The 141,707-nt window shown below is 46.3% G+C and overlaps 3 protein-coding genes across 6 annotated transcripts; 2 read left to right on the forward strand and 1 right to left on the reverse strand.

Annotated features, from left to right (window-relative positions):
• The first annotated feature begins 5,690 nt into the window (after nt 1–5,690).
• Nucleotides 5,691–55,934, forward strand: NKAIN4 (sodium/potassium transporting ATPase interacting 4). Of its 2 annotated transcripts, none has more exons than XM_059862733.1 (7): nt 5,691–5,941; nt 30,362–30,499; nt 30,942–31,022; nt 39,763–39,960; nt 47,735–47,795; nt 50,810–50,894; nt 54,136–54,189. In XM_059862733.1, exons 1-7 carry the CDS (start codon nt 5,888–5,890, stop codon nt 54,137–54,139), a joined length of 621 nt encoding a protein of 206 aa, XP_059718716.1. In that variant the 5' UTR covers nt 5,691–5,887; the 3' UTR covers nt 54,140–54,189. The 2 variants fall into 2 exon arrangements, with proteins under 2 accessions (XP_059718716.1, XP_059718715.1); XM_059862732.1 differs by lacking the exon at nt 54,136–54,189 and adding an exon at nt 54,659–55,934 and having other exon boundaries at nt 5,698–5,941.
• A 2,620-nt stretch (nt 55,935–58,554) lies between these two features.
• On the reverse strand, nt 58,555–64,686 carry BIRC7 (baculoviral IAP repeat containing 7). Its single transcript, XM_059862538.1, has 6 exons — nt 64,160–64,686; nt 63,073–63,172; nt 62,390–62,471; nt 62,255–62,300; nt 60,189–60,254; nt 58,555–59,693 (listed from the first exon to the last, which is right to left on the reverse strand). Exons 1-6 carry the CDS (start codon nt 64,677–64,679, stop codon nt 59,491–59,493), a joined length of 1,017 nt encoding a protein of 338 aa, XP_059718521.1. The 5' UTR covers nt 64,680–64,686; the 3' UTR covers nt 58,555–59,490.
• A 10,088-nt stretch (nt 64,687–74,774) lies between these two features.
• Nucleotides 74,775–89,862, forward strand: YTHDF1 (YTH N6-methyladenosine RNA binding protein F1). 3 transcript variants are annotated; one of them, XM_059863024.1, is made up of 5 exons: nt 74,775–75,156; nt 75,546–75,570; nt 77,034–77,113; nt 81,673–82,525; nt 88,353–89,862. In XM_059863024.1, exons 1-4 carry the CDS (start codon nt 75,130–75,132, stop codon nt 82,495–82,497), a joined length of 957 nt encoding a protein of 318 aa, XP_059719007.1. In that variant the 5' UTR covers nt 74,775–75,129; the 3' UTR covers nt 82,498–82,525; nt 88,353–89,862. The 3 variants fall into 3 exon arrangements, with proteins under 3 accessions (XP_059719007.1, XP_059719005.1, XP_059719006.1); XM_059863022.1 differs by having other exon boundaries at nt 74,781–75,156; nt 80,923–82,525; XM_059863023.1 differs by having other exon boundaries at nt 74,783–75,156; nt 80,923–82,449.
• The last annotated feature ends 51,845 nt before the right edge of the window (nt 89,863–141,707 follow it).

Below are 141,707 nucleotides of genomic sequence, written 5' to 3' on the forward strand. Positions count from 1 at the left end.
CAGCTCCTGACACCGCACACCCACACTGCTGATGTCCTTCAAGAGACATGCTTAAAGAAACTCGTTATTGATTTCTTCTCCATCACATCACTTGAGACTTGTTAAATTGGCTGAGGGAAGTTTGTAATCATTTGAGAGGAAGAAATGATTGCTAAGCAAATGGGGAAGCAGCTTTTCTAAATGAGAGCGCCCTAAGCCAGTGCCCGAAACTGGAGACTGCTCTCACCCTTCAGGCTCTCTTTTTTGTCATATCATTTGAGAAATGCAACTGTTGCATGGAAACCTTGAATAATCACTTGGTATCAATACCCAGGGACCTTGGCAGCTGCATTGAATTACTCCTTGGTCACAGTGCCTAGTGAAACTGCGGCTGGAAATGTGGCTGCACTCATGCCAGCTACTCGGATTGCATGGCTGAGGTGCTGGGGTGTCAGCTGTGCTTCTCCTGAGGGGTTTAACCCTTCGGGCACTGCCTCCTCTCTGCTCCAGGCTGTGCCTGTTTTGTCAGGAATGCTGACACAGAATCATAGAGTAATCTAGGTTGGAAGGTGCAAGGATCCATCAAGCTCCTGGCCCCGCACAGAACAATTCCTTCATGTGCCTGAGAGCATTGTCCAAACATTTCATGAGCTCTGCCAGTCTGGGAGGCAAGACCACTTCCCTGGGGTGCTGTTCCGATGCCTAGCCACTCTCTGGGGGCAGAACCTGTTCCAAATATCCAACCTAAACCTCTCCTAACACAACTCCGTGCTGTTCCCTGGGTCCTATCCCTGCACATGCCATCCCCACAGCTACTACAGCACTAGTTTGAACAGCCTTTCTCAAGTTCAGTAGCTGTTACATGTTTTTGGTCTCCAGACCAATAAGACAGGTGGGCAGTTTCAGTGCTGGGGCTTGGATGAGGTGGTCTGTGGCACAAAGCACTCCCTCAGACTAACAAATATGCTGGCAGCCTCCAGGTTGAATCTGTCTCAATGTTTTGCCTTTATAGCCATGCAGAAATAGAGAAAAGAAGGCTGTGAGAAGATGTTTGTGGGATGTTATGGCAGAATTACCACATTAGCAAATCTGTGAAGGTGTGAACTTAAACTTGACTCCAAATGGGTGCTGCTATTGTGTTTGATCCAGGGGAAGAGCCATGCCAGTCAGGTTTCCCTCATACAGGCCTTGATCTCACAAACAAGGCAGCTGCATCAGGCAGATATGGACAAATTGTTCCCCTTGCTCTCATATACCAGAGAACTTGGTGAATCTGCCTTCTACCTCTGCCATCCTCCACCTGCTCATCAAAGAGTGATGAGAATTTGTTGTGCAGCTCAGCAAGTTAATATTAGAGAATTACAAATGTGGAATGCAGACGATGGTGGTGTAAAAAATGCCAAAAAGCCCTGATTAGGAGCTGCCTCCCCCCAACACTGGAGACTTCACAGGGATCAGAGAGAAAGTGACAGATTTCACATACCAGTTCTGATGAATTTTACAGATCGCCCTGGGCTGCAGGGAAACCATTTCAAAGCGTAGAAGTCATTGAGAATTTTTCCTTTCTTGTGCAGTGATGAGAACAATTTCTGAAACATTGTGCTTTGCTGTCACCAGGCTGTTTTCCCTAGCAATTAATTCTGCAGGCTGCAAAAGGAGGGGAAGATGAGTGTGCCATGGCCTGCTGTGGGTGTGCCACTGTGGTGCTGCTCAGTTTTGGCTTCTCTGCCTCTCTGGTCCCTCTGGAGAGAAGAAGGACATATCTGGGCTATTGCCACCTCTCTTGGGTCTTCCACTGTGACAGTCTTGGTTTCAACTGGCTTCAGTCCCAGAGCAGCAGTTATTAGCCAGGGTAATGGCAGGTTTGAAAAATTACAAATTTATAATTAGAAGGTCAAGAGTTCTTGTCTTTTTTTTCATACTATCTAGTTGGTTCAGTAATCTTTCTCTATGCTGAAAGTCTTCAATAAGACACGTGGGACACATCACAGAGTTCAGTTTTTACAGCCAGAGCTGGCTGCCCAAGGTGACTGGAGGCAACCTTGAGTCACCTGCAGTTAGATCCTCTCCCTGCATCCAACGTTAGTCTTGAGGAGACAGGAGAGAGCCCTTTCCTTCTCCCATGCAGCAAGGTGATTTATCCTGATTCAATTGTACATTTTAAACTTCCACAGTGTCCTGTGGCAGGAAACTTCACAGCTCACCCACCTTGCATGTGCAGACTTGCCAGTGATCATTTTGGATGTGTCTGCAGGAAATCCTGCTGTGTGCAGTGCTGAGCTGCCATCACTCAGGCCACTGGCAGTATGGCTTACTTCTGCTTGTGACACAGGAATAGGATGTGACATGCCACCTTGGGAAGGCTGCTGTGTGCCCTGGAGCAGGGGAGTGGGCTGGCGGATTAGCTCTGGGACAGGCAGGCTTTGCCTTTGGGGTGTGGATGGAAAGGTTGGAACACTCTGACACCTCTGTGTTTGATCAGACATCTGCAAAGGCAGCATGAACAGGCTGACATTATTAAAATGGAGAGGAGGAGGATGGAAATGAACTGGGTGGAATAATGCACCCCATGGTACCATGGGATGTAAGATCATCTCCAGCCTTCAGCAGCTGTGACAATTACAGGCTTTGGCTGTGAAGAGACACGTCCCCAGCTAATACTTTTAGCCTCTACTGCTCCTCTTGATCTGTCAGAGTGAGTAGGCTGCAGGTATTAGAGATAACAAGCTGTGGTAAGGTACTGCTGCTTTGTTTCAAGTGTGCTAACTTCACTTCTTCATCTCTTCTAAAGTAAACCTGTGACTTCTCCCAGAAATTTGGATGGAATCAGACAGGTGATAACAAGGTCCCACTATCTAAGGTTAATCACCCCTGGCAATGCAGCTGGATCCATGCAACAATACATTTGGATGGGAAGAGCTTCCTGATTCAAACCATGTCTATTCAACTTTTGGGGCATCATTTGAACTTGAGGATGTTTCCCATCCCATGGAAGGATTCCATTCCCTCCATGAAGTCAGGATGTGCATCAGATTCTTGAAATACAGGCACATCCTCAGGAATTAAAGGAGGGTAGAAGAAACAACCAGGATATCTCTAACATCCCTGTGGCCTGGCATTTGGAGAGGGCTGCTGTAATGACTGCTTGACCAATTCTTTGTCCTTGGTCCTTTCCTCATGGTGGGGGTAGCAGCTGCCTGTGATTGCCCTGCTCTGTGTAGACATATCCCTGTACACCAATATCCCTGCTAAGAATCACTCACACCCCATCCAGAACCTCTTAATCAGGAAAAATCCTTCTTAACATTCAGACTGGACTCCTGAAGCAACATTTCATCCACCAAAAGGGTGGATGAGTGAAATGTGTACTTCTCACTGAGGGCTCTTACTTCAGGAAATAAAATATTCAGGATACTGAGCAATTTTGGTTTTCTTTCTTTTTTTGCTAAATTAAAGTTGCAGTTGGTTTTATGAATTAAACTTTCAAGGTAGATGCATGGTCCTGCAGCACTCGTGCAGCAATTCAGATGGTCAGATACACAGGTAAGAAATCATATGAATGAAGATTGTAACATCAGGCTCTGGGAGTTTAAGTCTCTCTTTGAAATACAGTTTGGGTTATTCCTGTGGCCTCACCCTTATTAAAAAGCTGAGGAAAGTCTGTCTTTTCCTTCACATGCATGTGGAGTCCTAGCCAAGCCATGCTTGCTTTCTGCAGAGCTTATCAAGATAAAAATGCAGGTGGAAAAAATCCTATTTCTGTCAAGATTAGCCCTTCAGCAGCAATACCTTTTGCTGTTTCACACTGTGTCTCCTTTGCAGTACAACTGAGCTGGAAAATAGCAATGCCTACAGGAGGTTTTTAGAAGCAGGAGGTGGAACAAGAGATGCAGAAAACCTTAAGAATTGGCACAAAAGCCAGGTTCTAACCTGCATGGCTGTATCCCAGCTTTCCCCTGCTGTTCCCAGCAGTTTCCAGAGCACATAACAAGTCCAGCCTAACCCCAGGCCGCTTTTGGCCAGCTTGAGCTCCTGTTCTAGTTCTGATGTCAGCTGCCTGACCCTACAGTGAAGAGTGAGACCTCCCTGTGCAGTTTGTAGGGAATGTTTTATCTGCATTCATGAAAAAATAAACTGATCTTTGCTCCATTGCTTTTTCCATTCAAAATCCATTTTCTGGGGAATATGAATACTTCCAAAGCTTCCCCAGTCCATAGTTTTCTGAGTGAAATAAACTGGCTTCTTCTCAGGGTGTTTCTTCTCTGGGTGTTTTCCTTTCACCTATAATAAAATGTGTTTTATTGTACCTGACTGCATTACTTGATGCCTTGGTTATGCACAGTGCACAGGTCAGATAATCAATATATTTTACCATTTAAAACCAGAAGGATTTGTGATCAATTCAGAGTCTGCCTTCTAATCTCAGGTATTCAGACTCGGTTTGTTTGTTTGTTCTGTTTCTCCCTGTGGCTGATGTGAATAACAATAATGTTGTTAATATAAGGTTTTAAACACTCCTAGCACTTGAGGACCAATCCTGCTTCCTTTGAATATAGGCAGGCAGTGCTTTCCTCGAGTGAAATGACACAGCTGCTACGATTTCAGCTGCCACCTCCTTCTCACCCCACTGCACGGAGCAGCGGGCTGTGCTTATTTAAACTGAAAGTGGAGCTGATCACTGCTGGTGCAGAGTCACACCCTACTTGGGAGGCAGAAATGAAACCCTGACTTGCTTCAGAGGAAGAAGGGACAGCCAGAGGCGACAGAACAAACTGTTGTGCAGACGCTGGAGCCACCGGAGATTGCAAAGAGACGACCTTGTCACCAGATGAGGCTCTCCCAAAGCTTCTTATCGTGTTGTGCTGAGCTTAGCAGCAGGTCTGTCCCAATCACAGTGTGTGGTGTGTGACCTGCTCCTCAGGCCGGCCACAAGTGAAGTGCGTGCACAGGGCAGGCTGGCATGAGTCGTGGCTTCTGGATCCTGCTTCTCCTTCAGCAGCGGAGGCAGTGGGGAGGACTCGGGCACGTAAAGGAGTTGTGTAAAGTAAAGGTTGTGTGCTTGTGGGTTTGCTCTGCTGTTCACAATTAAAGTCGACTGACTTGCTTTCCTACAGCTGCAGGGTACAGCAAGTGGTGCATACAAGGTGCTCAGATAGAAGCATTTTTGGAAGTAGAACGATGCCACCTACATCCCTCTGCTCCCAGTCAGCTGGGATTCCTTCTCAAACCTGGGCACACTGTAAAATATCCATAAACGTTCACTTTAAAGAATCCCGTGTCTTATCGCCCTTTAGAAGTTTGTTTTCCATGTGCATCCTCTCTGACAAATTTTATGAGAAAAACCATTGCATTTTAGGTTAGTTTGGGGCTTCATAATGTTCAGGGTGAACATGCCAGCACCTGCACGGGGGAGCATATGTGGAAAGAGGAGTGGAGCTCCACAGACCGTGCGTCCTGCACGCACACCTGGCCAGCACAGCCCTATACCCCAGCACAGACCGGTCACTGCTGCGTCCGGCCACAGGAAAAACGAGGAGCTGCCCTGTCCGGGGAATCAGGGCTTCCCCCGCCTCCCGGGGGAGGGCCGGGGCCGGGGCCGGGGCCGGAGCATCCCAGCGCGCCTGCGGGGGCCCGGGGGGCGCATCCCGGCGTTGGCGGCAGCCCCCGCCCCGCCAGCCCGCCCAGCCTGCGGGACGGCAGCGCCGCCGGAGCGTTGCCCTTTTAAGCTGTGGCCCCACTCGCCTCCTCCCCGGCTCCCGGAGGGGCTCCGGCAGCCGGCACCGAGCGAGCGACACCGAGCGACCTCCGCGCCCGCCTCGCTCCCCGCGGCTGCGGAGCGGAGCCCCAGGGCGGCGGCGGGGCCGCGGCCACCGGGCTGCCCCTGCGCTGCCCCCGCTGCTCGGGGACCATGGGATGCTGCACCGGCCGCTGCACCCTCATCTTCCTCTGCACTTTGCAGCTGGTGAGTAGAGGCGCTCGGCATCGGGGGGAGCCGGCGGGGACCTGCGGGTCCGGCTCGCCGGGACGGGGCCGCGAACAAAAGCGCCTCGGTGCCCGCTGCCCCGGGCAGGGCTGCGCTCCTCCGCAACTTCGGCTCGGAGCTGCAAGGTGGAGGGATGTGGGCTGCGCTCTGGGGACGCTGTGTTGTGCCGGGGGGATTTACCCGTGCTTAACTCAAAAAGAGCAAAATGAGGGGGAAAATAAGTAGTTTTCAATTAATAAGTTTGTGCTTATAAAATACTACTGAAAAAAGAAGAAAATTACTCTTTGAGAGGAGCCCCGGCGGCTCGGTGGCGGTGTTGCAAACCAAACTAAACTTCGTACGTGCACAAACCCACCGGTACCTTCAGCCTCTTTCACGGAGAGGTCCACCCGCATCTCACCCTGGCCGCCCGCATCCCACCCTGCTGGGGTTTGTGCTGGCTTGGAAGGAATTATTTCAGACCTCCTCGGGATGAAGTGGAGGTTTTAGATAGAATGTGCCTATTATTACGAATGTATTTATGTAGGAATAAACTTCTCAGTGTGCAGAGAGTGCAGTCCCTGATGGGCACGGGTCGGTCCTTGGCGGGTGCTGGTTCCTGGTCCATATGACATCTGCATAGATGATAAACAAAGGTCTGGTTGTTCCCTGAGTGTCTGCGCATCCAGCCAGGATCTGGAGGGTCCCCTTCTTGTCAATAGCTAATGGGCTCCAGGGCTCCTCCAGCCTTAAAAAGGAAATGACAGCATCTAGGGTTTTAATTTCATTGCCGTGTCCCAAATTTGCTTTATTTTGGAGAGTTAGAAGCGCGCAGGAAAGGGCAGGCTTCCTGCGAAGTTCTTTTGAATAGTTTGCTGGTGCCAAGGAGTGAGTTTATTTAAAACTCTTTGTTTTGGAGTTGGGTGCTGTGACAACGTTTCTTTTCCTCCAAAGAGTCAGGGAGCAGACAAGGGACTGAAGGTGGGAAAGGAGAACTGGGAACATGCTAGTTTTGAAATTATACCCAACAGCCTAAAATTGAAAGGGAAGAGGGTGGGAATGCACCCCTGTGAACCAGACTGGCACAATCCGAAGACGAGTGTGGAGGATTTGACTCATAGTTAAACAAAATACAGAATAGAAGTGATGGGGTTTTCTTGCACAAAGCATCTTGCTCAGCATATTTATGAGTGAGTTGAATGGCTGGGGAGTGTATTTAGTGTCCTGGATTATTTCTTTTGATTTTTCACCCGTGATGACACAAGAAAGAAGCTGCACCCTGTATTACATTAGAAATTGGTGTCTCAGCACTCACTGTCTCTTAAACCTATCACTATGTCATCCTGCTCTAAGCACACACTCACACACTGGGAGAAAAAATGGGAGGGAATGAGAAAAAGAAAAAGCCATGAACTGCTGGTGCTGTTCTGATTTCTGACAAGCGTGGGAGTTTTCTTGTATCCAAGATACGGGGACAAAGAACCCCCAGCATTTTATTTTCCTTAAGACCCTCCTCCTTGAAGAAAAGAATCAGTTTGGCTCATTCTTAAGCAAGTTTGGATGCCTCAAGCTGTAGAGATTTCCCATGGCACTTGCTGGGTGAATTGGTAGAGCTGGAAAAATGTGAACTATGGTGAGGGAATTTCTGGAGCTGTGCTGTGGTGGGGGTGAGGTCAGGAGATCCTGGCCAGTTCCCAGCAAGAGCTTGGGTGAGGGTGAGATCCAGCGTGGTGCTTTGTTATTTACTTTCTTATTTAATTGAGCAAACTTTGTCTGTAAATCATCACATCACTTCCACATCCGCACAGCCAAGTGATGTGCAGGACTTGCTGCTGCCCAGGGTGGGCTCTGCTAAGACAAAACACTGAAGCAATCAGGCCAAGATCATCAATAAATTATAACGACGTGAACTTCCTTTGTTCATCTCACGTCGCTGCTCAGCTTCATTTGATACTTTGAACCCTTCACAGCCTTCCATGTTTGTTGCCAAGCTCTGGGTCTCCCACTGCTGAAGTCCCAGGGGTGAAATTCTGGCTCTTGTGTGGACATTTTTCCTCTGAGTTAAGTGGGGAGAGGATTTTGGTGCTGAGATCTCCCACTTCAGTTCTGCAGCACACCCCTGAGATCTGTTACATATTCTGGTGTCTGTTCCTCAAAGCTTCACAGGGGTTTTTATATAAATGATGAATGGAAACATGAACAGCCGCCCAAAAAACTTGACTCAGGGGCTCTGAGTTGCAATGCTTCATATAGATTGTTTTATTATTAGGTGCAAGTAGTTGAGTGAGCGTGCGGGGAAGTGTTTGTACACTGCAGTCTAAATGTTTCCCTGGGAAAAAAAAAGAAAAAAAAAAAGGCAGAAAACAAACAAATTCATCATTTGCAGTGTGTGCTCCCAAAGAAAAAGTTTGTGCTCCAGCCGGAGAGCAGAACAACGTGTGAATTGAAGGAGCTGCTACACAATGCGAATACCAACGAGCTCCTCAGCCCCCCACGGGCTGAGCCTTGTGGCACAGGGAGAGGAGGAGAGCGTTTGCATCTGTCTGAAGAAAATCAGGGCTGACTCCCCAGCGGTTTGCTAATCAAGGGGGGAGGGAAGGCTGTAGTTTGAATAAATAATTTGCCGTGCTCCAATTTTAGATTATTGTTTCCTTGAAGCGTCCACATTAGGCTCAGTGCTTTGCTGAGCGGTGCTGCAGGGAAGCTAGCTGCAAGAAGGTTCTGGCTCTCCCTCCCTCTGTCCTGGTGTGCATCCCTGTCCCCAATCCTTCCCTTTTTCCCAGTCCAGCCCTACCTCCAGCAGCAGTTTGAGTGAAAGTTGGTCCGGGTCAGGGCTACCCTGCAAAACATCTTCTCAGCCATGGATGGCACAGAGGAGGACCATCAGCAAAGTGTTGGGGTTTTTTTCCAGGGTTTGTGTTTTCCAAAGGGGTTTCCCCCTCCCCATTCTCACTTTGCCCAAACACCTCTGCCATCCAGGAGCTGTTGTCGCCTACGGCAAACCATTAGCCCTTCATCATCCCTCCCAACCCTTGGGCAGATGTATATTAAGAAACAAGAACAAAGTTTAAATGAGCCATAGGCCTCCCCAGGAAAAAATCATGAGGTTCTCTGTCAGGGAGCCTCTGTAGTGGGTTAAGAAATGCCTTGTGTAGGAATTAGAACTGAAAAGGGTTTGCCAAGGGCAGGATTTCTGAACCCGAGTGGAATGAGGCTGTCACACCCACCAGTGGGCTGGGTGGGTCCTGGTGGGGAGCCACCGACCAGGGCTGGGTCTCAGGCAGGAAGATATTAAATAATCATTGATTTGTTGCTTTCCTCTTGGCCAGTGTGAGATTGCACCCAACTGGTGAATTTTCTGGAGCTGTAAGTGCCTGTGCACCGGAGGCACTATGTGAATTTATTTCCACTGAGCATGGAAAAATTCCCTGGCTCCCTGTGCCCTGTCCCTATAAATCAAACAACTGTAGTTTCTTTACATTCTGTCCATGGATTGAGAGCTCAGATGCCAAGCAAAGCCTGGAGACAATTTTACAGATACATTATAAATCCCCCTAGAATAACAGCTTCTAATGGAAAAAGTGACTAATACTTCAAATGAGCACAGAACAAGGCACCCTGGGACGGGACTGCACATGGAGACTAACCAAAAGTAACTATATACATTTATTTATTTATTTATTTACTTACTTACTTATTTATTTCCTCATGCACTCTTTCTGCCTTGCTCCTTTCTTAGCGGTTCCTTTTTAATCTCTTACAGAAGAGGGTAACCAGTTCTGGAAGCTGTTTGAAACCAGCACAGATCCTTCTCTAGCTACTCTTGAAGTGGTTGTATTGGTTTGATTGAGGCGTAAAATGATGCAGGGCACGTGAGGAGTGAGGGCAGAAGGGGAGTGTGGCAGACTGGCAGTGGGATGCCCTGGAAAGGCTAGATCTGGGCACAAATGAAGTGTGAGTTAAAATAGTTGGAATAGAAGGATTTTTTACAAGGGCATGTGGTGATAGGACAGGGGGGAATAGCTTTAAAGTGAAAGAGAGTAGGTTTAGATTGGATTTTGGGAAGAAATTCTTTCCTTTGAGGGTAGTGAGCCCCTGAGAATCTGTGGCTGCCTGGTCCCTGGAAGTGTCCAAGGCCAGGTTGGATGGACCTTGGAGCAGCCTGGAACAGTGGAAGGTGTCCCTGCCCTGGCAGGGGGTGGAATGAGATGATCTAAGGTCCCTTCCAGCCTAAACTTGGATTCTGTGATCCCAATTGTCTGACTCGATCCCTCAGCACACGTGGGCTGCAAGGGGGAGGGTGGCACAGCATGTCCCTCTCCAGGGTGAGGAGGAGAAGGATTGCAGTGTCTGGGGGCTGTCAAAATCACTTGCTCTGCTTCTCCTCTCCACCCCAGGGATCATTTGGGCTGGAGGTTGGGAGAGGAGAGCAGGACTTGTCTCTCCCCTCCTCTGCAGCTGCCTCTGGAGCCAGGGCAGAGTCAAGCTGCCCTGAGGGAGCTGTGAGCCTGCACAGCTGCCATGTGGCTGAGCACAAAGCCTTGGGGGGAAGAGCAGGTGCAAGGGGAAGCACAGCATCCCTTGGCTCATCACGCTGCTCAGGACCCCTCCAAAATTACCTTGTGCTCTCCCCAGCTGTTTATCTTCTCCATGGCTTGTGCTTAAATCCTAACCCCTCCAGGGAAAAGGCCATCTTAGGTGGATGTGCACAGCACCCAGCTCTGTGATGGCTCAAACCTATCCTGAAGTCCTTGAACAATATTCCAGGCTAAATAATAACGTAAGACTAAAGACTGCATTTGACAGATGCTGTCTTCTCCATGTCTGCTGCAGACAAAGGAAAATTAAAGCTGTGCCAATAATAGAGCTCGTCAGCATTTTCCACTGAAGCTGACTTTCAGTAGAAACCTGGGGATTTGACTAAATGAATATTTTCATGAGAAGTATCTGCTTTCCATAGACAATCCTGACTTTTTCTCCCAAGTTTTGGCCAGAATATTTTGGCGAAAAGTCAAAAATGTGCTGGCAAATGTTTGCTGTGCTGGCAAACATTTTTAATTTTGGAGTGGTGGAGCTTTTCTGACAAAAAATTGAATTTTTGCATGAGATTTTTCTTTTCTTCCCCCATTTTTCCTGAGCAGCTGGAGTCAGTACACTGCAGCCCAAGGGAAGAACAAGGGAGGAGCAGTTTGGGGTCTGTGTTTCAGATGTGCCCAGGTCTCCTGGCTCCCCACATCCTCCTTTCCTATGGTGGTGCTGGAGATTGCAGATGACTCACAGGAACTGTGTCCTCTAACCAAACCCACTCAGACCAGGAATGAAATTTGGCCAAAGCCAAGCCAAAAAAGCAGCTGAGGGCAGGGTGGTGTTGAAGTCAACTCTCCTTGGAGAACTGGGGTTTTATTTCAGCTGACACAGTGACTTTGTGGACCACTCTGATTTTTCCCGGTCACTCTCTGCTCCTTTGGCTTCCCCTTTTCCTCTCAGTAGAAGAAGAGAAGGAGCTGGTTTTCCCTGATGGGGACCCTCTCCCTCTGGCTGGTGTGGGGTTAAGGGAGCTGACGTTGCTCCATTGTGTGCTAATAATATATGGAAACTCGGATCATTTTGGCTGGGGTGCAAAGTGGAGCCCTTCCAAGAATCCGCTCCAGGGGCCCTCAAGTATGAACTCTTGGAGAACAAACTGGATAACAAAGGCCAGATTGTGATCTCTTTTCCTCCAGGAAAACCCTGGACTAGCCCATTGCTTTTTGAGCACTTAAGAAAATGCATATTATCCAGTGAGCAGTAAGTGCCCCAGCTGTAGCATTGCCTTTCCCATTAACAAAACGTTGGGTCTGAGGTCAGTAGAGCTAAACCTTTCTTTCTTGTTTAAACACCCCCCAAAACCAGGGATAATTTGTGATTTAATGTTCCCTTTGTCCCCACTCTCCCACAGTACATGTGATGAGCACAGCCAACTGCACAGGTTGTGTCTCTGTGTTGCAGTTTGGTAGAAAGAGAGTTTTTAACCAAGTGGAAACTTTTGTCTCAAAAGCAGCAATTCTTCACCGCTTCCCTGTCTAAAGAACACGAGGAGGGAAAAAATGACATTTCTGGACAAAAAAGGAAGAAAATACTTTGGCATTTTGCAATGTTTGCTGAAGATGATGGGGGTGTTCATTGTGCCAAACCCCAAATATTTTCAACTTTTACAGAAGCTTGAAAACACTTCTGAAAAGTTGCAGAGTCTCCCCAAAAAAGAAGTTGTTTTGTTGTTGTTTCTTTTTTTCATTGCGGTTGTGCACCCTGGATGTTCTCACCTTTCAAATATCTCTGACGTCATCATGTGTCCCCCAAACCCAGCTCATGGTGGGATTTAAGGAGAAAAATCCTCAAAGGGAAAGCACAGGTTTGGGTGTTTCTCAGGGTGGTGCATTGCTGCAGTGACTCATCTGCTCCCAGTGGTTTGGGGTATTTTTGTTGCAGAAGGAAATTCAGTGAATAAACGCCCTGTGGAAATTGGAATCTGAGATATTTTATAATCATTCCAGAGTCATAATATTACCTTAAAGTTCATGAGATTTCAGACTAAGAATAAACAACTTCTGCCTTGTTCACTTATTGATCTTTGGTAAGAGTCAGAATCTCATTTCACCTTCCTCTTGCCAGGAATAATAGTAGGGATTACAAAAGTATGGATTAACAGGAGTAAAAAGTTACAAATCAGTAGTAGTAAAGTAATAATAGGAGAGTAGGTGGTAATAATAGGGAGCAGAAGAACTGAAATGATTGAAATATCTGGCAGAAATCTCTGAGACAATGCTTCAGCAGAGTTGCTGCTTCTCTCCAGTGTGTCAGAACTGTGTCTCACCTTGAGCACAGAAAAGTCAATGGTGATGTTGCTCTGGCTCCTCCTGCCTCAGCCAAGCCCTGGCCCTACATCTGAGAGTCCTTGTGAAGAACGGAAGTTTTACTTTGCTCTGTGTTCTGAGGCTTCACAGACTATGGAGGAGCGAGCAGCAGATCTCTGCTGGGGCAAGATCAATATCTCCTCCCTTGACTTTGCTGTAGCTCATTAACATCAAATGTCTTTTCCAAGGGGTGCTTTTTGGTCTATTTTCCACAAGGGCTCAATTGCCATTTTCCTGGTGTCTGTGGCTCGTTCTTAGCACAGCTGCTTTTGTGTCAGAACGTTGGACACAAGTATGTTGTTTATCAGGGAAGTGCACGTCCCAGATTTTCTCTCAAATTCATGGAAATCAGGAGTGCAGCTTTTCTGATCCCCTTTCCCCCATCATCCATCAGGTGCTGCTTGGGTGATTCCAGGTTTAGTAATTGAGATGTCAGATTCCCTGACACCTTTGGGCTGAAAGGATGATGGTGTGGAAGCAGTGACCTCAGCTGCCATCTGCCTGGGCCTAATGAAAATATACTGTGGGAATTGAGGCAACAGCTTGTCTTCATCACCTGCTCGAGGCGGGCAGACGTCAGGACTTGCTGTGCCAGCTTCCTTTGCCACCTCTCAGCTCCTGGCCAGCCCTGCAGGCAGCTTCCCACCTGCTCTCCAGGCTCTCTCTGGCCAGCAAAATATCTCCTTTCTTCCCTCTTTCCTTTTTTTTTTTTTAACCTTCCATTTTTTCAGTCCACTGCTCAAAACTTAAGAAAACCAGGATCCTCGTGGTGGAGCAAGCACACAGATGTGTGCCCAGGGGTGTGGGAGTGTGGGAGCACAGGCTGCCCCTGTTTCAGCAGCAGAGCTATCCCAGTGCCCAGCAGTGGGGTGGGAGGGCTGAATATGCTGTGCTCTGTCATTGTGCCACTCCTGTGACCTGGGACATCACTGACCTGAGGTCAGAATGATACAGGACACACTCTGTCCTTCCTTGGTGAGCACTTGGCCAGCTGGTCACCTGGGCTAAGAGGAAAGATCAAGAATTGAACAGTACTGGGGATAGTTCAGTTCTATTTCTCCTGAAGTCCTAAGACTGTACAAAAAAATGGATTCAGGTGCTCAGATGAATACACAGCTACAACAAATATACAAAACCTGGGAAGATGCCTCCTGTGACACCTCTCAGGGGACCAGGGACCTCTCTTGTGTCTGTGGTGACCCTCACAACAGCCTTGGACCCATTAAAGCCTTTGGTGCTGATTTATATTTTCTAAGTGCTGTTCCCTGGGGATAGTTCATCTGTGAGCACCATTTCATCTGTACAGGAAGGTGAGCTAGAGGATACTAAAGAAGGGGATGGAGCATTTTATTACCCACACACAACTTATAAAATATTGAGTGTAGCCTTGCATGGCGTGCTCTGAGTGCTGTGGTCATCCATCATGGATAAACAGGCTCCCCACAATTAACAGTTTGTCACTGTCTATCTTCAGCTCCACCTGAACATTACCTCTGTAGTAACCAAAGCTCAATCTCAGTACCAGCATGGTTGACCTACTTGGAGACCAGGAGGAATCTTAAGTCCAGGCCTTGCTCAGGTTTGTTCATATTTAGGAAGTTTGGATGTTATTGTAAAGTACTGCAACAATTTTCCTGCACGTTAGAAACTTCTCTCAGTTGAGGGTACACTGGGTGCTACCCTAAGGTCTCCAAGCAAACTTCTTCCCTACCTGAAGCTCAGCAGATACTGCCATGGTCCAGATACTTGGAGAATGTAACTCCATGCTGTGGGGCTTGGGAGCAACCTTTCCTTCTTTGAGAGATGCTGGATCATTGATATTCCTTTAAGAACTCCCACTTTGGTGGAAGCACCACATCTGAATGCTCCTTGAAGCAGGATATATTCATGGGCACTTAAAAAACCCCAAAATTTTTATGCTTCCCTTGAAGGGATTACTGCGTGAAGCTGGCTAGAAGAAAATCTCCTCTTGAATCAAAGACCCACCTCAGCAGGACAAGTGTGAGCTGGCCTGGCCTGACTGTCTTGGACCTTCATTTAAGGTCACTGATTTCAGGAGACCTTGGAAGTGGCACAGCCCACAGATAAGTGGTTGCCAGCTCACAGGTTCACAGAGATAAGGACTGGGTCCATGGGCTCATGCACCTCGTGGAGAATGACCAAGGCCTGAGTCCTGAGTCTTGGGCAGACTCCCAAGAGTCTGAGGTTCTGGGCCAAACACCTCAGAGGTTCTGGGCCAAGCACCTTCTGTTCAGCTGCAGCACAAAACACCTGCCACAGCTGATCCCTGAGGATGGTGCAGGGAACATCCAGATTGAGGACTGTGCATTTAGATAACTTGCATGGATATTTGAACTACTGATTCCTCAGCCAACACAAAGCCAGTTCCCAGTTCCCCATGGCTGCTGGTAATCCGTTAGCAGATTCCATGTGGGAGATGGGGATGGGCTCTGCCAGGCTGCTGGCACCCCTGGCTCTGGCAGACAACACTCTTCTGTGATATCATTGTGGGAAAGGCAACACACCTGCTTATATTGTGGATGTACAGAATTAGGGGAGAAATCTGATTATCCTAATTACTCAGAAATGCTAAATATGTGCAGAATACCGTTTGGCTAATTAGCCTGGGAGATTGCTGGCTGTTCAGCAGGGAGCAGAGTGGGTGCTGGGAGAAGTGTGATGGGAGTTCACAGGCTGTTTTGTGCCCTTTGCTGTCTGAGCATGTGGAGAAAAGTGAGCTTGGATGCTTGGAGATGTGATTGCCAACCTTAAAACAAATTAAAAAGCTGGGAAAGAGCAATTTTTTTTTTTCAGATGTCTGACACTTTTTAGAATTGTGGGTCTCCAAGTTTCCCATCTCATTATTTTTACCAGAGACATCCAGGGGAAGGATGAATTTGCCTTACTGCAAACAGCTGGTGAGAGCCCCCACACAGCACCTTCTCAGAGGGATCTGCTCTACTCCTTTTCCTGCCTTGTGCTGGCACAGGCACAGCCTCAAATGCTCCTGAAGCCTGAGGAGACCATGATGTAATTGGTTCTCTGAATGGTGCTGCTTTGTTTGCATTTAATAGGCTCATCTGCACCACTGAGGGGGTCTTGTGGCCCCAAATCTGGCCTGCTTTTCCCAGAGGCACAGAGCAAGTCAGGCAGATGCTAAGCAGGATGGAGGGTGGTTGGTGCTTAGGTCCCAAGGTATTAATCCCCTCATATCCAGATCCAGAGTGCCAGGCTGGCTCCTCCAGCTGCATGCTGGACACAGATCCACCAAGGAAACCCTGAGGCTATTTGGGAGGGCTGCAGGGAAACTGGGACATGGGACAGGTGATGTGCACAGCTTGGTGTGTCCTACAGCCAGCACAGCTCTGCCAGCAGCCAGGGCCAAACCCAGATCTTCTGGGTGTAATCTGTGCCCAAAACTCACATCCATCCATCTCTCCTTGTAGCTGTGCTTCCCCAAGTCTTTAAATAACCCTGCCTGCCTTTTACCCCTGACCTAGCAGAGATGAATGTCCACCTCAAGCTTTTCTGGAAAGCTTTCCCTTCCTGTTCCTGCAAGCTCAGGGTCATTCCTGTGGTCAGTCCAACACAGCATTAGCTGAGCACTTCTCTGGGAGAAGCTGCAAAACATTTGGGCCTCCAGGGCTGCCACTGAGACAGCTTAAAGCTGAGTTGTGTGACAGTGAGAAAGAATAGATAGGGTGATAGAAAAACTCTGCCATGGCTTCAGACAATAAAGACTGTGTCTCCCTTGTGATGAATAATGGCTCTTTGTTTTATTCCTTAGATGACAGGGCTGTTAGAACTGCTGAGAACTGTCCCAGTGCTAAATATATGGGTGTGCAATAAAGGCTCTGCAATCCATGAACTGAGACTGAATGGATACTTGAGTGAATCATTTCGAGTACGATGAATTTCTGGAGCAGCTCACAGTGACAGGAGGTGGCAGGGCAGTGTCCTGAAGGATGCTTTCCTTGCCTGAGATGTAGCTCAGATTTTATGGCTGCCAACTTTTTTTCCTCATGAAGCCTCCCTTGGCCATGTAAAGTTCCTCACTCCCAGTTTTGGCCACCAATCTCTAAACAAAGGGCATTTCAGATGGAGCTCCAGAGTTTAGTGCTGAGACACTGTCCAGATTTTCTATCAGAAATCCCAGAATCCCAATCCTGGCACACTCAGTGGGGATGAAACAGTAAACATCAGGTTCAGCTACAGGCCAGGGCTGAGAGCTCATCAGAACCCGTCAGAAATTGGGTTCTGCTACAATGAGGGGGAAAGTGCTGCATCTTCCTGCTGCAGGGTCACCAGGCTGGAGGAAGGGGCGATGCACAGGTGTTGTCACTGTCTGGAGTCACCTCCGAATCCTGCCAGATTAAACCTCCTTGAAATTACTTAATGTACCAGCAAGGATTTGAATTTTCATAATGGGGATTAGCACTTTTCTATTTTAGCTAATCCTTGCAGTCAGACCCACAAGCAAGAAGATCAGAGAACTTGGGGAGAAAAAAATGGTCGGGAAGTTTGGAGTAGGAGCAAACCAAAGGTGTCATTGTTCCAGGGATGAGGAATCATCTCACACCTCCAAGCAGAGGTGTGGATGAAGCTTTGGTGTCCCAAACTAATAGAGAACATGTCTTTGTCCCTTTCCATGGCTGAAGGAGACACAAGAGTCTGTGGGGGCCCCCTGGGTGAGCTGCTGGTTGGGACTCAGCCCCCACAGGGTCACCAAACTCTTGCCCTATGGAGACACGATCACAAAGATTTGCTGCAAGTGAACTTTGTTCTCCAGAGCTGCCAGAGTGGCATCTATTGACCAGCCTCTGTTTCCAAAAGGAGGGGAAAGTGGAAAAAGAGAAGGAAAAGAGAAATTCAGCTTTGCTGTTGAATAAATCATGAGCCATTGAGGAGCTGTGAGTCTGCAGCAGGGGAGGGGCAGGGGCAGCGCAGAAATAAGGGGACAAAAATGTCATGCAAAAAATGAAGCACAGGAGGGGCCTGGCCATTGTGTGACACTCCTTGAAACTTGGAGAGTTGGTTGGTGGGAGGCCAAAAGATGTGTACAATGAAAGAGAGACACTCGAGTGGACTGAAAATGCAAACAAAATGGGTAGCACAACAGAGGAGATAAATTATGCTCATAAAATAAACAATGGCTGAGTGACACTGGATAAACAGTTACATATAATAACACCACTGTTTGTCCCAACCACCCTAATTGGGAGGCTGGGCAGCATCTGATGAAAACTCTGCGTTGCACATTTTCCCCTCCTAATGAGGAAGATTTTCCCTCCCCCCTGGAAGCCTCCTCCCCCCAGTCCCATTTAGCAGCAAACTGAAAGGCCTGGTTTCATTCCACTTTCCCACAGCAAACTCATCCTGGCAGGAACTGCATTAAGGAGGACAAGTAGAAAATGATAATAAATTGAGGACTTGCTCTTATTTCACCTTGTGACAAATCTATCCAGTGAGTGACTCAGGGAGGGTGATAAGAGTATGGACTGGGCTGCTGCTTTCCTTTTGGTGCTTGGTCATGTGGAAAATAACCCCATTCTAGCCCTCACTCAAAAGGGCTTTCCTTTAAAAATAATGCTTTTTAAAAGGCACTGAATCCCTATTTACCCTGTTGGAGAGCCAGCAGCTTGCCTCCATCAAAGTGAACGTCACGGCTCTCATTTCATCATCCACTTGGGCTGAGGGGAAAAACAAAGGGCATGCAGCACCAGAAGTGAGGTGGTCAATGCTGTCAGCGCCAGTGGGAGAATTTGGTAAACCTTAGTGGGTTTTTAGCAGGACTCTGTATTGCTGATAAATCCCTGATGAGAATCTTTGGTTTTGCTGAGCTCCTCTGAAGTCTAGCAGGAAATACAGTGGTGCAGGGGACAGTGGGCATGAGAAAACCACAGTGACTTCCCCCAAAGCCACTCTCATGCTGTGAATCCCAGAAAATCCGCCCTGGAGCCCTGATTCCCAGCACTCAGACTATGTTTTGCAGCAGAGCTGTGTTCTCACCCTCCCATGACTGCCCAGAGCAGATTGCAGTTCCCAAACTGCTCCATCCCCCGTGAAAGAGGGATGCACATCTTCAGCCTCACATGGTACCTAAACTTTTTTGCCAGCTCCCTCTTTAGGTATTTACTTGTTTAATCTGTTTGAGCACTTTGTGTGTCTCTGTTCTTTTGGTTTTATTAGAGGAAGATAGAGCTGGGGTTCTGCTCTGCAGCCTGCACTGCTCGTGAGGAGGTGCAGCTGAGGAGGAAGCCCAGGAGGTGCCCAGCCTTCCTCACCTCTGAGGGTGCTGGTGACAGCTCAAAACTCATCTTTGATCACATAAAATTGGCTCTGCCTCCTGAAATGGCTGGAAAACTGGAATATCCCTAGTTGGCATGCCTTGAAGGAGGCAAGGAAAGCCAGGGTTTTTACCTGTAATTGCTAAGGTAACGAATCAATTGCTTAAGTAGGACTGATTTTCTTCCAGAGGAGCAATCAGATGATGAAAATCAATAGTGATTGATTCATTTTCTATCCAGTTCTTAGAGGGAAGTTCTTTGTGGGGATTGTGGTTATTGGAAAATTCCTGCAATACCCCGAAAGCCTCTGACAGTCCCTGTTTTGAACAAAATCATTGTTTTCCTGTTTGTTCCAATTTAAAACTCTTCCTGTCAGAAGCATTTTACTGGAACCAGAAGCTGAACTGCTAAATGTTTTTCTTGTCCAAAATACTATTTTCATTCCCAGTTCTTTTTTTATTTCATGCTCTGATGACAGGCCAGGAAATTTGCTGGTACATTCATTAGGGGAGAGTTGGTCAGTATTTCTTCACTGATACCTATTTTTCAGCTGAAAAAATGGCTACATGTTTTTTCAACTATAATTTTTCATTTTGTCCTTTTTTTTAACTGATATAAACAATTTTTTGTGTTTTGGTTGAGGTTTTTTTTTTTTTTTTTTGGCAAAGCACAAAATCAGTGTTACTGGTGATGATTAAAACCCAGCTGTCACAGTATGGGCCACTTTATATGATGATAGTGTGGATGAAATGCAAGCAAACCACTTGGCCTGTTTGCAGCCCAACTCCTAAAATACCTTCAGCTTCTCATCTGGGGGATGCAGCCATGGGAACAGGGGGAGTTTGCCTCTCTGTGCTGAGAATGTGACAGTGAAGGGAAAGGTGAGGGGTTAGGGTTGGTGCTACTGTCATTATGGGAAGTTCCCCACTTAAAATGCCACCTCTTTTTGCCACCACAGGCAGGTAGGTGTTCAAAAAGTCACAGTGGCACTGAAGATGCTGTTAGTGCTGAGGCAGAATTATTGGTGTGGAATGTTAGAGAAGCTTCTTGCAAGTCTTCAGCAATCCTCTGTGTAAAATGAGATTGTTATTCCTAATTTCACTGCATAGATGGGAAGACAGAGAGTCCCCAGCTGTGCTGGAGGGCTTTGGTGGAAGGAGCAGGAGCAGGAGCTGCTGCCCATGGCATTACAGGGGGCAAAAAGCATCATATGGAGCTGCTGTTAGGTGGAAAGGGAAAACTGCAAAATAATGGGAATTGCATCCATTTGGCTTCACGTTGTCTCTTCCTAGCACCTCAAATTGACAGCTAGGTGCTAAGAGCACTTCTCTGTGTCATGGTGAGGTGAGAAATCCTTGCTCTATGAAGAAAGGGTCCATTTGTACAGTAATTGCCATGGAAGTCTCTGGGTGACTGTGCTGTGTCCCCTCCTGCTTCAGGCTGATTAGGACGAGCTTTCCTTGGAGGAGCAAAGCTGCAGCAAGCCGGTGGCAGATCCCAATTTCCTAGATTATTAATAATAACAATATCATTTTCTCTCTCTCCCCTATTTCTCACCCACCCTGTGCTTCCCTTTTAATGAATTCTCCTCTCTTGCTGTAGACTCTGCAGTGACACCAGCCTGATTTGTAATGTAAATAGGCAGCCCAGTGTAAAGGCGACCTGCAAGAGCACCGCGGGGCTCTAATTATAATTTTCATTAAATTCCTTCTGTTTACGAATATCCAAGCAATCTGGCATTGCAGCAGAAGCAAGAGGAAATTAAAGCAAAGCTACCACTTAGCTCCAGTGTCAGGGAGCAGGGCCCAGCTGTCGAGCAGAGACTGAAGCAAGGCTCCTCCAGAGAAAGTTTTGAAGAGTTATTTCAGCTTTGGCATCTTTCCTCTCCCGAGCTTTTACCCCAGTTGCAGGGTTTGCGTGTTTTTTCTCCAGAAGATCTGGCTGGTGCAAGTGTTTTACACGTGATCCATTTGTGACCTAATTAAGGGGATCAGCTGCTGGAGCTCCCAGTGCCATGTGCAGGAAGGAGCTGGGAGAGCTGAGCTGGCCGGAATGGGGTGGGAGCTGTGGGTGTTGGGAGGGGACAGAGCAGGGACCTCGGGCCCACAAGGGTTCCTACAAAAGTCCAGCAGCACAGGGACCATTTGCCCCATGGGCTGGGAGCATCCTGAGGGCTGCTGTGACACAGACCTGTGCAGAGAGTGGGGCTTTGCTGGCTGTTTTGGTGGCTCCATGGCCACCAAAACACTCTTACCCTCATCTTCTGTTGGATGAGAAAAAAGGTCTTCAGGTGGCTTTCTGCAGGTGTTTTGCCTTCTGCAGGTGTTTTGCCTTTTTGTCACTCAGGCCACAGCTGACCCTTCCTGCTGGAGGAGGTGCTGCAGGTGCCAGCCATGAATTAGACTGGCAGGGGACAGCAGTGAACATTTCTGTTCATAAAGCCAAAATCAGGGGGTGGTCTCAGTGTCTCTTGGTCACAGTGAGTCTTTAGTCTTAGGCTGTGTGTGGACAGGACAGAGGGAGAAGTGAGCTTGGCTTTTTGAGCCTGAAGCAAGAGTTACTGCTCCCCTGGGGAAGCTGCCAGTGGTGTATTTACAGCCACAATTCTGCTTTGGGGTAAACAGCAGTGAAATAAAATTGCAGTTTGCAGTAAGTGCCTATAAAATAGCAAAGAGAGACAGAATTTTTTTCTGCACTGGGTGAGTCCAGCTGGTGTCTTATGGGCTTTATACACACTGAGTGTTTTGGTCAGACTCCTGAATAATTTGAAGTCTTTCTAGTACACTTGGGAGTTCATGGGATCTCTGAGCTCTTTGCACTCTGCTGCTCCCACACCCAGGAGGCTCCAGAGGGCTGCATCAGGAGAAGACAGGCTGGGCAGTGCTGGCCCAAGCAGTGCTTCAGGGCAGCCTTGTGCCTTCTGTGCCAGCCCTGTCGATGGTTTCCCTTCTCTGTTAGCTAAGCAGATGATGCCTAGGATAGCAGGTCAAAAGGTTATAGGTCATATTCCCTAAACACAACTAGCCCTTGGCTAATTTTCAAGTATTTTCACTTTTTTCCCTGCATCTCTTCCATGGGAACAAGCCCAAACTTCAGATAGCCTTCATGGCTGAGCAGAGGCAGGAATCACACAGTATAAAGCCCCGTTGGTAGGGAATAAATCTCTCTATTAGAAAATTAAATTCCTGCTGATCTCCAGCACTGCTCTGCCTCACAGCCTTTGGAGTGTTTAGATGGGTTCATAACTGCTAGCAGATCTCCAGAGGGAAATGGCTGCTGAGTTAATGGCACACATTTAATATACATTATTTCATGCAGCAGGGAAATTTGTGCTCCTGGTGGGAGAGGTTTCCCCCAGAGCTGAAGCTGTCAGCCACACCAGGATGCTGTTCAGGGGAGCAGCTGGGATTTTTGCCCAGGATCAGCAGCATGAGGTGGGATAAGATAGCTCAGCAAGTTTTCAACAGGTGAGGGAAAGCCAGGAGTGTGGAGCCTTAGCATCTGGGTGATAAAAATATCAAGAACTTGTTGAAGAAACTCCCTGGGTTTTATGTCAGTTGCAAATACAGTCACATCCCCTCCACCCCAGTGCCTCCTCTCTCTGTCCCAAAGCTGGAGACTCAAAGCTGAGCCATGAAACTGAGGGAGGAGAAGAACACTGGGGGGGCTTAGGGGAGAACATTGTGGGCACAACAGATTAATCTAATCATGTTTGGGCAACTTAGGTTGGAGTATTGACATAGGCTGCAAATAAAACAAGTTTTTCATTCCTGTCAGAGTGCTTTTCTGCCTGGATCACAAAGGCACCTGGTTATTAATTTAGCTGATTGCTGCTCTCAGCAATCAGCAATCACAGCAGAGCTGAGGTTCCCTCAGGAGACACAGGCAGGAGCACAGGGAGCAGCAGCTCCCTTATCCAGTGCTGCCTGCTCCCCTGGGCTCAGAGCCCAAGGGGAGATGGGATCCATAAAACCAAACAGGCCAGAGGCTCTGAGGGGTACAGACCACAAGCCTCATCAGACATGACTGACCCTGATTTGGGAGAAGTTCGGGCAATCCAGAGCAATAATTTTCCTGAAGCTTTCCTCATAGGATGCAGTCTTTTTCCCAGGAGCTGGATTCTGAGCACCATTCAGAACCTCAGTTAATTCCTTGTCTTGCTGACCACCCTGCTGAGAAGGTTGTGGAGGAGGAGAGAGCACCTGTGGATGTGCCATGTGGCAGGGACCATGGGCTCTGGTCCCTTGCTAGAGAAAGTACTGCCAGCTCCTGATGTTTTGCCAGTTCCATGGCACAATCCAGCACTTGGAGTAAAACCGCTTAAGAGGTTTGCTTGGACGTGTGCCTCAAATTGTTCCAGGGAAGGTTTAGAGTGGATATGAGGAACAATTTCTTCACCAAAAGGGTTGTCAAGCATTGGAACAGGCTGCCCAGGGCAGTGTTGGAGTCACTATTTGAGGGGGGGGATTTAAAAGATGTTCAGATGTGGCACCTGGGGACATGGGTTAGCGGTGGGCTTGGCAGTGCTGAGGGAAAGTTGGACTCCATGATCTCAGAGGGCTTTTCCAGCCTAAAGGATCCCATGATTCTGTGAATTGCTGTGCATGGCCCATGTCTTCAGCTGAGCAGAGCTGGTGGTTCTAAGATGCACTCAGGAAACCTCAGTCCCCCGAAGCCAGAGCCTCAGCTCCAGACACAAACAGCCTTCTGCACTGCTCAGTGCCAGTCTCATCCCTTCTGTTTAGCAGGATTGTGCCTTCCCTGGAATGCTAAGCAGCATTTGGGCATGTGGGACTGAGCAATGACATATCTTTGCAGCTCAGATGTTTCTGGGAGGCTTTGGCAGCAGCAAGCTCAGGGCTCAAGGTCACAGCAGTGGCACTCCTGAGAGTGTCACTGCTCACACACAGAATGATGCTGGGAGGGGAGAGCTCAGAGGTGCCAGGCCAGGGGGAATGAGGAGGTGAGGGCTCAGCACTGGCATGGTTGACAGCAGCATGCTCCAGGCTTCAGCAGAGAAATTGTAATGAACACAGGGAGGGTTTTACACCTGCCCAGGCCCTGCACAGGATGGTTCTGGGCTGGGAGAAGTCCTGATCCTTGGATGTGGCACAAGGCAGCCTAAAAGTTGTGTTTGCTGGAGAGCTGCAGGGAGTGACCTGGTGTGGGACCATGATGGGGACTTCCCCTGCTGCCCCGTGGGGCCCTTTGGCAGGGCCAGCACAATGACCAGTTTTCTTCTGAAATATAAATGACTTCGAGGTATCAGCCCTGCTGTTGGAGGCCTCTGTAATGTCTGTGGGAACAGAAGAGGCTTCAGCAGCTTCTGGGGAGAAAACAGAGCAGAGGAGCAGAGAATGGGGCACATTGTACACAGTGGCCAGAGTGACCAAAGCTGCCTGAGAGACCAAGTGACAAACAGAGACCTCCTGTGCAATTAGTCTCTTGACCCCTGTGGTGGGGAGAGGGATGCTGGGAAAGGAGCTGTGGATCACAAGGCCCCAAGGAAGGTTTCCTTGACAACACTTACTGAAGAAAAATGAGATTTCATGAATGCAGCGGGTGTGGGCACGTGAGAGGCTGACTTTGGGAGAGACAAGGACGTGGCACCTCACAGAGCCAGCCCCTCCATTTGGGGATGGGAAGTAATGGCTCACTGAGCTGCTTTTCCAGATAAACTTAATCAAACAGCTATTGCAACCATTCGTATTTATTTAGAAGTGCAGCCACTGTGGTAAAAGCAGACATTGTTTAATTGTTTTTCTACTCACAGAATCTTCTCTACCTTGAATAAGCACTGGCACAGAAGGGATTTTTTTTTTGCTCACTTCTGATAGTCTCAGCACACAGCAGCTTGGGTTTAGGAGTCTTTGGTTCTAGCATTGTTCCAGCATTTACAAAGTCAAAGGAATTATACAAAAAGGTGTGTAGAATTAATTATATCATTATAATACCAATATATTAATAATGATAAACTGCAGACAGGTCTTCAGTATTGCCAAAATAAAGAACAACAAAAAAAAAGATATTTGTGTTCAAAACCTAAGTAGATATATTTTTCAAGTTATACAATCTGAGACTTTTTAATTTCTTCCTGCCCTTTCAGGTAGCAGGATGTAAATTTCCATCATAGGGGTCATAGCACTGAGACTGAGCTTGAGCCAGCACATCCCATGGCCAAAATACCTCAAGAAACCAGTGCAGGTTTTTCCTCAAGAAAAGGCCTTTTCCAGTGAAAGCTGTGGTGGTGTTTGCACAGCAGACAAAGGGCATCTTAAAAAGTGAAGCTGCTTGGCAGGAAATCAAACCCTGGATCAGAGCATTGGGATCAGCCAGGAGCCAGAACAGCATCCCAGCAGTGCAGGGGGACCCAGGGCAGCAGCTGAGGCTCTTCTGGGCTCAGGCTGGAGAGAAAGGACAGACAGGGGGTTAGGTGGCAAATTCAGTCCCAGCTGAAGCTGGAGGAGGAGCAAGAACTGGAGCTGCTGTGTCCTCACAGCACTGAGAGACAAGGAGTAGCAAAGGAGTTTTCAGGTTGTTTTCTTATACATCAAGTGGAGAATTGCCTGGGGTTCTTTGTAAAACATTTTTTCTTCTCTTTTTTGTTGTTTTGTTGGGGTTTTTTTGCAGCAGTAGGATCAGCCTTTCCTATTTGTTCCCTTTATTGCCCACTTGCATATTTATTTCTAACATTTCATTTTGAAGCTTAACTTGGAAAGGTTAAAAGCAGGTTTGCTTACAGAAACAGATACAAATGGATGTGTGACTGGACCTGTTGTGGGGTTTTCTGAGCACCTTTCCTGTGTCTGTGTGAGTCACATCAGCGTGTCTGGAGACTGATATTTTTCCTTTTGTGTCCCAATTGATTTCAGAAATGCAACGAAAGACACAGATACAAACCAAATAAGATTAAAGGCTTTAAAAGCTTAATAAATTAAGAAGAGCAAATCTAGCTGATAGCATGGCTTTGATAGTAGGCTATAAAGGACAGGGAGTTAAGGAATTACAGGTGCCTGACTCTTCAGCTGCATCCCTTCCTCCTCAGCAGTATGGGGGCACAGGGGAGCAGGTTGGACTCTCCAGCTTATCAGCAGGAGAGGAGCAACAGAAGACAAAGTTGAGGGGATAGAAAAGATTTGAGAATTTAAACAAGCACCCCCAGGCCATGCTGAACCAGCTCGGAGTGTCCTGCTGGCAGTGACACTTGCCAGTGACATTGTCCTGCCAGAGCCATTGGAAAAGCAACTGGAATGGTTTGAACCCCTAAAAAGAAACTGTCCTAGGTTTTGAGATGTTTTCTAGGATTTTTTTGCTGTTTTCCTGTGGGCACCCCTCCAGCTCAGGTACAGCTTCCCTCTCAGGAGAAGTTTTGTGGTGTGATGGCCCTGAGCATGTCCAGAGCTCTCTGTGCTCCCTGTGTGTGGGCTGTGGGATGGGCTCCATGAGCTGCAGAACATCCCTCTGCCTTTCAGTTCTTCCCCAGCTGTATAAATGAATGATGGCCCAAGAGAGAGCTTTGGCTTGTGTTGTTTGCCTGGCTAACAATTGCTTCACGTGGTTATTTGCTACTCCAGTTTCACTCAGATCAGCAGAAATGGGGTTTATTTCAGGAGAGAAAGTTCTGCCACAACTGTTCTGATTTTAGTGCTGCAATAAATCATTTAATTTAAAGAATGAAAGGTAAAAGTATACTATGGGTTAGAGAAGCAAAAGGAGCAGAAGGAATCCTGGTTTTAATAAGAACAGTCATAAAGAAGAAAAATTTGTCCTCCCTGATGGAGAGGTCCTGTCAGCTTTGAGTGGGTTGAGACCTGTGCCACAATCTGTGACATTTCTCTTTACAACCAGTATCTCTGGAATATAGTAGGCTTTCTCAATAGGGCACTGAGAATCATTGTAGGAACACCACAGTGAGAGGATATTGCTGGCAGCACAAGAGAAAGATGGCATTTCCCTGCTCAGCAAGAGGCACCCAGAGAGGCTCAGTACGAGGGGACAGATAGATCAGGGCAAAGCCTGACCCTGCCATCTCTGAGCAGGGCTGGAGGGACCAGGGCTGAAGGACACTGTGACATTCTTCACATGCCACCCCCAAATCAAGGCCAGCTTAGCCCCAGCATCAGCCCTGTTTGCCTGCAAATCTCAGCAGCATTTTGGGGGTAAGCTGTGCACACAGACCTGCAGTGTAATGAGTGAAGTGGCTGTTTATCAATTTGTTTTCAGCAAATATTTCCTCCATTATGGTAAGTTCCTGAGGGAACAGAGGGAAGCCCAGGATAACTTCAGGCTGCATTTCCAATGGCTGGATTGCAGCACAGACTCACTCCCTGCCTGTCACTAACAAAGTGTTGGAGTTTCATCAGTAGCATTTGCTTGTCACCAACATGTTTTACAGAAAATCAGATTTTTTTTTTTTTTTTATAGCTGAGGAAACAGCTTGTGTGAGCTCACACATCCCACATCCCCTTTCCTTCCCCGAGCCAGCAGATGGGCACAGCCCATCTCTGGAGCAGCTGAGTCTTGCCTGCAGCTCCCAGGTACACAAAACCAGTTTAATAATGCTGGGAAGGTGGCACAAGAAAGTAAAGGAGGATGGAAAGAGCCTGGAGACAAGGGAGGTGAGGGAGAAGGAAGTATGGTGTGAAGATAATTTTCAGGGTTATGGGGAAAAATCCAGGGACTTCTCAAAGAGCTGTGCCCAAATCTGAAGTTGTGTAGATTGGCAGTTCCATCTCCAGGGTGGTCTTTGTCTGTCACTTCCAGCCAAATCTCTTCCTGGTTGAAACAAACCAGGAAACATCACGAGGCTGTGGCAGGATGAATTTATACAGCCCTGGTGACAAATACTGGTGGAGCAGAATGGAGAAGAAAACACTCCTCCAGACGTGGCTTGCCCTGATGCTGGAGTGGGGAGCTCCTGGCAGAAGGCTGGGTAGGAGGATCCGTGCTCATCCTGATTTCCAGAGCCTGCAGGCAGGAGGGGAGGCTGGGCAGGTAGCTCAGTGAACACCCCATTGTGTCCCCAGACCAGGTGAGGCTCTCCCACTCCTGCAGCACACAAAGCCAATTAAATGCCTGATTGGATGAGGCAGGCACAGTCCAGGGGCCCATTGCCAGCCAGTCAGGATCCCAAATACCCCAATGTCCTTAAGGTATGTGCGTTAATCCCTCCTGAAGGATTAAGTGTTTAACCTCTGGCTGGTGTGACAACCCTGCAGTGCTGGGGGGGCAGCACTCGCCCCACAGCCCCCTCTGTGGCCACAGCATCTTCCAGGTGCTTCAGAGGGATCAGAGGGTGTTGCTTCTAAGGGAAGATTATTTGGCAGAAGAAAGAGATTTGATGACTGGCTCCATTCCTTCCCCACCCTCTGTCCTTCTTTATTTGGGAATAAGATATTGTAGAGGGAAAGCTGCCTACCCCCTCCCTGACTGATTGCCCTTAAGCACAGATTCCTTTGAAATACAGATTTTTATTGAACTTTCAAAGCAGTGTTGGGAATTGCAATACCTTCCTAGCCCAAGAGAGGTGTGAAGGCAATTTCCCCACTGAGCCAGGAAGAAGGAGGAATAATGACCATTTAATAGATGTGGCTTCTCTCATCCTGGGACCTGAGAGGAGCCTGCAGCCACTCACATCCTTCAAGGCTTTAAGCCATCACAGAAGCACTGCTGCTTAGATCCCAGCCAGGAAAAGGTGTCACACAGCTGATTACACACAGCAGACCAGGATTACCCATGGTTAATGCCTGATTAGGAGTTGAATTAATATTGACTGTCGATAGTAAATTGTAATTATTTATTTAGCCAAAAATAAATATGAAATGTCATAATGCAATCCCAGTGGCCTACTGTGATAATTAAACACACTTTCAAATCTTGTACTGACAGGGAAGACACAGGTCCATGGAGGGGCTTGCACTGTGTTAATAAAGGCAAAAAAAGAGAAGATCTCTCCATGCAAGGCTGAGCACAGCAGAAAAACCTGCATTGGCAGTTTCCCCCCTACACTCACTATATTTCTCCTATGGATATATCATTTAAAGGCTGTGAGCATGCAAAGGCCAGCAAGCAATTGCATTGTTCTCTTTCAGCTGCACAGAGGCTCAGGGCCAGGGGGCCAGATGTTGTCTGATACACAGATGATGGCTACAGGTAAAAGACACATCTTTATGCAGATGTGGTTTGAAAATCAGCCCCAGCACTCCAACAGTAATGGAGTTTTATGTCTAGAGCTAGTACTAGCCTTGAACCATGTTATTAGTGCTGGAGAGGAGCACAGCCTGTCCTGGAAAACTGATGTGTTGGCAGAATTTCCTTATTGGTGGCAGCATTTTCTGAGGGGTGAAGGTGGAGGAGAGAGTTTCCTCCTCTCCCTCACTTTGATGGATGTGTGCTGGAGAGCAGAGGCACAGGAGGTGTCAGGAATGATGGAGGGATGCTGAAGGCTCTAACAAATGATCTCTAGAAAGTTACACTGACATCTTTGTGGAGGTATTTCACGTTCAGGATTTAAGATGTTACCATCCCTCTGCTCCCCTCTGTCCTCTGCCCGAGCCCACAGTGCACACCACAGAGGAATGCCCACACTGTGGGATTTTTGGGGTCCCCAGGACGAAGGAGGAATTGAGAATCTGACTCCATGTTCTTAGAAGGCTAATTTATTATTTTATGGTATTATATTACATTACAGAATGCTATGCTAAAACTATACTAAAGAATAGAGAAAGGACACAGACAGAAGGCTTAACAAGGATGATAATGAAAACTCGTGACTGCTTCCAGAGTCCTGACACAGCTGGCTGTGATTGGTCATTAAGTAAAAGCAATTCACATGAAACCAATCAAACAACCACCTGTTGGAGAAACACTCTCCAGACCACATTCCAAAGCAGCAAAACAGGGAGAAGCAATCAGATAATTATTGTTTTCATTTTCCTCTGAGGCTTCTCAGCTTCCCAGGAGAAGAAATCCTGGCAAAGGGATTTTTCAGAAAATATGACAGTGACACCACACAGCGCTGGAGCTCAGCCATCAGAGGAGCTGGGATGGGAGCAGAGGGGAGGGGGGATGTGTGATCGAGCCTTGTGTCCTACTGACCTGGTTCAGAAGCAGCAGATTGCTTTGGGAACCGAGTCCCATCTTCAGCTGCTGCAGGGCTTTGCTCAGGGAGCTCCTGAAAACCTTGAGCACAAACACTGTGGGTTCACAACTGTGACTCTCCTTGTCCTTCTCCCTCCCAGCTCGCTGCACTAGAGAGGCAAGTGTTTGACTTCCTGGGCTACCAGTGGGCCCCAATCCTCGCCAACTTCCTGCACATCATCATCGTCATCCTGGGGCTCTTCGGCACCATCCAGTACCGGCCTCGCTACATCGTGGTGGTGAGTGAGTGACACCCGGGGCTCCCAGCACACAGCCTCTGCCCTGGGGGGTGTGCCACGGGATGGGGGCAGAGCAAAGCCCCTGGGAGACCAGGCCCTGCATGCTGTTCTAGCAGGAGAGCCTGGCTGTGCTCAGCAATCTGCTTGTGCCAAGCTGGGCAGGTTTCAGATCATTCTCTCTGTGCCCAAACGCTGCCCAGCAGAGAGGGAGGGCGAGGGGCTGGACAAATGCAGCACAGAAACTCTTCCATCCCTCCAGACTCCTGCCCCTGTGTGGCTTTTCAGGCAAGAGAACATCTGAATATAGAACCCAAACAGAGGGAGAGAAAAAGGATTCCAGTGCTGACTCAGCCAGAGCACACATATATATGTATACAGACGCTAATTCCAGTGACTTCCTAATGCTTATTGCTTCTCTCTCTCCAACCCCATTCCTTCCCAGTATGCCATCTGGACTGCAGTCTGGGTCACCTGGAACATCTTCATCATCTGCTTTTACTTAGAAGTGGGAGGGCTCTCGAAGGTGAGTGCAGCAAAGGGGTGCAGCTGAGTGGGGAGGAGGGGCTGGCAGGGCTGGGGCTGCCTGGGAGCAGCTCCTGCCCTCCTGCCTGTGGAGGGGGCTGCTCTGTCAAGGATGGGCAATACTGCTGCTTGCATGGGAAACTGAGGAGCCACTGCTGATTTCTGGAGTGGTTGGTTGGTGGGTTGGTGCAGGTGGTGGCTGGAATAAACCCTGCCCTCACAGCAGGTGGAGTGCATTTGCTTTCCAGAGGTGAGAGCAGGCCTGGCAGCAGAGCCATCCTGAGGGGAGAGGGGGTTTGAGGGCCAGTTCCCAGCAGTGATGCAGAGGAGGGCTAGGAGATCACCAGATCTCCTAGCCATGGGACTTTTCTGGAACTCCACACCTGACCCTCTCTTGATATTTCTGTGCCTCCCAGTCCTGGTGAAGACTTGCTGCATTTCAGCAGCAGGGATAAATACCTGGTTGTTGCCACAGCAAGCAAAATATTTCCTGTTGTGCCTTTGGGGAAAGGCTCCTCTGTCTGCTGAACAGAGAACATCCCTCCCCAGAGGGATCTGGCTCATCTCCTTGGGATTTCTTCCTTTTTAAGTACAGTGGTAGTTACTCGTGGCTGCTGGCCAGGCTGTTGTGAGTTAATATGCAAAGCTCTTTGAAGACTGGATTAGCTGAGTGTTGCTGTCTGCCTAATGAGGGGTGAGTCAGAAATAATAAAAATGGGAGGCAGGCCCTAAATTAAGCCTGGGCTGTGAGCAATGAATTACGAGTGTTGCTGTAGACAGCAGACTCAGATTGTGGGATGCAGGTTCATTTCAGAGCACTCCACATCTGGCCTTAATTCCAGGTCATGCATTGGAGTTGCAGTCATAATTGGAATTGCCCTGTTGTTTTATCAGACCTACAGCAAGTCAGGAGTGGCAGCCCAAATCCTTTGCAGATAAGAAAATGTGACTTCCCAATGTCTCAATTCACCTTCATTCCCCCTCTCAATTAACTCCATAAACTTTGAGGGAGTTCTTGCCCAAAACAGTGATTATTCATAGTCTGAAATCTCAGCCTGAGATGATCTCGATGTTGGCTGTGACCAACTAAAAAAAAGAAAAAATTTTATGTAACTGTTTAAATGCTCCCTTCTGCAGAGAAAATGTTGGCTTGATAAACTGCTCTGGGAGCTTCTCAGAGCCAGTGTTTGCTTCCAGCCAGCTGGATACTCATGTTTGCTAATCCCAACCTGCACTGCAACATGTCAGGTTGCTGTTCTGCAGTTCAAACAGCACCACAAACTCCTCCTTTTGTGCCACAGAGGAGCTTCCCCTGGTAACCTTGCTCTGTACTGGGGCTCATTTTAGCCAAGCCAGCACACAGAGAGGCTTTATTTAGCCTACAGGGTGACACTTGTGACTGGGGACATTTTTAATAGAGTTGGGCTGCAGTGTGAGTTGTTACTGACTCATTGGACTTCCCTCTCAGGCTGCAATGAGAAATTAGTTCATTTAATGGCAAGCAGCAAAACCAAGAGAGAATTTGTGCTTGTTTGGCTGTAAAGTAGCTGACAGCCTTGCCTCTGTTCTTAATGAGTTATTCTCACTTTAAAAAGCTGTTTTGTAAGGAAAACTAATGATGCTGCTTTCCATCCTCCTCCACTTTCACTGAAGTAATTTGGGTCTTTGTAGTGGCAAAACAAACCCTCACTTCCACAAGAGACCAAAAGATCCACCTGAAGCAGGAGCTGAGGTTTCTGTAGGACACTTCAGGACACTTCACAGGCTGGGCTCTCCTGCTGCATCTCTGCAAACCTGATCCAAAGGCAGCAGGTGTTTGACTGATGTCAGTCGTGGGATCAGACCCCAGAAGGACATCTGGGCTTGGCTGTACAGGTGTGGGCAGGGGCAGGGCAGTGCCAGCTGGGAGTGGATGGCAGCAGGGCTGCAGGGACCCCTCTGTGCCCCCAGGGCCCTCTAAAGGGAAGGGGGCTGCCCTCAAGTCCAGACCAGAAGTCGGAGTCAAAGCTCATCATGAGCCTGGCAGCAGGCAGGGAAACTGCAAATATTGGAAGAAGAGCTTTGGTGGAGGGAGGCTGATAGGGCTGGTCTGGTAAACACTAACTCATTAACCACTAGACTAATCATGAGCACACTGGGGAGTGCTTGGACAGGGTTGTGCAACCCTTAAGGGGCTGAGAGGTCTGGAGGTCTTCAGGGTGCTGTTTCCTGTGTGGTTGCTGGTGAGCCTGGGGGAGTGGGAGAGTGGCATTGCTGCCAGCCCTGCACTGACCCTGCTGTGCTCTGACAAGGGCAGCCTGCCAGGGCAGGCTCTGTCAGCAGCTTATTTACAGTGAGAGAATGCAGAAAGGGCAGGGAACTCCAGAGAATGGAGTTTGTTAACTTGGTGCCTGACAGCCCAGTGCAGCTGAGACAGGTGATAACTCAGGTGGGGTGAGAAAGGACAGAAGGGACTCAAGTGTTTCTGATTTAACAGGTTTAAGAAAAGCCCAGGGAATTGAAAAGATGAGGAACAGTTATGTGCACTCATTGCAAACAATTCTTTGTGCTCTGCTGCCTAGGTCTGATTTCACAGTGGTGAAGGGATACAGGATGGGAGCAGGGATGTGTGCTGCTCACAAGAACAGGGATGTTGTTCTTGTGCCCCCCTTGCTTTGGGTGCCTAGCTGATCTAATGAACAGAAACCAGGGACCCCACAGTGCCATGTCAGCCCCTGAGTGATTTGGAAAAGGGGTTGGCACAATCTCTGTTATAAATCCCAGGTCATCAGTAGAATAAGGGCTGGTAGGTGCAGTTTGGCTGTTGGCTTTCCCTTACCAAGGAAGTGTTCTCTGCTGCATCTTTCCTCTGCTTCTCACTCTTTCTTTCCTCCTGTCTTTCACATCTCTTGAAGTGCTCCTTTATCCTCCAGGTTATTCCAGCATGTCCCTTCCATGTCTCCTGGCCATGGAATTGCTGAGGATGCTGTTCTGGTCAGCCCTGCTCAGGGGAATTACAACTAATTACTAACCAGCTACTAATCAGTCGTTACACTGATTTTTTTATTGGAAAGGAAAATTCTACTGATCACTGAATCTATTCTCTACTCCTTGGAAGAGCTAAACTGACTTGATTTCTGTCTTTCTATCCTGCCAGGGCTTTTTATCTTGGAACCTTTTCTTAGCAGGAGTAAAAGTGTGAAACGTGGCCCAGCAGAACTTCCTTGGGTGGCCAGACACAGGTGGATCAGCACAAGTGTCTGAGGAAGCACTTCCCTGGCTGCTGGAAGGGCCTCCCCAAGCACACAGCCCATGCCAGCTTTCCTGGAAGTGCTCTGCCAGTGAGTGCTGGATTTGCAGGGCTGCTTCTCAGCACTGGCAGGAGGTGCTGATGTGCTCTGAGCAGCTTCTGGCAGCCTTGCCTTGCTGACTTGCTCTGCCCATACTCCTGAGCACACTTGCAGCTCCAAGTGCTGTGCCACTGCTCCGTGGTGGGGCTCACAGCCCAATCTCCAGGCTGCTGTTCCTCCTCCTGTCCCATCTCCCTCTTTTCCCTGTGTCCATCTGGCCATTTGGGGAGGTGAATTGCTGGGAGCCAGCTCTGCAGTTTCCAGGCTGGGTTTGCAGTAATATGTTAAGCTTCTCCCTGTCTACTCGAGCGTGAAACACATCCCTCCTGCAACTCCTCAGTCTGAGTTAATTATTAAAATCCTGCTGTTAAGACATATGAGCATATGTCTGTCCAGCTGCCATGCTGACTGACTCTTCCTCATGTGCTTAAAAAATGTTCAGAGAGGTTTGAGGAACTGGTGTCCTGTATTTCAATGTATTCCTTTGTCTTTTCCCTCTGGAATTATTCTTCTTGAATGGTGATTTTTAATTTTTTTTTATCATTCCTTTATATTCTCTCTTGTCTATGCACTGCTTTGATCTGAATCCAGAGTCGTGGTGGTCTAAATCTCCTGTTGAAATGGAAGCAGCCCTTGTGAGTCAAACAGGGGTTGTTTGTATTTCAGAGATTCTGGGAGGCATCTTGGGATGACTTTGTACCTGATTAAAATACCAGGAGGATGGATAAATGCAAGTGTATGTAAAACTGTCCCTTAACTCCTTCTAAATGTACAACTTGGAAGCCTGGATTTGGCTTTAAATGCTGGCATTGTCAACAAGCCCGCTGAGAGACACTGGGAGTGTTTCTCTGTGTCTCAAGGTGATGCAGGACTGAAAGATGAACATGATATTTCCTATTTTAATAAGAAATATTTCCATCTAAAAGGATTCAAAATGATTTTGCTGTCAAGCTCTGGTGGCTCCCAAACGAAGTTCAGTTTATTCCAGAGCTGTCCTAGTGTGGTTTTGCCTGATAATTAAGGAAATTTGGGGGAGGCAGTTCAGAAGGCTGTTAACAACAAGAAATAAAACCATCTCTGATAGTGTCCCTTAGAAAATAATTTCGGAACAGCTTTCAGGAAGCTATTTTAGCAAAGGAACACAGCTGGCTCCGTGGGTGTTGGAGGTAGGTGTGAGTTTCCCGTGGGCCACGCTGGGGAAAACAGGCTCTGGGAACTGTAGGTGCTGCAGTTTCAGTGCTCTCGTCTTCCCTCACACCCTGCTGGCAAACGGGTGGCAGCCAGGTGCTGCAGCAGTTCACAGTGGGATGTGATTTTCTGGCTGGCCTGCAAGGAGCTTGGGTGGCTCCTGGCTCGTGTTTCCCCCCAGGCTGGAGGTTAAGGAGGCAGTGATGGCCCTGGCAAGGGATGAGCAGGGGCCAGGCACACACAGATCCCTGTCCCTGCAGCAGGGCTGGCTCACTGCTGGGGCTGACCAACATCTCCCAACCCACATTCCACTTCTGGGAGCATTTCAGTGTGCTTAGATTTCAAATGCATCGCAGAAAGCTTTTGGGAAACAGCTGTTCCCCAAACCTTCTTAAAACTGGCTCTTTCTCCTGATTTTTGTGTGCTGTTCTGTTCATGGTCTCGCTTCTCTCCAACTGCATTCTCACAAACAAAGCTGGCTAACCACAGGAGACATCCTGGAGTTGTTTATGTACTCTCCCAGCAAGCTCTGAGCAACGGGAGGTCAATTAAGGGATTTTCTTGAGTGCTCTTTTTATTGTGCCCCATCACACAGGTGTCCCCCGAGGGCATCCAGCCAGGGACACACGGGCAAAGGAACAGCTCTGCTTTGCATGTTGAGACCCTCTGTGCTGGCCGTGTTCCAGACAGGTGCTGGTTCAGGAGGGTGGCTCTGAGCACAGAGACATTCCCTGATCCCAGTGTGCCATCAGTATTCACTTTACATCTGTGGGCTGGATGGCTCATGAGTTCGAGGCATTGTGGTGCTTTTAGAATCCAAATGTGCTCTGGTTTTCCAGTCTGCTCTTCACTGAGGCAGAACTTTTAAATTTTATTTTTCCTTCTTTTTTTTTTTTTTTTTGGCTGGAGTCTGATTGTAGACAAAAAGCAGTGAGTGCTGGGTAGGACCTCCTGTTCCTCCACCTGCCCACCTCCAGCCACACCTGTTCTGCTTTTTCAGGCTGAATTTACAAGTTCAGCAGCAAAGTCAAGGCAGAGCCAAATCTCTGAAGGCTGACAAAAGGGAGATTCTAGAAGGAAAGCAGCCTGTTTCTTGCTTTGCCAAGCACACACTGATGCCTCTGTAAGGAGCAGAGAGGGCTCTGTGTGCATCAGTGAGGCAGAAGGTTTGGGAAGGCACCATCTGTGAGCTGGGAGAGGGAAGCCCTGGGGACTGAGGTTGGGAGGAGATCCTGTGGTGCCCTGGGAACAGCTTTGGTTCGGTGCTAATGGGGGGAGCCCCAGGCAAAGAAACAGGAATTCTCTTGGGAGCTTTCTTGGTTGTTCTGGAGGTTTCTTTCTGTTTGTTTGTGGGGGTTTGTTTTGGGGTTTTTTGAGAAAGATGTTTGCTTCTTTCCCCAGCCATAGCAGCAAGTGCCTTGTGAGAGGGAGAAGAGCCCAGCCTGGAGGCCTGGCTTTGGCTGGGGAAAATCCATCAGCCTCATAACACACAAATTTGGGGGGAAAAGAGCAAGCTGTGCAGAAAAGCTGTGATTTGGTGCCTTCCTGAGCTGTGTGTGAAGGGTGAAGCCCAGGAGAGGGCTAAACTCCCAACTCTTCATGGAGTTTTCCCCACTGTCTCTGCTGCCCCAGTGCCACTCTCCATCTCTGTGCCCTGCTCCATCTCCTGCCCAGCCCATGCCATCTGCTGTGGTGATTCTGTCAGGAGCTTGGCAGCTGTCCTCTCACCTCATTGTCCACATTGCTCAGCACGTGCTTCCTGCAGCAGACAGGAATAAGGGCTCTGCAGGCTGGTTTGGGGTGTCTGTGGTGGAAGGAGGGTCCCCACGTAAGGTGCAGAGCAGGGCAGCTGGGGACTGTTCACTGGTTCTCTGGCTGGCATTCAGGTTCCTGCCCCTGTGACTCGACTTTGGCCCTGGACATGCTTTTCAGTGTCTGTTTTACATCTGCAGGACTGCCTGGCTTGGCTCCTGTGTTGGCTGTGGAGACAGGCCCTCTCTCTGGAGGGTGATTTGGGGCAGGGGCTTGGATAGGCTGCTCTGAATCTGTTTTTCCTTTTGACTCTACGGGGAACTGACACAAAGGAGCTGCCATGTGAGGTTTTCCATGTTGGGAAGTGTGAATACCCCAAGCTCTGACTGCTGCTGTTCTGGGAGCCACAGCTTTCCTCCTGGGACTGTGTAGGACCCTGGCATGAGCAGTGTGAAATAGTTTATGGATAGGTGCTAAAAGCTTTAGTAAAAGGTGGGTGACATGTGGATATCCAGCATTTATCCCTCTCAGTAGAAATACAGATTCTCTGCCTTCAATTTTTTTAATCTATTCTTGAGAATAAAACTTCCAACCCCTTGCCTTGTTTTGTGGTCAAAAGAAATTGTTGATTCTGCATCAAAGTGCCCTGAGAGGCCTTCAGGGGCAGCCAGCACTTGGCACTCATCCATGAAGGATTGCAGCTGTTCAGCCAGTCCTGAGTTTGTCTTTTACCTTTGCCTTGTCCTGCAGGCTCAAAATCCCAAAGCTCTTCTGAGTGTTCCTATAAATACTGAGCTTTTCTCAAGTGTGAGGAAAGTGTGGCCATTTTTAAATAAGCACCTGGCTGCAAAGCCCTGCACTCCTTGTGTGGCATTTCACTCTGTAACCCCCTCAACTGTTTAAAGTATTTACCTAGGGAAGACAAGGGAGCAAAACAAAAAGCCTCTTGAGGTAAAGTTGATAAGTAATGGCAGGGGAGGAGTTTTCAAGGAGCTGCAGTCAGCACTGTGAGGTCAGCTGGGCTGGGTAGGCTGGCAGGAGATGCAGAACCACCACATGTGAAGAGTGTGGAAGGAAATCAGGTAAAAATGGAACAGGATCTTGTCAGATGTGTTAAAAGCTAGGAACAGAGGAAAATCTGTTGGGTTTTGAAATTCACTTGGGGGTTATGAAGTTCATCTTTTCCAGGTGCTTGTGTTGATTCCTGTGCTGGGAAATGCCTGGCATGACACTGAGTGCTGCCTTGTTTACCTTTCTCCTCCAGAGTTACAGGCTTCATCTGCCAAACCCAAAACTTGAGGGTCCCTTTCTGGGTGAAGAAACCACTAGCAAAATGGTTTTGGGTCTGCAGCCTGCATCCAAACCATGCTGCTGCAGGATGGTGAAAGAGATTTGTTGCAGGGCTGCCTCAGGAATGGTTCTCACCACAGCAGCCTGGCTGGGACATATGTTTACATTAGATAATAGGAGGAAATTCTTCCCTGTGGGACTGGGGAGGCCCTGGCACAGAGAAGCTGTGGCTGCTCCATGCCTGGAAGTGCTCAAGGCCAGGCTGGAAGGGCTTGGAGCAGCCTGGGGTAATGGAAGGTTCTTGAAGGTCCCTTCCAAACTAACCCATTCCGTGATTCTATGAAGGAATATCAAGCCAATGAGCTTTGATCTGTGCTAGCATTTGTGGGGAGTGGGGATCTCAGAAACAAAGTTTTCCATGGATTTAATACGACCTCCATCTGACAGCATGTGGTTCCAAGCAGGTTGTAGTGCAGGCTGGATACATCTAGTTGGTGTCCAGCATGTCTCAGAGTACACAGAAACATTTTTATCATAGGATTATTGTACTTTCCTATGATTGAAAGACATTAGAATATGATATTACCTAAGACTTAGAGAGGAGGTACACATTCACCCCAATGTTGTTCCCCTTCTTCTTTGTATTAATGACTAAAAATAGGAACTTTTTTTTTTGGATAAGCTGCTCTGAATCTTGTTACTATGATATTTTCTGAAAAATCCCTTCACCAGGATTTTTCTCCTGAGAAGCCTCAGAAAAGAAATGTAAACAATAATTATCTGATTGCTTGGAATGTAGTTTAGAGGTTGCTTACTAACAGGTGCATCTTTGATTGGTTTCATGTGAATTGTTTTTAATTAATGACTAATTGCAGTCCAGCTGTGTCGGGACTCTGGTCAGTCACAGGTTTTTATTATTCATTCTTTTCTAGCCTTCTGATGTCTCCTTTCTCTTTCTTTAGTATGGTTTTAATATATAATTTTCTTTTAATATGATATATAATAATCGGCCTTCTGAAAACTTGGAGTCAGATTCTCATCTCTCACCTCATCCTGGGGACCCAACACCACAACAGAATCTGTTTTTCCCTTTGACTCTAAGGGGGTCTGACCCAAAGGAGCTGCCATGTGAGTTGACACTCTCAGAGTAAACAGAGCTCTCTTGGCAACTTTTCCCTTTAGGACAGCGAGCTCCTGACATTCAACATCTCCCGGCACCAGTCCTGGTGGAGTGAAAATGGCCCTGGCTGTGTGAGGAAGGAGGCTTCAATGTCTGGCATCAAGGGGCTGGAGAACCATTCCTACATCTCTGTCATTGGCTGTGCCCTGGAGTACCGCTACATCGAGGTCATGCACAGCTCCTTCCAGATCCTCATCGCGGTGAGTGCCTCAGCAGGGGAGCAGCTCCTCAGGAGATGCTGCTTTGGTTTTGTTCTTTTCCAGGCACAGAGGTTGGCCTGTGTTTTCCGCCACTTTTTGTATTGCCAGATTGCAAAAGCTGCTGTAAATGTGTTTTGTTGGATTGTTTGCTGTTTTCTCTTAATGCAAAGTACTGCTGGAAACAGTTGGAAAAGGGAGTCAGCAGCCTGGTGCTTGAAGTAATGCATCTGTGCAACCATACAGTAACAGAGGGTTCTGAATCCTTGTTGGGGTGTGGGAATCCACATTTTGACCCTGATGGAGGAGGGTCAAAAGAAAAAGTTTTGATAGCACAAGAGGAAATGGCATCAAATTGCACCAGGGGGATTTAGTTTGGATACTGGGGACAATTTCTGCACATAAAGGGTTGTAAAGCACTGGAACAGACTGCTCAGGGAAGAGGTGGAGCCACCACACCTGGAAGTGTTCAGAAAATGTGTGGATATAGCACTTGAGGACCTGGTTTAGTGATGAATGTGGTGGTGATGCTGGTCGATGATTGACTTGATCTTAAAAGGCTTCTTCCAGCCTTAATTCCATGTTTCTGTGAAGGATTGCTCTTAGTCCCCATGGCTCAGTGATGGGTGGTGGAGCACACACCTGCACATTTGTTGTGAACAATTTCCAGAAAATGAAATCAACTTTTAAGAGGCAGTAAGCAGCTTATTTTCCTTCTGCTGATACCCAAGATATATTCCCTAAATGTTTTCATCCACTCTTTCCTCATCACAGTCTTCTTCAGGCTTTTGAAAGTACTCTAAAAATACAGCGTCCTTAACATTTATTGTTAATTGTTTCTCTTTTCTGTGAAATTAACACAAACAAAATATCCATTGTGCTCCTCACTTTGGTGCTGCTCTTGCATTTTGTCGCCCACATCTCTAATCTGCTTTGGGTTGTTACTTTGGGGTTAATGGCTTTAGGTAAAAACATGAACTGGGGAACCATTCATATTTTGGCTTTCCGTTTTGGCTTAAAAAAGAAAGGCACCTTGCCCTGTTTAAATGCTGAAGGATAATAGAGATTTTTCAAGTTTCTGGAGTGCCAAGTTCTTCTCTGCACATTTTTGGTACTGTCCTGATCTGCATTTCCTGTTAGCTGGGCTGGTCTGTGTGACCCAGGGAACTGCAGGGAGGGGGAAGGCTCAGGCCCCTTTCTTGCCATGTCACAGAGAAGAGGCAGAGGCAGAAGCTCCTGTTTCCTGACTTGGATGAGCTCCCTGGCACGTGTGCTGGCTGTTAATATTCCCTCAGTTCTCCTTCGGGCCAAATGATCTGCATGAATCTGTCTGAGAGCTGCTGCCATGGCCCTGTGTGAGAAAGGCAAACCTGTGTGTCCAGCAGAATACAGGCTGGTGTCTTTTAGAGAGAGCTTTCAGGTGCAGCAGGACTGAACCTGAGTTTGGTGAAACAGGGGCAGTCTTTGCAGTCATAACATCCCCTTTTAAAGCACAGAGGTTTCTCACTCTTAGCATCCTTCCTGAACTCCTGAGCTGGCACAGACCCTGTGCCCTGGGCCAGAGGTTGAGCCAACAAATGGTCCTGAGTTTGTTTGGAGTAGATCTTAATTTTTTGGCAGCTTACTGACTTACACACATGGCCCTGGGCGAAGTGATCACTCTGATATGTAGAACTTTGTCTCTGGCAGTGGCTTTTCCTTTGCTTCTTCCCAAAGGCACATGACAATATCCTCTGTGCATCTGCAAATCATCACTAAGGGCCAGATGGGGAGACAGGAGGGAAATATAAGACAAAATAGGATTTAGGGAAATACTTTCTCTCTCTTTCTCCCTGATATTTAAGGCGCAATAAATTTTTGAGTCCTAAACCCTGGAAATGGGGTTAAAATACTCGTAGGCAAGAAACCCATATGGGCTGAGCTATGCAGTGAACTAAATTTCTACTTGTCCTGTAATAAAAGTAGAGTACTGAAGGCCCAGGTCTGTAGCTGCTGCTGGCTCTGAAATGCTCGTGTAATTTTGTCATGTAGTGGAAGGAATGGAGCTTTTCCCCTCTTCTTTGAGGTCAGGCAAAAAGCAAGTCTTTCTCCCTCAGACCTTGCCTGAAAGCAGTCAGCCAGTTCTCTCCCTTTTTACTCTCTGAGGGTCAAACTCTTTGATCCCTGCCAGTATCTTTTTCTGTTCTCTTTATCTCACTTTGAGGCAGGTTTTCTTACGGGCAGCTGTCCCCAGAGTGCTGGCAGGTACAGTGCTCCAGACAGGCAGGGACACAGATCAATAGCACAAAAACACAACCAGCTACTTGAAGGCTCAGGGGATGCAGCAAGAGACATGACCTCGTTCCCTCCTTGTCTGAGACCAGAATAGTCAGTTCCTTGTTAGGAAGGGCAAGGGACAGGCAAAATTTTGCTTTCAGTACTTTGGTTTTGCTTTTTCTGAAGCTTTTTAGAAGTTGTGGGGTGGGGAGTGTGTTCTGCTTGGTTTGGTTTTCACCCCAGATACAGCACTGTGAAATCCACGCTGTGTGAATATGCAGTGCCCAACTGTGAGCACTTAATTTTTTTTTTCTGGAAGTTCCAATTCTTTGAGACTACTGAGGGACTGTACTGCAGTTTTGTGTACCTGGGACAAGGCTCCCTGAACTCAGTCTTGCATGCCAAAGGAGAGGAAAAGCAAACCTGGACCCATCTGGTGAGCACAGTGTTGGCTGTCAGCTTGACTCCTGCTGATTGTATCATCCTGCTCCCGGGCATACATTTGAGGATACATAAGGTCTCAGTCTGCTTTTGCTCAGAGCTTGTCTGTACTCCTTGAAGGCAAAAGCAATTCCTTTAATCTGGAATGCAATCAAATTTGGGCATATTAGTCACCACACAAGATACAAGTTGCTGTAGGGCCCAGTATGAAAATCTTTCTCAATGCTTTAGCACAAAACACATCAGAGGCAAAAGCTCATTGGGGCAACATCTAAAAGTCTGTCCTGGTATAGAAATGAACTGTAAAGACAATCCTACCAACCCAGGGAGGAAATGCAGCAGCAACTTCTTTGTCAAGATGAGAATCTGCTTTGCTTTTCCTTAGCAAGGATTCATCTTGCACGTCCCCAGCTTGCCAGCCAGCAGGGAGAGGAGTGATTCCCAGTTCTGAAATACCTGGCATAGCTCTGGGCTCTCCATATGGTACTTCTGGGAGTGGGGAGGCTTGGGCTTTTCCTGAGGCTCCACTGAGTGGGGTAGAAATTGGAAATGTCTTCCCAGGCGCCAAAACTCGCTGCCTGCCTGTCTGTTGTTTTCACTCAGACTGACAGGTTGGAAGGTTCCCAGGGAGGCAGCAAGGCAAGCCTTGACAGCAGATGTTATGTGAGAACCAGTGTGCAAGAGATGCCTTGCTCTTGGCAGAAGGTAGATTTTCAGTGGTTGTAATTGCATCCAAAGAGTAAAGAAGGTCAAGGAATTAAAGGATTTTGATTGCCTCTCTTTGGCTATCTGGTCACAATAGCTCTTTCACAAGCTGGATTTTTGCTTTCTCACAGCAGACTTCCCTTCATTTCCCCCTCTTGCACTGATGTCAGTGTGCACCTTTCATTAGCTCTGATTAGAAGTGAAACCTAGAATGCATCTGCCTGAAAGAAGAGTCTTTGCACCTATTCTCTGTGGTGGAAAAAGCAGTGGCAAGTTTGTCTATTGAGAGAAGCGTTGGAGAGTCTTCACTAGGACAGAGGTAGAGTAAAGCCAAGATCTTACACAAGTAACAGTAACACCTCCTAAAATTTGCCTTCCCGTCCTTGGTGTATTTTGCACACTTGCAGCCAGCTGGTCCCTTTCTCCAGGTTTTTCTCTAATTTATTCTTTCTGGCTCCAGCGCCGTCATTCAACGCTGCTGTTGGATGAACAGTTTTCAACTCTCTATTAAAAAGTTCACTTCAGAGGGCTGAGGGGCAGGGGGATGCTCAGACATATGTTTCCCCCATTCCCTTGGGGCACACTTGTCTCTTCCTGTCTTTCCCACTCTGTTTGCCTGCAGAGTGCTTGGGGCAGCCCAGCTCCCTCCTCTCTTGTGGGGCAGCGTGTGCGTTCCCAGGCTGACACAACACACCTGCCCTCAACATGTGTTCCTCATAAAAAGCTTAATCAGATCCTTCTGCAGCTTGGAGAAGCTGGTACTGCACATGCAGAACAAGCAGAGAAACAGCAGCAGAGGCTAAAGCCCTAGAACATTCTTTGGGGAATTAGAGCAATGGCTTAGTGTCATTTTACATCGCTGACATTTTCCCTCCTCCTCCACCTCCCCGATGTAATTTGCCAAGATCCAGGAATTATTGGTATTTCCCTGGGATATAGAACTTAAACCCCTCCTTGGTATTGAAATCAGCAGCCAGGATGGCACTTGGAGCAAGGGTGAGATTATTCCAAATTGTTGGCTTCTGTGAATCTTCCTGTTGTGTGGTAATTGCTGATAAACTGGGTGATGTTTGGGGTTTTGACACATCGTTATCAAAGATGCAGTCAGAAGGGAATTTCAGCTGTTTCTTAGAGACTGCTCATTCCACACCCCAGCAGACTCTTCCAGGGGAAAGACTGGACAACGGGAGCAGCATTTCTCCTCCTTTGCTGTATTTCATTCATAATTTATTCTGAAGGTGAGACACAGGGATTCCTGTGAGTTCAGTTAATCCTTGAGATTATTTAGTTTGAGGTTATTTAATTACAGATGAATCCTTTAGAGTATTTAATTACAGTTCAGGTCAGCACATAAAAAACTGGAGCTTATATTTTTGGTGTATATCTCTTCCCCCCCTTGCCATTGAGACTCTCCTGTTCTGGCCAAATCACAAAACAAAGCTTCTTTGAAGAAAAGGTTCCACTAAATAAACAAGTTTTTTTATTGCTGAAATGCATCTAAAGAATGAATGGATTATAAAGTCAATAAAAAGTAAATTTTAAACACTAAGCAGATGATTTTGAAACAAAGCCAGGAGATGGAAGGAATCAAAAAAGAAAACCCTCCACTCCAATGAAGCTGGAATTAGAGGTTTAGGGAAGTTCAATTAATTCATTAGGTTTTGGTTGGTTGGTTTGTTTTTCTGAATGCAAAAAAAGTCACCTTAGTCATAAAGTGAAAAATGTATGGGTGAGCAGACTGATGGTTGAGGGTTATGGAGCATTAATTTCTGTGCAGAACAAACTTCCCAAGTCAATCGCATTGCTTGGTGCTTCTGAACCGTGAAAAATGTCCAGAGCTTTATCAGGTTTGCTGTGACAGTACAGCTGATAATCGCTCCTGACTCTGCTCATAAACTGGGCAGGTAAATCATTTTCATTGGTAATTCTAGCCAGATTTTCCTGACACAGGTACCACATAAGATTTGTGTCTATGTGTTATAGAGTGTAATTGCAGTGAGTGGATTTAGGGCTGCCACTTTGCATGGCTGTTAACCCAAAGTTCCTGCTCTGAGAGGTGATGGGAAATCTGGGGAGGGAGAAAACGGTCCTAGAGTTCCCTTGGAATCAGGGTGTGTATTCAGGGTGCATCTTTCCTGCCTGGATATTGGTGTGTGTGTAAATTGAGTTATTTGACGTGATGTAAGAGGCTGGATCTTGCAACAATAAAAATGCTCAAGCAAGTACAGAGGGTGTGTGTGAGCACACTCCGAATTTGTTACTTGGGTTCAGATGCCTTTATGCTGGAGTTCAGAAGGCTGGTTGGACCTCTCTTGGCGTGCAGGACGCTCTCTTGTTTCTCCAAGAGCACCTGGCTCAGGTGCCGCAGCCCAGGGTGGCTCCCGGCTCCGGGAGCGGCCTCGGGGCTTCAGCACCACGGCCAGAGCCCGGGCCGGGAGCCCCGCGATCCTTTGGGGCGGGAAAGCTGCCCGAGACCATCGAGCTCCCCCAGCACTGCCAAGCCCACCACTAAACCTGTCCCCAAGTGCCACATCTGCTTGTCTTTTAAATGCCTCCAGGGATGGTGACTCCACCACTGCCACGGGCAGCCTGCGCCAGGGCTGGATAGCCCTTTCAATTATGAAATATTCCCTAATATCCAATCTAAACCTCCTCTGGCATAACTTTGAGGCCATTTCCTATTGAGGCCATTTCCTGTTGTCTGCTTGAGGCCATTTCCTATTGTCTGCTTGAGGCCATTTCCTATTGTCTGCTTGTTTCTTGGGAGGAAGAAAGCTCTTACCTGGCTACAGCCTCCTTCCAGGGAGGCACAGGGGGCATTAAGGTCCTTCCTCAGCATCCTTTTCTCCTGAGCCCCCCTCAGCCATTCCTCATCAAACTTGTGCTCCAGACTTCTCCCCATCTTTGTTGCTCTGTCCTGCCCAAAACCTGCCACAAACTTCAGGAAAAAAAAAAAAAATCCAGGTTTTATTGTATTGCATAGGATAAAGGAAAAATCTCTGATATTCTGCCTTTAACAGTGATCGTTCCATTCTGAGACAATTCTAAAAGTACAATTAGATTGTCCATTGCATGTGGCCGGAGGATTTATGTTTCTCTGTAGCTCACAGGAGCTTAGCCTGAAGCAGCCTTGGTTAAAAGCCCAGCAGAGGAATGAGGGAGTCCCCAGAGCTACCCTTCCTCCACTGAGGTTCTGGGATGTGCTCTCATAAGGCTCACCCAAGAGGAAAGGAGTGAGCTGCCTTCTCTTTCAGATGATTATAGAAAAATCTTCAAAGGAAAAACAGGGTTTAGTGATGCTACAAAAACATTTCATTTCCTCCCAACAAGGTGTGTTTTGTCAGGGAGAGCTGGAGAGACCACAAACATTGTAAAAGTCGCCAGCAGAAATCTCATTATCCTGCCTTTTGTTTTCGGGTGTGATGTATTTTTCTGTCATATTAGAAATGAATGGACTCTACTTTTCAAGCCCTCCCATGCATCATTCTGTCTCCACTTGGAGTGAGTCACTGTGTGTTACAGGCTGACTCTTGTTCCCAGGAATTGAGTTCACAGTGGAAAACAATTATGCCTCACAATAACTTTACTAATGCAGTTACTGTCAACCAAGATCTCACTAAGTGGGGTGTTATGTAAAGATGTGAAATGAAGGATGGAGAAGATATTTGATTAACAGGAAGAAGGCAAAGCAAAATAAGACCCTGCTGCATCTGGAATGCTTAACTCCCATAGTACCAGGAGTTTGTTTCTCTGCTTAGGCTGAGGAACACTTTGATAGAGAGCCTGAAGGAGGCAGCTCTGATGCTTTAGAGCTTCTAGAAACTACCAAGTTACTTAAGATTTTGGGGTCTGAACATTTCTGCCAGTACAGCACCATGCTTATGGTTAACTAATTTTCTATCTCATCTGCATAAAAACTACTCACCTCTAATTGGTAACTTACCCCATAGGACAGGAGTGCTGAGCTGATGAGTTCTTGTCATTCCAGCTCTGTGTCTCCTGTGCATTGTTGTGTCCCACAAGGCTCTCTCCTCTATCCCCATCACGTCTTACAGAGACTGAACTTAGCACAGCAGTTTCAGTTTCAACAAAGCCAGCCCATGTTCTTGCCAATCATTCAAGCAGCTGAAGGTGCTGCTCTGAAGGTGAGGATGGTTCTTACAAGTTTTCCTTCTGGAGCTTTGCCTGTGCTCCATCAGTGCCTTCCCTGACACTCACACCTGCCTCCCTCCCTACAGCAGGTATGGCTTGGCTCCACAGTTACAGAAGTGCTGCCAACTGAGTGTAAACAGTGCCTGCTGAAGTTGTGCCCAGTGGGTTCAGACCAGGCTCACACTGGCTGATGCTAAAATGATTTATTCTCTCTCTTTTCCAGCTGGTGGGCTTTGTGTATGCCTGTTACGTGGTTAGTGTTTTTACAGAAGAAGAAGACAGCTGTAAGTATTTATCAACAGATCCCTTGGCAAAGGTTTCAGTAAATTTTATTTCTCTCTCAGCTGTTTGTCTGTCAGGACTGAGCTGCCATCAGACTTCTTTCCATCTCTGCCTCTGTGTGTTATGGCACTAACTACCCCTTAAGGATCAGCTATTTTTACCCCATGTCACTCTGTGTTAGATGCTGTAATTCTGCTACACTTAGAGCACAAAAAGAGCTTGGTTTTGGCTTCTCAGCTGGACTGAGCCTTAGAGAAACTGGGCAGCTGCTTCTGTTCTCAAGCTCATGTAGCCTGAGAATAATGGCTCTGAAATATTACTGCTGTGATTAAAAGCACCTACAACAAAGCTCTCAGCCCAGGGCTCAAGTGGGAGACCTGCAGAGTCTCATGTGCCACAAGCTGAGGATGAAGCAGATCATGAGAGTTCTTGCCAAGAAGCAATCTGACCACTTAATTTAAGAGCAGAGGAAGTGCTGTATTTGAATTACGAGGAGGAAGGAGCCAGCTCCCTTGTGTTGGGTATACAAATCTCAGTGACAGTCAGTCACTGTGTCACCTGTAAGGGTAAAGACCCCCAGGTCTGTGGCACCTGTGCAGGTATCCAGCTGCTCCTGGATTGCTTTGCCTCTCTAAAATGCCCTTTGAGAGCAATGATTTTAAACAGAAAATGGATGCATGAAGTAAATGCAAAGTTAGATTTGTTTGGCAATGTGTTGGGTTGAGGCCAGATTACTCCAGCAAAGGATCTCATCCAAAGGTTTTACATCCAATTCTTTTAAGGCATTGATTAGGTTTGTGCACGTAGCTTTGTTGTTTTAAAGAGCAGCTGGCATGGAGGAGAGCTGGAAAACAACAGCTTTGAACTGAATATTTGAAAGTACATGAAGAATGTGTTTTCATAGGAGAGAGAGGAGATGCATTACTTATCTGCCTTATCCTTATGTTTTTTTCTTCCTTCCTTCCTGGCTGAACTCATTCTCCTGGCTTTATTGATCATTTCTTTAGAGCTTGGCAGTGCACTTAGAGAAGGTGCTACATTATAGTAATATTTTTTAAATTAGGCTATAGCTCTTGTATTAGCTAAATAGCTCCAGTTCCGAGCCCCTGCTGAATATTGTAAAGCAATAACTTGACAGAACTAATTTTTATAGTAGGGATCTGTTAGGAGAGGCAACAACATGGAAGGAAGCTTTATCTAGGCAACACAGAGCTGGTAATTTCAGGATATGTATTTTTTTTCCCACTAACAAATTCACTTTCCCTCCCAGTCTCCCAGCTTGGAGTTAAAATGCCAGCTTGAATAATTAACAATGACAAACCATCAATATTTCACACTCACAGGGGTAGATCCTTCCAGTGACCTGAATAAATTTGAGCTGCGTTTTAATTTTCTCTTCCATTTGTGGTTTCCTTTAAATGTTGCTTTGATATGCAGCATGAAGTAATTATAAGTGCAGAGGCACATTAATCAGGAAGCTCATGCTAACGTGATTTTCATGAGAAAACACAGCAGTAGGGACCTACTAATGCTGAATTGTGGGCAAGAATATTTTAGATGTGCTAATGCAATGTATTGAATCACAAGGAACCACACTTAAGATTTATTTTGTAAGTATCTGGGGTTTTGAGTGCCCTCATGCTTGTGTGTTCAGATGATAAGACTTGTGTTTGTTCAAGGTACTCAGCAGTTACTAAAAATTGCAGTTCTTTAAAACTGTTTCCCAATTTAGGCATTCCACAGCTGAGGTGATAAAGTTAATATCTTGGTTTTGTTTAAAATGGCAGCCTGTTTTGATTTTGGAATACTCAAACACTTTCAAAAGTGGCTGAGAAAAGGTAAAGTTTCACTGAAACTGTTTGGGAATTATCCCCACAATTAACTTAGAATCTCTGCAGGTTTCACCCATTACCTGGCAGTTGCCCCAAAATTGCAGTATCAGCCTGAAGCTCTCCATCAGGATGGAATTTGTCAGAATCTGTCATCCTTAGGTTTCTAAATGTATTTTAAGAAGTTTGGGTTTTTTCACATCCAGTATATTAGTAAATATTTTTTCTATTATTTGATCAGCAAAAAAACCCTCAAACCCCTTCAGCTTAAATTTAAAATAATAGTGCCACCTTCAGGAAAGAAAAATAAACAGGCACTTAAATAGTTAATAAAACTCTCCAGTTATTTTTAAATGGCAGTTGGACAGGATGGTTTTCACACTTCCATACAAAATGTGCTAACTTGGCACCAAAAAATGATCCAAACTGGGTCAGTTTAAAAGGGTTTTGCAAGGCCTGCGAGGTCAGTGACAAATCCCAGCACCTGACACCCTCCTGCCCTGACTGTGCTGGCCAGCTCTGTGCTGCAGGCTTGGCCTGGAGTCCAGGGAACTGAGACAGCCCTGGAAAATTCTCCCCTGGTTACTGAGGGAATTGTCACTTGGAGCTCTCCCCGCTGAGTTGCACTGCCCTCTGTGAGCCCTGGAGAAGGGAGGCATTGTTCCTGCTTGTGCACAGTTAAAAGAAATTCACTTGGCAGAGGAGATGCAAAAAATACCAGAGCTGGAGATAATGAGCTGGTTGCAGTTTTCCAAAGCTGCTGTTGTCTTGCAGGAAAGACAAGTGGGGCAAGCAAATTCCCACTTCAGTGTGTAACCTTCACGGGGAGGGCTGTGCTGCCAGCCTCTCCCTGGCACTGGCTCAGGAGCTGTTCCCCAGCTTCCTCCCCTCAGCTCTGGCTTTGTCTGCTCCTCTCATGTGCAGTCACAGCGTGGTGGCAATACCCAAGGAGGCTTTTCTAGAGTTTCTGTTAGCTCTGCTTTAAGTTTTGTGTTAGCTGAAATCCCCTCTTTGGCACGCTTGCCCATCCCAGGAGATCCCAGAAATCCATACCTGAAAAAAATCACTTTTCTGTTCTGTCTCTAATTTTTGTGTTTATGCCATGACATTCACCAAGCCTTCCTTTCATTTCCTTTCAACTTTCTGGCCATGTTTGTTTGTTTATTTGAGTTTTGATTTTTTTTCAGTTGATTTCATTGGTGGATTTGATCCATTTCCTCTCTACCATGTCAATGAAAAACCCACCAACCTTTTGTTCAAGCAGACATACCTGTAAGTATCATCTGTGCTAAGAGACTCCACGTGCTTCTTGGTTTCAAGGGTACCACAGGTTTGGGTTTTCCCCTCCTTGGAGGTTGATTTCTCCAACAGGCTTTTCAGGCATGGAAGGAATGAACAAATGGACACCACAAGGGGTGAAGCTGCCCTTTCTCAGCTCCAAAATCATTTTAAATTCTGTTGCCTCCAAGAACTGAGCCTTCCACGTGTGGGGCAGCCCAAGAGTTCAGCTGAGAGCAGAAAGGGGAGTTGTCCACAGCAGTTCTCTCATACCAATAATGAAGGGCCACTGTTGAATTCCCATTTCTGCCCTGAGGCCCAAGATCACAACTTCACTCTGTCCACTTAAAAGCTGGTTCTTAATGAGATTCTCAAACACAAAGGCCAGTTCTCTCTGTTTAAAGCAGCAGTGAGATCTGATTTTATATTCTTTAAAGTGCTCTGCAAGAGGCAGTTCAACACATGGAAGTTTTTTGCAGCAGCTGCTGAGGGAGGCTGTTTTTCAGGAACAATGTTACCAGAATCCTTCCAAAAAGAGAGATGTGAGGATGGTGGAAGAGAGTGGGGCTGAGGGAAGAAAAGCTTCCCTGAGGTGGAGTGGTAGATGTGCTCCTCTGATTTCATAAGGACTTACTGCCCACTTTGTCACTGCAGCACAAGATCAGGAATACAAGTAATTTCTGCAGAGCCATTGAAGTCCCTGTAACTTTGGGGGTTCTCTAGTGTTATTACAAGGGATGCTACAGGAGATTAAATATTGATTTCTCTCTCATTTTGTCACAGTGGGGTGGAATTTTTCATAGTCTGCAGAAGCTGTGCAGCTTTAAGCAGCTCCCTGATTTACTAGCTGGATGCAGCAGTGTGCTGAAGAAGCATCAAATTTTTACAGTACAGGGTTTGGGCTGCTTTTTTCTTAAAATGACCAATTCTGCTTGTGAAAGAAGCTATCACTTCTAAGTGAAGATTCCTATATGGGGAGATTGTAATATGAAGAGAAGTTAGCAATGTAAAACTTTCTTCCAGGACCTGAGTAAGAGGGCAAGCTGCTGCTCAAGTCCACAGATAATTTTGTTGTTCCTCCCTCCCATTCTTTAGCCCATCACTTCTCTGTTGATATCTTCTGCCAGCACAAAATAATATTTCTTTCAGGCTAACAGAAGGTGAAAACAGCTGCTGTGCTGTAGATAATGTGACCCTCTATAAATTTCAGCAGCCACCAAATAGCAATTTTTGTTTATTTATTTCAGCCTATTGCCTCTTTTCCATGTGTGTGAATGGGAGGAAGGGATAATTCATTCCCAGGTTATGGTGCCATGGAGTGTTGCAGGCACTGACTGCCACATGCCCTTGTCCAGCTGTGAAAATCATTTAGTGATGACTTGAAGGCAGGTTGTTTTTTTTTATATCCTCTTCAAGAAGGTGTGAAACAAAAAATTCATCCAACTTACTTAAAATTTAAGTTTAAGAAGGGCTAAGGAAAACACTGGGTTTCTGGTTTGAACTCCTTTTTGTTGATGGAAATGCTGAATGAAACCAAATTTATTCTACAACTGATCACTTGGAGCTGACTGCAAGCAGGAGCTTTCATTTTAGGATGGCATCACCTCCTTGGCTGCAGTCAGATGCACTTTCTGGGCTGTCACACTTCTCTAACAGGATCACTCTCCTTCATTCCCTAATGGAATTATCCTATTCACTCCAGTTTTACCTATCCTTTTCTGATGAGATCTCATTCTTTCCTCCCACTGTGCCCTTTCCTGCATTTCTCTCCTCTTCTTATCTCTGAATTTATGAGTTTTTAGAGATCTGAGGCTCCACAGAACAATGGCATGAGCTGCTAAATTCAGTATTCAAACTGTGCACCAATCAATTGATTTTGCCAATCAAGGCACTACACTAATTATTTAATAATAATAATAATATATTAGCATTTGAGATAGAAGACATGGTAAAGTCTTCAGTGCCTGAGTTTCTCTGTTGAAGTACTTACCCAAAGCATAGTAAATCACTTCTGGAAAGACAAAGTTGCTCACCTGAGGCTAAAAGAGAGTATTTTCAGTGAGTTTGCAGGAAGAAAGGGTTGAACTCTTTCTCCTCCCTCAGCTGAAGCACAAGTTCAGGCACAGGTCGTGCCTGCTGGCACCATTGTCCCCCCTTGTGCTGCACAGCTCAGGACCTCAGCTCTGGGTTGCTTTTCTTCTTGTTTGTTCATTTGTAGTAACAGAATTCTCATCACTTGAGGCAAAAAAGCATTTTTGCACCAATAACTGGAAGTGCTGGCCAAGCCAGCTTTGACATTTCTCACTCAAGCTGTTCTCTCCAAGGCCCTGCACTACCTGCCAAGTACCCAGAGCATCCTGAGCATTTGTCAGCCCCTCCTGCCTGCTGAATCCTTTCAGTTTCCTGACATCACTCTCCAGATTTGTTTTGGAAAGCAGCACTGTGCAATCTCAATTATAAAGCAGAATAGCCTCAAAGTGTGATTTTGTACACAGGGCAGTGCTAAATCAAGAACCTGCTGGGTGGTAGGAGGTGCTCTCTGTTTATGTAAAAGGTACAGAGGCAAGCACTAGGTCTTCCTGCCTTTTCAGACTGTGTTTGCAAGGGCAGGCAGTGAACTGCACCTTTGTGAGGCTCCAGCCCCTAAAGGGATCTGGCACCTCAAGTACTGCACTTTAGGGGCTTCAGAGCTTTGAGTTGTGGAGCCAGATTTTATGGACTTGCCTTTCCTCAGATCTCCCAGTGGAAAGGGCCCTGTGTTAACACAGGGTGTGACTTTTGTCAGATGGAGACCTCAGTATTGACAGGGCAGCAACAGGAGGTATTGGTTAATTGAGGGATCTGAGGCTCCAGTTGGCAATTCTCACTTTAATGGTGCCTGATCAATCTTTTGTGGGTCACTGTCTGCTGGCCAGAGGCACGAAGCAGCTGTGAGCATTAAAGGACTTGTCTCCATACATCCATCATCCCCTACTGGCCTAAAGTGGGTTCTTCAATACACCAACATGTACAAGCACACAAAGAACATTAAGTCAAAAAACCAAAGTCCAAGACTGAAATACTGGAATAGGAAGGAGAGGGAGGAAAACTCCTTAAGAATTGTTTTCCCACCTATCTTCTCCAAACTTTGACAAGCAGAATAATTTACAAAGGAACCTAAACAGTGAGAAAACATTCCACTTTGTTCCGAGGAGAGAAAAAACACAAAACAAAACAATTCTGCTTCTCTTTCTAGGTAGACTTTTTCCCAAACAAACAACATGAATTTGCAAACTCTTTTGATCATCCTGAAGCTGCATGTGTAAGAGGTGATGTTTCAGCCAAAAGCATTCACTCACCTTTACTGCTGGCTCCAAAAGTAGATCTGCTTCTCCTGCTGCACCTACACCAAAAGCACATCACTGCAATTTCAAGCAGCTCTGTATCCTAGAGATGACCCTTAGCTTTTTAAGTTTCTAACCACATTTTATGCAGCTCCAAACGCTGAGGATCCATAGATCTAACACTTGAGCCTAACTGCAGCATATTCAGGTCTGACATGTGCATTGCATTCCTTCCAGCCTTGAAGACTACGTAACCACATTACTTGCGAGCTCTCCATCCTATTCCTCATCTGTAGTCAATCATATTTAAAAGTCCAGAAGAAGAAAGAAAAAATTGTCCTCATTATTCCCACACCGTTTCTGTCACATAAAGAAACCCATTGAGTACTTGCTCCACACTCACAGCCTGCCTTCACCTTCTTTCCCCTCTTACAGGCCTGCGTAAGTGAAGAGGAGCCAGAGGATGGATGAACCTTGCACTCCACCAAAGGTGCTGCAGGAAACAGTCCCCTGGGGCCTGGATCTTTGGCAGAGGAAATGCAGGATGGTGAACTCCACTCCATTTTTTCGTTCCTTGTCTTCTTTTCAAACGCAATGAATGTACATCAAAGAATGGCCACACAGTTGGTCTTTAATCCTCCAAGTGCCCTGACGAACCTTTCCTACCACAGTCTGCTGGCACTGGCCCAGAAATGGCACAGGCCTAAAGACCTCTGGCAGAACAAATTCACCAAGAGCCTCTCTCAAGAGCTACAGTTGAAGTTGGAGCTGCTTCCTTGTGCCATGGATCCAGAAAGAAGGAAGCACTGCATAACACCCTGGGACATTTCATATCTTCTGTAGTTAGTTTCCTCCCCTTTTTCTGAACAGAGTCTAAATCCCCTAACACAACTTCATCTCCTCCTTGCCTGCATAAAATGAGGTGGGGGCTCTTTACACTTGAGTTACTTAGGCATTGTTGGGTTCTAAGTTATAGGTGAGAACTTTTCCCTCCTTTGTGCCCCCCAGCCAGGACCCCCTTGCTCATTCTCTGTAGACATGGCAGTAGGCTTTTGTCCTGGAGCTCAGCCTTCTGGGGCCTGACTCCTGTCATGCTGAACAGCTGAACACACTGCAGCCATCAGCTCTTCACTCAGCATGCAGCTTCCCCCCATCCAGCCAGCCCAGCCATCCTTGGAGCAGCTGTAGCTTACTCTGGGTCTGCCCAGCTACATTAAATTAACCCTGGTGTAGCTGAATCCTGCTGCAGGCCCTGGAAAAGGCCCAGTTCCTCATGGAGCAGAGGTGGGTTTGCACCTGCCTTCTTCACCTAGAGCCACACCTATTCCATGGTAACAGCCTGGTGGAAGAGTTTCATGTGTGACAGGCTTTTTGAGGGGAGGGAAAGGGCTGAAGGGGAATGCAAGTGTAATTTAAGTTGCATTAATGAGCTGCAGCAGTTGACCAAGTCAGTTTTGTTAGCTGTGTCTCCCAGCATGTTAAATGTCAAAAGCAGAGGAGGAGCAGATGTCAGCCAGCCCTGGCATTTTTGGGCTAATACTTCAAGTGCTGTTGTAATTCATTGTTGTTTTGCCTAATTTGTTTGGGATTATTTTGCATTTTTTGAGAAATGCTTTTCAGAAGGGTCAAGCTTGAAGCCATGCTAGGGAGAAGTGTGAGGGAAGAATTAAAAACAAAAATAAAAACATTAAGTGCTAAATCAAAGACAGAATGATGCAGGGTTTTTTTGGTCTCATTCCACAGGGCCCAGGAAGCAAAATCCTTTTACAAACCCAAATGCATAAGCACTGAGAGAGTATTTTTTGCTTCTATGCAACTTCTATTCCACATACCCAAACATCCTGAGTTCTACTTGGGTGCAGCTGCAAGTAAAAATGTTGTTTTCTGGAGGGTGTGTTTTTCCCTTCTTTAGCCACCAAAAGCCACAGCTTCTGACTGAGCAAAACAGACAACTCGTTTCATCCTTGTTTAATACCTCAAAGAAAAAAACTCAACCCTGACAGCTCTGCATGACAAAACACACCTACCTCCCTTATTATTAACATTGTGTTGCTACCAAATTAAAATACCAGTGAAACACAATCTGCTCTCCATTTTGAGATCACACACAGCAGTGTGCACACACTTAGAATTATTTCTCCACCTCTCCTTTATTCACTTTCTTTATGGATCACACTCATTCCTGTCTGCCCACCTGATGTTCCCTGGAAAGGCAGAAAAACAAGAAGAATACACATCCTCTATTCAATGAGATTTTCCCATTAAAGATTGCATTTGTTAGGGGCTTTTCAAATTAATCTTTCCTTTTCTCATTAAGCACTGACTTCACCCATTTTGGGTTTAATATAATTACTTTTCCTCAGAGAGGGTATTATCAATCAGATACCAGCAGTCTTTGTCAGCCTTGTTTGGGAGCAACCAAAATTCAGCACAAATGGTGGAAAAAGCACAGTTTCAGCTCTGAATACCTGAAACATTTTGCTGGTACTTCCAGGAAGCAATTCCTCTAGATGGTAAGAGGAGGGAACTTTGGGAACTGAGTTCAACATGTTTTTAACTCTACACCTCTCCAACTGACCAAGCTCTGATGCCACTGTCACCAATTAAACTGATGAAAACCACTTGTCAAGCACTCTAAAGAGATAAAGCGACAAACGCTGCACTTAACAGCATTGCCCCTTGGCTTTAATACACACTGATAAAGAGCAATGAAATAAAAGTGTGATGACTGAGTCACTTCAGAACTACCACTCAATACTCAATTGCCTGTGCTCATTGTAGCATAAAGCAGCAATTAACAGAAGTAAAATAAACACCAAGCCCATCTTCAGGTAAGCCTATAATATGCAATATCAATAACTGCCATCATTCATAAGAAAGAAAAAAAGGGTCTGAGACAAAGCTACCAAGGGTCACATTCCACACTTAATTATCTCCTCTAGGTTTCATTAGCAGAGTCATTCTTCCTGAGAACTCCTCTCATGGTCTGCTTGTGCTAGACTCACTCTGAGTACCTCAAGGTGACAGAGTGACCGTGCTCTGTGAGGGCAGGGACTGCCAGTCCGTTCCACCCATCCCATCCCATGCCCAGCGTGATCCAGGAGCAGCTGAAGGTGGTGGGTTCCCTTATCTCCAGTTTTGGAGTGCCCTCTGTTGGGGACAGGCATCGCTGGAGATGCTTCTCAGAGAACAACGTGGTACCTGGTTCTGAAGGGACATTGCCCTGCAGGAAAACAAAGCAGCTCCTCCCTTTCCCTGGGGTGGAAAAGCCATTCACCATTTTCACACTGTTCAATAGGGTTAGCCCCAGAAATAGCTGGTGCAGTTCCAGCTTTGCTTCAGTTCCAGTCACACTCAGATGGGTTTAGGAGGAACCAACACTGTTCCAGCACTGAGCTGGTGTTTTCCCTCCTCAGATTAGCACATCTATTTAAACTGTAGGTTTGTGCTGTATTTATAGAGGCAAAACAATGCTAGTGATATCCTGAACCCAGACAAGACCTAATTTGGCATGGTGGTGACATTCTGTTCCCTAGGAAAGCTGCTGTCTGGCAGAGACCCAACCAATTCCTTCAAGAGTTGCAGAGTTTAAACCACTCAAGAATTAATTTCTCTCATCTTTGCCAAGAACTGTGCTAATATTCCCTTCTTCTGAAGGCAAGGATGAAGAGAGCTGCTCTCCCATGGGACCTACAGCTAACTGACACCTTAAAGTGACTCATAGTCAAGCCCCTAAGCTGTTTAATAACCAGAGGAGCAACCAAAGAGAAGCAGTTCCAGAGCCACAAATACACTAAAAAGAACCACCTACCAAAACTACACAAGGAGATCAGATCAGAATTATTCTGCATTTGCAGTTTCATGTATCAGATCCTTATTCTCCTTCATCCTTATCCCTTCTTTTACAGTTTCAGAGAATTTTGAGGAGCCAAATTCTCCCCTGTGATGGTGCTGAGGCCCTGGCACAGGGTGCCCAGAGAAGCTGTGGTTGCCCCTGGATCCCTGGAAGTGTGCAAGGCCAGGTTGGACAGGGCTTGGAGGAACCAGGGCCAATGAAAGTTGTCCCTTCCCATGGCAGGGGGTTGGAATGAGATGAGTTTTAAGGTCCCTTCCAACCAAACCATTCTAAGGCTCTAAGACCCATGTGCTGTCTTGGAAATTCCAAAGGACACTAATGGATGGTAAGAACAGCTGCTTTTCTTACTCATGCCCATACAGCACTGAAGGACAGATGTTGTTTACAACCCAATGTCACTCCAACATCTTAGGACACCACAACACCCCTCCCCCAGTAGGGAATTGTACTAGAATCAGATACTCAAACCTCTTAGTTAATTAAAGGAAAAATTTTATTCCATGAAAAAGAACAGTTTATTTTTAAAAACTTACTTCCTTTCTCTTCACTTAAGGCATAGCATGGATGAAACTTACTCTCTTTGGCTACACAATAGAATATTCCATTTTAAATAAGAATCACCAGTTTACCCAGCAAAGAGATGTTCTAAAAAGGTGTGTTTCCAGAGCCGTTTTCTACCAGGATAATATCCAAGAGACAGGGAAGAGCTCCATAAAAAGCTCCCAGGAGACCATCCAGTGACCCTGAGCAGAGATCCTTCCACTAGGGGAGGTCAGCTGAGAGCAGAGAGCTTGGAGAGTTAGGCCAGACTTTTCCACTTAGTCATGCAAATTTGAGTATTACTGAAACATTTCATCAGTTGTTGGAAATTCAACAAAAAGGGGAGAAAAAAGACAGCAAAAAGGGGAGAAAAAGGTAGATTGTCCCTCCCCCACAACACATTGTTGCTGAATATTCTAGTCCCAATGGAATGCATTTTGTACAAAAAATACTCCCATTTTCAATTAAACTTCCTGAAGGAATCCCTAAGAGAATAATCTCTAGACAACTGCTAAGTAAGTGAGGAAAAACCAGAGCCTGCTGAAAACAGTCTTTGATTTCAACACAGAGCAAAGATTCACTTGAGAACACAAAAATGTGGAGAAGGAGCATCTGTCAATAAAAGCCTCATTTTGGAGGACAAAAGAACCCAGCAGAGTTCTCCTGGAGCAGTCCTAAAGAAAGAGTAGATCAAACCAGCAGTCCTTCCTAGAAACACTGTGTATGGGAGACATATCCAGTGACCTTTTACACTTATGCCAAGCCACCCTACAAATAAGATTGCTCCAGCAAATGATTTACTTATTTTCTCCCTCTGCTGAGCTATCAATGAGTTGTATGGACTTATCTTTCCCCTTGGGTGCATCATGGCTCAGGACATGAAGGCTCTCACACTGCCCTGGATGACAGCTCTGCAGATGGGACACAGCCTCAAACTGAGAGCACATTCTTCACAAGCTACCAGGTGGCCACAGGGGACAAACACAACAGACACATCTCTGTCCATGCACACTTTGCACATCCTCTCCTCTTGCAGGCGCCGGAGCTGTTCTTCTGTGCTCAGCTGAGATCCATCTTTACCAAAAAAAGAAAGAAAACAAAAGCCCAAACTATTAGTGTTTTGTCACAGCTCCAGAGTGCCAGTTGTGATAGCTTAAGAAGTCACACTGCAACTTGCCCATTGTTTTGTTCAGAGACTGTGAAGATGGCAAAAGTACCTCTCAGGCAAGTTTCATTTAAGCTGAAAAACTACAGCTATTGTAGACTGGCTTATCTACACAAGGTTCAGCTTATCTACACTCACTAGACTGAGCAGGGACACAGATCAACAGTATTTACTCTGTTACATAAATTAGCCCCATAAGGTGGATTTATTTTTGTAACAGCTGCTTCACAGGAGCACCCCAATCCCAGAATAAGGGTTTCTGTGCTCAGGTACCAATCAAACAAGCACACAGTCCTCTTCAAAATTTAAAAAATGAGTTAGTATAATGACTACTGATACTGCTATTCTAGAACTCCTCCCAATTATGCTTAAGCTCAATTCCCCACACTGCCAGCCCAGAGCACCTGATTCCTTCTGCTGCACAGATCGTATTTCTTGTCTTGATGTTCCAGTCTCTCTCTGAACAGCACCTGTACAACCAGAAAAGAAGACGGTATTCAATGCTATCCCCTTTATCCCTTTCCTGACAGTGCTTTGTGAAAAGAAGGAATACCCTGGACCTCAGAAGTATTTGGTTAAAAATTTCTTATCTCAGCCTGGCATGGCTGATGTTCTCTGTGGTGCTTCAGTGGCTATGTAAGTTCACCTCCTTGCCCAGGCCTGTCTGTCCACATCACATTCTCTCCTCAAAATGGGTTTATCTATCACACCATCTGGTCATTTCAGCTCCCATGCTACTATTTAATCAAAATTTCAGTTTTGTGGAATTTTTTCCATGTTAGCTACAGAAGTGGCAGACCATGCTGTGGAGGCAGGAGCTCTGGAACTGCACCTTCAAGTAAACTTGGCAAACAGACTTCACAAAACACATAACAAAAGGCAGAAGGAAAATATATCTTATCTAGACAAGAACTATGGCTATTTCTAAACAGGTTACTGATTCCAATTTAAATAGGCTTGGAGGGATCCTCCATCTTAGAATCTTTGATTCAGACAACTGCCTCTGCCTGGATCAGCTGTGAATTTGTGCATGAGCCTGCACATCATGGAGCTGCCAGTTACTGCAGGTCTGAGGGCAGCAGGAAACACCAAGGATATCCCCACCACAGCCCAGTGCAGGCAGATACAGCCACTGACATCCCAGCAATCACAGCTTCTCCACATTTCTTTAACTTAGAACCTCATTGCTCAGACTCCCAAGGAAAGGCAGGCTTGGGGGCATGACCCCTCAATTCCAGCCTGGGCAGAGTGAAGGCAGACCCTCAGGACACTCCCAGCAGTGCTCCAGGTGCAGTGAGGAAGAGGTTAAACACCCCCCAAGCCCAGCTGTGAGTCAGGCCTACCTCTCCTCCCTCCTGCACTGCTGCTGGCCCCCCAGCCTGACTGCAGCAGGTCTGAAATCAGCTCAGACTCAGACAGGTAGAAAGCCCCAGCCAGCACAAATTTATTCTCCACCAGGTTTGCCACCCAGGTGGGGTCAAAGCCCATCTGCAGGACATTCTGCACTATCAGACTCTGATCCTCAGAAGGATGAGACAGCAATTTCCAGTTCCTCAGAGGATCTGTAAAGCAGTGAAGAGGTACTTTAGCAAAAAGGCAGGGCTTTGGGCAAAAAGTGTGCCATTCCTTGAAGGTGTTCTACATAAAATGGCATTAATATACCCTAGAACACTCCTCAAGCTATCCACTTAGCTAGATTTACTTACACATTTATTTTTTACTTTAAATCATTATTCACAAGGAAGTTAGTCAAAGCCAATTTCATAAAAGCCCAGACATTTATTTTGGATGGTTTATTTCACTTTATCTGTGAACAGTCTCCTGTGTTTGGCATCACTCCAGAATCCTTATCTCTGTTTTCACATCCCAGAACAGAAGCCTCAGAACTGCTTTCATGAGCATCAAGTGGAACATCTCAATTGAAGCCTCTCCTACCTCAACCATTCATCAGTATCAACAGAAGTAGGAAATTCAGCTGGCAGTCTCTTCAAAGGCTCAACTCTTGCTTAAGCTTATGGGAGCCAAACTTCACCTACTTACATTTCTGGGAGCAACTGATAAATGGGAATAAATCCCAGGAACAACACTTTCATGAACATCTAGATCCTCTACTGTTCTCTGGTTTCTTATCAAGCATGTTTAAAGTGTTGTAGTGAAGGGCTTTACAGACAGACATCAACAGCAAGAGCATCAAAAGCCAAAGGTAAGTTAGGGAAGCACTCACAACTCACATGATTATCCAGACTAGATAAGTATTTCTGGCCTTCCACTAAGGTCTCACAAGAACAAGTAATTTTGTTTCTTGAGCTAGAGACCATTTCCTAAAACCAAAGTGAAACAGCTTCTAGAGTATCAAAACATCTCACAAGCACCATGTCTACAGAGGGCAGAGCAGCTGAGGTGGGCTGGTGGAACTCAGACTACACCACGTTCTCCAGAAGATAAAACACCACGGAATTACAACACTGACCTTGGGAGGGAGAGGAGTCTTGCTCAGTCTGATCCCAGGAATGTCTCTGAAAATGATACAAAAAGAGAAGCATGTGTTCAAGACTCTCCCATCTACCAAACTTAATCCACTACACACAAAACGTTCATGACTCACAGGAGCCAGCAGGGTGCCAGAAAAGGTTGCCTGAACGCTGTTAACAAATTCTCTCCCCCTTGAGTGCAGTAAAAATTCACACCTAGGAGCAGAGAAGTTGAAATACATTAGTACAAGCTCTCCCAAGTGCAAGTAGCAGTTTGAAATCCAGAAGCAAAGGGTGTTATGGGCAATGAGCAAACCTCTATCTATCCACTAAAGACAGGGGATCAGGTGTTTCACCTGCCCACCTCTTGCACAAAGGCTGACAGTAAGAGGATCATGATCCCTCCCCCTTAATTCAGTCTTCATTTTGGCCCAAGATCAGCTCAGTTGTAACATGGTTTAGAGTAGACCACAGGAACTGTGATGAGAGAGCAGTTCACAAGAAAGAAACAAGAACTGCTGCAGAAACCCAAGGCTTACAAGACATTTCTTCTTGTACCTTAGCATAGAGCAATGAAAGCTCTTTGATGCCAAAGAAAGTTATTTTAATTGAACTCTTAGATTATGAACTCTAGGTCAAATTAGAGAATCTCACATCTGAACTGTGCCATTCCACCTGAGCTTGAACATTTTATTTTGCTTTTAAGGTGAGAGGATATAAACATTTCTATCCTATGAAAGAAAAGTTTCAGTGTGAAATGCATGACTTATCTTTTGCCCTTGCTATGAGAGGTATTTGTTAAGCAAGACTGACTTACTCTGGGTACCATTTGGCATGTTCCCTCCAAGGATCATCTCCAAAGGACCAGCTCCTCACACCTCCATCACAATAAAAACACCTCACAACATCTCCTCGTCCTGAAAGGGAGAGCAAGAGATTATTTGATACCTGAGACACTACATGCCCTACACTAACCCTGGGTGAGACTCAGCACAAAACACAGGCTTTGGACAGAAGAGAGGAACACATGACAATTTACTAACACAGTGCACACTGTACAGGGGCAGGAACTCAGTCTGAGCTCCCAGAGCTGGCTGAGATGATTCCAGAAGGGGATCACAAGCTAACAGGCAGCATCCATAGGAGCAGCTAAGCTCCCATGCACAACCCCCCCAGCCAATCCCCCTGCCTGCCTTTGGAGCAGAGTTGTAATTAGTTACACCTGTGAACACACTTTGCTCACTAACCACAATCAGCCACAGTGCAAATATTTCCTGTGGCTGATCAATTCAGAGAGTATTATTTCTTCAAACCTGTTACCTAACCAGCAAAGCATTCTCAAAAGGAAAGAATAACATTATATTGATATTCACATGCATGTGATTACAATAAATATTGCCAATTTTCCTCAACAAAAAAAGTATCTGATTTCTGTATTTCAAATTAATAGTCCTTAGATAAACAAGCCACAGCAACAGCCAGAGGGGCTGACTCCATACAGCTGTCACTCAGGTGTGGGCTTTTGAGAAGAGGCTTCAGTGCAAGACACAGCCTATCCAAAACATGATACACCAAGCAAGCTCCTCAAGTCCTTTTAGAAGTGCAAGGAATAAATACACTCAATGGATCTTAAAGCACACATTTTTCTGTCCATAAAACATATCACCTGTTCCTCTCCTGCTGGCAAGGAAGTATTTACTAGTGGACTCCTCAGTACCCAAGGAGGAGTTAAATGTTGAAATGAAGTCTGCACAAGCAGCAAGAGAAACAGCACAGGCAGAAGGAAGGATGTGGTTTTTAACTACAATACATGTGCACACAGGTATTTGTAAGAGCAATAAAATAGTGAAACTTTCAAAAGTTAACTCGAATAAGAGTTAAGAAAATTTCCCTGGAGTACCTACCTGTGTAAAAGAACCCTGCTCTAGCCAGTTGCTCTGGATGCATGCTGGAATTTTGTGGCCAGTTCTCAAAAGTAGAGAGTCTCATCTCCTCTGTCACCATCTCAGGGTACTCTGGCTCATTGGGCAGGGCTGTCTCCTCACTGACTATCCCCTGCAAGACACTCAGGAACTGCCCATCCACAGTGTCAAAGATCTCCTGCAGGGACAGCATCTCCTGGTTCCCAACATCCTCACCACGGATGTATTTACAGGAAGGGAAGAAATGCACGTGCTCTGTTAAGGGGCAATCACCAGGTCTCCAGTCCTTCAGGACACCACCACAGCAGAAACACTGCACTTCATCCCTGGGGCCCACGTAGAAAAATCCAGCCTCCACCAGGTCCCGGGCAGACACAGGGGCGGTGCGGGGCCACTGCTGGAACGTCCTGAGCCTCCTGGCCCTGCTCCTCATGCTGGAATTGAAGAGCCGGCAGCGAGCAGCCCTGGGCTCCGGCGGCTCTGCTGGTGCTGCATCCCCCATGGCCGTGCTCTGCAAGAGAGGATGGGAGGGCCCGCAGCAGTCAGCTGCATTCCCAGCCCCAGGCAGCACTCACCCCGTGGTATTATTCCCCATTCTGGAAAGCTCCTGCTCACAACAAAGCCCAGCTTGTTTGGGAATGGCAGCCCAGTCACAGATCTGGCATTTCTGTACTTTGCTGTTGGACTTTTGCTGAGCCTTCATTGGTGTCTGATGGGAAGAGTCCAGTGCTTTCCAAGGCTCTCTGCCAATTTACAGGAAAGATGGAACAGAGAGGGGAGGGCAAAACCTGTGCTGCCCCCCAAGCTGAACCAAGCCAGCCTTTGGCATCTAATCTGCAAGATAAATCCCCAGCCATTTTGCTAAGCCTGTAAACTAGCATGAAAAAGGCTCTGCTTTTTATTCCCTAAACCAGGCATGTCATAACAAAACAGAGAACAACCACACCCAAACAAATAATGTCTCAATCTCCCATTTACAGCCAAACACCACACAAAACACCATATTTCTCATGGTTTTATTGTCATTATTATTAAGCAATGATTATCTAGAAATAGCTCTATAAGAGAGAACTTTTCCATGCCATGGCCTAAAATAATTAGGTACAGTTTCTATGAGGTGGTGTCCTTAAATCAAGGATTTTCTAGTTTTTTGTCATATTCTGCCTGTGCTACTTCTGTGCAAGAGGAAGGGTGAAATTAAAGAAGTTACCAAGTGTTTGGTTCTCCAAGCTCTCACCCTGCTTAAGGCAACAGCCCTTCCCTGGGTGACTAAGTTGAACTGCAGCTCAGCCACTGCTTCCAACAGTGCTTTCCCTATGGCCAGCAATGACACTTTCAAAAGGCCCTACAATGACAAAGCTGAGAACCAGGAACAATTTAATTCCTTTGGAGAGAAGTCCCTACACCATGTGACTAAGTGAAAGGTGCAATCAATACCTTTTTTTAAATTAAGGGCCCTCCAAATCCCTTCCCCACCCAATTCAATAGGTGAGTTCAACTCAAGGAAGTACAACTTCCTATTTACTGGTTATCAGTGCACAGACCCCAAGACATCACACAGGAAAAGAAAATATAAATACACACTGTTAAAAGGTACAATTTTTTGAGTCTGGTTCAGCACATTAAAACAACAGATAACCACAGCAGTGCACAGTAAAATACAAACAAGTGGAGACCACAGATACAGCAGCTACTCTGCAGCAAACACTATCACAGAAACTCTCAGGAGGCTTAAAAAACACTTGGGCCAGTAGCATCTCTGGAGAACTGTTTCTCTTAATTAAGAGCTACAGCACACTTAGGGAGGAAAAAATGCTTACGGGTCATTTTAGTCACAAAACTCACAGCTGTCCTCCATAGGTATTACACATTTAGTGAGATTTTAAAAGCAAAATCAAGCTTACTCAACCACATACCTCTCATAATAAAAGGTAGCAAGAAAGAAAAAGTTCATTAGCAACCAGAATTCCCTTCGATAATGACAGCGACAAAAGCCAGGGCTGGAAGAAAAGGCTCTAGAGCTCTCTTTCAGAAACTGTTATTTAATGCAATAAAGAAGCTACTCAAGAACTGTGTCACTGCTGTAAGGGGAAGTCCATAGAGAAAGCAAGCTCTGAGGCCATCAGTCACTGATGCCCAGCAGAATCTGCAAGCTAAGCAGACTGAGGAGAGGCAGATTGTTTGCCTTCATAGCAGATTTTGCTCCCAGAACACAGAAGCTTGTTCATCAGGCACAGCTCCACAAGCAGTTCTGCTCACATCTTGAGCCTTAACAAAGCAAAAGCTGTAACTCAAACTACAACAAATTTTGGGTTGCACAGAGATGATGGCCAGGTTATCTTAGCCTTCCTCCACCTAGAAAGCCCTTGAGAGCAAGCGTCACAGATTTTGTGTTTTGTCTTGTGTCTTCACAAAGAAGATTATTTCTCCCACAAAAGACTCTTTTTAATAAGAGGTGCAACATCGGAGAACAAACATATTTATATTTTGCTTATTAAGAAAGCCCATTATGGTTTACCTGCATATTCACATACTCTGCAGAAGATCTATTAACTCTGCTAATGAGACTCCCCAAACCAAATTAAAATTTTAAATAACTACAACACCACTAAAAACCAATCATCTACCACAACCGACTACCTACATAGGAATACAAAGCCAAAACAACATTACAGCTCATACCAACAATTAGCACAATAAAAAAAGTCATTTAACAAAACCACAACTTTACCTGAAACATGTTAACTAAACCCCAGAAAGCTTCCATAATTTAAAACTCTCTCAACATCACAAGCGTCACACAAAAATGTTCTCCCCTCAAATATCTCTCCCAAAGCAGAAAACTGCCAAGGAGTAAGTGAGCCCACCTGCCTCAGAGGCCATTTATAAGGCATAGTTTCCTCCAATTGGTTGGGATGGGCTGAAGTTCTCTATTGGCTAACGAGTCCAAATTTCATCTTTATAAAAAGGAGTCACAAGGCAAAGGTATAAAGTTAAGCTCAAATTTTCTCCAGAAAGTAACAGATCTTGTTAAAACTTAGTCTCGTGCCAGGTGTGACATCCTGCCTCCCATGATATAATGGCTGTCACATCCCTTTTTTGCTGTGACTCTATTAACAGTATTTCTGTATCTTTTTCAGCTTGTTTTCACATGTTTTGCACCTTAAGTTGCTTAATAAAATGTACTGTAAAATTAGCAGATAAATAGCAACAAGAATTTTCTCCAGACAGCTTGGACAGATTGCCTTGCCTTTAATTTAGCAATCAAGTTTCTTCTGCAATTGCATCTTCACAATTTGAAGTCTTCCTATTCCTTTGCCTTCCTGTGGCCACAATTCCACAAAATGGAGGATTTTAATGATAGTTTTGAAAAGTGCAATTACTTGAAAATGTGTTTTCCTTTACCACTACCTGAGAAGATGCATAAAGCTTCTTCTAAACTCTTGACAAAATATCAGTTCTCCATGTAAACATAAGAACATAGGTGATTCATGTTTCTCAGAAATGATAAATTAGCATTTTTCTTTTGATAAAAAGATCGAGTCCTTTCTTTTACAGGCAAGCCCATACAATCATTCTCGTTAAAAAGAAGTTGGGTTTTTTGCTAATTAAATACTCGTTAATGAAAGCCCCTGAGCAGTAGAGGGCAGTGCTTTTATATGACATTTACAGAATGCTGTAACAAGAGAATGTGCTGGGGAGGTTTCTCCTTAGTGATTTTCTCTGTAATAAAATACACATAAAGATAATTGCACATTATCTTCCACTCTATGAGTCCTGTCCTTTCTAAGTCTATGCTTATTTTTGAAGAATGCATCCTAAAACTCCAAGGGACAGAGTTAACAAAATCCCTCTTGCAGAGGCTGTTTGGGGTCTGCTGATGGGTTGTAGCAAATCACCTGTTAATCAATAAGAGTGATTGATAATTCTGAATTTGTAAAGCATTTTACAAGCAATGACCACATCTTCTACTCCTTAAAACCACCCGGCTTCTCAAAGGCGTGCACAATTCCACCTGTTTTAGGGGAAGCCCCAGGCTAAATGTTAAAGAGGAAGAGCTGTATAAATCTCAGAGAAGCTCAAAAGCAGCTTCTAAGTTAAGTTACAACATTAGTCTGTGTCTGGCAGTGGTTATTGGTTTTGGGTTTTTTGTTGTATACATACATTCTTCTATCATAAAAACTTCAGAACAGGTTTAAGGTTGATTATCTGTGGGGATTCACTCCTGTGATTTTGGGGAGAACATTTCACCAAGAGAGGAGAGCTGAGAAGGACCAGTGAGATGACTGTAGCAGAAGAAGATGAAATGACTCCAAGTGTGGTGCTGAGAGCAAGTAAAAACAAGTCACCATGCATAAATGATAGGGTTTTATTTTAGCACATCAAAATTTGGAAAGTAAATAACATATTCAGTAATCTGTTGTATGCAACTTATACTGATCTTTTTTAGCAAGTCATACATTTTCAGTTTCTTTTCAGAGCATTAAGATGTCCTACTGAACTTCTGAATGCTTCTTAAAATGAGGAGTGTCATGAGCTAGTGATAAACAAATGTGGGAATCAGTAAACATCAATCAGGAGTCCAGGACAGATCAGTGATAATGATCAACACTGCCATCAGTAGACAGTGATTGGAAACACTTGATTAAGAAAGTAATATAAACATAATTAATCAAAAATCTGCTTGCTATTATCAACCTGATTCAGAAGGAAAACAATCAATAAATACAAGGGCCAGAGTGTATCTGGAGACAGCATAATGAAGAGCTTGAAAGCACTGAAGTGACTGGAGCCCCAGGAAAAACTCCAGCAGAATTCAGCATTTCCACCCTCGAGGTGCTATTCAGATGTAAGGGGCTGAAGCTGTTCTGTGTGGCTTAGCTTGGGGTAGACTATTATGCTTTCATCAATAAATTAAGAGTTTACTGAGGAAAGTGGCTTTTATAACAGGAGGAAAAAAGGTATCAATTGGCATTGGTGAAGAAACAAAGAGGCTGGAACACAAAAGGAGACACCATAGCTTGCCACTGCAGTGATGTGTGAAGGGACTGGGTATCGAGCAAATTTATGGTATAGCTCCCATTCCCACTTGCTCAGATGTTAGCCACTATTAAGATGTGGATCCTTTTTTCAGAATAAACCATTCAGACCCTGTGATGTAACTGCTTTGCAGCCTGATGCAGAGTAGACAAAATCCTTATACCTAAAGCCCTAGACACAGATGACTGTTTCTCCATTTAGGGCCTCTCTTTTCCTCTTCTGGCTGCCTCTTCCTTGTGTGTTGTCCTCCCACTTCCTTCCCCCTGAAGGGTCTGCTGGACTGCTCCTGCAGAGCAGCACCTGCACAGCTGCTCTCTGGGGAGCTCCTGCCACAGGAACACCCAGGAGGAGCCCATCTGCTCAGCTGCCTCCCAGGGCAGCAATGAGAGACCAAAGCACACTGCTGGATGCTGACACACAGCTCCACAGCATCCCTAAAACAAATCCACTGTGGACAGGAAACCAGATCCAACTCAGTGAATAGTGACAAAGCACACTGAAAAGTGACTGGTCACCCCTGGGACAAACACAAATCCATTTCCTCAGGGCAGGGCAAAGCTCAGAAGTCTCACTTTGCTCTTTCAGGCAGCTTAAGTTTTTATTTTCCCATAACAAGTTCTGCCATACATCTGCAGTGATCTTCTCTGCCTATCAACAGCTTTCTTGCTGCACTTCCCTCTGTGGACTTTTAATAATACCATAGATTATTAATAACAATAATGGTTTATTTCTTCACACATTAACAATCTTTCATTCAGGAAGCCTGGAAAATGTTTCTATAAAGTAAATCATAGAATCCCAGAATGGTTTGGGTTGGAAGGGACCTTAAAGTTCATCTCACTGCAATCCCTGCCATGGGCAGGGACACCTTCCACTATCCCACGTTGCTCCCAGCCCCATCCAACCTGGCCTTGGACACTTCCAGGGATGAGGCAGCCACAGCTTCTCTGAGCACTCTGTGCCAGGGCCTCAGCACCATCTGAGTAAAGAACTTCTTCCTAATATCAAACATAAGCCTCTCCTCTTTTAGTTACAAGCCATTCTCCCTTATCCTAACACTGCATGCTCTTGTAGAAAGTACACATACTTTACATAGAGACTGCTGGAACTAATGCACAGGTCAGTAACAAACACCTGTTTTGTGATTTCCCAGGGATTCAAATCTTTTCATCCCCTGCCCTAATTCTTTCCCCTGGCCCCCACTACTATGGCATTTGATTGCCTAAAAACTTTAGGTATTGTAATAGTTAGGAATAGCTAAATGTAGCTTGCAACGTGATTCATGAAAGTGCTTTAAATCAAATCCTATTAATATCCCAGCCCACAGAACAGAACACAGTACATATGAAAAGAAAAATCTGCAAAGCACAGCAGATACTCAAAAAACCAGTAGAGGAACTGCCCTTAAAATCTAAAAAACTTCATGGTTTCAGTGTCCAGCCTTTTATAAAAAAATATTTCTGTTATTGAAGAGTGGGTTGAACACTGTTCACTTCTTTTTCAATGGAAAGTGTAGAAAATAGCTTCTCTTTTTTCTTTCTAAATGTCTTTTGGAGCTGAGAAATGTGAGTTTCTTTTTCAAGGATTATTTTTTCTCTTTATTCAGTTTTCTAGCCTTTCTTGCCCTTGCCAGTTAACCCAATAATCAAGAGAAAAAAAAAAAAATTAAGAGCAACCCCAAACCCCATCCATTATCTGTTGTCTTTTTTTGTTTCTCATAACATTCTGAATACTTTAAAAAAATCTGTAAAAATTCACTGCTGCTGCAAATTGAATGGAATATTTTCAGTTTCCAGCAGATCAACAATCCAGTTGAGCATGCAGAGTGCTTAGATGCCTGAGCAGCAGCACAGGGATTGGGAATACAAATTAAAATTTGAGGAGGAAAACCATAGGGCCAAGTACATTCTCACAGTGAGTATGGAAAATATAAATTATATTCCCTTGTTTTTTTCCTTCCTAAGTAGCATCTGGTAGTTTTCCCCAAAGATGAATTGCACCTCTTCCTCTCCCTCTGACTGACTTTGATCATTTCCCAATTCCTTCTGATTCTGACATGGAGGAGCCTCACATTTGGGCTCTATTCCTTCCACCTACTCCAAGGCAGGAGGTACAGGAACAGAAGACCTGGAGCCTCATGTAAACTGAGTGGCATTGCAACTTCAAATTATTCACATATAAAACTAACAGCTCCTCAGAAGAGATTCTTATCCACTTGTGGCCACAGTTCCACCATTCAGCCATTAAATTACCTGTAAAGGAGGATTTGTCAGGCATTGTTGTGATTCTAATGGAGCTCATCCTACTTTATAATTGGCAGAAAATTAGCCATCAAGAATCACAGAACATCTGATTTTCCAATTAAATCCTGCTATAGTTTGGACTGTGTTTTTATTGCAGAGAATGTGCCTGGCTGCCTGAATATTGCTTGGGCAACAGGCAGAAAGATCTATTCTTGAGCTATTCACACTACAATCATCTGCTTTTCTCCATGCAAATTGGCTTGGAATGAGTTTATTTTGTCCCAGTATCAATAATCAATAGCAAGACTAAAAGACAACGAAGAAAGATAACAGAGCAACCTGAAGTCACTGCAAAGAGCTGAAGGGAAAAATGCACAACAAAGTAAGCAAAGACAAACTGACCTTACAATTTCATGGAAACCCCAGAGAGCAGCAAGGAGGAGTTGCCAAGGATGAAGATCAAGAGGGAGACAGGGAAGAATCCCTGTGCTCAGTCATTGCTCTGTTGAGCTCCTTGCCACAGCTTTCCAAGGAATTTGTCTTGCAGGGAACAGCATGTGTGATGCTGGTGTCAGATGGGATCTGTTCACAGGCCACACTCTTTGCATATGATTTCCCTCCTCATGTTTTCACAAACAATGTGTCAGTGACATGAGAAACAGGAGAGGAGAACAGATACAATTTCTCTGTGTGTCTGCTTTAATTTTTCACCCTAAAATGATGGAAGTGAATGCTGGATCCTTGGTTTGGGAACATTCCACAGGGGTGTAGGGGGCAGGAGGGAGATGATTCCATTATGGCAATATTTGATTTTCTTCCACGCTCATAACAGAGAGGGCTGCATAAAATTCTTTTAAATCCTATATTTAAAACAAATAATAAAAACACTAACAAAACTATGCTGCAGCTGACATGAACTCCTCTGAGATTTTAGAGAGTGTTAGCAAAGGAAGAAAAAGATAAGTACAACTTCTTCTTAAACTAGAAGGACACATTTCATTCAACTAAGATAGAACCAAACCCCATGTTTCCCCCTGGGTAACAATGTTACACTCCAAGAGTATCCTAAGTTATATAATACAAATAAAAATATGAATATTGCCTTATCCACATCCTTCAATCAACTTTTCATCTTACTGGTTTTATTTCTAAAAGACTGTGCATGTCTCAACAGATAGACAAGATCATTCTTAGCATTACCAGGAAGAAAAAAATTTGGATTTTCCAAATGCAACGGAAAAAAAAAATTCCCAGAAAGACTTAGATGTGCTCATGCATGTACATATGTGACATGCTGCCTTTGGGTCTAACCCAACAGGTACAGCCTAAGAGCCCCCTGTGCCTTGGGATGCTGAAGCACAGAGCTCTAACATTCTGCCCACATGCTCTCCTGGCGAGGATGATTCACAGTCACATCGTTTCTATATCGAGATGTGAACATACACAATCACATGGACTTCGGAGCAGTGCCCATCACCCAGGCACCCAGCCTTTCCCTTCTCCTGCTGCACACATGTTCCTCCCTCCAGCCACGCTGATCACTTTTGTCGTTTTTCTTGAAGCTCTGTTCTTTGGACAGGCTTTCCAGCTCACTCAGGGAGTGCCCACAGCAGGGATTTACTGACTTGCTCCATAATTGCACCAAAAGCAAACAGAATTGGAACAGGCCAGCTTGGGCAGGGCTCAGAGCAACCTGGTCTAGTGGGAGCTGCCCCTGCCCACAGCAGGGATTGGAACAAGATGATCTCTGAGGTGTCTTCCAACCCAAACCAGTCTGGGGTTCTAGGAAAATACCAATTATTACCTGCTACCCAAGTCAAACCCAAAGCATGTTCAGGTGCTGAGGATTAAAGCACCACTCTTTCTTCATTTTCTCTGGATGTCTGATCAGAAAAAGGACAAAAGTGGACTCTTCGTTTCAGATGTTTTATTAGAATGGTAAGTACAAATTCAAACTAACAGTTTTCAAACATGTGAACACAGAGAAGACTCTGGTTTTAACTGCATCTAAAGGAAACCATGATTGTGTTGTTTAGTGTATTCCACAAGGACCAGAATTTGCCATTTTTACCCCCAACATTAAGCATGGAGATGTTACAAGACTTCGTAACTAGCTGGACTTTGACCTTGGCCCTGTTGAAATCATCATGAACAGGCTAAGGGGCCCAAATTCCACCCAGGTTCTACAAAACAGCAGGAAGAGAGGGGAAAAAAAAAGAATCTGATGAAAACCCATGTTGAGGGTGGCTGCTGACAGTGGTCAGACTGGCTGTGTGAGGGAAAGTTGGTTTCCCAAAGCTCTTGGGTGAACCAGAACAGGCTCCCCAGGACAGTGATCACGGCACCGAGCCTGATGGATATGGTGGGATGGCTGGGGGTGTCCTGTGCCAGCACAGGAGTTGGGCTTTGGTGACCCTTGATGGTCTTAAGCTGCACCTGGGGAAATCTAGGCTAGGTATCAGGAGGAATTCCTTCACAGAAAGAGTGAGTAGACATTGGAATGGGTGGCCCTTTAGGCTGGGTATCAGGAGGAATTCCTTCACAGGAAGAGTGAGTAGACATTGGAATGGGTGGCCCTTTAGGCTGGGTATCAGGAGGAATTCCTTCACAGGAAGAGTGAGTAGACATTGGAATGGTTGGCCCCAGGGAGGCAGTGGAGTGGCCTGGCCCTCAGTGCCCTGATGTAGCTGACCAGGGGTGCTGGGGATAGGTTGGACTTGATGGTCTCAGAGCTCCTTTCCAACCTAAGTCATTCGGTGATCCTGGGCCCCTTCCAGCTCGGGAAGCTCAGTGATTCCGTCACAGAGATCCTGTGAATCTGCACAGCCGAGCCTGTGAGCAAAAAGCCCTCGCAAAGACTGAGGGATGAACGGAATCAGAGAATATTCTCAGCTGGGAGAGACCCACAAAGGTCATCGAGTCCAGCGCTGGGCCTGCACAGGACAACCAAGAACCCCTCCATGTGCCGTCATCCGCACGTATCTCGAGCACTCAGGCTCGGCGATGTGGTCTGGGGAGCCCGTTCTAGTGCCCGACCACCCTCTGCGAGGAGAACCCTTTCCTCCCGCGGAAGTCGCTCAGAGCGATGAACCGAGTCCTCAGCCTCCCGTTCCCCCGGCCGATCAGCCCGAGCGCTCTGTGGCGGACGGGGGGGCGGAGCCGTGTCCACCATGCGCCCCCTCCCTCCCTCAGCCCCCTCAGCGCTCCCGCGCACGCGCACGAGGCGCCACCGCCCCGCGCGCCTTTCCCCCGCTGCCCCGCCCCGTGCGCTCCCGGCGCGCCCCGCGCGCGCTCGCCGCTGACGTCACCGCAGCCCGGCGCCCGCCGCCATTGGAGTCGGCGGCCGCCGCTGCCCCGCTCGCTGCGGCCCCAGGCCCGGCCCGCGGGCATGTGAGAGAGCGGGCCGGCACCGGCACCGCCAGCGCCACGGCTGAGCCGCGCCATCGCCGCCTGCACCGCCGTCCCCTGAGGAGGCGCCCCGAGGAGGCGCCAGGCGGCCCCTTTCCCTCCCCCTCGGCCCCGGCCCCTTCCCCGCCCGGCCGCCGCCTGAGGGGAGAGGCGCCGCCGCCGCCGCCCCTCCGCCAGGCCCCGGAGCTCCGCGCCGCGCCGAGCGGCCCTGCCTCGTCCCCCGGCGCTCTCTGCTGAACCACGGGGCCCTGTGCATGAATTATGTCTGCCACAAGCGTTGACCCTCAGGTGAGTGAGTGGCGAGGCGGCCCGTGGGCGGGGGGATTCCCGGGCCTGTGGCTGCAGGCCCCGCGAGGCTTTTCTTCTCCCCCTCGGCTGCTTTAGACCTCCATCGTTCTCCTTAACTTCCCCCGTGGGCACAGCACGTTCCCGCCTCCTCCCCGGAGCCGGGGCCATTTCTCAGGAAGGCCGGTGCTGAGTGATACGTGGAACACGCTGCTCCAGCCCCGGTCCAAACAAACCTTGAGATGCTGCTGGCCATTTTTAGAAGTCTTTTCCCCGTCCTCAGAAGCTGTGGGGGTTGCAGTGCCTATGACAATATAAGCGTTTTTTCTAAAATTAACTTTCTTATTTCCCTTTTCTTTTTTTCCCCGTAATCACGTGCTGTGGCTTCCCAGAGACCGAAAGGACAGGATAATAAAGGTGAGAAATCATGCTGTGATCTGGTCGCTTAAATTGTTACTGTAAGAGATCAGTTACACAGGTACCTGTAGGTGAGCAGAAATGTATCGCTGTTACTCTGCATGGAAAACATCTGGGAATGATGGAATGTGTGCTTTGTTTCAAAAATAAGATCAACTGCCATTCATCCAAGCTTGCCTGCATCCCACTTAATGCTGCTGGATTTGCAGTGAGAAGGACTGTGTTGCTACTAAATAGTTCTCCCTGTTTAAGAAGAAGCAGGTTGCTATGAAAAGTCACAAGGATATCCCTGTACAATTTATGTATTTTTACCTGCTTTTGCACGTTCTGTGAATGCAGTTGTGTTGCTGCTCTGCTGTTGGCTGAAATATTTACTTAAGCCTATAAACTTAATAATTTTGGGAACTTAAAAGATGGTTAACTTCTGACGAGATAATAGGCATTTTTATAACTCTTCTGCTCCAATTGAAATTAAACATAGTAATAAGTCATCTAAAAAATATCTTAATTACTCTGATTGCTAACATGCATGTAACTCTTAAGACTTAGAAATTATTAATATCCAACTCATAAATGCTTTTTAATACATCTTAACCTGCCTTGAAAATCCAGCTCCTTCTAGTTGAAGAAACACATCTCCCTGTGTTTGTAAACACTCTTTTACTGCTACTCCCCTTGATAAACTTTGCAGGAATGCTCTGCTAAATTCTCAAACTTGTTTGCTAAACACTTTATTTGGTGTAGCATTATATTTAGTTCAGCTGTTCTATGAAATAGGTAAATACAGCAACTACCACACTGTATATTTGACCTTTTTTTCCAAATTTAATGCAAACAGGAAATTATTTGAAGGGACCTAATAGCTCTTTGGGTTTGTATGTCATTCAGTAATGGGTTTCAAATGCTTATCAGACATTCTTTTATGCTGAAGTAGGACTTTATGGCAGATATCTTTTTTTTTACAGATGAGAATGTTGAAACTTAAGTTTTCCTGAAAATATCAGGATACCAAAGCTCTTAGCAGTCTTCATTTCATAATTAAATGTAACCTCACCTCATCTTATTTTAGCCAGCTTAAGCAGTGAATAACACACGCTGGGAGAACTGTGAGTTTGTGTGTTCTAATTATGGGCCAGAACAATAGATGTTGTTTCCCAATCTTTTTTCACAAAATTGTTCTCAATAATGTTTTTTTGTTGGGAGTTAATTCACATGAGTTGTTTACTCACCCTCAGCTATAGAATTTTTAATTACTGTTTTTTCTAATTTATTCAAACTTTGTTTTATAAGCAGTCATATAAAGAGAAACTATCTGGGAGGGGTGGGAAATGTCATCCCTTGGTCTTTTTATGAGTCTTTCTGGTCTGCAGAAGAAATATGGCTTTTCCTTAAGTAGCATAGGGTGGAACATCACTCCTGCAATGCTGCTGCTGTTATAACGTGCTGTAACCCTTTTTTTGTAGTACAAAATGGTTCATTACATCAGAAGGACACAGTTCATGACAGCGATTTTGAACCTTACCTTTCCGGGCAGTCAAATCAGGTTAGTGTATTTTTAACTTAGTTTTTTTTTTCCTTAGGCATGCTGTTGGCACTCCATTCATAGGATTGTGTGGAGGGAGCAAATGCCTTGAATAGAAATGGAAAAAGAAATGACAGCATATTGTGTTACTTGGTGATACAACCAGCATTTGTGTTCCCAAAGCTAATATTACTCTGCATCTCCAGATGGCCACAAGTGAAAATGAAGTTGATGCTCCAAGGAGCTGGAGCTGATTGCTCCTCCCCTTGTAGGTTGTTGGTGTGGCTGGACTGGGGCAGCCTGATCTTAGAGTTCTTTGATAGGCCAGTTGCTTGTGGGAGTCTAAAAATTCTGCTTTTGGCCTCTCCTGATTTCTATTATTTATATAATCACAGAAATTAATGTAGTTGAGATTTGGGTTGGATCCTCTCTAGGTACTTTGTAGAGTTGTCCCATTTTTTACGCTTCAGCAAATGTTGTTGTTCTTTCATGTCCTCTGATATATTTTAAGAATTAAAGATGTATTACTTAATAGTAAGGAACTGTAATGTAAACTCTCATTATAATGTACATTGAATCAACATCCATGACTAAAATACCATTATAATTGAAAGTATTATCAAAGTAATTTTATGTGAAGTAATTTTTGACTTCACATTCAGATTTTTAAAGGGAACAAAATGTATAGAAACTGGAAAAGCAAAAAGTTTTCATTCACAAGTATGAAACACCATTTTAGAGAGAAACATTTACCAGAGGTAAATTATAGGATGGCAAGTTGTTACATTTTAAAAAGGAAATTTATAGTTCAGCCTGAAACTGTCAGATGCCAGTGTTAATATTGATGACATCACTGAGCTTGCTTGCAGCATAGACATGTTCTCCAGACTTCAAATAATTTAATGGGAGGCATTCCTTCTTTTGGAGTTAATGTGCTGTGGAAGGTAGAAAATCCTTTGTGGGGAAAAAAGTAAGCAAAATCCTATTTTTTAATGCAGAATTAATGATAAGAGAAATCGAGGTTTTCACCTCCTTCTGATTTTTTAAAATTGTGCTTCATCACATTTGTATGTGATTTTTAATGACTTAAAATTAAACTGTGAAATATACTGAATGTTCACATAGAAAAAATATACCCGTCTATTATAGTTTTATTCTGGGAGGTTTGTCTTTGCTTTGTCAACAAGCCAGATTATTAGGATTGAATAGAAAAATTGCTATGGCTGTTAGAATTTCCGTCATTATAATAAAAGTTTTCTTTATGAAAGCATAGCTCCATTGACCAATTTATTTATGCTGCAGTGAAAAATTGGCATGGCACAAGAAACAATTGTGTAGGTCCTCTTACAATTTTAAGTGGAAGGTGACAGTAGCATTAATTAGGACTGTGAGATTTTGTTCTGAAGGCAACCATGTTGCTGAACAAAGCCTTATTATCCAGTTATCCAGTCAGATTTATTCAGCTCTTGAAAATTACTGTAAAGTACAGATGACTTCAAAAAAAGATTTGAAGCCAACTGAATATTTAAAATAAAATTAAGAAATTAAAGCCCCAGCTGACACAATGATATATTTAACATCAAAAGTCAAATGTAGGTGAGTAATACTGTGTTAAAAGTACTTTTAAGAGCAGAGAGGACTGAGTCAAATAGACTCTTCATATACAGATTTACACTCAGCAAGAAAAGCATCTTTCTGTGAAGTCAGGGAGAACCAAGACAGTGTTCCTGTGGAACAGGGAATCACCAGCAAGGAACATATTTTGGGGGAAATTAGATTCTTTCCTAATTACCAGAATGGTTGAGTTGATTTTGTTTGGGGATTTTTAATAAAAAAAGATCAAGGATAAGTTTATTGAAATAAATGTTCTGCTGTTAAAGGGAAGAACTTCTGTCAGGATTTCTTTTACATACTGGCATAAAGCCAGTCAAAATAGTTTGAATGTCTGGTAAAACTGGCTGCTGAAACTTTCCTTGAATCTTGTTAGAATCCTTGCGGAGACTTTACAGGCTGTGTGAAGAGATGACAGCTGCAAGAATTGTCTAAAATCATTTAGCCTAAATATTTCTGAGACAAAACACTTGCTTTTCTCTAGGATTACTCTTTTTGGTCTTAAAATCTAAACTTACAGAATTTATGAGCATAAGTATCTCAGAGAACTACTTCCATCTCCTCCCTTTCATCTGTATTTGTTTTTAATTTTTTTCTTAAATTAACACTTTAAAATATAACACTCAGCAGTGTCAAAGTCTTTCAGAAAAATGGGTTTTTATGCTAAATATTGATCACTTTGGCTTGGGAGGCTCAGAAAACTTAGTGTATTTTAGAGGATCTTCTCATAGGAAGGTGATTTCTGTAACTTGTTAGTGGTAGAATCTGTGTGTAAATAAAGGCAGCTTGAAAAGTGGCAGAGATCATTTCTTTTGAATCAATAACATTTGATTTAGGCTATTTCAGTCTCTGAAGTGTTTGCAGTACTGCATGGAAGTCTTGGAGGCATATTGTGGTATCATTCTCTGTATGAAACATAAGGCTATTTAATTACTCTGGCTTTGAGGTGTCATGAAAAAGAGGCCATTGAAAAATGAGCAGTAAAAATGATTCTGTATCAATTGGATATTAGGCTTATCTTCAGCAAGGAGGGGATTTTACTTTTTTTTTTTTTAAGGAAGCTGAGAAATAATCAGTTTTTTGGAAAATGGCTCAGTTTTCCTGGTTTTGCAGATAGATTTTTTTTCTTTTCAAGTTTGAAATCTAGCAGTTTGAAAGAAGAGTTCCTCTTCTTAAAATAGTCTTTATGAGTAAGGAAAGGCGAGCTACTGTTTCACTCATTAACAGGAGATGTTGACCTTCCCACCCCCTCTCTGGTAATTACAGTTGGAGTGTCACTTTGGAAGGTCTCCAATATAAGTGCTTCAAGTTGATTTAAAGAGGAATAAAACCCACTTTAGAACATCCTGGCTTTGTTCTTTTGCATTGCTGAATGTAAGAATCATATGGAATGCTTCAAGATCAGGTGCCAGCAAAGTGTTAGTGAGAGGAAAAGTTTCTCAGCTTGGTCTAAGAAACAGTTGAAGTGGAGGAAATTTCAGAGGGGGTCTGTTGGTTTATAAATGTTTGGTTTCTTATTTCATGAGTGGGAGAGATGTCCTATTTGAAAGGACAGTCAGGAACACTCCTGCACAGTTGTAACTTTATTACTGAGGGAGGAAAAGACTTATGCAACAGGCTCCAAGATTTGGGATGGGCTGTATCATGTGCCATCTGGGCATGGATTTGTCTCTGGTGCACCAGGCCCTTTAATGTCAGCTTGTATCTCTAACCTCTGGCAAGCTTGGTGTGTCAGAAGTAGCGTGTGTATGTTCTACTGCTTGAGGTGTGAGTTTTTTGTTGGAGACTGTGGGCCCCTAAACTCCATAATGAGGACTGTAACAGTATGTTATATGTATTGTCATATTAAGGTGATTAGTCTAAAGCTTCTTCCATGTAGCACTCCAGAAAGTGTGAATATCCTAGTTCTGTGAGCTACAAAATATAGTTAGATGTGTTCCTTGCAATAATTTGGGGTGTCAGCTACTAAATAACCTTAGTAGTGTGAGATTACATGGTTTCAACACCTCAGGTACTAACCTCAATGTGAGCCCCTAGTCCTGGGGTATTATGAATGCCCAGATACTTCATTTTAGCCCTGAGTCCTTCTTGGAATGTGAACTAAGATCTGTCATTAGAAATTACATTTCTTTGTCTCTAGTGTTCTTTTCTGTTTGGTGCTGTGGCTATTTATAAATGAAGGGTTTATTTATCTGGTGACTGTTTTTTCTCTTTAACAGAACAGTAGCTATCCATCAATGACTGATCCTTATCTGTCCAGTTATTATCCACCATCTATTGGGTTCCCCTATTCTCTCAGTGAAGCACCATGGTCTACAGGAGGAGATCCTCCTATCCCTTATCTCACCACCTATGGACAGCTCAGTAATGGGGATCATCATTTTATGCACGATGCCGTTTTTGGACAGCCTGGGGGTCTGGGAAATAATATCTATCAACACCGCTTTAACTTTTTCCCTGAAAATCCTGCCTTCTCAGCTTGGGGAACAAGCGGATCCCAAGGACAGCAGACACAAAGCTCAGCATATGGGAGCAGTTACAGCTACCCACCCAGTTCTCTGGGGGGTACCATTGTGGATGGACAAACAGGATTTCATAATGATACATTAAATAAAGCTCCTGGAATGAACAGTATTGAACAGGGAATGGTTGGACTTAAGATTGGTGGAGATGTTACAACTTCTGCAGTGAAAACAGTAGGTTCTGTTGTTAACAGTGCCGGGATGACAGGCGCCCTCTCTGGGAATGGTGGATCTAATGTAAACTTGCCAGTATCTAAACCAACCTCCTGGGCTGCTATTGCCAGCAAGCCTGCAAAACCACAGCCTAAAATGAAAACAAAAACTGGACCTGTAATCGGAGGAGCGTTGCCTCCTCCCCCTATAAAGCATAATATGGACATAGGTACTTGGGACAATAAGGGTCCTGTGGCAAAAGTTCCTGCCCCCCAACAGATACCTTCTCCTCAGTCTGTTCCACAGCCACAGCAACCAATTGTTCAGCCTGTTCCAGCTCAGCCTCCTCCATTGACTCAGCCACAGTATCAGACCCCTCAGCAGCCACCCCAAAACCGCTGGGTAGCTCCTCGCAACAGAAATGCAGCTTTTGGCCAAAGTGGAGGAACTGGGAACGACACCAACTCAGCTGGCAGCACCCAGCCCAACCCCGTTCCGAGTGGTGAGTCCCATCCTGTCCTTGAAAAACTGAAAGCTGCTCACAGCTATAACCCTAAAGATTTCGAATGGAACCTTAAAAATGGACGTGTGTTCATAATAAAGAGCTATTCCGAGGATGATATTCATCGTTCCATTAAATATTCTATTTGGTGTAGTACGGAACACGGCAACAAGCGCCTGGACAGCGCTTTTCGCTCCATGAACAGCAAGGGCCCGGTGTACTTGCTGTTCAGTGTCAATGGCAGTGGACACTTCTGTGGAGTAGCAGAGATGAAATCACCTGTGGACTATGGCACCAGTGCAGGTGTCTGGTCTCAGGACAAGTGGAAGGGGAAATTTGATGTCAAGTGGATCTTTGTGAAGGATGTGCCCAACAACCAACTGAGACACATCAGGCTGGAGAACAATGACAACAAACCCGTTACAAACTCCCGTGATACACAGGAGGTGCCCTTAGAAAAAGCAAAACAAGTGCTTAAAATTATTGCTACTTACAAGCACACGACCTCCATCTTTGATGACTTTTCTCATTATGAAAAGCGCCAGGAAGAGGAGGAGGTGGTGCGGAAGGTAAACTTATTAAAAAATTTATTTTATACACAGATATGGGGAAAATGAAATGTGAAGGCTGCTATGGTGGAAAAATGTAAGTAGGAATTCAAAATGTTTTTAATACATCTCAACTTGATGGTTTCTTGTGTGTTTAACAACACAAATCTGATGCATATTTCTTTGTGAAAGTTTCACAAGTCAATGAGTTTCAAAGCAGAAAGCTAAGCAGTAATGCGGGTAAAGGACTTTATGTCCAGTTTATTGGAGTTTGATTTATTTTTTTATCTTAAAATGGTTAATAGAAAATAGTTTCTGTTTCAGAATTGGGTTCTGCCAGTGATTGTCACTTAAGTTTTTTGCCTTATATATGAGGTGTTTAAACACTGTTTGACTGGAACTGGGCTATCAAAATTGATACCTGTACTGGTATTTGAAATTTGTACATCACCTTTAAGAATAAGAAACCTGATTTTGTTTATTCAGTTTATCTCTCTGGAAAAGAAAGAGTTGCATAATATTGCTGGAATAGTGCTAGAAAGAGTGCATTTATGCTGCTGAAGTCACATGTATTATTTGGATAAATAAAGGTTTTCAGTTCCCAGGTTTAATCTGTCTACTAATTCTTGAAGTTTTGAGTGAAGATGTAGTGAGAGAAGTCTGGGCAGTAACTGGGAGAGTGTAGTAAAACTTTCCATACACTTTCATGGCTCTAAGTCTGCCACAAGGGATCTCTGTCCTTCTCCATCCCACTACCTCAGTTTCAAGAATGCCTTCCTCTAATTAGGCAGTCTAGAAGTAATGACCTGACAAAATAATAGGTGTCAGGATGTGTAGTTACTACTGAAGTAACACTTAAATTTGCTTGGTGTTGATAGTGTTTCCTAGACCTTTTTTGTATAGCATTGCAAATTCAGCATGTTTGACAGGCTGGTTTAGTTTAGGGTAGCTCACACTTGCTTTAAGATGTTTTTAAAGCAACGACTTAATGCATGTTCCTGCAGCTTAAATTTATAAATTGACATTTTAAAGTTTTTATTGCCATTTTAAAGTGAAGATAAAATTACTTAAACTGTCTTCATAGATTGTACCCTTAAACTATGTGAGAAAAGGAGTTCGGTGTCTTTAAAAGTTTGTGGCTGAACTTTTCCTGGCCATGATAGATGTGCATAGCTGACCTCAGCACAGCAGGGAAAGACAACTTAAAGTTGCAAGTATTTCTTGTGTACTCCCTGAGGGGTTCCACGAGGTAAAACCTAAAGGGCTTTACTTGAACACTTCATTCCTTCAGTAGATAATTAGCAATTCAATATTTAATGTGGCCTGTATCTTGGAGAGGTGTTCCCTTATGCAGGAGAGAGTCCTGACAAAGTGAGGCAGCCTGGGTTCCTCTGCCCAGTGTTTGTGGTGTAGTGGGGTGTGATTGGTTTGGGTTTTTAATGCTGATCCCTGTGCTCTGCTGCCAAGGCTGGAGGGGAGAGCTGTGGGTGTTTAAGAAGTGAGAGCACAGAGAAAGTGATAACAGATCTACTCCTGCACAGATAAATCCCTGGCCTCAGCAGGATCCCAGTGGTGGCACAAACAGCAGAATACCTGTGCTTTGTAGGATCTCAGAGGGCTGGTGTTTGACTGTTGAGCTGATCTCATTTTGTGTTGATTTAATAAACACAACTAATTCCCTCTATCTGCAAAAATATTCTTACCCAAGTCACTGCTTTATTTATAACATGATCAGTTTTTCAAAATAATGCATTTTCCTTCATCATTTAAAACAGGCTATGGCTTGTATTACACATTCACAAAATAAACTATGAAGTCAAATTTAGTATTTCTTAGATTCCTCTGAATAGCATAGAAAATGGGACACCAAAGTACACCGAGGAAGGTAATAGTGCTGGAGAGCTAAAGCAGAGCACAATGAAGGAACGAAAAATAAGAAGCTACTTGTCAGGTTGCACTCTATAAAACTTGATTGGAAAGTCACTATTTTTTCCCCTTCATTGATAAAATGAATTTTAGAAGTCCAGCTGATTGCTAGAAGAATTTGGTTTTTTTACAGCAGATACACATACCTAAAGTTCTTATTGTTAAGAAGTTTGTGCTGTTAAAGTTCAAACCTTCCTGTTAACAAAGTTAGTCTTCCTATGACAATAATTTTTGAAGAATCTTATTGCCAGTTAAAGTGTCTTACAACCTAATTGACATTTTCAGATAGTTGTTGGTTTATGTGCCATCTTAACTGATTTTCAGATTGCTGGGTTTAACTCATTATACTCTTGTTTAGCTGTAAAATCATTGAAATTTTGTGCTTCCATTTCACTGCTGTTGGGCTTACAAAGGGACACAATTCTTAAAAAGCTGTACATGGAGAGCTTAAATGATACAATTTCATTTATACACAAATATTTAGTAGAGAATAATAATGTAATCTGTGCAGGGCAAGCCACTGGCATTTCAGCTCTTTAGATGGTTCCAGTTTGTTGCTACCCAGCATTTCATGGCTGCTGTGTGCAGAGCCAGCTCCAGCTTGTGCTGCTGAGTTTAAGTGAAGTAGGAGCCTCAGCATCAGTGCCAAATCGTCCAGTGAGGCTTTGGCAGGTACATTGCTGGATGAAATTCTTCCAAGTGCCAAAGATTGATGGCTTTGCAGCACTGCTGAAAGAAGGTATCCCTCCAGAATGGAGAGAGGATTTGGTCATGCTGGGATATAAGTCCAGATTTCGATTTGCCACACTGAAATACTTAACCAGAAACTGGGAGGGGATTGGGGGCTGGAATGAAATTGCAAAACAGTGAGTGGCATGAATTCTCACCTGACCCTCACAGCCTTTTTCAGTCAGTTCCAGAGCTACTTCTGTCATCAAAGCCCATGCTCTGAAAACCGTAAAAAAGTTGTAATGTGTGAGATAACTTCTTTAAAAAAAAATAGAGTATAATGTGTCATTAGTTAATATTTCCTAAAAGCATGCCATCAGAGCTTTAACAAAGCTGTCTTCCAAAGTTTAAAAGCTTGTGAAGACAAACTTGTTGCAGATCTTGGTACTTTACAGGTGACAGATGAGCTGTCAGCAGCTCAGGCTCCCAGATCTGCACATAAGCAGATGGTTCCAGTTGCTGTACTGGGCTGCTGTGCTGTCCCCTCTGATTCAGGCAAGGCACTCAGCTCTACCTTGGTGTTGTGTTGGCAGAGCTGCACAGTCTCAGCTCCTGAATCACCAAGATTACCAGTTCTGCTTTAGGTGATTAAATACTGAAAAGTGTTGGCTGGTGTGTGTTGGTACTTGGAAATACTCATTTTCCTAGCACTGGGTGATTCCTTTCAGTGATGAGCTTCCTGTGAACACAGTCACTGAACTTAAAATGATGGAATATTGTCCTTCCTCCAAAGCTCTAGTTCAAAAACATATTTTAAGATTTTTACCGTGTTCCTGAGATAAAGAAAACATTTCTATTTTTGTGTCTGAAGATGAATGCTTTGATCCCACTGACTTTAACCAAGTTTAGTAGGAAAGTTGAAGCTACTTTAGCCTGAGGTGAAGAGAAGTTTGACAGGGAGGAGTGTCTCCAAGGTGGAAATCTCTGCAAGTTTTGTGGAAACCTATTTTCCCTGTGTCTGAAGACCACACAGATTAGTGTCCTGAAGGAGAAGTGTGCAGCTGGAGCTCTCCGGTGAGATATCAAGAGTATTCCACTGGAGAAGAGAAGCTGAAGGCTCCGGATCTTCAGAACCAAAATGAGCACAGCTTTGTTAGCTGCTTACAGAACTGTTTGTTCTTGCTTGCAGTAGTGCTAAATAGCAGTAAGGAAGAGAATTTGAGAGTTAGAGCTTCTAAAAAGCAACCATGCTCGAGAGCACGAAGAATTGTTACATCAGTTTATGTGGTTTCAGACATTTGTAAAGAGGAAGACTCAGATTAGCCCCCAAGAGAGAAAGCAGAAAGCAAGGTAGGAGGAACTGCTTGGGAACTTGCTCAGTAAAGAGCATCTTTTTACTGAATTAAAGAGTCTGAGCTGAGTTTCTGAATGCCATGAGCACTTCAGGTGGAGGTCTCAGGTGCTAGCCTGCCACTTTTTATGTGGGGCTAGTCCATGAGAATGGAAAGCTTCCATTTCTAAAGGAAGTGGAATTAGGGAGGTCAGTGGATGACTACATAGAAACCTAAAAATAAGTTCAATAAGTTACATGAAGTGGCAGTGGGAAAGAGTGGGCTCATGAATATGGTAGGGCTGTAAAGGGGATGTACCACCTTGGAAACGGAAGTTGGAAATAGGATGAAACAGTTACTTTTTGGAAGCCTGAAAATGGAGTTGATATGATTCAGTTCTAGATACTTTGTAACCATCTTTTGTTTGAAATGTCAGGAAGATATAAGCTTTTTTTATTAAGAACAACATGTAATGTTCTGATACTCTGCCATTAGGAAATGGCTTTTGCTGATAATTCATCATAGTTGAGAGTTAAAAGACAGGAGGAATAGATTTTTTTAATAAATTCTACCACTTTACACAGCTTGTTTTGTTGATTTGGTAAAGCAACTTTGCTATCTCTTACTACTGTCTTAAATTATATATTAATAATTCATTCTGGACTTTGTTGACTTAATTTTAATATGAAAATTAAAATATTAACATTCTGCCTGGATGCAGAAATCAGTATATTCAGTTTTTAAAAATCTCTTCTGATTTTTATGCTGTGGCCAGCTGAAGCAGCAAATGCAGTCTGTTACATTTACAATGGTTGGTATATTAGCAAGTAAGCTTTACATCACAACAGAAACAGTTCTGAGATTAACTTTATACAGAATGAGTCCACAAAGCAAAATATGAAGGTATAGTTCAGGAGTTGGCTGGTGGTGGCGCTTAGGCTAGTTCACAATTTCCTTTGGAATAGGATTTGGTGCCATGTTGATGTGTTTAAATACAGAATTGAGTCTTTCCATGCCAGTTCTGCACTGTAAGCAGCAAAAAGGGGAAGGCTCGGTCCTTTCTGTTCAGTGTGCAGTGCTGCCCTAGCTGGAGGATGCACAGGACTAAGGCACAGCAGCCTGATTCTGCCCTGCTGTCCTTGCACATTCTGCACTTGTGGGGCTCCTGGAACCCTGAGTGAAGTGCCCTGTTCTGCTGGGCACTGCTCAGGTATCCCTGGAACCCTGTGCTGCTGGGAGGGCACAGGGTCACTGATGTGGCACTTGCTGCAGGCAGCCCCCACCTGTATCCTTTAGGTGACCTTTACTGGCTTCAGTATTTGTGATTAGGAGAAACTCGGGGAAAAGGCTCAAAGACCCTCCCAGCAGCACTTTGGGACACCCTTGGGTTGGTCAGTCCAGCTGTGCTGGGTTTTATCAGACTATGTAGAAGCTCAAAATTTTCCTTCTACCTGATATTGTTTCTATCTCTTACCCCCAGGTATTTCCCAGTGCATCCCAGAATAGCTGAACCAATAGAAAGAATTAGGGACAGAATTTCTCAACAGCTCAAATCCCTGCTTTTACTGAATGTGACTAAACTCCAAAGTCATTTGAGTGCTTCAAAATTAGACCAGTTCTGTGGAGTTCACTAATCTGCCATCTGCTTTCTGCTCGTGTATTGGTTGTGCCAGTACTGCAGTAGCTAAAATAATCCAGAAAGTAGAATATTGCAGATCCTGGTTCTCCTTAGGAGTGTTGATATTTCATACCTTTCTCTCTCTGTGACCTTGATTTGAAGAGACTGCAGGTATTCATCCAGATGTTCCACCTGAGATTGCACTTAAAAACATTAAATTGTCAAGTCCTTGGGTTTGTTGGGTATGAACAAATATATTTATAAAATATAGCAGCATTGTTTTAAGTGTGTGATTATCTGGGATCACATTAGTTCTGTTAAACTACTAAAAACTCTTGCTTGTTCCATTGACTAAAATCTTAACTTTTTTCTCTTTGCAGGAACGTCAGAATCGAAACAAACAATAAGAATAAACAAACAGTTTGATATATATACTAGAACTGATATTAGATTCGACTATGAAAAACAAAATTAAGTATAACTGGTGCTGTATCCTGGCATCAGGACAAACTAAAGTTTTCAGTTCCAGTATGTCTTCTCGTGCAGGGGAAATTAAGTTGTTGCATCTTTAAGTACATTGTAGTTTATTTTTGCCCAAGTGGATCTGCATTAATTTGTATCTTTTTTTTCTATGTAAAATTCTGTAGAAATCATTAATAAAGGTGTGTCTGTTTTTATTTTTTTAATTTGGTAAACAGTTATATTAACCTAATGTGGACCTATACATGAGCATACTAAAGTGTCAGTGCTTCCCAAAGACTTTATTTTGGCACGAATTATGTTCCTAGCCAGATATAGAGATTATGGAGAATACATGACAAATCTTCCTTTTTCCTCCTCCCAATGCCTTTTTCTTCATGGCAGAAGTAAGAAACCATGCATTGATAATTTTTTTTTTTTGTCATTAAAAAAAAACAAACTCGTAAGATACTGCACTTCAGAATTTTAAAATGAAAAAACCCCTAAATTTCTGATCACTTTGTGCAGCTGCTCTGCCTCTTTATTTATCTGTACAATTACTCTTTTAAAAAACTGCTGATGCGCCATGTTGGTTTTTTCTGTCTAGTAGAAAATCAAATTGTCAGTGGAATTGTTTCTCTGGAAAATATTTCCCTTTCACATTCTGTTAAGCAGTGCTTCAGTGTGCATCTGTTATTCCATATCCTGCCGAGGGTGAGCAAGACGCTTTCTCTCAGCCATAATTCTGCTTTACGGTTTTTGTAGCTTAATTAAATAATAATGTGATGCTATCGACATTGCAGGGGTTTTAAACAATGTGTTTAAACCTGTTTCAGCTTTCAGGTGTTATTAGTTAATTGCAGATCATTTTTAATCCTTCCCTTCATTACTCTCTCCCAACCCCCCCAAATCCTAATGCCATTTAAAGTTTTTATACCAATAATGCTGAGCTTTAACGTAGGAACTAATAGTACGGATAATATGATGGATTATGCCTCAGATATTTGAAATTGACAGTGTGTTTGTCTAATTTTTTTTTCTGTTGGATGAGTAAAAAAACCTGTTTTAAGAAATTGAATTTGCTGTCATGTTTTTGTGGAGTGAGGGGACCGTCGGAGAACCTGTCACCAACTGGAGTTCCAGTTAAGCATGGAAATGGTGCTCATGTCCGCTGCTCTAGCACACTGAATCTGCACGTGTTTATTGTAGAGGATCTTTTACTATATTAGAAAGCAAGTATCTTCTGAATACTATTTACTCCAAAAGGACCTCCAATTTAAATAAAGTTTAATCTGTATCATTTAGACTTGTATTTAGAACGTATAACTCTGTCTCTGGACTGTTACTGCCTGTAAGGAGTAATGGACAGCATCAGATTAACTTTTTCCTCTAGGAGAATACAAGCCTTAATAAACAATACATATTTAGCAAGCTTGATGTCATTTTCATTTTTTCCCTACATTCTGTTGTCTTCCTCTGTTCCAATCACACTTTATGCTGATTCCCCAATTAAATCTAAGGTGAGAAGTGGTTTGGTTGAGTAACTCAGATGTTTGCTCTCAGCACACCTGAATGGTTTCACAGGACTCTGCAGAGCACATGTAAGCAGCTTTGACTGTTCCCATTCCTCAGAGGACCTGCATCCATGAGCAGTGGCTGTCACTGGTGCTTCCCTTTCCCCTGGTACGGTGGAGAAGCTGAGGAGAGGACTAGAAGTTGTGCTGGATCCTTGAGGAGGCAGCAGCACAGCCTGGGGTCAGCAGGGTGAGAAAAAAATTTCCTAAACACTAATGCTCTGACCAGTTTTGTTCCCAGCACTTGGCTGTGTTTCCCAACTCTTAACTGCAGTAATTTACTTTGGTATCTCTTTTTAACTGACTTAGTGAAGCAATTGTGCATTTTATGAAGGTGTTGCCATCCAATAAAAGCATCTGCTGTTAGTTTCAGTTGTTACATCAGAACACTTCCACTGGTGATTCTAGAGCCAGAAAGAACTGCTGCATCTGGACCCTCAAGAGAAAAGTTAGTTACAAAACTTCAGTAGTTTTTTTTCCAGATCTAAACACACTTTGCTGTGATATACCAATAGACTTCAGGGAGATGTTTAAAAAAAATAACAATAATTGGGAGCCTTCAGCTGAAGCTGGTTTGATAGTATTAAACTGGTGATGTGTTTCAGCTGTCTGGCTTTGTGAGCAGCAGAAAGCAGCTTCAGTAAGAAGAGATTTGTTACTGACACTGCAGTGTTATACAGCCCTATCAGGTGGGAGAAGATTTAAGAGTGGCTAAAATAATCCTGTTCATCACAAGCACGTTGGGTGCTCAGATAGCTGCAGTGCTGGCTGCTGGTCCTGATTTTCAATCCCCTGCCACTGCAATTCCAAGGGATGACTCACTTTTTGTGTTTCACAGAGTTCACATTTCACTGTGAGGGGGAAGAAACATTCTTCCAGTGTCTCTTGAAGAATAGCTTCATGTCACAAGTCTTGCTTATTCTTTATTTAGTCCAAGTAATAGTTCTGAAGGAATGTTCCTGTGTGCTTTTGGAATCACTGCTTCAACTCACTCCTTAAATTAGTTGCTTTGCTTGGTGTTTCTGGAGTTTGGGTGTGACAGTAACTCTGCTGCCTTTCACTTTTAAGCCAAATGGAGCTGGTAGCACCAAATGCTGATTAAAAAGTTAAATTATGTCTCTGGTTCAATTACTGGTTGGTGACGGCAGCGCGTTGCACTGCTCTGAAGCTGTGAATATGCATCATGAGGGGAAAAAACCTATTTGTTTGCAGGTAGTCACACCAAAAATAATACTACAGAATAATTAAATCTTTATGGAGATTATGTTTGTCATTGGGAGTGACTTGAGCTGGTAGAGAAAATGATGAAGTTAAACCTACACTGAGATGTGAGGGCAGAAATTCAAGATTATTTCTCTTCTATAACATATCATGCTCAGAAGGCCAGACTGATTTTCTTAATTCTCATTTTTGGGAGATGGAAATAGAGGATGTAAAATTTAAAATTCTACTTTGTTTTTTTTCTTTTACCATTTACACTGCTGTTGATATTCAAAGATGTGTTTCTTCACAAAATACGAGATATTTCTTTGAAGAACTTAAAGGTATTTATGAAGTTGCTCAAAGGGTATTAGAGAGATCTCAGTGAAGAAGAGAGCAGTATTTATTTCTAAGCATTAGACTGACCACAGTGCACTATAGAGCATGGGTAAGTGTTTTGCTTTCCCTCTTTAAAACTGAGGGATTTTATTTGGCCAGAGAAGATGGAAATTCCAATAAATGTGGCCATAAAAAATCTTGTAGGCAGAGATAGTGCAAAACTATCAAAAGAAAACTAACTGATGTAATGTTACTGCCCTTTTCTGGTTTCTGCACCTCTTGAGAAAAGAGGCTGAGAGGAGTGAGGGAAATTCAGTTAAAATAGCAGATAAATGCAAAACTAAGCGCAAACATCTGATGGAGGGAAGTGTGTTTTGATGTAATGCTCCTTCTCCTGGTCTCAGCTACTTTGAATTCTTTATGTTGAACAATCTGTTTCCCTTGGAAAAAGCTCTGGCTCTTGCTGACAACAGTGTTCAGCATCTGCTCATTTCAGGAGAAAGCTGTTCTCTATTTTTGGGGAAGTGCAGGTTTTAATTGGAATTTGTGATCCTGCCCAAGAACAGAGCAAGTGTAGCTGGGGCTGGTGCTGTGATCACTGCCTTGGCTGTAGCCTGCCCTGTCCACAGCTCCTTTGAGAAAGAACAGCTCTTGTTCAGCCTATTTTTAGAATTAAAAGTTGACTCAGAATGTTGAAATGACTTAATTGGGGTGTGACTTGGCAAGGGGAGATTTTGGATTTCACAAGAAACACGGTTCAGCCCGATGGATTGTTCCATAGCTGACATTCCCACAGTGCATCTTGCCAGTTCACATCTCTTGGTGCTTGCACCTCATGTGAGGGTGAAGGGAAATGTCTTGGGTATCAACGTTATCAATTTCACAGCTTTCCTGTCTTCAGAAAGCTTGTGATTTAAAAAACTTTCAAATTGCCTATTGCAGATGCAGAACTGCTTTGCACGTGCTGTGTGGGATGTTTCTCGTTTCCCTGTCAGAGCATGAGCAGGGCAGGGCTTTAGCAATTCCAAGAACAGCTTTTGTTCCCTGGTACAATATGGGATTAATTTCCTTGTTTTATGTAGGAAAACATCATCATCATTTCAGGGCACCTTTGTAATCCCTTGGGAAGTGCTACACACAAGAGTGCTGACTTGACTTGTGTCTTCTCATTCTGCTTCCTGTAGCATCCCTGATCTCCCTTTTGTTCACATTCTGAGGTGAGGTTCTGCCAGCACAAGCAGGACCTTGGAGATGTGCCTTCTTCAACATGCAGGACTTCATGGAACTGGCATCATCACTGTCTTTTACTGAATATTCTTCAATTTGGAGAGCGTGGGAGGTTTTATGCCATCTGTCTGTTTATAAGTTATTCAAGAAATTATTTTTACCTGGGATGTTACCATGACAACAGACAGACAGTAAAGTCTTCACCAAATGCATTTCTAATGTCCAACTGCTGCTAAATCAGTAGGATCTGGTGTTTTGCTGTGGTTTCAATAATGAAGACAGTGGGAAAGAGGTGTAAATTCTTGTTTTACCAAATATACATTATCCAGGTATTTTTAGATTATTAATGAAATGCCTTGGGCAGTAATACATATTGCAAGCAACATCCTTAAATATTTTTCCCCCCTCACCATCTGGATGTAAGAATAGGAAGAAAATAATTTTTATCTGTAAAGGATACATTGATTTATACAGATATTATTAGGGAGCTTTTTTCATTATTTATATCTACTTTGATTTCTGTGCTTTGCTCTGTGGGCCTGCAAATTGTAACTTGAGCGATTTGATGACTGATAACATTTCAGCCTCTAGGATAGCTCAGCATCTCTCTGGAAGTTGTGTTCTGCAAACCCTCCTGAGTTAGAAACCATTGGTGTAGTAGGAACTGTTCCTGCTGCTGCTGCTCTCTTGTGACAACACATTTCAGCTGAAAGCACTTGAGGCCAGAGAAATGGAATGTTCAGGTTCTTGCAGCTGAAGGCACTTTGCTGAAATAGTATTTAGTCAGTTCTGATAAAACTTTGGGGAGTTGGGAGTCATTAGGCTCAGAAGTAGCAAATGAGGTCATTATCTACACCTGGAGGGAGAGTCACTTTTCAATCCAAGACTGCACATTCCCTGCAGTGGGGCCAGGTTTAGCAAGTTTGGAGTTAAACTTACTGGTGGAGAGTGACTGCTTCTTCACCCCCTTTGTGGATAATCAGCCCATTCAGGAAATAATGGATTTTGGAAGTTCTGGGGATCTATGGAGACTGTTCAGCTTTCTTAGTCTGTTGGTGTGTATGAAAATCCTTTTCTAATATAAATCTGTTTCGTACAAATTTGTAAAATATTGGCAGTATACATTTATCTAAGTGCAAATAGTCTGATTTGTTGGGGGAAGACCTCCTCAGAGGTCTGCAAAAAACTCCTGCTTGTAACTTCAAAAACTGTCAGCACAGGTTTTTGGCCACTTGTGAAAAAGCTGATTACCCAAAGCCCTTGAAAACAGTTTGGTGAAAAGACAGGGTGCTTTGATGTTTTGGCCTGTATTCCATAAATACGTCTGTGACTTTTGTTACCTGGCATGAAAATCCACATTTGTTAAGTGCAACTATCCGTAAAGTTTCTAGATCTCTGTTCCAATCTTTAACTCTTGCTAAGCCCCTCTGAAAGGTGCTCTGAGAAACACAAAAGCTGAGATCCTTCCCAGCTCTGCTGCTCAGGACTGGGGTAGGACAAAGGCTGGAAGGTGAGCGCGGGGTAGGACTGATAACAAAACTGTGCCATTGCAGAGGATTTTTGAACCATTTGTTACAAGAGTGCAGGTTTAATCCTTAAATGAGCTATTTTGTACTTTACCACAGGTAGAGCAGAGAGCAGGGCTAGGAGCCAAATAGGCTGAGCATGGAGGCTCTGGAGGTGTCAGGAAGGAGCAGTTACTGGTGAGGACCCCATTTCTGGGAGAGTATTAGATTCTAAGGTATCAAATCAGGTTTTACTTCTTAAGCCACTGCTAAATTGTTGATATTTTTCTTTTATTTTATTCTTTCCAGTCCTCACACTGTGTCACTTTGAGATCTCTCTTTGAATCAAAATACTCAGTTGTGCTGTACTGAAATTGAACTGTTGGCAGCAGTTGGATGGTCAGACATTTAATCACACCAAATTCTGTTCTTTATATGTAGTACCTGCCTAACTGAGCTAGCTTATTTCACAGTGCTCAGGGATCTATGCTTTTTTTCACTATTGCTAGATCAGCCACCAGGAATTTGGAACAAAAGAAGCAATTACAGAGGTGTAGCTGCATGTTGTATCAGTGGTGTGCAGCACTTCAAAAATGAAAGCAAAGGATGCTGCTCTGTGTCCTCCAGTTTTATATATTTGATTTCTGCAAAAGAGAAATTGCAACTAAAACATTTTAACTGCAGCAATTGCTTGTTTGCTCTGACAAGGAGCAAGAATTCCTAGTTTTAATCTGTTAGTCTCTTAAAGAACAATCTTTCAGTGTGCCTTGGCCAAATGCTTGATTTGCAGAACTTGACAGCTCGTTCATTCACTCAGCAGCAGCATCAAGGTTAGAAGCATGGTGGGGTCTTTTGGTCCAAAATCTTTGTCTTTCTGAAAATGCCACTTCAGAACCAGGGAGTCGTGGTCAATGAGTTGGGAGAAGAGATAAAGAGCAATTTCTATCAACTGGGAGTAAAGACAACTCCAAAAGATTTCCTGATGCTGAGGAAAGAGCAACACTAATGAGCCCCCATGGGAAATGTAATGTGAGTAAAATAGTAGGTGGGGAAGAGGAGTAATTTTATGAGCCAGGTATAATTTCAGATTTTTCCTGAACTTACTGACCTTGCTGAGGTTGGGAAAACACTGCAAGTTGCTAATTCAGTTATTTCAAAGAACGTGATAGTGGCAGATAAAAAAGGAGGGTATTAATAAAAGACCAACAGATGGGGTGATCTTTAGACAGATTTTTAAAAATTATTTATCCATCAGAGTTTATTTTAAATAAGAAATACAAACAAGGATGTGAATCTGCAGATCACGAATTGCATAGAGGTTCCCCTTGTTGAATTCCAAAAGCCTCCTGGTAAAATGAGAGTGGGTTGTGAGGCACAGCCATCCTTTAAAAACATTCAAAATTGTCATCTGCTCTGGGGACTGTGACCTGTGTTGGGACTCCAGAGAACCCACAGCCCCTTTCCCTCTCACCCCCTCCTGATGGGCTGATGCTCCACAAAGTGAGTGGCCCACTGAGGGGGAATAAAAACATACCAGGCATTTGAGAAGCCGTGCTTTTCAGTCAGGAAACAGATGCAGGTTTTCCCCCAGAAATACTCTGAGCGTTGAGGTCAGCAGCAGTCAAAAGCCTGTGCTGCAAGGGGGGCTTGAGAGAGCCCTGCTCAGTTCTGCAGGGAGGGGAGAGAAAGGGAAGGGGGAAGGTGGCAAACGTGAAAGCAACCCCGTGGTTTTTGCTCTTACTTGTTTTTTAAAGTGTGAGGGTGTGGTTATGTTAGAGATAAATGGGAAGACAGGAGGAGGGGAGGGAAAACAAGTGGTGCACAGCATGTGCTGTCATCAGCTTCCCCAGCACACCTGCAGTGAGGAGCCCACATGGGCTTTCCTGAGAGGCTTGTGGCTGCCCCAGCATCCCTCAGTTGTGGCTCATGGAGCACTAAAGGTGGTGTTTGAATTATTCCCAGGATCCCAGCTGTGCCATTAGTCAGCCTGGTGAGGTTTGTCCAGAGGCACGGAGCATCTCTAGCCTGGTGACTGCAGCAAGCATTCAGTGTGTTTGGAAGATTAGTTACAGGAGCTGTCACAGCACAGAGAAAAGGAGGGTTATAGGCAGTACCACTCTGACACCTCTGCCCACAGGAAATGTTGTACAAACATGGGCCCAGAGTCCTGAACAGTTAAAATGGATTTTCTTTGTGGTCTAATGTCATCCTTTCCAATGCAGTTACTTTTGCAGCTTTCTCAGACTTCATTCTCCAAGGCACTTTTCATCCTCAGCAGAATAAGAGCATGTAATAAGCCATTAGTTTCTCAAATAGATCACACTCTGGAAAAAACACTGGGGTTTTTCTGCTTTATGTACATCAGTGTGTATATTACATTTATTTGCACATATACATGCATTTGCTTCCAAGAGGAGACGTGCATGGACAATTAGTGATGGCTTTTTCTTCACACAAATGGGAAGGTGGTAACTATCACTGTGTGTCTGAGCTGAAGGGAATTGGCACAGCCCCAGATGCTGCTGATTTCCACTAGCTGGCAATCTCATTCTGCTTTTTATAAGAATGCATTAAAGGTATTAATGATGCTAACAAAGAGGAAAGTGGGATGATTAACAATGAAATGAAATAGCAGAGGAGGGAGGAGGTCTGGAAGGCTCAGTGTGCATCAGAGACTGTTCTCAGAGATGCAAACCAGGGAAAGCACCCCCTTTTTCACAGCTTTTGTCAGACAGTTGGTCTGGTGTGATGCCTGCCCAGTTGCCTACATCCCACCTTGGGTGGTTCCAGCCCAACAAAGGGATTCTGCAAGGGTGGGTTCTCCTTCCTGCAAGAACTTGCCAATAAATAAAAAAGCAGTGGGTTTGGGGAGCTCTACAATTCTTTTACAGTATTCAAGTGCTGGGAAGATAAGGGTTTTATTCAGTGTTACCTTTTCTCTAAGCAGCACTGGCTTACAGCACAGGCTCTCTGTCACAGAGTGCTGCTCCCTTCCCCATTACAATCCTGCCCACTCTTTGTTTTTTAATTGAACTCTGACTATAAAACCCAAAATACCTTATTTCAGTGATTGGATCTTCATCCCAGTCTCCACAGTTAGCACAGCTAGTGGAGGGTAAAGGATCAGAATTAGCAAAGCTGGAGGAAATGTAATAGCAAATTCATGCCAAGAAGCCAACTGCAGAGATCCTGATCATCTCCATGGTGCTAATTTGGTGCTGCTGCTGTAGTTCACAGCATTGCCATTTCAGAGGCCATCAGCAGAGCTCAGTTAGATGAGCCTAAGAGAGCTGGGCAGGGCATTGGCTCTTTCCATAGCTCCAACTGCATATTTAGGATGCCTTTGAATTAATTGGAATGTATAGGTATGTGTGGATCACTCTGAGGTCATGTGATGTAGTTGGTAAATTGTTCCCAGAGCTCTGTGGAGTAGAGAAGAGGAAATAAACTGGTTTGTGGTAAGTTGTATGAGTGTGCTGACCCCTCAGAGTGCTTTGCATCCTCCTCTGGCAAACAGATTCCTTAACCTGTGTGTGCTCTGCTGCTCTCAGGGCAGGCTGGGTTTCTGTTCCCTGTGGGCTGAGTGCTTCAGGAGCCCTTTGTTTTCTTTTCCTGAGCTTATGCCACTCTCAGTTCTGACTTCCAGATGTGGCCCCCACAAGGTGGGAACCTCTCAGACTGGGGTCTTTGCAGGGATGTAGCTCAAGCTCAGAGTCAGCCTGGCTTGTGAGAATTACAACCAAGCAGTGAATTCAAGGACTAGAGCTAAAAACTCAGCTCCAGTCTTAGTCATGTTGGATATTCTCTTAAGTCCCTGCTCTAGGTTACTGAGTCCTGGGAGTTGAGATGGTTCTTAGGTGCCATGTGCTTGGAATTTGTTTTCACATGTGTCAGATTATTGCATTGTGAGGCTCTTAGCAAAGCTGAGGGGTACAAAATGAGGATTTTCTGTTCCTCACCTGCCATTCCCATTTCTCTGCAGATCTGCAGAATGCAGGGAAGGATATGGGGAATGTAACTCCCAGTTGGCACCATCTGGCATAGCTCATGCTTGGCCTTCCAAGTAAAGGATGTGATCACAGCCATGCAACTGTTCCATCCCCACACTGATGGGGCCTGTGGGTGCTACTGGCACAGTTTGTTCTGAAAGTAGTTCCTAATTTTGTTAAAAAAAACACGAAAAAATAAAATAAAAAACAACCAGCCAAACAAACAAAAAAAAAAAAACCGAAAAAACAAACACTGTTAGAGCAGAGAAAAAAAGATGGAAAAAATATAAACAAGCAAAGTTCCAGCAGCTCTGTTTTTAAAATAAAAAAAGGGGGAATTTTTTATTTGAAGTATGAGGGGGTCACAGAATATGATGTTCAGGACTGAAATGCAGCCAGAGGGCCCTAGGAAGCTCTGTCCTCCCTTGCTGCCTTTTGTTCTGCTCCAGACAAGCCTGCACTGCTGCATCCCTGGAATCATTTCCATCTGACACAGAAGGCTTCCATTAATACCTTCCTGCTTGCATCTTTGTTTCTGGGCAATTTCCAGAGCATTAAGCCACAGCACATCCACTTATTCTGGGACTCCACATCTCAGTCATTAGCTTCTTTTGCAAAGCCCTGTCCACTGCATGCAGCAAACCTAATTGTGCTGTGCTGTTCCCTCCCCTTTGGCTGCTGCAGCAGTTCCAGCCTCAAAGAGCTCCACCTGATTAACCACAACTGTTCCTTGTTGAAATCACCTTGGTCCCTATTACTCAAGCTGTGCTTTTGCATTTGATCTTTTAAATGCTTTGTAATGCTTACCCCACCTTTACGTGAAGCTAATTGGGATGTAACTTCCTACAGCACTTGCAGATCTTTTCCTGTAACGGTGCCAAAAGCTTTTCTGTCTCTGGGGCCTGCACCTGAGTGTAGCTGTGGAGTGACAGGTTTGCAGTGGTAAGGTTTGCACCAGCATCTGACAGTGTAGATGTCTGACTCTGCTGGCTGTGCTCGCACTGGGAAAAGGGGGAGCCTCGGGTGGGAAGGGTTTGTGCTACCAGCAGGGTTTAGAGCAGAAAACTGCCAGGCAGCCCAGGAAAACAGCCCCCATGTCCTCCTGCTTTCACTGGCCAGTTTGCAGTGCTGCTTTGCTCCATCCCAGTTCCACCTCCCTTCTCCCTGCTTTGATTTATTTGCAGACACTCGGGTGTCAGCTCCTTGTGCCTTTTGCTCCAATCCTACAGCTTGCCTGCCCCTGGATCTGGCATCCCTGCGCCTTGGCACGAGCACTGCACAACCTCTCCTGCTGCAGGACCCCGTGGGATGTCTTTTATGAGGGTGCCACCCTACAAAAATACCCTCTAAAATGGAAATTGCCCATTTCCAAGCATGGGATGAAAGTCCTGTCTCTGTGAGCTGATGTGCAAGCTCCTGACAAATTCTCCCATGTGCACATACCACCTCCTCCTCTCCTTTGCTTCTGCCTTTTTTTTTTCCCCATCTGAAAGCAAGAGATTTGACACATCATATTAGGTGATTTCTGTAGGACTCATTTAAATACCACTCCTGGTTTGGAGATGCTGTTGGGGGTAAGGTGGGCTCAGAGGCAGCTCCTTGTGTTGTGCAATAGCTCAAATCAGGCTCAGCAGCTGCAAGCAAGCCTTTGATCACTGCTTTGCACAAAACATGAACCTCTCTGAATCAGCTGGCATTTCCATATGGGAAGGCATACAGGATTGCACGGAATGAGGTGGGGGGAGGCTGGGTGTTACCACGGTGCAGTGAAGTGCTGAGGAGCAGCACATCCATTCTCCCTGGAGGCTGTGTTAACTTGTAAAGGGCAAGGGCTGGGGAAGAGGAGGCTTGTGCTGCCCCTGGGGATGGAGAAGGAGCATGTTTGTGTGGATCTCAGCTGGGATGGGAGGCCTGTGGAAATGAGGGAAAGACGGGAGAACTAGTTTGTAGGTGAAGACTGTAACCTTTTCCCACCCTTATGGGGAGAAAGGGTTTTTTTTTAATGGGGTCTGGTTTATTTGCAGACCAGCAGGAAAGGCTTTGCTCCTTGCACACTCCCTGCCTTGTCATTTCAGACACGAGCTCTTGGCCAGCATCCCGTGTCAGTGGCAGCCCTGGCATCCAGAACTGCTGCGTGTGAGAGGAAGGACCGGGGCAGGAGCAGATCGGCCGTGTCTGGAAGGTCCAGAGAGGGGCCGGGGCATGCAGGGAAGGAGCTGAGCGCGCGTCTTCTGACAGAGCAAACGCCTGCTTCGCATCCTGCATTGGCCGCCGCCTCCCGCAGCCTCTGCTGGGATGGAGAGCGAGTGCCACCGTGTGCCCAGCAGCAGCCATGGCTCCCACCCCGAGCCCGGGGTCCCTGTCCCTTGCCAGGCTCCTCCTGCCCCGGCACAGGGGCCAGCAGCCCCGGGGACAGCAGGGCTGGGAGCCGGGCTGGGCTTCCAGGCACGGACCGTGTCAGAGCGGCAAAGCCAGGGGCAGACAGGGGCGATGGGCTAAACTGTAGGAGAAGATCCCTTTAATATAGCAGAGATCCCTTTGGGCTGTTTCCATAAATGCCAGCGCTGAGGGCTGGCTCTGGCCCCGCAGGAAGAGGAGCTGGACCGGCGGGAGGAGGCAGAGTCACCTCCTCCATTCAGAATGAAATTTAATTCAAGCCGCAGTCTTGAAACCGAATTCGTAGCTCAGGGCGTGTGTAGGCGCAGGACACTGAATCATTCATCGGCGGCTCGGTGACACAAAAGCCACCCGGGAGGGCCGGGGACTGCCAGCGGCAGCGCTCCGCTCCGGGCACGGTGTCCCTGCTGTCCCCGAGGAGAAGCGACAGTGGTGCCATCCTGCGGCCACCTGGCCCTTTGCAGGAGGCACGGGGGCTTTGTCCCGCCTTTGTCCTCTCTGTTCTGCAGGAGCCGCTTCTGTCTCGGCTGTCCCTTTGTGCTACAGGTGATAAAAGTTTAAAGAGGCGCTGCCCGCTCGGGCTGGGCGGCACAGAGGGTCATGAGAGCGGGCTGGGAAAGCGATCCCTGCGCCCTCGCCGGCCCAGAGAAGCTCCACTAACAACACGGGAAAGCTGTAAAATACAGGCAAGCTCTGCAGGGAGGGAGGATGCTGTGCTGAGGGTCCCTCAGTTTCTGGTGGCAAAACTCGGGCAGCCCAGCCTGGGGAAGCTGTGCTGCAGGTGAGGTGAATTGTCCTGACAGCCTAAAGAAATCACCTCTCCCCTCCCTTGAGGGTAGGGCATGGTTCAGGGTCCTTGAGTGAGTGCTTTGAATCCCTTTGCAAGTCCTCTGGACAGAGAGACAGCTGCAATATATATATTATGTATATGTGTATGTATATATATATATATATATATATAAAATAAATATCTATTTTCGGGTGCACTTCTATAATAGATATATAATGCTACACACATCAGATTATCGATGTTTTCCTGTGCTTCTGCAAATGTACCCAGGAAGGTGTGCAGTCAATTGAAAGGGAGCTGTTAGGAGGTGACAGAAAAATGTCCATCCCTCTGGGATGTCACCTGAGGGTATTATACCTTGGTAATGCTCTCAATTGGTTTTGAGCTGGCTTGGGACAAACCATGTGAGGAAGTAATCTCAAATAGGATTATTTCCATAGGACTGATGAAGATACATCCCATTCCTGTGTTTTTGGGAAAAAATGATGCTTGAATTTGACCACTTCTGTTGGGATGCTTCAGCATTGTTTTTGTATGAGGACAAAAAGGCACTGCACTCTTTTATTGTCACTTGAGCAGTGGCACCTTTCTGGTCTCTGTGGAGACACAAATGAACCCTTTGGGTTTAGGAAAAGACAGATGTTTGAGGGCTCTGCCATATTTTCTGGAGAAACAGATGTGTGATGTCACCTTCTGCTTGTGGCACTTTAAGGCTGAAGGGACCAGTGCTACCTTGGGACTCCTGCTAAGTGCTTTCCAAGTACCTTCCCTAGGCAAGAGTTTCTCCTTCTCAGGCTGTTCCATTGCTTCTCTATCCTTTCCATCAGAAGGAATTTTCCTACTACCTGAATCATTCTTGCTGCAGGTTGGGCCTGTTCCTACCTACACAGACATGGAAATTGTCCAGTTCCCTCTCTTTGCAGCAGCCTTTTATGCACTTCACTCTTACCCTCTTTCTTTCTTAGGTTTACCCTCATGTCATCAAAAGTAAGGCCTCTGCCCAGGTTTGTTTCTCCTTATCCTATTTGCAAGTGGTGCCTGTATTTCCTAATGTAGCTCAAATCCAAGGCCTCCCTGGCACACACAGGGGGCTGACGAGGCAGCTCCATCTGCCTTGTGGTGATTTGGGAGGAAAGACACCTATTTTTTAACCTATCCTTAGTGGCTGATGTCAGGACTTGGCCAGCATGAGCCTGTCATGTGCAAAGCCATCCCTGAGCAGTTGTCATGTGGATGTGGGGACTGGTGCTTTGTGTACATCTACAACCAGGAGGTGCTTAGAGGGTGGAAGGTGATGCTTCCTTCTCACCCCAACTTGGCTCCAGCCATGCTTTTCCCTGTGGGGAGGAAACTGAGTCACTCCTGAGTGTGGGGAACTGTACAGGGGAAATAAGATGAAGATTTCTCCTCCGTGGTGACTCTGTCATATAATGGCCTGATCCAGACCCATGGTTGCAGCTCATCTTTTCCCCAAGGCTTTCCCACCAGGAAACTGGACTAAAGCTGGGACTGGCACAGGAGTATATCTGATCTTGGATAAATCCTCCTTCTGAATGTCAAGGAGGTGGTGCCTGTAGCTGGAGGTGACTTGGTGGCAGTGCTGTCCTTGCCGTGTGACTGATGGTGTTTCTCTGGGGGTTTTTTCAGCTGAGCAGCCTGTGGGATGTGTGACTTCCTGGAGGAGGTGCCTCCAGCTGAACCACAGCAGAGCTGAGGCTCTGAGCCAACCAGGAATCACTGCAGGATCCCCACCAACCACGGCTAAGGAGCTGGCATGAACTGGGACCATATCCTCGAGGGACCTGTGAATCCACAGCGAGCAGCAAAGGCGATGGAGGAGGGAGAGCAGTTCATGGCACACGGAGCTCTCTGCTCCCCGGTGCCTGAGCCTTGGCTCACCTGGAGAGGGGTCAGTGTAGGAGCAGGGAATGTGCAACACGAAACCACGGCCGGCTGCGCTGCCAGCCCGCCCCGCTCCTGCCGCCTCCCTGGGTGTCACATGGGTGACACGGGCAGGGTCCCTTGCGGCGTGGTGGCCCCAGAGCTTGGTGGGGTTTGTGTGTCCCTCCCCAAGCCGTGCTGCAGCCTCTGGCTCTGCGCAGAGCAGGGGTGGGGATGGCGCCTGCCAAGCACTCTGGAGCAGTAGGTGTGGTAGCACAGGAGGGGGCTTTGTGTGAGGGAAGGGGGTTACATCTAAGTGTCACATTTAATAAATCCCCTCTTGTCTAAGAAGGGTGCACTCAGCAAGGCTGAGGGAGAACATTTGGGAATTGAAGTCATGTTTGCTGAGGAGTCTGTGCAAAACCCTCCCCAGCAAACTTGGAGAGAGATCTGGTCCAGGATAAGCATCTGGCTTGCACCATTTTGGCACAGCCAATCTTGGTTTTCATTCCCAATCTGGGGACCAGGCCCAGTCTGCTCCACTGGGCCCCGCACATCTCCCACCAGCTACCTGCATTCCTTCAGAGCTGTCCTTGGCCTCTTGGTGGCCCCTGGAGGAAGCCAGCAGCTTTCCTGCTGCACTGCAGATCACCTTGGAGTGGCTCACTCCTTTCTCTCAATGTCAGCTTTAGGTTTATCAGGATCTGTCTCTTGCACTTGCGTTCTTATTCCTCCCTACCTGCTTTGCAAAGAGCCAAGAACTTGTTCAAGAGCAGAACTGCCCTGTGCAGCCTTCCATGCAGCCCTGGAGCTCTGCCCCCACAGGGCTGCATGGAAGAGATTATGGGGTGTTTCCATCCCACATCAGTGAATCCATTCACTACATAGCCCGGCTTATGCTGGGGGCAAATGAGGTCAAAATGTGTCCTGTGACATTGCAGCACAGGATGGATGTGAGAGCAAGCAGGTCTCCAACACCTGAGTACCTGTGCTGATCTATTGGGAAAGAGGGAGGGGAGCAATCCAGCTTCTTTTAATGATCTCTGTGCCCCTAGAGCCCTCCTGATGAAGCTGGGCCATCCTGCACCTTGCAGCCTCTTGCCCCATGAGCTGCTGCAGGTACAGGGTACCTGGCCTCACTGGAGCAGTGCTCAGGATCAGGTCCAGGAGAGGGATGGGTGGCTGCAGCACTCGATGGAGCCCTCTGGGCACTGGATGCTTCCTCACTTCTGTCTCCTGACAGGTTTGGAGCCATTACCCTTCCACAACTGCTTGGTTGTGCAATGCCCCTGCAGCAAAACAGCCTCAACACCATGCCCTGTCCTCCATTCCCGTGTCCTCTGCTTCTTCCCTCTCTCCGCTGCCCCAGGAGACCTACCTGAAAGTCCCTGCATTTCACAGGCCAGCTTGAAGTCAAGTAATCCCAGAAAGTACGGGAAGGTTTTCCTTTCCCCCCCTCCTAGGCAAGGCGGGTGCTCTGCCACTGACATTTCCACTGCAGACAAGGTCGTGTGTCCCACACAAGCACTGCAGGGATAGAGGATGGAGCCATGCACAGCCTCGGTTCCTTGGACAGACACAATGCTGACAAAAGTGGAGCAGAGATGGAGCAGGGAGGGGGCACAGAGAGTTGGGTGTATGCGGCTCGATCCGGCTCTGTGGCTTTTTGCTGCCAAATAATCAAATCCTCCCTTGCCCAAGCACAGTCCTCAGGGAGCTCGAACTTAGGGCTCGCTACGTCTTTAGGAAGTTGAATACACGAGTCTTACAACAGAGATTTATTGAGGTCTAAAGCCTAACCTGAGAAGCAGTGTGGGCTGCTGCAGTCTCGCTGGGGACTGCGAAAGGGGACGTGTGCCACCTTGCAGGCTGCGGTGACAGGGCCGGAGGTGGCACTGGGGAGGCTGCAGTGCTGCAGCCCCTCACCTTGCCAGCCCTGCTTTCGGAAAAGAGCAGGCTCATCATTTAGTTCTGTGAATAGCTGAGTTGCAGAGGGGCTCGGAGGGGCAGGACAGGACCCTGGACCTGCCTTGCGGCTCCGCAGAGCAGCAGGAGCCTCACGGCCGAGCCCCCATGCGACTGAGGAGCATTGCAGGGGCAACGGAAAAAATAAAACCAAAAAAGAGCCACTGAAAAAATGAAGCAAAAAGCGCCCCCCTTCCTAAAATCCCCCAGAGGGGTGTTTTTTTCAGGGACCTTCTGCACGACATTGTGAAGGTTGAGAAGAGGAGGGTGTCCCTTTGCAGGGGAGGGGGGTCCCTCGCTCTGCAACGAGCGGCCGCTCGTCACCCCCCGCCCACGCCCCGCTCCTCGGAGCGCTCCCTGCCCGCGGCCCCCCCAGCTCTGCCCGCATTGTCCTGCCGCTCCTCCTGCCCTTTGTAGGCCGGGAGCCCCCGCAAGCCCCGGCGGGGCCGGAGCGGGGCCTCCCCCCGCCTCCCCCCGTGCCCCCGTTAATGCGAGGAGACAGCTGCCCCGCCGGGCGCTGGCGCATTGTTACTCCTATTTGTCAAAAGGCCGAGGATGCTCCATAGATCGCTCCGTGGCTGTTGTTAAGTGTAATTAGAGGGTTTATGTCCCCAATTTCCATGAAAATGAAGCTGTGAGGCTCCTCTCTTGGCATTCACCGCGTGCCTTAATTGTATGGACATTAAATCAAGGTCCGCTGTGAACACGCAGAGAGGGGCTCGGGCTGTCCCCGCTCGGAGCAGGGCAGGCGGCGAGCGGGGCTTGCGGGAGAGAGCGGGGGGGAGAGAAAGAGAGAGAGAGGCTGTCAGTGCAGGGTCCACCCCGCCGGGACCGCCGGCCGCCCTCCCCGCCGCCCGGGGCCCCCCTCCGCCGGGGCGGCCGCGGGGGCACGGCGGGGCCGGGGGCGGCGGGGAGCGGAGGAGGGCGGCGAGGAGGGGCTGCCTTGCGGCCGGGAGCCGCTGCCGTCCTTTTCCCCCCGCTCCTCGCCCTGCCGGAGTCGGCAGCGTCCCCCGGACCTCCTCCCAGCCGCACCGCTGCGGCGCACCCGGGCTGATGCGGAGCGCCGGGCGCGGAGCAGCCCCGGGGGCGGAGGGGCGGACAGACGGACACATCCCGAGCTCCGGCCCTACCAGCGAGAAAAATGTGGCTGGTAGTGATAATAATATAATAGTAATAACAATAATAATGGTAATAATAATAGTAATAATAATAACAACGGAGCCGGTAGCGCCGAGGACATCTCGCACCAAGCCTCCGGCTGCCGGTGCAGTGCGGCGCGTCCCGGCACGGAGGCAGGAGCGGCGGCAAAGCGCCCGGAGATGCTGCACAGCCCTCCCGGTCCCGGGGCTGCGAGAGCGGCTCTCCCCTCCACGCCGGGCCGCCGCCGTCCGAGCCCCGGGCAGCCGGCGGGGGGATGCGGGGAATGCGAGGGACCCCCGCTCCCTCCCCAGAGCGAAATGAAAATCCCGCTCGTGTGTTTGTCTTTGCTGGCCAGGCAAAGGAGCAGATTTCTCTCCTCTTGAAGGGAAACCGGCGGAGGTTAAACATGCGTTTCCCATCTCTCCGCTCCACCGCGGTTGGCATAATAATCGCTTCATTTAAAAAAATTAATAGCAATGCAAAAAGGAAAAAAAGAGTTTAAAATTGAGAGGGATTGAAAACGGGTAGAGCAATTAAACTGGTTTCGTTGATCGCCGTCAGACTTAGAGTCGCCTTATGAATTTAGGACGATTTCTCTCTCTAGATATCGCGTCTGAAAAATTCTCACCCCCTCCCCTTGCTCCCCTCTCTTTTGTCCAAAAGCAAAAAGAAAAAAAAAAAGCAAAAAGAAAAAAAAAAAAAAAAGGAAAGAAAGAACAACAACAACAACAAAAAAATAATCACAAGCCCATTAAGGTCGCTTGCACAAGGGGAGGAAAAAAATCCTGATGCTGTTCCAAGTCAGCGATAAAGCCGGTCGCTCCCCGCCACTGTCGCCCGCACCCCGCGCTCACAGCCGGAGCCCCGCTCGTAGCGGATTTACCCACTCGTGGACGCGGCGCCCGGCGGCTCCGGCGGCACAAACTCCGCTCCTCGCTCAGATCCAGTGCAAACGCCCTCCCGTGGCTCAGGACGCTTGTTTTTGTGTAGGCAAGCTGGAGATGAATAAGAAAGGCGCCTAGTCTCTCATTATCTTTGAATTTCAGACTTTTCTTTTCTCTCTCTTTTTTTTTCCCCCTTTTCTCTCTCTCTCTCTTTTTTTTTTTTTTTTCCTCTTTTCTCCTCCTGCCCTGGAACAATGCAGAAGGACCTCATCAGAGTGAAAACCATGCTCCCGCTAGGCTTTAAAAGCAAGATGAACTTGGTGCACCACCCATCTTTCTCTTCTCTTCTCCGAAGCTCTTTAAAGGGGTTATGAGGCGTCTCTCTCAATTTATCCCTTTTCTCTTGATCTTCCTAGCAGAGGGGTTTGGGGTCTAGTCCTGGCTGTTTCAGCTGATCTCATCCAGTCTAAGGGATTAGAGCTTCTTCTCCGCATCCCGGCTCTCAGCACATCTGCTGATTGGGTTCAGCACAAGAGGATTACATTGGGACCCAATGACGTCACCGCTAGGACATAAGTTCTCCTCCATTAACCAAATCCTCATCAGCAAGATGTCCTTGAAACTGGAGGAGTAACATTCAGGACTCCATCGCCAGCCCGTCCCCACCTTCCTCCCGGGCGGGCTGCTGGGGCTTTCGGAAAAAAATATTGTTTAAGCTTTGAGCACTTGCAGCTGCATCAATAATGCACCGCTCCGGGCTGGAGGATCGAGGCAGCACAGGAGAACTTGTACCCTATAAATAGGGTTCTGCACCTAAACTGTTAATCAGAGGAGCTTTATATATTCTGTTGCTTTTTCTCTTTTTTTTTTTTTTTTTTTTTTTTTTTTTTTTTTTTTTTTTTGTTGGGAAGGGAGGGGGTGGAGGGGCAGAGGGGGAGGGGAAAGCTGAATCCTACAGTTATATTTCCAAGCTCAAAAAGACATCAGCGATAATTTTCTTTAGAGCTGACATGGATGTAATTTTAAAACGTGTTTTCTTTCTTTCTTTTTTTTTTTTTTTAAGTAATGTGTAGGATTTCACCCCCGTTCTCTCGGAGAAGAGACAATGTGTCCTGAGTTATATAAAGTAAGAGGCTCCCTTTAAATATACAATACGAATTTTATATTTTGGGGTTTAATGCTAGATTTTTCTTAACGCTGCATGAGCTCAGATTCACAGGAGCGAGGACCTGGAAGGAAATGGGTTTGACTTCCAAGTGACAAATGGAGAGAGTATTTTTTCTTTCTTTAAGCTAAAACTTCTACCCTGGAAAACACTGAAAGCATGTATAGATTTGCTGCCCTCAACCTGCTCTAACCTATGCTGTGGCATCCAGGCCTCTCTCCCCATCCCTCTCAGGCATCCTGCACTTGCAGTTTAGCTGGTGCCTCACTATATCCTTCCACCACATCCATTTTGAGAGCTGGGATGCAGAGATGGGTTTGCTGCAGCTCTTGTTGGTTAAACTTACAGACCTCATCACAGGGCGGCTGCTACAATGGGAATAAGCTCTGAGATTTATTTATTTATCTTAGGCCACCAAATTTAATCTCTGGGAAAAGAAATCATGTTTAATAACAAGCAGACTATGGCCAGCTAGTAGAGGTCTTGCTCAGAAGCTTTGCATGTGTTTAATCTTTTGGTAAGCACCCTGCTTCTTCAGTGCTAGTTATCCCTCCCTCCCACTCCAAACACACACATCCCCCAAAAAACTCTATACAGGCACACTCACACTCATTTTTGTGACAGGATGTGCAGGTCTCTGCCTTTCTACACGCCCTTATTCCCTGCCTAGAGTAACTTTTATGGCCAGCAGTGCTGTGCGGGTTTGCTGGCAGAGCTTTCAGGTGGGGATTTATTTGCCTGGGTGTATTTCTGTACACTGTGGTATTTTCCTTCATGGTAGGAAGGGTGTAAGGTGGGGGAAGGCAGGAAACAATTGTTTTGATGGAAGATATCTTGCTCCAGTGCTGGAAGTCTCTCCCTGCCGCAGCTCTGTGAGCATTTCCAGGACAGCTGGGCAACAACCGCTGGAAGAGGGATCTATTTATTCCCTTCCCCACTGGAGCAAAACAATTGTTTGGAGGCCGTGTCTCCCTCGCTGATGGCCGTGCCATGCCAGGCCAGGCTCCGAGGGGGAAGCCGCCTCCAAATAGCAGCTCGTAAAAGACTGGTGGGCCCCGTTGCCTACTGAAATACTCTGCAGGGAGGTGAAACATCACCTCCCAAACTCAAGAGCCATATTTACAAGGCAACAACAGCATTGAGAGCCCCTGTCCCTGTTTGTGTGCCTTTTCCTCTTCCTCTCTTATAATGCTGCGGTTCATGACAAGCACAAACCCGGGACAATCAGCGTTTGACATTACACAGCAAAGGGAATTTTACCTTCTCTTTTCATCTTCTGAAACTTAAAAAAAAAAAAAAATCTGCTTATTTAGAGCCTGTTCCATATTGACCTATTTACTCCGCCAGACCGAGGCTCTCAATCTTTTATCGATTTAAAAGAAAACAACCTAAACAAATTAACACGGAGGAGATCGCTCAGGTTTACCGTTTGCACGGGGCCTGTCCCCGGGGAGGCTCGGACCCGGTATCCGCACCCAGCCCCGAGAGTGCTGCTCCGAGCCGAGGACAGGGGATGCCGAGGGGCTCTAGGGATGCTCGGGATGCGGGGGCGGCTGGGCAGCCTCCCCCCCGCCCAGCCCCGGCCCCTGGCCTCCCATCCGGCCCGGGCCCAGCCTCCCCGAGACCCCCTGCCCTCTGTCACCGGCCCCCTGCCCTGTGTCCCCGGTGCCATCCCGCCGGTCCCTGTCCTCCCCCGGCCCGGCCCGGCCCGGCCCCGCTTCGCTGTCCATGGTGTTGAAGGCGCGGAGCCGCAGCCGCGGCGCGGGGTGCCCGGGTCAGCCCTGGGAGGACACACGGGACACCCCCGCCTTGTTTCTCTCCTAGAAGGATGCGGTGTTTCGCTCCGTGCCCTTCCCGACAGGTCCGCACCCGGCCGGAGGGCCCTGCGGGGAGCTGGCTCTGTCGGTCTGTCTGTCCCCGAGCGCTCGCTCCCCCACCTGTCCCTGTCCCCCCGCGAATCCTCCCCGAAAACTCGAGGGGTTGATTTTGCTCTCCCCTCCCCCGGTGGAGCGGGGTTGGGGGTATTTTGAGCCTCCTGTCAATGCGAAGCCCCGTGGTAGTGACTGAGCGGTGTCATATGGTGGGGGGGGAGGGCTGCTGCTCGGCGGGCTGGCTGCAGGGTTTATTTCTCCTTTAAAACAAACCCACCACGGCTCAGCCCCTCTAAAGTTTGCCATTAAATACCCTCACCAGCTCATCCCCGGCTTGTGCGGCCCTGCAGCCTTTTCCTGATCCCAGGCTATAAAGGCAGGCTAGGTTTGGCTGCTATTTTACCAACACTTCCAGTGAGACATTTTGTCTTAAGCACAGCCTTTCCTTAATCTCTAATGCAGCATTTCTCCATCCCAGAAGAAAATAGTCAGATGATTCGTAAAGGGCCATTTTTTTTTTTCCTTTTTCGTTTCTTTCTTCCTCTCCTCCTCTGTTGCTCTCTGCCTTTTTAAACCTACCACCTACTGTTCCCTGAACAAAGAAATCCCAGAGACAAGCAACATGCCTCCACTTTCCTTCCATTTCCAAGCCCCTGCTCCACCATGCATAGATGACCACATTAGAAAAATATACAAGATTGAACCCCAAATCAACTGCGGCACAACAAACGGTGGAAAACGTGCGCTCAGCCCCGTCCTGGCCAACGTGACACGCACGCACACACACAGCCACCACACACGTGCTCTCTCACACACACACACATTGCAGAGTGCTAAAAACCACCCCAAAATCTCGTCCCCCTCCTCATTTCTGCTGAATAAGTCGATAATAACCAGCCTTTGTCTGCCTGCAGCCACCGGGACGCGGCCCAGGCACCGGAGCAGCGCCGAGCGGCCGCTGCCCCATCGCCAGCCCGAGCATCGCCTCGGAGCTGACCCACAGCCTGCAGGAGAAAGCAAAATCTCTTTAAAATGAAGCCCAGATCTCTTTCAAGTCTCAGACAAAGGTTTCGCGGGTTCTAGGCCCCTGGTTCCTGCCCCAGAAATCTCTCTGTGTAGGAAAGGCATCGGCAGAGTTTGGTCCCTGATATAATTTCAGACATTCTTCTACAATTTTTTTTATCTTTCTTAGAAAGCAATTCATTTTCTTAGAAAGTAATTACACTTACAAGAGGTTTGGGAATCAGATTTTTCTATCAAGTCTCCTCTCCCTCTTTTCTCTTTCTGTCTCCTTTTGGTCTTCTTAGCTGCTGCAGGGCTTTTAAAAATTTTTTTCCAGATCTGTAATAAAAAAAAATAAATAAGCCCCCTCCCTCCCCTCTTCCCCTAGAAATATTCAATTTGCTGATTTGCAAAGCCTCTTGCTATGTGGAGGAAAGCTGCCTGCTCTCCCCACGACTCTCTTTCCTGGCCTCCCAGCTCCTTGAGAAAGGAGGAGGGCCTTGTGCATTACAATTCCATTCAATCTCATTCATTCTTGCCTCTTTCTAACGGTCTTTGGACAGCAAATCCACACCAACGGGGGGTCCGAGCCCCCTCCCCAGGCCCCCCCAGCCTTAAACACACACAATAGCCGTCAGCTAACAGCACAGCAGCAACTTTGAAACATTCAAGCTTCTGAAGTGAAGAATGCCCGCAGCTCCCCATCCCCCACCCCCGCCACTTCTTCCTGGGCTTGACATTTAAAAAACATATAATGATCTTAATTTTAAAAAGGGGAAGGGGGGAAAAAAAGTCCTCACTTGGGTCACACTTGGTTTCTCAGGGCAGAATTCTGGTGTCAAGAATTTCCTCGGCAGGAGAGGATTGCTCCATCACATAGCTAATTACCTGCTTCCCCTCTCGGGCTCCACGCTGCAGAAAGGCTTTTTTCTTCCTTCCCCCCTTTCCCTAGAGATGTTTATTTGGTCGGATCAATCACCAGGACAGTTTCCAGCCTAATTTTTCCTGGTCACCTCGAGAAGGCACAGCTGAGGGTGGGGAGGTGCTGGGGGCGTGGTGGGTCCTGGTTATTGTGTGCTGTGCTTGTGTGGGGCTGGGAGTGGGCTCTGACATCCCCCGCTGTGGGGGGACCAGGGACTGCCCTGGGGGGCTGCCCGGTGCCTGAGGTCACCCCTGTGCTGATGTCAGGGGGTGCACAGCTCCTTCCCTGCTGAGGTGGCACAACTGGGGAGTGGGGTTCATGCTGGCAGGGATGGGGACCCTCTCCTGCCGCACCACGGGGGAGGTGGCTCCTGCCTCTCAGATGGAATGTGACCAATGAGCCGCCAACCAGTGTTGCCCCAGCCCTGCCCCTGCCAGCCTGGGCTGGGGGGCTCAAGCCTGACCACTTTGTCCCCATCTCCAGCCTCTGCTGGCTGCTACACAGAGCCAGGACCAGCCTTGGACAGAGTTTCCTCACACCAACACCCCCAAGGTTTGAAGCCCACCGTGTATTTCTCCTTTTTGCATTTTCTGAGAGAAGAGTGTTGTTTTCACCATCTCAACCTGCTGATCTCCCCCATCTTCCCCAAGAAGCACCCCTGATCCCAGGAATGGGTGATCCCAGAGCAAAGATCTCTTAAGCTCCAGGACATGGTCCCAGGAATGGGAAGGAGAGAGGTCCCTGCATGAGACCCCACTGGGGTTCTCACTTAAATACTGGTGGTTTTGGTTCAGGGCTTCAGTGGTGGTGGCAGGGGGTCACTGTGCTCAGCAATGCCTTCACTGGGTTTCCAGGCACTGCTGACTCTCCTGGCCAAGGCTGCAGCCACTGTCCCCTCCCTGGTGGAGGAGACAGGCCAAGTGATGCTCGTGTCCCCCTGGGCTCAGCCTGGCTCTGCTGGCAGCCCCTGATAATGGAGTTTCAGAATGGGGAACAGGGCAGCAGAGAGACCTCCTACTTTGGTTTGGCTTCAGGAAGGGAAGGAGAAAGGGACGAGGGAAGGACAAGGAGAGGGGAAAGGGAAAGGGAAGAGGAAGGGATGTGTAGTGGGACAGGGCTCTGCTGTCCCAACTCACTCCCACAGTGGGATTTTGCAGTAGTACAAGCCTTATCAGGATGGGGAAACCACAGCTTCGCTGCACATATTTAAGGGAAAAGTCCAGTCCTAGAGGCAGCCCGTGGCTACTGCAATTCTTTTAATACAATTAAAAATCAATGGCACTTTGTGCACGCACACAAATAAACATCACCTCTCTGCATCCCTGCCTCCCTGCCCACCCCCTCTTGGAGCCGGTGGGGAAGGCATCTTCTCCAGAGCCTGTTCATTACTGCTCTACTTAGGTGGGGAATTGCTTAACTGGTCTTTCTCCAGTAAATCATATTAACTCCAAGCACAGCTATTTATAAAATGTTCCACAGCCCAAGAGTACGGCATCCAGATCACTCGAAGAAAATTAGGCGATTAGGCGTGCATAATCCGAGCCCAGTGCGTCTACGTACAAAGCCTCGCCAGCCGGGCTGCCTTCAGCTATTCACTGACATTAAAGAAATCACCGGGTTTATTGCAAGCCCAGCCTGGGCCTGAGTCCCAGCCAGGGACAGGGAAATAACCTTTTGCAGGGCAGAGCGTTCCCGGATGGCTTCTGATGGCTGGGAAATGAAGCCCAACCTAGAAAAGTCTCCCCTCCCCAGCCCTGCTCCTTCCCTTCCTGCAGAAGGGCCCCTCCAGACATCTAAAATACAGCACTCCAGGCTGAGTTTCTCCCCCCTCCTCCTTTTGCGACCCATTAAACGTCTTCTATACATTTCCTCTTCATCTTGTCAAGGCCAGTTGCTCTATGACTGCTGGTTTCCCAGGCAAATCACACCAATTTCTGAGTTGATGTTGAAGGTCCACATTGGCTCAGCAGGGGTCCCAGCGAAGCACTCATCCATGGAGCCGGAGGTCAGGCTCTGCCCTGCTTTGCCAGCTGAATTATTATGATTTTTTTTTTTAAGTCGTGTTGTTCTTTGAACATTTACAGATCTGTTGGCGATGGGGATAACAACAAGAACCAAAGGAAGGGCGTCCTCGCTGCAGACGTGCTTCTGAGCCTTTCTGAGAGCGAGGATGCTGAGCGGGATGCAGCTCCTCCAGCTTGCTTTCAGCCTAAACTCCTAAAGAGAGAGGTTTTCAGGAGGAGGCTGGCAGGGTGCAATGTCCAACCCCCCACAGCCAGCACAGGCCAGGGCTTTGCCCCAAGCACCCGGCAGCTGCAGGCGCCCGCTGCACAGCCGTGCCCCTGGGGCTCTGTCCACGCATGTCCGAGCTGGCATTCACATTTTAAAAACATCATTTGCTTAAGGGTGTCTGGCTGCCTCATCTGTGCCTGGCCCAGGAGCGTGGCACACAGACAGCTGTGGGCAGCCCGTGTCCCTGTGCAGGCTGACACACTCTGGGTGTGCACTGCCCCACACCCCCAGCCCTGCCCGTGCAGGGCTCAAAAAGAAAATAAACCTTGCTCCTGCTTTTGAACCCTTACGCTCTTTTCCCCTCTTTCCCTTCCCCTTTGCCAGCTTTAATATTTTTAATTAAATTACAAGCTTCAATAATGTTTTCCTAACTACAGTTCCCCGCTTCCTTGTGGAGTAGTGTGTGGAAAGGTATAATTTTGCAAACAGTTTCTTTAAGAGCTGGGCCTGAAGTACCATCAGCGATGTGTGTGAATAGAAAAAGAAACACCTCCACAAAAGAAGGGATTGTTAATGGAGGACAATCCAAAGGGGGCCCACTAAGGCCTGTCCTTTACAATAAGGATGGAGGGAGATGATTTGAATGCAGGGGGCCCTACTTGCAAATCTGGACAAAAACAAAATGGTAATAAGGGTTGAATCCCTCACTGGTCAAAGCAGTGGGCAGCAACTGGTCTCTTTAACTCCCCCCACCCCCTCCTTCTCCCAAATCAGACCCCAAACAAGAGGAACTCTCCTCCTCTTTAACTTTATTTCCTTGATTAGCTCTAAAAATATAATCACCCGGGTGGACTTGGGGGAAATTTCTGAGGGCTGCTTGAAAGGAGAGGGCTCCTGTTCTGCAGGTGCCGAGGGGAACGCGCCTCGCTGCGGACAGGTAAGCACCCAGGGGCTTCTCTTTCTTAGCACGGGGCTGCCGAGGCTGGAGCTGGGCTGCAGCTCCGCAGGGCCCTTCCCATCGGCAGGGAAGTCTGCACGTACGGATGCTCTGCTGAGAGGCTCCTGCCTCCCCGCCTGCCCTGCCTCCAGATGTTGCATCATTTCGCGGGGTCAGTTCGTTTTATAACGCTGCTTGTGGTTCCCTCGTCTTGGAGCCAATTAAATCCTCACGTTTGAGGGGGGAATGTGGGGGGAATTGATGATACAGTGCTGTGTTTAAAAACTGCTCACCCCTTATTTAAAAAGGGTTTCTGCAAAATGTTGGGAAATGGCTCTGGGAAAGCGGGAGCAGGCTCTGCCTGCACTGAGGGCTGTGGGAGGGGGCTCTGGCTGTGAACGGGCCCTGAATGCTTGGAAAGGGGGTGCAAGGGCTGGAGACATCCCTGGCTGATGCTGCCCCCCCACTCAAGGACCCTTACAATTTCCTGCCTCCCATTCCCATCCCTCTGAGTTTTGCTTTCCACTGCAGTCTCCCAGACTCAGCCCAGCTGTGGATGTTCATTCAGGGTGGGGAGGTGCAGGAGGGGGGTGGTCAGCTCTCCCCCTATCCCTTGGCACAGCCTTTGACCCCCCAGGCCTGGTGCCCCTGCCCTACTCCCCACTCTCTGCTCAGGGCACCCCACAGCCAAGCACAGATCTGCTTTGGGGGGCTGAAATGGGAACAAAATCCCCCTTGGCTCTGGTGGGCACAGCCACAGCCCCTCTCCCACGCATGTGACACTGCCCAGGTGTTGGGGCAGCTTTACAGCTCCTTCCTCATGGAAGTGCTGAGTGAACTGGAGTTTATTTCTATATTTATATAACACATACATAGTGGGGTGGCACATCTCCCTGCATGGCCAGGCTGTGTGTGAGCTCAGGCTGTAACACCCTGAGTGCTCCACATCCCCCAGCTGTGTTGGTGTAGCCTGCAGGGCTCACTCAGAGCCTGTAGGACACATCTACTTCATGGAGGTGCTTTGCAGAATAGATCTGTAAAATCCCTGCAGCTCCTGTGCGCTCTGAGCTGGGCTGGCTGTGCTGCTGTCCATCTGTCCAGATCCAAGTACATATCTTGCCCTCAGAGGTGCAATTTCCCCATTTCATGTGTGAATTCTGGTGTTGTTCCCTCAGCTTCCCCTGCAGAAGTTGAGCAGCTCAGTCATTCCTCCACTTGGGAGTGGTGACTGAGCAGGGGCTGAGCCAAGGCTGGGCTGGAGACCCCCACTCAGTGGGGCTGGAGCAGCCCTGTGCCCCCTTTCTCTAAGCCCACATCCCTTCCTGCAGGCATCTTCAATACTCAGTGTGTGCGAGAGCAGCCTGACATTAGGGAGTGCCCCCAGGTAGGCTGTGGGAAAAGCTTTTTCCTAGGAAGAAAGGGAAAAAAAAAGAAAAAGCACCAAATTTCTGACTGGTGTTCTGCTCTCAGGAAATGTGTTTATCCTGAGCCATCCCTAGGAATGTGGTCCTGGCCATGAGGGCTTTGGAGAGATTGTTTTACCCTAAGGAATGGAGTGAAAACAGGGTTGGTGTTGTGGGTTTCCCTCCTTGCTTACTGAATCAGCCCATCCCTAGCAAAGGTCCCAGCAAAGGGATCAGGCACATTCCTGTGTCTGATGCCACTCTCCAATGCTGAGGGGACAAATACCCATTGGTGCTTTCCTCAGCATCCCTGTCTTCCCCTTTCCCCTTTCCTTTATTTACCAAAAGCACTTAGGAAGGGAAAAAAGATCTCCCTGGGTGGGAGGGAGTTTCACCTCTCCTTATATATTTACCCTAAAAATACGAGCCCCTAATGGAGGTAGGAGTCTGTTTGATCCAAGAGAGCTTCCCAAAGACGATCAGCTGGTGTGAGCAGCCCCGAGCCGCTGCAGCAGCGCCCGAGCCGCAGCATCCCGAGCTGGGGCTGCGGTGGGGAAAGGGCAGCGCAGGTACCTGCGGGTACCACCCCGCAAACATCTCTGCCTAGCCCTCCTCTGAGACAAGAGTGACAATCTGAGTGAAAGGAAGGCACCTCGGAGTTGATTACGACAGAGTAAAACTCCTTCATCTCTGCTGCTGCAGCGTCACCTCGGTATTTTCTCCATCGGAGTTTTAGCGGGAGGGGGGAAAACATTTTGTGTGCACTGAACTGCTGCTTTGGTGCTGCCTCCAACCATCAGCCCTGTCTAACTGGGATTGTGGGTAGAGGGGTTCATCTCGGCGGTTGGTTGTGCTGAGTTGGGGGCTGTAGTTTCCAGAGGGGAAAATGTGCATGTGAGCACAAGCCCTGGTGCGGCGGGAGGGGTGCTGGGATGCCGGGGGATGCTCCGGTGTGGGGGTTTGCCAGTCCTGCTCCACCCCACCCCGTGAAATGCACTGATAATCTCACATTAATGCCGAGATCTAAGGCAGAGAAATAATGCAAAATAATTCTTTGCACGGGGAGAATTCGTATAATGGGAAATGCAAACTCCAATGTTCCTCCTTCAGACAAAACAAGACCATATTTAACAATGCCTTGTTAAAAATAAAGAGGAAATCTATTAATGTAATAACTAAATTGCTATTATAGGCATCAAAGCACCCTGATGCTTTGAGGTAACTTTATTTCCATCAGTCTTTTTAAAAAGCACAACATTAAAAAAAAATAAAACCCCCCACCATCCCGCCTCACCCAAACGCTGCCATTTTACTCATTAATTTTGTAATTAATCAGTTAAGAAGTTCTGACTTATTGGATTAAAGGGACGGGGAAATGCAATTCCGCCCAGCCTCATTTTAATAGGCGATTGTGAAATTGCTCTTTTGAGTCCCTGCCTCGGCTCCGCGCCGGGGTGAGGGGGCGGCGGCCACGGGAGCCCCGGGGCCGGGGGGACCCTCGGGGGGACCCTCCCTGCTCCTGGCTCGGGGAGGGCTCAGGGAGGGCCCAGGGAAGCGGCTTTCACCCCTTTGCAGCTGCGGAACAGCAGCGCTGGGTGAGCACAGGGCGTTCTGTCCCCTCGGTGCCCGGGGGCTGGGGACATCCCTCCCGCCTGCGGGCACAGAGGGGTCTCTGCCCCTCCGCTCGCACAGCCGGCCCCGGACACCGTGCTTGGCCCAACATGCAGGGACAGAGACCTTATTTCCCCCCTCAGCCTCCCCCGAGCCTGTCCCTGCTCTCCCTGCCTTGCTGTCCCTGCCCTGTCCTTGCCCTGCCTGTGTCCCTGTCCTGCCTGTGCCTGCCTTGCCGGATGCTGCCCTGGCTGTCCCACCCTGCTCCTGCCCTGCCTGTCCCTGTCCCCTCCCCGAGCCTCGGGGCTCCCCTCCGGGCAGGGGCCGCTGTCCGGGCTCCCGGGGCGGCGGGGACAGCCGTGGCTGGCTTTGGAAGGAGATCGGCTGCGCTTTGGGATGGATAAACCGCAGAGCCCACGCAGCCATCGAGCACTCGGCTTTCGAGGCGACCCGGCCTCTCCCCACCACCCGTCAAAGGGCGCTTGTTTTTTTCCCTAAATCGAGCCCCGAATGGATGTGGCTGGTGTGTCCCCAGAGTGACAGCCCTGGGTGTCACAGCCAGTGGCCCGGTGACCTGTTCCAGGCTCTGTTCTCCCAAGGGCTCGGGGTTTGTCCTTCCCGCGGTCCCCGCGCCGTCGCAGCGGGCAGGGCGGTGCAGGGAGCGCTGCAGCCTCGGCTGCCGGTGAGCGCCTGCCCAGCCGTGCGGACCCAGCCCCGGGCAGAGGCAGGAGCCAAAGCAAACAGCCAGGGATATTTCTTTAATTTTATTTATTTATTTGTTTATTTTTACAATACACGCTTTACAATTACGCACGTCCAGTGGATTATTTCTCTACCTCTGCCTTTGATCTTTTCAAAACTAGACAGCTTTATAAATATCATCCCCCTGTTTTCAGCCATTTTGCAGTTCTTGTACAATTAATGTACTGCAGCAATCCACTTTTCTTCTCCTTCCAATTCTTTCCAGAGCAAACAGGCACTCCTGTCCACACTGTCCCAGTGAGATTTATTTCTTCTCTCTGCTTGTGTCACCACCAACATCCTAGAATAAAAACGTACATATTTTGCTGGACAATTTTGATGAAATGGGGGATGAGGTGTAAACCTGCTGCCCCGACCTTACCCCACAAAGTCTGTTACTATTTTTAATCTGTAAATTCCACAAAACTTACATACATAAATGCATGATTTAGCTAATTATTTACTATAGATTTTTTTTTCAACAGTGCAGCAAATCTCTGGAGTTTCTGCATTTGCTTTGCACTTAAAAGAAGTTGGTGCAAATGAAATCAGCACATTAAAGTGCATCTTTCATTAGAGGACAGGGAGCAGGGAGGAAATCTGTCCCACCTGTCTCCATGCCATTTATCAGGTGACCTTGGAGCAGTTCAGTCATGTGGAGTTCTGTGCTTGGGTATTCTTATTCCTCTTATTATCTCCTCTTCTTTACCTCCTCATTGTCAAAATTCCCAGCCTCTCCCAAGGTACTCAGGGAAAATCCTCAGGGTTAAAGCATTTTCCTTGGCTTTGCTGCTACAGATGTGGGCTGGAGCTTCCAGAGCTGGAAGGGGCAGGGTGAGGGGGCAGAGGAATGGGAATCCACACCAGGCTCTCCAGCACTGAGGGAAATTCTGCTTCTCATTTGATGGAGGAAGTAAAAAGTAAAAACACAAGAGTTTTTCTAGGACAGGAGATGGAGTGGGAGGTTAAATGATATTGAGTAGTTTTTTTCATAAAAAAAGCGCAGTAAATGTTGTCCCTTCTCTCGCTCTGCTCAGACGTGAGAGGAAGGGAGAGCTGGGGAGGTGGCTGTGGCAGGGAACCCTCGCAGGACCTGCCTGTGGAGATGTCAGGTCCAGGCTCGGCTCACTGCCAGCAGGGAAAGATTAGTTGAATGTCACCCTCTCTGGCAGTGAAACCTTTGTTTATCACTTCCAGCCCTGCCTCTTACCCTGCTTGGCTTCTCCCACCCTGTCCCCCTAAACCATTTCCATTGTCCCTCATAAAAAGATGAGCAGACACCTTGTCTTGCCTCTTTCTTTTCTTTCTCTCTTTCCCTTGCATTGGTCTCTGCTCCTGCACTTCTCTCTGGCAGTCCCTGCCCTCTGTCCCTCTGCAAACCTTTTCTGTGAGCAAGCTGCTCTTGGTGGGCATGGAGGTGAAAATCCAGCTGGAGATGCTAATATCCACTGGCTTGGCTCTTTCTACCCCTGCAGATCTTTCTTCAGTGAGACATGAGAGAGAGATCATAAAGGCATTTTCTCACTCAGCCTAAGCCATGAATTTTAAGTCCTCAGGACAGAGGCTATTTCATATTGTGTGTGTTTGTGCAGATTCAGCACAAGGCAGACACCACACTGTTATTTTCCCAGTATTTCCACTTCCCTGACTCCTACAGTGCCACTGTTTCATCTTTATACTGGAGAGATGTATTTTTCATATTGCTGGGGTTTTTTTTCTCCCACGCATTTGTCTGACTTGCTCTTTGGGGTTTATAGTTTAAAACATATTTTCTATTATTTATAATATTAATAACAGGTATCGTCCTGCTGTAGCAATTAAATAATTACAGAACCCATTCTGGTCTGGTCAACCAGAATGCCCCATATGGCAGGAACATACCTCAGAATGCACAGAGCTAAATATGAACAGAGCCAGGCACTAAATGTTAGGTTTAGCTTCCCATAAACTTAAATATGTGCATCTCTTACCCAGTAGGATCCTCCACAGACCCATAAAGCAAGTGACAGAGTGATCTCCTCTTAAGATGCTCTAAGAGCTTGGAGAAATTTGTTAAGAGTGCTACTTCTGTAGGCACTTGTTACCATGAATCCATGATGAGATTCATTGTTTGCCTTTACATCCACTTCTCTGGGCTTTCCCAAGCCCGCTGCAGCCTCTCCTTGGAATCAGGACATCCATTTGTGACACTGGGTTTTGTGAGGCAGTGCCCAAAAGGATCAGCACCTTCACTCCCCAGCAGCTGATCCATTTCTAAAAGGTCCTTGTGCCACCCTGCTCCACCCCCTCACCTGCCCGAGAGTCGCTGTAACTGGGGCAGATGCCTGGGCCAACACACACCCCAGATGGTGCAGCACATGGATGTTAAACTCGGGAAGTAGTAGAGCCCAGCCTGCCTGAGAAAGCATCTCCCCACTCATCCATCCTTCACTGACTCCCTACTCGGCAGCAGATGTGATTTCATTATGGCACAAGGAGTTCCCAAGGCTCAGCGAGGCTGGCGGCGGTAGAGACCCTTCGCTGCATTGAATCACAGCCATTTGCAAATGCCAAGTGGATTTTTCTCCCTCTCAAATCAAGGAGAGAGGCTGAAGATAGTGAGAAGAAAGATGAAGATGTGGAAGGTCTGAAGGGTGTTTTCCATGGCTGAAGGTCTGTGTTAGGTTCAGCTGGGGCAGCCAGAGCTCTCCGTCCCTGCATCTCCACTGCCCTTCTGATAAAGGGAGAGAAGTGGAATTTTCAGGCTCTTCAGTTTGCTCCTTTCCCATGACATGACAGTTCTAGCCCAGCAGAAAATTCATTATTTACTGGCCTGATTTAATTCCTGGACTTCTCCTTCCCCTCAGACTCTGTTGTTCTCTTGCATGTGTGATAACTCAAGATAATTGTGAATTAGCAGAGCTGAATCCTGCGTGGTGCAGAGTTGACCATGGCCATCGCTCACAGACCCTCAGAGTGGGAGGCTCGATGCAGTCACCACTGAAAACAATATTAATCACTTCCTTTCACCTTGCTGCCACTTAGCCCAGATCATAGTTAGAGCCAACCCAAGGACAAGATTAAAAACCTCACATCAGTGAGTGCAGATACCAATGAAATCCGCAGAGCTTAACCAGCTCCTGCCAGCCGAGGATGGAAGGTGACACCTGGGCCACACCGATATCTCTGGGGTGTTTGATCCAAAGATTGGAAGCTTCTAGACAGGCCACAAATGGAAAAGTGATGGTTATCCATACTTTAAATATCTTCTTCTGTCTTGGTGATAGAAACCTTTAAAAGGTTAAAAAATAAGTGATTCGTTGGAGTCAGAGTAAATAGTACCAGGAAAAAGGTGTTCACTCACAAAAATGTGAGTATTTTTTCCTTTTTCTTTTCTTTCTCCCCTCTGTGTCTGAAGAACAAAATTTATCTGGACCCCAAAGTCTAAACTGGACATAGACTAATGCAAGTGGACGATGAAATTCTAAGATTTCTTTTAAAAAGGGAAAACATTATTTTTTTTTGGTGCATGATTTCAACAAATCTAATTTCTACATGTGAATATGCACCCAAATTTCAGTGAGGTGTCTGTGCCCTGAAAAGATCAAGCTCTGAATATTTTTCAGAATTCCTCTGTAGGAATTTGTATGACCTGGTCAGATAGTTTTAAATGCCAGTGTTGGGAAAATGAAACAAATTGTTCATGACCTAGAATGTGTATATGGAGAGAATCAGATCACATATCTACAAGGTCATAAATACTGAGAATATTAAAATTAATAGCAGAGCTCTTGAGTTAATGAAAAGCCAGTTAGGGCAATAAACATCTAAAAGAGCAGATATGAACAAACATCCATCTTATTTCATAGAAGAAGGGCTGTTTTAAGCTCTCCCAGATTTTAAGGCCAGTTCCTGTTGCAGTGGGCAGCAATTGAGTGATTCAGATGGTTGTGGTGCTGGAATTTCTCAATGATGTACAAATGAGCCCCACAATGGGTGTCCCTGGCTGGCTGCTGAGTATCCATGAAAACCAGAGATGCTGCACTCTCCTGATCCAACACGTGTATGGCTCTGTTCCTACCCCTGACAGCCTGGGCACAGCCTCAGCTAATGGGTTATACCCAAGGGAGATGTGAATGTATGACAAAAGAGAGTCCAGCTCCAACCCTGAAGGCAGAGCTTGAAATCTCCTCTGTGTCAATATCCAGCCCTGGTCTCTCTGCACAGCTGAGTCTGTGTATTCAAATAACAGCAGGTCAGTCAGGAATGTCTCTCATCCCTGATTTTATTCCTCTCCAGCCTCTCTCTGCACATATTTTTTTTATCCAGCAGAGAGCTCATGCCCAAGTTAAGCATTCACCTCTATGGGGTGATGTCCACCTTGGCCACTTTGTGCTGCATCCAGGGGACAATCTGTGCGTCCCCAGAGCGCTGAATGTCACCCCAGGTACAAGTAGGGAAGGGAAGAAGGCTGCAGTTTGCATTTTAAATCCTGAAAACATATTTTAAGGGCTCTGCTTCTGTCTGTTCTCTAGTTTCTGAGAAAAACTCAGCTAAGGGAAGATTTTGGTAGAAACCCAAAACTGACATTCGCCTGCCTTTTCCAGGTAATGCATATGCATGCATGCAAAACTCAGGCATTGGTTGTTTCTGCCTCAGGATTAAAAGCTATGGCATGCACAGAAATAGAAGCCCATCTTTACAAAATTGCTTTTGAAAATTCCATATGCCAGTTGCATACCCTGCAAAGATGTAGAGCTTGAGTAGTGGTACAGGGATGGGGCTGCCAGCCAGGAGCATGAGCAGTAAGCTCAGCTTCCCTGCAGGTCTGTTCTTTGTCTTTGGGTCATTTTTCCTTCCCCAGCCTGTTCTTCCATCTCTGAAAGTGAAGAGGTTAATGCTAAGTATTTATTTGTGTCTCAGAACAGTCCTCAACAGCAACACTCTGTTTGTGACCAGGAGCTTGACCCCACGTCTGCCAAAATAACCTGAATTCCTATGAAGGGACTTTTATGTTTAGCATGTACAAGAAATACAGGAATTGCTCTGGAAGCTGCTGCTTAAAACCCAGGTGGGTTTTAAAGGGCTAAATGGCACATCAGATTACCAGGAGTTATGTCAGAAGATGATGTGTAGGAAAACCAGGAAAAATTTGAGAGTCTTTTGGAGGAGAAATAAAAGTACCCCAAACCCCCCTGCAATTTCAGCCCAGAGGCAGCCCTGACTATGGCTGTTGCTAGGAAAACAGCAAAACCCAAGTCCTGGTTGTTCTCCATCCCACTCTGAACGACTTCTGGGTAGAATAAATCTTCCCTGCTTCTAAAATAAATGAGAGAGCTTCACAATGCCAAGGCCATTTAAATTTACAGTGAAATAACGCCAGGAAACGATCCGGGCTCCAATCTGTATTCCCAGTGTTTTCCTGCAGCTGAGGAACACACAGTTACCCCTTGGCTCGTGGCTTGGGGTGAGCGCCCAGCCCCGTGCCCTGGGAGGATGACTGGAATGTAAAAGCCAGCCCGGAGGAGCCCTCCGGGGCAGGGAATGGCATTTTCCTTCCCCGGCAGGATGCGAAGGGAACATCCCGAGCAAGGTCGCACCCTGCAAGGGGTTTGTGCCTTGTCCTGGCTGCGGGATGGGGCAGCAGGGCTGGGCTGCTGCTCCCGCCTGCCTCCCCCGGGGCTTTGTTCCCCACAAAAGATGAACCTTGCCGGGAACGCTGCGAGCAGTGCAGGAGGGATTCAGCAGCTGAAGGGTTCGTGGTTTTTGTCAAGCGCAATTGAAACAAAAAACAACACCAAACTAAACCAACCCCCCAGCTGGACAAAACAAACCAGAGGAAGGTTGTAGATAAAACCTGAAATTATTTAGGGTTTGAGTTTTCAGTCAGGAGACTGGAAATAGTGGAAGGGTTTTCTCTTGCCCTTCCCTGAGCGGTGTTGCAGTATTTTGGGATATGCATTTTTCCTCTTTCCAGACTTCTCCCACGGAAAGGATTTCTTTGGGTTGTTTTAGGAGGTCTGGGAAATGCTATTTTCTCTCCCTTCAAAGCTCCTATTGGAAATGTCAAGACCCTTCCTGTCGATTTTCCTCACCATTCATTAATCCATTTGATTTAGTTTTGTTTGAGGGAAAAGAGGTGTTTCCTCCTTATTTCTAGAGAAATTCTTCAGTCTGCTTCTGTAGCTGCTGCAGCTTTATTTTTAAAACTCGGCTTTTTAATCTGAGAAAGCATTTTGAAGTGGAAAGTTTTTAGTATGGAAATTAGAATTTGGTATAAATGAGCTTTAAATGTGTTTGTGTGAGTCTTATTACAGAAGTTTCCTATTTCCCAGAACTTTCCTGATGTTTAAAGTCAATCAAAGGAGATAGCCCTGCGGAAGGGGGATGGAAAATACCCTCTGTAGAAATAATTTAAATAGGTTTAGTCTTTTTTGAAAGATTTCAGCTTTTTGGGATCGAGGTTAGAGCTTCCTTTTCCTGTGATTAACTGGGGCATCCTTGTTGTCTCGATGGAAGTATAAACCAGTGCCTTGTTGCTAAAATCTTTTGAAGTCAGTTTGGAGGTTGAACGCCCAGACACAAATTGCTAATGTGAAGCTTCAGAATCTTGGAAAAAAAAAAAATTATGTTATCAGGCAGCTAAAAGAGTGACTGCCTGCTCAGGATGGTCTTGGAACAAAGATAGGTGAGCAGAATGAGAATGTGACCACCCATAAATTGAGCGTGAGGCTACAATTTTTTTTGCAATATTTGTGTTTTCAGATCTGGAGCTCAAAAACAGGGTTTGAAGCTTTTGTGTCCATTGTGAGCACACTTAGAGAATCTCCAGGTTCCTGCAGGATATGGTCTCATCCTTTGGGTAGATAAAGTGGCAATAGAAGAGTGGTAAAGGAAGTGAAAGGCATGAAAGGAAGATGCAGATTAAACAGGTTTTTCACTCACTTCCCTCTCTCTTTCCTCGCATTGGGATGATTTCTATTTTATTTATGAATGTTGAAGAAAATAGATCCCTTTCTTTCCTCTAACAAAATAAAAAAAACCAAAAACCCACCTCCAAACCCCACCAAAAGCCAACTGGAAATTAGAGCTGATTAGAACTGAGAAATCAACATTTGAAAACTCAGCTGAACTTACCCATTCCCTTTCCTGTCATTATTCTGCATAGGCTGGATCCATTTTCCCCCACTGCAATCAGCTGTGAAGGAGAACTTCCATCGATTTCAGCAGGAACAAGCTAGAACATGTTAGATTTAAATATCTGAATCCTCAGCTGTGCTCCCTAAGCATGTCAATCTGTCTTAATACTTTATTTCAGGTTATTATATCAACAAAATCCAGTGATATGCTGCAACAAAATTGCATTACATGCTCTCTCTGTGTTTTGAGCTATCATACTCCATAGGCAGTGGCATCCCTCCTCTGAGTGTGTGACTGTGTGTGAGCCCTGTCTCTAAACACATTTCAGATATGTTACATTTTTAATTCTTCAAAGAAAAAAAAAAAAAAACCCACCAAAATCCTGGAACAACAACCAACCAAACACACACATTTCTTAGATTGTGAAAACAGATCCTCTCGAAATTGTATCTCAAACGAGGCAGAGAGAAAGAGCAAAAGCTCTGGGGTTGGGTATGAGCTGCCAGACATCACGGAGAGCAGCACTACAGGATCCTCCAGCCAAAAGAGAATCCAAATTAGTGACCTATATTGGGGATAAACTGGTCATGCACCGCAAACATGATTCTGTAATTAAAGCCTTCCCTGGTACAGACACAACTGATGCCCAGTGTGCCCGCCGAGGCATACAGAGCAAAACAACTGCACTGGGAGAGTTAACTTTTCAAATCTAGTTCGGATGAAATGTGGAAAATAGGAGCTGGGGTGTGCAGGGCAGCCCTGGATGCACGGCTCGGACACAGGCAGGGCTGCGGGGACGGGAGCAAGGCGAGGGACAAACACAAACCAGATCCCAACGTGGAGCCCCATCTCTCCGTTATTTAGAGACAGAGAGTCCGTCGCTGTGTGCCAGCCTCTCCCGGTGTCAGACACGCACCCCAGCTCAGAAATCCTCTTTTTTTAAAGTGGGGCTAATGCTGCAGAGCGTGTGTTTGGCTTTGGGAGCAGCCCCGGGCTCCGCTCGCCCCTGCTGGGGTGAATTCCAGCCCCGGTGGGGCTGCGCTGGCATCAGGAGCCTGTGCTGAGTCAGGTTGTGCTGCCGTCCCACCTCGCAGCTCTGCATCTGCTGGGAGAGGGGGAAAAGTGCATTTTTTACTGTTTAGTGCCGCAGAGAGCGGCGGGGCTGCGGTGGAGGCAGCGCTGTGTGCCGGGCACGGTCACTGGGAGCGGGCTCCGGGAGGCTTTCTGCTCCAACACGCCGTTTAACCCTTTCAGTCTCCTGACAGTTGAATAAATAGGCAAATGAAGCAGGGCTTAATCTAGTGTCCACCCCCTTCCAAAGGCCCTGAACTAAAGAACTTAAGGAACTAATTGCTTCTGTATTGCTATTGCTGCCCAGCCACTGCTGAAAGCCTCCTGGAGGTTTGCCTTGGGTCTGTGCTCTGCGTGCCAGCCTGATTTTGTTAGAATTTACTATATTTCCATATTAAAACAGCCAGGCCGGGGGGTGGGGGGCGAAAAAAATACTGCAAGAAGAAAAGGGAAAGAAAAAGAGAGACTCATTAAAACTGCATCATGTCACCCGGCTGAACTTCCCATCCCTCCACTTCCCCCCTCAATCAGCGGCAAGGATAACAATTAGATGTGATAGCTATTCCTAATAGGCAGCAGTTAGCGCTCGCTGCTCCAGCTCTGGCTGAAGCAGGAGAGCCCTGCACCATCCCCTGCGAGGCTACAACTGATGAGGCTCCAAATAAACCTCTCCCAAGCGGGGCAGGGACCGCAGGGCTCTCCCCATCCACGGCTCCGGCTCTGGATTCTCTTCCCTCCCGGCGCAGCATCACCAGCAGGGCACTCACTGCCCGTCCCCAGGCTGGGCACTGCCCGTCCCCAGGCTGGGCTGCGGCTCCAAAGCCGGCCCCTGCAGCCCAGGGAGCCCCGGCCAGGGCGGCAGCAGCGCTCGGAGGCACTCAGCCAGAAAACTTGGTATTAGGAGTGGGAGAAAAGGTCACCTTGGAGGATGAGAGATAGAGAATTAAAAGAAAGGGGCTGGGAGTGGGAGAGAGGGAGGGGGTATAGGGGGAGGCTGAGGAGGGAAGGAGGGAAGGGGATGTAGGATTTCTAAGGAGGCCTGACCCGGGAGGATAAAATATCCTGTTTTCATTGGTTCAAATGAACCATTAGGGAGAGAGTAATTTGTTGACCTTTTTGCTGCCTTATCATGAGATGAACAGCCTTAACATGGGCTTCACGTTTGCCTTAACCCCACCGTAAATCATAGAAGAATCGATTTTTTCTTTTTACTTTTATTTCCCCCCCCCCCCCCCCAAAAAATATAAATTAAGAACAACAACCAAGAAATCAGCCTATATTTTAAGATGATTTAGCAGAGCAAGGCCAGGTAGATCTGTGCACTGGTCAGACTCTGTGGATGTTGTCCTCTGCCTTCCTTTTTATTTTTGTTCTCTTTTGGCTGAGCAAGTGGGAATGAGGGCTGTGCAAAGGCTCTGCTTCCTTTGGGAATTCAGGCTGGAGGACAGTGATTTTCCTCTTATTTCCATCAGCCTGGCTTGGCAATAGTTCCAATGAAGTCAGTTTGCACTCTCCTAAAGCCAGTCTCTTTCCCCAGCTCCTGCAGATAGTCTGGCATGATTTTGGCCTAAGAAAGGCAGGCCCACATGAGGGTTTGGTTGAAATGACAGTTTTAGAGTTCGCTGTGGACCTTCCATGCAAGGTTGCCATCTGTGCAAGGAAATGGAGCTCGCAGAGTTTGGAATATGTCAGCTTGCTGGGGGTGTACCCAGAGGCTGCTCGGTGCTGAGCCCAAACCACTCTCAGATCTTGTGAGGCACTGGCTTTTCTTGGGTTTCACTCTAAACCTTGATTTGCAAACTTTGGAGGCTTCAGAAGAGTCTGAACACTGAATACCAACACCCAATATGTTGCACTGGAACCAAAGGTTTTTTAAAAGCTTTGGAAATTGTCTGCTCTGGCACGGGAAGAGACCACCAAAAAGCTCTTCCTGTGTCCAGGTTGGTTTTGGATTATCAATCCTAGGGTGTCTCCTGTTTGCTGTGAAGCAGCTGTCAGGGATGAGGTGGGATCCTGGCAGACAATTCCTGCCCTTTGAGGGAATTCAGCCTCACCTGCAGCTCCTCAGCTGCAGCTCCCACCCAGCTGAGCCAGTCCAACAGTTCCAATCTGTCCGTAGCATTTTGTACAACTTCACTCTCAATATTTTGTTGTCTCTCCTTGGCACAGCAGGGAAAACGTTCCACTCTCACACTGGAAAACACTGTCCAATTCTAAAGAGAAAATTACTTGAAATTGCAGGTTAGCCAGGATTTTTTACCTTGAGTCGTTTGTGTTTCCATTGAGTCTCTTATTATAGGAAATTTAGATATGGAGCAGAAGCATCTGGCCTTCAAAGGACCCTGAAATTGCCATGGGATGTTATGATAATGCTGCTTTTATGTGACTGATCTTTTCCATTTGTCCTTTGCTCTCTAGGTAACAGCTTGGAAAATGTCACCTTTTGGTAGGTAAAGAGAATGCTGCTCTGTGTAGGGTTTGTGATACCAACTTTTATTATAATCATTCTACATGAGATGCAGATCTTCCAGCAGCCAGCAAATTCTTGTCAAATGAACCCAAATCAGGAAGGTCAAATGTTCTCATGGAGAATGCAAGATAAGGATGACTTCTGTGCCTGCTCTTGAATATAGCATCTTCTTTGATCAGAAAGATATTTTAAATTACTTCTAGCAGCAGGCTGGGTAACAATATACCCGTGTGTGCCAGGCTAAAAATAGCCCTTGGAACTGCATTTGTACTACACTGTGAAGTATGTGATTGCTGGGAGAGATTTCAGAACTTTCTTTTTTGCTTTCTGTCTTACATTAATTACACTTTCCAAACATATCTTTAACATATTGGATGTCAGGATTTCTTCCTCAAATGCGTGATCACCTTGGGTTTTGGAAGGTGTTGTTAGATTTTTAGTGGTAGCTTAACTATTAGGAAGGTGGATTTACTACATTAAGAGTTTAAAGAAGCTATTCTTAAAATAAATTATAACCTGAATAACAAACACATAACAATAGGGTTTTGTAAAACCCTATAACAATGGTATGGGTCCTGTAGTTTAACCAAAAATTAATGAAAAATCAATTATAGAGCCTTATGTTAAAGCTTTTCCTATGCAATGCTTGCAGAGTAAACTTTACAACACGTTGTTATATGAAAGGAAAAAGATATATTAGTAAATGCAGCTTCTAAACCAAAGAGTAAAGTGAATAAAACATGTATTTAAAGTGAAAAACCAGAAAAAATTGCAGAGGAAAAAAAATCTCTTCTAAGAAGCTTTATTTTCTGTTCTTATTTATTTGTCTATTTATTAAATTAAAGCTAATAACATCCTTGTATTAAGCTTTGAAGCACGAGAGTGTTTGTGTGTGTGGTGGGGCAGGAGCAGGGGCTGGAGGGCTCCCTGATGCCTTCATGATGATGCTTGATCTTCACCCCCACTCACCCCCAGCTCCACACTCAGCTCACCTTCACTCTTTGGAATGGTGCAGAGAATTCTCAGGGACAGAAATCTGGGCTTTCCAGGGAAATTCCTGACCATTCATCCATCTTCATGCAGTCCCAGCACACCAGGACTCCTGCTAAGGCACAGACACTGCCATGCCAAAAGCCACCAAAGGTTCCAACAGAGTGCAGGCTGTAGGAGCAAGGCTCTGGCCATCTCTCCAGGTGGTGCAGATGAAACTGGAGGGACTCTGGAGCTGTGCAAATACGTGGCAGGATGGGGATAAGAATCTCAATCTCCTAAGCCCCAGGGTACTCTGTACTCTCTCCCATTTGATTGTTCTCCATGAAGCACAGCCATCCCAAGAGAAAGTAGGATGGGGGGTTTGAGGGAGATGCAGCTCAAGCTCTGTGGGAGCTGGGGCATTGGGTGCCTTTGGAATTTCTCCATCCATTATCTCCCCACCCCATTTGTGGCTGTGTGCCTGCTGTCTGCTCTTACCCTGTGTGAGTGCACAATTTAGGTACTGATGTGGAGACAGGTTTGTTTTTTTTTTTTTTGCTTTTGTTTCATCCATACTTCTCACAAAGAAATGCCAGGAATATGCTCGTTTGGAGAGGATTGTCTTTCCAGAAGGCTGTGAAATTCATGGTTGAGAATTTTTATTAAGCCCCTTGAAATGTATGCCGTAAATACAGCCTATAACAGCAAAAAGAGCCCAAGGGATGGTGCTTATAGGGCCAGGAGGGATCTGGGAGTGCCCAAGGGAGGGGAGGAGGATTTGGTGTCCCCACTTGAACCTGAGGAAACTGAGGTAAAAGCTGTGGTGGCACAGGGAGGAATCCTAAATCAGGACGAAGGTGAGACTGGGACCTGGTGGAGGAACCTGAGGACATGTGAGGTGCTGCAGGCTCTGCCACAGCCCCCAGCCCTGCAGATGATCCACACCAGCACCCAGCACCCTCATCCACAATCCTTCCTGACAGCACTGCTGGATCACGGGGTCACCTTCCTTTCTGGGCATTAACAAACACCCGAAGCACAGCAGGTGCCTGCTCACGCCTTCCTTCTTAAAACGTAGCTAAAAATGAATTCCAGACCTCATGAAATGCAAAGGGGACAGGGAAGAGGATCCACCCATCCTCTTCCCATTCCCAGTACTTATGTGCCTATGGAAAATGCTGGGGGTGGCTGGAAGAAGCTATATTTCTATAACAAGAATGGAAGGAACATGTGTACACAGTTGTTTTCCCTGACTGGGGTCTGTGTAGTTCCTCTGGAAGGTTAATAAATGGTATGCAAATCCTCTTAAATGGCCATGTTTACACCACAGCTTAGTGGCTCCAGCCATGTCCTCTACTTTCAACTCCCGAAGTTTGAGTGCAAAAAGAATTTGCTTCCCCACGCCCTTTGGGGCTCTCCCAGGTTTTGTCCATGCTTTTGCACAGCTATCTGCTCTTGGGATCAGAAAGGGCATCACCAGAGCAAAGAAAAGGAAAAAAAAAGTTAAATCTGCCTTAGTGAAAAAAATAGGAAAAAAAAAGATGTTTTGCTGAAAGACAGGAGGCTACTGTAGTGCAAAATGAATGATTAATAAGGATAAGAAAAACCTAGTTCAACAGGGCAAATGCTCAATAACAGCTCATTTAATCATTGGCAGATTAGCTGCAAATGCAAAGTGCCTGTGCAGCACTGTGTTAACTCATGCTGGAAAGTGTTGGCTACTCCTCTAATGACAGCATAACCTTTCATTGTGCATTTATTTTAAAGTCCGCTCCTTAAATGGTGGAGTGTTGGAGGCTTTTTTTTCCTTTAATTTTTTTTCTTTTTGTCTTCTGCCCTCAATGAATTTTACAACACGGGAATATGTTGTGAGTTGTGTCACCTCTGCAAATATTGCTGGGCTGGGGTTGTGTCTTTGGGAGAGAATCGGATTTCACAAAGTACAGGCTCAGCTTTGGCACCCACTGCCTCCTGCCTTGATTTCATTTTCTGGCAGCACTGATGCTGTCCTTGTGTAATTGTCCTTATGAGAACCAAGTACACCCCAACAAGTGCATTTCTTTGTTACCAGATGGAGAGTGGTTTAGCTTGGAGGAATACAGAGATCTAAGACCTCCTCTTGAGCAATGCAACCATTGCAAAGAGAGGATCTGATTCGTGGGTGATTTGTAGAAATATAATTATTGCTCTTGTTGACTGTCCAAAGAACCATTTGTTGTATACAAATTGCATTTATTGTTTGGATTCATGATGAACATGGGAGGCTCTTCCCAATGGGCACTGGGTGCTCTGTGGGAAGGTCTAAGCAGCTTTCCAAGGTCTGTGGTGTTTTTCCAAACCAGAGGAGAGTGTCAGAGGCATCACTTATGACCTCAGGTTTTTGAGGGCAAACAAACTGGGATCTCCTACTCTCTTGTCACAGAAAGGGCTGTTTCCACACATAATCTTCTTCAGCCTCAGTTTACCCAGCTTAAGCCTGGACTACCACATCTGGGTTAGTGAGGGACATGAATAAAGGTATTGATGTACAAAAAGAAAGTCTGGGCCAAATAAAGGGGAGGAAATAGTGACTGAATTAGTACTAAAATTGATATAGAGAGCTGTGCAAGGCTGGGCTCTACCATAATTCACATTTGCCTCCATCAGCAAGTCCTGGTGCACAGAAACCCCAAGGATGCTCTTTGTCAATTATTCTTGGGACTGGCTGCTTCAGCCTCCCAGCATCACTCTCCACGTGCTGTGATAACAGGATAAACAAGAGGCAATTTTCCTGATAACACATAAATGTTTGGTTTCTGCTCAAATTCATAGTGTAAAGAAAAACACTGTTTGAGGAAGGCTGGGTGAGCAGCAGTGCAAATGCTGTAAATACCAGTTCATAGCCATGTTAGTAATGAATCCATTCTGCATTAGTATTTTTGTTTATCATCATCCAGAGCTTTCAAACAGCAGGGATTGTTTAGCAATAAAATGCACTTCTCAACCAAATTCCCCATTCTTTCCCCCCTCAAATGCCTCTGACCAGCTCTCTTGGCACTTTCCATCACATTGTAATTCTGCAGGTCGCCTGTCACGTTGCTGAAGAGATAGAAACAAAGTCGTGTGTGCAGGAATTTGATCATTTGAGCTGGTTTTAAGCTCATTTCAATTAACTTGGTACACTGCTGGAGATAAGCTGCCCCTGCCTGGAGTCACCTTTACTGATAGTCAGTAAAGGATGTGAGATCCATGAAGTTCACCACGGATTCATATTTATCACCAATAACTATACAGTGTTGAGAGGCTGGTAATGCACACTCTGTCATTATCTTTAGCACTTTATATATATATTTGGCTCCTGTGGCAGAAACGTTCTCATGGCTGTTGTAAGTGAAGCATCACCTGTGTAACAGATTTTCTGACGCTTCCACTTTGCTTCTCAAATTCAGAGGAAGAGGTGTGAGTGTGATGGGCTCTGAAGGTGGTGGGAAGGCTGAGGAAGGCACAGGAGAATTGCAGCAGCTCTCAGAAGGTCTTGTGCAGACTGGAAGCATTTGCATCCCCCGTTAGCAGGTGGGCTTGTAGGTGCATGGCAGCGCTGTTGCCCAGCAGGACAGGGCTCTCCAAAGCCTTAAGAGCACCAGAGCAGGGTCTGTGACCTCTGGTGCCTGCAGAAACCTTTTCCTGGCAGCCACCTGGGGCTGAAGAGCACAGGCACCTCCACGGAACTGAATCTCACCGTGGACAAGGGTGTCAGGAGCTTCACAGAAATGCTGTTCTTTAAAGTCCCAAATAAAAGGTTGAACCACCTCACAGCCAGCACAGCCAAATTCCTGCTGTTCTCAGCCATTCTGTGAGGGAGCTCTGCTGCAGCACGTGTCAGCAAGGCAGAGGCCCCCAAGCACTGGCAATTTTAGAGATGATCTCTATTTTAGAGATCAAAGCTCATGACAGGATGCAATTATGTTTAGCAGAGACAGGTGATCAGGGACTAATACTTTGCATAGGAAAGACAGGCTTGGCATAGGAAATTTGGAACAATGATGAGATTTCTTCCTTGGCTCTTGGTCACAAGTGGAGGAATAACATCATTAAGATATTAACTGAGCACCCAGAGTGGGAATGTTCCTGTAGATTGTTCAGCTGTACTGTGCACACTGAGCTCTTGTTAAAATTCCCATCTCATTCAGGACTTTTTAAAAAAACAAACTGTTTCACCAACCTGACAGAATTTGGATGATAACAGCTTTTTTCCATTTGAAAGAGAGAGTAAGAAATTAGGTATATATTGTTTGTAGCCCTTGGTCTGGTGTTTGTTTCAGTAGAAGGTGGCACAGACATTTGGAACTGCTGGCTGTCAAAGAAGCAGTGATAGCAGGGCTGCTTGGAGCAAGGAGTGTGGCTGTGGAACACAGCCCAGCTGTACAGAAATGATGGAAAAAACCTGTGGATGATGCCACTGAGTTTGGATGTGTATTTTCTGATCCCTCCCATGAAGCACTAAGGCTGTGTCCTCTTCTGTGTGTTTTCTGTGTTTCTCTGACACCAGACCAATGCCATTAACTGTGGGTTCTCTCTGGTGAGGGATGGGACAGTGATCAATAACCAATATGTATTTCATAAACACTCAGCCAAGGTCACTTAAACAAACACAGGAACAGATCCACAGTACCCTCCTGCTAAGTCCATGTGTCCCTAGGGAATATTCATTGCTATTGGGGTGCAGGTGTTATTTCTGCTTCTTTGTTTTAATTCAGTTGGTCCCTGAAGGATCTGATGGGCTTTGGAGACCTTCTGGCTGCACCTTTTATCAGCTGACACAATCCATCTGTGGCACAGTGCTGGCCTTTCCTGTGACCTATCTGCTGTGTGACCTTGATTTTGCCCCACCACTAATCTGTAGAGCCAGTTCTGGCTCCTCAGCTATTTAACCCTTCAGCACTGCAGATCTGATTGTTCTTGCACCACAGTGGAAGTGGGGAACCAGCTGTACAAACAGCTCCTGCTGCTGCAGACCTGTCCATAACCAAGGGAGGCAGGTGGGAACATTGAAGTAACCAGTTTTGCAGGAGCTTTTGGGCCAGTCACTGCAAAGAGTCACTGGATGTCATTGGAAAGGCTTGGTGGGCTGCTGGGTGCCTTACATAGGTGAGGCTACTCCAGTTCACTGGTCCAGCTGAGTTTATGAAGCCAGTAAGAGGAGCTGTTACTTCTCGCTGATCCTTGAACCAGCAGGTCTGAGTGCTTGAGAAGGCAACAGATCCATCTTCAATTTTGTTTATCTTAAACATTTCTTTAGAGAATTTTTTTTTTTTTGTGGGATGAGCTCTCCAAGGATTGGAATCACCAAAATATGGATTGAATATTTGGATTAGATGGGATATTTGAAAAACTGCCATCCTAAATAAGAGGGAGTGCATCTGCATGTTGGTGATTAGGCCCTGGTGCTGCTCTGCTCAGATTAAAAGCCCCGATTCTCTCCCTGCCAAACACTGTAAGGAAGGAACTTCATCTTGGTAAACCATCCAGTTTAAGTATTTGAACACTAAGTGGAAGTTTCTGGTGATCAAAGTAATTTCCTTGAATAATGTATTCATACATAAACCTGAAAGAAATGTCATAATTGCAATAAGGTGTCTCAGGGGAGTTTGGTTATCATGATATAATCACATCCCTGGAGAGTGAGAGGCACGAGGCATAGCCTTGTGCTTAATAACACCCCAAGGGTGTGATTATCTCAGAGCAATCGCACCCTCCTTGTGCCATGTGGCCTCCAGAGCTGCAACCGGGAGAGAAAGACACGAAATTTAAGTGGAGGCAACAAAAACACGAAGACCTTGGGTATTTGGACATCAATTTCTGCATTTTTTTAGGTGGGAAGAAAAAAAGCTCGGAGCAGCATGATAAACAGCAGAGAGTGAAGCTGTTTCCTTGCAGAGCAAGGAAGAATGGGATGCAGTATCTGTCCTCAGCCATCTGCTCTGCCTCATCCTGCCTTCCCTCTATTTTTTTTTTTCTTTTTTGATTCCACCAAGTCGAATTAATGTGGAGGGGCTCTCTGTGACGCAGCACAGACCTGACAGTGCCTTGGCAAAGTGTCACTCTGCCTGTGGGACCTGGGCACGGCAGGCACGGCTCTGCCTCCGTGGAGAACAGGCAGGGACACAGCGTGGAGGATGGGGAGAGGAGTGGCTCTGCACTACCCCCCTCTCCTCATCCTCCTGGCTGCTCCCAGCCCCTGCTGCTGCTGCAGGGCAATGGGAGAAGGGAGCCTGTAAGGCAGGGGGGATGCTGCTGTGGACAGAGGCTGTGCTGTTTGTGTGGGAGCCCCAGAAACCTGGGGGGTTTTGTTCCTCACTGCAGGTCTGGAAGTCGGATTTAGAGGAGAGGTTTCCTTGCAATGGCTGATATGGCTTAGGGTTGCATTATCCTCTGCTGGTGTCTATGAGGGAGGGATGTGAGGGAAGGGCTCACTCCCCTCTGCTGGTCAGGGGTTCATTACCCTCTGCTGGTTTCCATGGGGGGTTCACCCTGCAGTGGCAGAGCAGGTCACCAGAGCTTCAGCTGCTGCTGCTGCCCAGCCTGTGCTGAGCTGTCTCAGCAGCACACTGTGGATGGGACAGCTGGGTGCAATATTAAAAGAAAATCACTGAGGTTTGGTTGTGTAGAAGCATAAGGACAAGAGGAAAGAGGAATGAATTCTCAGCCCAGCTGTATTGCTTTGGAGGGAGTCTACTTGTGCTGCTTTTGAAGGTGATTTCTGAGATCCAGTCCCACATCTTTTCCTGAAATGGAGCCCTGAGGGTGTGCTATGCTCACCAGGAAAAGGGTCAGTTGGAAATGCAAATCCCCCGAGTTTTGTGGTAGATTTTTCCTCTTATTCTCTGGTCCAGCTGGTTTAAAATCCAGCTGTGTGGGCCTGGAGCTGTAGGATTTGACTGGGGACATACACTTTTCATCAGGGAGAGTCAACATCCTGCTTCTTTGCATCTTTTTTTTGTTTTGTACCTGTGATTGCAAGGAGCCACAGTTTGACTCTTTTTTTGATCGTGTAGGAATAAAGTGGATGCCAGAAAATAGGAGGTTTATAGCTTTCCTCTTGCTCTCTCTGCCCCAGCTCAACGTGCACAACCTTTGTGTGCAAAAAAGAGGCACCTCCACTATTCACAGAATGCTGCAGGGAATATATCACGTTTATAGCTGTTGGGGGAAAAAAACCCTGTTGTTTAAATCTATTGTGTGCTCTCTAAGGTTTGCAAAACCAGAGTTGTTTGGAAGAGAAACAATTTTTTTTTTTTTAACACTGGAAGATGGATGGTTGTTATGTAGGTATGGAGGGAAAGGAGATATTTTATTGTGTGTTTTGTGTTTCCAATGGCTTGTAGATGTGAGTAGGAAGGAGGAGAAGGTTCAAAATTTCAGCAGTGCCACAGTGCAGCATTTCTGGGCTATTTCTGATTGTGCCTCCAAGGGGTTTTTGAAAATCGTTGTAGTTTTCTGTAGCACAGTGTGTCCTGCCATGGCTTTACTCTGCTTTTGAAATCTGCAGAAAATGAGGGAGGATTTTTGGCAGCTGGTGAAGTGCCCCCTGAATCATCTGGGGTGGCAAGGTTGTGCTTTGGAAGCCCCAGTGAGAACTGTGCTGGTGTCTGGGTGCTGGGGATCAGTCACTGCTTGCTTTGTCACTCCAGTCAGAAAGGGAAGGGCTGCCTGGTTCCCTGAGCAGGGTGGCTCTGCTCTCCTCCACATCCTGAATTTCCTCTTCACTGTCCTTCTCCACAGCTGTCAGCTCGGGGGATTTATCAGGCATCTTTTCTTAGTTTATAAAACTTTTCACAGGGCTGACGAAAGATTGCCAGCAAACTTGGTGGGACCTCACTGTACCAGACCTCTTGTGATGGGCAGAGAAAATGATTATATTTTGAATAGCTACTTTTGCATTTTGGGTACTAGGGAACATTTTATAGAGACTCTCAGTTAATTTGGCTTTGGGAAAAACACTATATGAAAAAATCTACTGAAAAATCCTGGTGAGAGAGGAGAATTGACAAAAACAAATTAGAGAGGTTGGGTGCTTATTGCCTAGTCAGCTTATTAGATTTCTTCAACAATGTTTTTTTAAAATCTGAAAGCCCCAAGGTGTAACTAGCATGCTTTATGTTTTTATAGAGTCTAGGCAATTTCTACAAATTGAAAAATCATTTTAAGCTTTCAGAACATGTCAGGATGATGAAATGAGTAAATTCTGTCTATTTTTTGATGACATTTCCTCATTCTTGCACATGATAGGCTTGGTTTTGTTTACTATTAGGCGATGTCAATAAGTTCTGAGGTGGTTTTTTCACTTTTAAAATAACAACATGGATATTTGAGGGGGAAAGCACATGTGGATGTGAATCCAGCAGGCACAGGGAAGCGAGGCACTGGCTGGCCAGGCTGACCACTCTTGACAATGTCTCTTTAAGAAAGCTCTGTACTTTCTTGCAATGTTAAAGTTGCTAAGGTAACTGTGCATTTTTTTAGAGCACAGCAATGTAAATAGGTACATGACCTGTATAAATTCTCAGTGCATAAATTACTAGAGGCCTCAAGCTAGAGTAACTTATACACTTCCTTCTTTCCAAATGACTTTTTGGCTTCTCTGCATGTCTAAGGCACAAGGATTTGACGTGCCCAGTTCATGCTGCAGAATATCCACCAGCAAAGCCAGGGCACAGATTTCCCCTGTGGTTTTGGTGCAGAGAGGAGCCAGGATTGCTTAGCAGGCTGTAGTGGCCCTTCAAAGAGAGGGAGAGTGGCTCAGTGGTCTTTGCCCCTCCAGCCTTGCACCCCAGCAAGTCTCCCCAGCTCATTTCAGGGCTGCAACCCCTTGGGCTGGCATCAGCCTTGTGTTGGGCAAGCAAGGAAGCTTGAGGTTCTCACTGGAAACCTGCCTGCAGCTGTGCCTGATCACCCTCCTGAGTGCAGTTCCAGGAGCTGTTTGAAATAGGGTGGCTGGGTCCAGAATTGTAGGTCCAAGACACCCTAGTGAGTCCTACAGCCTGTGCATGGGTCTAATCTGCATCTCCCACAGCAGCTTTGTTCAGTGCCAGCTCTGCAGGGTACCTGTGGAGCTCTCCTTGGGCTGCAAGAGGCCAGACTGTCTTAGGAAAACTGAAGCTGAACAGCTCCTGCTTTGATGCCAAATTCTACAACCCACATGCTTGTCCTTTGTCCTCTTTTGCTATTGTGTTTTTGCAGCATCCCTGAATGCAGAGTTGCTGGAGGGGATAATGCAGCTCAGTTAATTTTATGCCTGTGCACACTGTTGCTGTGTCTGCACTCAAATTGTGTGCGTGGCTTCGGAGCGGGGCTGGATGTTTGGGTCCTGCTGCCTTATGATAAAAGGTGTCATGCTCCTGATGGAGGCTTCTGGTGCAGAAATATGTGCACATACACTGGGTAACACATGTCCAGTGATTCTTCAAGCTGTGTTTGGCCTGCTGCACATATGCTGCAAAAATAGCTTGACCACTTGCAGCAAACCCAAATGAGCTGAGGTGATCTCTGTGTGTCCTGGGGCCACTCCTCTGGGATTTCTGGTTGTCCATGTGGCCAAAACCTTTCATCTACATCCAGAAAAAATGCTCTGGGAGACAGGAGGGATGGCGGTGTCCGGGGGGAGGCTAGCCCTGGCTTGGTGGTACACACTGATATCAGTTAGGAGGGGGTACAATCTTATCTCTGGAGATATCTGCTGGTGAACATCAGACTGCCCACATGTGCCTTAGCAACATCCCCAGCAGCTCTGCAGTGAGGTCACGGAGCATCGCGGGAAGGCGGCGCTGGCAGTGCCAGTTTCACAGGCTCCTTGTCAACAATACCATCTGCTGGATGGATCACTGCTTGGAAAGGGATGGCAGGACGTGGCATCTGACCATGGCGTGCAAGGCTCATTGCCATGCTTACCTGTGGATACAAAAGGGTCTCTGTATAAAGAAGTGCTCTGGCAAAGTGGCAGTGTACCCCTGTCCCGCCCTATTCCACTGGTTAGGGGTCTGGCTGAGGCTGCTTGGATCTCCAAAGTTGGATCAGCTTCTGCTGAAACAACCGCAGGGAATTTCAGGCTGGAGAAATATTTTAACTTGCTCTCTTCCTTCGGTTCTTGAGTCCTTTCTGCTTTCTCAGCCAGGGAAACATCTCTGGAGACTTCTCATATGGTACAGGAGGGTGTGAGCAGCCCAGTGCTGGCAGACCCAAATGGTGTCAGAAGGCAGGGGACCTACTTGGAGGCCAGTTTGGAGGGCTGCCCCTCCCTGAGCACCAGAGCTCAATGTATGGGCAGGTTTGTTCTTGCTGCTCACACACAAAATCCCAAATCAGGTCCCTCATCCTCAGACTGCTGGGTTTCCCTTACATGTTTGTGGTTTTACAGTAATAGAGGTTTTACAGTAATAGAGGTTGCTGGGGAGAAATGACCTGAGCACATCCCAGCAGAGAAACTAAGAGCAGAATTTAGGCTGGACATTGAAGTAGAAACCATTTCAGTAACAGGAGGGTAAAGGATCTGCTGTGTGGAGAAATTTGATGCCACAACTGGACTTATTTAGTGTTTGCTTATGTTGTACATTGTCTTATTTTTAAGAAAAAAAAAGGTTGATCAGAAAAAGTCCCATCTGCTGTAGCAGGGATGGAGCTGGTAAGCTTTGGTACAATTATACTGAGACTCAGGGGAAAATACTGGAGAAGTTCTGCAGAGATTTTTTTTCCAAGCAAACCAACAGGAGGTGGGAACACTCCTTTTCTTGGCTTACAAGGAGAGTTGCTGTCTTATGACTCCTTGCTTCAATGAGAAGTTATTTCCTTTCTTCAGGGCAGGAGCCTTGTAATCAGAACCCTCCAAGTCAGGCA

This window comes from Haemorhous mexicanus, chromosome 18 (assembly GCF_027477595.1).
Source record: "Haemorhous mexicanus isolate bHaeMex1 chromosome 18, bHaeMex1.pri, whole genome shotgun sequence".
Taxonomy (NCBI): domain Eukaryota; kingdom Metazoa; phylum Chordata; class Aves; order Passeriformes; family Fringillidae; genus Haemorhous; species Haemorhous mexicanus.

Bases quoted from the DNA above. Each gene is read 5' to 3' on its own strand.
- NKAIN4 (XM_059862732.1), top strand. From the start codon at position 5,888: ATGGGATGCTGCACCGGCCGCTGCACCCTCATCTTCCTCTGCACTTTG. The intron at 5,942-30,361 runs GTGAGTAGAGGC...TCTCCCTCCCAG, and splicing joins TCCTCTGCACTTTGCAGCTG to CTCGCTGCACTAGAGAGGCA. The intron at 39,961-47,734 runs GTGAGTGCCTCA...TCTCTTTTCCAG, and splicing joins CCTTCCAGATCCTCATCGCG to CTGGTGGGCTTTGTGTATGC.
- BIRC7 (XM_059862538.1), bottom strand. From the start codon at position 64,679: ATGGGGGATGCAGCACCAGCAGAGCCGCCGGAGCCCAGGGCTGCTCGC. The intron at 62,472-63,072 runs GTAAGTCAGTCT...CTCTGCTCCTAG, and splicing joins CATGCCAAATGGTACCCAGA to GTGTGAATTTTTACTGCACT. The intron at 59,694-60,188 runs GTGCTCTGGGCT...TTTTTGGTAAAG, and splicing joins TGTGCAGCAGAAGGAATCAG to ATGGATCTCAGCTGAGCACA.
- YTHDF1 (XM_059863022.1), top strand. From the start codon at position 75,130: ATGTCTGCCACAAGCGTTGACCCTCAG. The intron at 75,157-75,545 runs GTGAGTGAGTGG...GTGGCTTCCCAG, and splicing joins CCACAAGCGTTGACCCTCAG to AGACCGAAAGGACAGGATAA. The intron at 75,571-77,033 runs GTGAGAAATCAT...CTTTTTTTGTAG, and splicing joins GAAAGGACAGGATAATAAAG to TACAAAATGGTTCATTACAT.